This window comes from Papio anubis, chromosome 1, assembly GCF_008728515.1.
Source record: "Papio anubis isolate 15944 chromosome 1, Panubis1.0, whole genome shotgun sequence".
In the NCBI taxonomy this organism is placed as follows: Eukaryota; Metazoa; Chordata; class Mammalia; order Primates; family Cercopithecidae; genus Papio; species Papio anubis.
The window spans coordinates 107,140,387-107,271,465 of NC_044976.1; the positions used below are offsets into that span (position 1 = coordinate 107,140,387).

At 39.9% G+C, this 131,079-nt stretch overlaps 2 protein-coding genes and 2 long non-coding RNA genes across 14 annotated transcripts; 3 read left to right on the forward strand and 1 right to left on the reverse strand.

Annotated features, from left to right (window-relative positions):
* The first annotated feature begins 12,021 nt into the window (after window positions 1-12,021).
* STXBP3 (syntaxin binding protein 3) lies at window positions 12,022-67,579 on the forward strand. Of its 3 annotated transcripts, none has more exons than XM_003892308.5 (19): window positions 12,022-12,168; window positions 20,957-21,006; window positions 21,766-21,847; window positions 25,373-25,449; window positions 27,184-27,262; window positions 28,659-28,759; window positions 34,995-35,149; window positions 40,532-40,622; window positions 43,499-43,623; window positions 46,985-47,080; window positions 47,212-47,269; window positions 51,976-52,041; window positions 53,229-53,309; window positions 54,626-54,764; window positions 55,011-55,117; window positions 56,530-56,622; window positions 58,611-58,696; window positions 65,764-65,912; window positions 66,827-67,579. In XM_003892308.5, the coding sequence occupies exons 1-19, from the start codon at window positions 12,120-12,122 to the stop codon at window positions 66,919-66,921; spliced, it is 1,779 nt and encodes a 592-aa protein (XP_003892357.2). In that variant the 5' UTR covers window positions 12,022-12,119; the 3' UTR covers window positions 66,922-67,579. The 3 variants fall into 3 exon arrangements, with proteins under 3 accessions (XP_003892357.2, XP_021777349.1, XP_021777346.1); XM_021921654.2 differs by having other exon boundaries at window positions 12,037-12,168; window positions 20,957-20,995; window positions 66,827-67,577; XM_021921657.2 differs by lacking the exons at window positions 58,611-58,696; window positions 66,827-67,579.
* A 1,915-nt stretch (window positions 67,580-69,494) lies between these two features.
* Window positions 69,495-82,629, forward strand: LOC116269190. The gene is made up of 3 exons (XR_004176639.1): window positions 69,495-69,548; window positions 71,847-71,918; window positions 81,562-82,629. It is a non-coding gene; the product is annotated as an uncharacterized LOC116269190 (long non-coding RNA).
* On the reverse strand, window positions 74,169-115,224 carry AKNAD1 (AKNA domain containing 1). 9 transcript variants are annotated; one of them, XM_009214287.3, is made up of 16 exons: window positions 115,046-115,205; window positions 110,027-111,122; window positions 107,899-107,938; window positions 107,110-107,258; window positions 106,950-107,012; window positions 101,127-101,260; window positions 95,561-95,717; window positions 92,937-93,064; window positions 92,420-92,501; window positions 88,459-88,550; window positions 85,434-85,528; window positions 81,478-81,600; window positions 81,282-81,389; window positions 78,479-78,560; window positions 75,305-75,434; window positions 74,169-74,570 (listed from the first exon to the last, which is right to left on the reverse strand). In XM_009214287.3, the coding sequence occupies exons 2-16, from the start codon at window positions 111,017-111,019 to the stop codon at window positions 74,439-74,441; spliced, it is 2,508 nt and encodes an 835-aa protein (XP_009212551.2). In that variant the 5' UTR covers window positions 111,020-111,122; window positions 115,046-115,205; the 3' UTR covers window positions 74,169-74,438. The 9 variants fall into 9 exon arrangements, with proteins under 9 accessions (XP_009212551.2, XP_003892356.2, XP_009212568.2 ...); XM_003892307.5 differs by having other exon boundaries at window positions 74,174-74,570; window positions 110,027-111,117; window positions 115,046-115,224; XM_009214304.4 differs by lacking the exons at window positions 78,479-78,560; window positions 92,420-92,501 and having other exon boundaries at window positions 74,488-74,570; window positions 110,027-111,117; window positions 115,046-115,224.
* A 61-nt stretch (window positions 115,225-115,285) lies between these two features.
* Window positions 115,286-116,637, forward strand: LOC100999867. Its single transcript, XR_651498.3, has 2 exons — window positions 115,286-115,606; window positions 116,269-116,637. It is a non-coding gene; the product is annotated as an uncharacterized LOC100999867 (long non-coding RNA).
* Window positions 116,638-131,079: the final 14,442 nt, after the last annotated feature.

The window sequence follows — 131,079 nt, forward strand, 5'->3', positions numbered from 1 at the left end:
AGAATTGTGACTGAGGAAAAGTTAGAGGATCAGAAAAAATGAATTTATAAATCACAAGCCAGGCTTGGCAATATGAGTGGGCAGACAGTCTGTGATCACAAAACATGACTGTCAGCAACTACCACCTCACTAGAGCTGGCAGGAAAACATTAGCAATTCTCCGCTCTGTGTTCCAGCACCTTCTGCTACCTTGCCCAGGGCACAGTCATACATTTTTCATATATTCCTAGAAGAAAAGGCATGATGAAGCCCTAGAATTTTGCAGATGAACACAGAAAAACGAATAAATATTGGCTCACAAACCCTTATTGATAGCCAGAATCTAAAATTTCCAATGATATGTAGGTGACAAGAGGTTCAGGATGGCCCTTGGTGATGGAAGGAGGACAGTTCCTCCCAAGGGGCTGTTCTCATTGTCCCTGGCTGTCATGCTCTGATTCCTTGTTTTTCCATTATTTGGTCCACAGGACAAACTGGCCCAAAGTATAGTCCTATGGGAAGGGACAGGAATAGGTTCCAGGAGTAAGGATGAGCTTTTAGGAAGATGAGTCTACAGCTCAATAACAATACTGCATTATAACTGCATAATATTTTATAATGTGCCAAGCAGTTTCATACTACAAATACCATTGAATGCTCAAAATATGCTATGCTGTAGTCTCAACATATTTCATTATCTCTTACTTTATAAATAAGAAAACTGAAGCTCAGAGGCTCCCAAATCTCTATCTACAACTCTTCTCTTCTCCTGACCCCTAAATCCATATTCAAATTTGATACCTCCACCTGCAGGTGCCCAGGCATTTCAACCCCCTCAGGGCCAAAAGGAATTCCTGATCCTCTGCTGTTTCTGATCTTCCTTCCACTGTCCTTGTTTCAGGCACATTAGCTAAAAACCCTGGAGTCAGCTTCCGTCTCCCGCACCCTCCATATCTAAGTAGTCTTGAATTCTTGTCCTGGTCACCTCCATAATGGTTCCTAAATCCAGATTCTTCTCTTCATTCCACAGCTACTGCTATGCCTCAGGCCCTCACCACCTCTCCCCTAGACTTCTGCACCAGTCACATCTGCCTGTCCTCACTCCAGCCTCTGTACTGTTACCAGAGTTGTCATTTCAGGACACTGGTCCAATTGTGTTACTTTTATGCTTCCAAATCTTCAAAACTTTTCCATTTCCCCATAAGATAACATTCAATCCTCTGGGCATGGTGTTCACAGTCCCTTATAACCTGTCCCCTGTCTGCTTATACCTGTACTGTTCAACAGAAATTTAATATGAGCCATGTATGAAAAATTTAATTTTCTAGTAGTCATATTAAAAAAGTAAAAAGAGGCAAAATTAATTTCATAATATATTTTAGTTAACCCAATATATCCAAAATATTATCATTTCAATACCTCATCAATATAAAAATTATTAATAGATATTTTGTATATTTTTCATACTGTCTTTGAAATCTGGTGTGTCTTTTGTATTTATAGTACATTTAGTTCGAACTAGCCACATGTTCAATAGCTACTTGAGTGTCTACTGTACTGGACAGATAAATTGGTTTTTCATGGGTTTTTTTGTTTGTTTGTTTTTTATTAAGACAGGGTCTTGCTTTGTCATCCAGGCTAGAGTTCAGTGGTACAATCACAGCTCACTGCAGCCTTGACCTCCTGGGCTCAAGCGATCCTCCTGGCTCAGCCTCCCAAGTAGCTGGGACTATAGGCATGCCCCAACACGCTTGGCTAATTTTTAAAATTTTTTGTAGAGACAAGGTCTTGCTATGTTGCCCAGGCTGGTCTGGAACTCCTGGGCTTAAGCAATCCTCTCGCCGCAGCCTCCCAAAGAGCTGGGATTACAGGCATAAGCCACTGTGCCCAGCCTGAACAGAGAAATTCTAGGCTCATTCCACAACATCCATTCTCAGAGGACTCTATTCTCTAGTCTAGGCATCTGGCATCATTCACGCATGCCTGCTCCTGCCACACACACCTCCTATTCTATGTCATGTTCTGGAGCTACTGCTGTGCTCTTCTCTTTGCCCGGAATTCCACCCCACCTCCACCAAGAGAATTCTACCAGCCTGAATTTTCCTTATCTGTGAAGCCTTCTCCAATTATCATAAGCTGAGTTAGCCCTCTCTCTCCCTCCTTTATCACCCCACAGCACCCTTATCTGTACTGCAACATATTACTGTGAATTGAATGTGTGTTATTTCTCCTAATAAGTGATTATCTATTTGACTCCCAGTACGTAGCACATAACTGTTGCCTGATATATTTTAAATTTAAAAAAGAATGAATCAACGAATTTATGCGCCTGTGATCATACAGCTAAGTGAGTGATGGAAGTCTTTTGTTCTTTCTCCTGCTCCATGCCCACAATTTCACCCTTAGAGAGTCATTCCTCTGAAGGCTGGTTAGCCACGAGAAGTCCTTGTGAGTTAGAACTCAAGCTCTTTGGTGGGATGCCATCTCAAGCCTGCAGCCATTTCAGCTTAGTAATATTAGGTATCCAGACTCAAGTTAGGAAATCCTCCTTTGCTCAGTGTCCCTGGTAAAAGCCATACATTTGGGAGATGTTTTTTGGTTTTGTTTGTTTGCAATATCAGTGATGCTTTATTCTGATAATCAGGACAATATTGTAAATGACAATAACAACTAATATTTATTGAGTGCCATGTGCCGCCAGGCACAGTTCTAAGGAGTTTACATGTATTAACTCACTTTATAACAAACCTATCAGCTTGGCATTCTTTTTTTTTTTTTTTTTTTGAGATGGAGCCTTGCTCTGTCACCCAGGCTGGAGTGCAATGGCACGATCTCGGCTCACTGCAACCTCCACCTCCCAGATTCAAGCGATTCTCCTGCCTCAGCCTCCTGAGTAGCTGGGATTACAGGTGTGCACAACCATGCCCGGCTAATTTTTGTATTTTTTGGTAGAGATGAGGTTTCACCATGTTGGCCAGGCTGGTCTTGAACTCCTGACCTCAGGTGATCTGCCTGCCTGGGCCTCCCAAAGTGCTGGGATTACAGGTGTGAGCCACTACACCCAGCTGAGCTTGATATTCTTATTCTTACTGCTTTTCAGATAAATTGAGGCACAGTGAAGTGACTTGCCCAGATCACACTGCTAGTAGTATCTCCTTCACTTATCATCTAAGTTCGTTCTTGTTCATTTTTTGGTTTACTTTCCTTTTATTATTTCTTAAGTTAAATCTTCACTATCTTAAATACATAAATGAATAGATTTTATTTTAAATGCTTGTGTTTTTATTACAGTAACTTGCTCTGGAAGTACACTTGGAATGGGTGAGTCATTTTTCTCATGGATAAAATAGAACAGGATTTTTGTTGCTCCATTTTGGGGTTACTTAATGAAGTCAGCTGACTTTTCAATTAGAAAGCAAATGCTTTCTTTCTTTGATACAAGGGGCTCCTGCTCTCTTATCCCATAACTTTGTCTCCCGATGATAGTGCATCTTCTCAGATTCCACCAGTTGAGATGAATTTCTTTGAATTCTGAAGTATTTTCAGTATTCTAGGGTCCTACAGGAAAATGTAAATAGTTTTGGGAGGGGCAGCCGCTTTATCCCTCACACTTCAGAAAGTGATTCCCAGCTCAGCTGTATATTGGAGTCACCTGGAGAGCTTAAAATTAACTGATGTCTGGGTTCTGTCCCCAGAAAGTTTGATTTAATGGGTCTGGGGTGAGAGCTGGGCATCAGGAGTTGTAAAAGTTCCTCAGGTGATTCTGAAGTATAGCCAAGGCTAAGAACTGCTACTTTAGAGACATGCTTCTCAAACTTTATTGTGCACACACATCACCTGGGGCCTCGTTAAAGCCAGATTCTGATTTGGTTGGTGTAGGAAGGGTCTGAGATTCTGTATTTCCATAAGGTCCAGGTGATGCTGGCGATGCCGAGGCTGCTGGTCTGACCACACGTGGAGTAGCCAGGTGTTAGAATCTGTTAATGGCCTGCAGAGAGCTACGATGTTTGCTCCTGGTTTGCATGAGTGGGTATACCCCGTGGAGACAGAGGGTGCTGAAAGGGCAGTTGGAGTAAAGAGAACCCTTACTGCCTCCTCGGTTTTGCTCAGGGATGATCTTGTCTAAGCTATTTTGGTTGCCCCCGCAGAGATAACTCTTGGCACGGCAGTGGAGATGAGCAAATGTAGCCATGAGTGCTGACCCAGTAAGCAGTGTATGCTGCCTCATGAGGAGTCCTTTCCACAGCCTTTCAGGGGACAGCTTGGTCTGGAGCCTTAGGAAAAAAATCCCCTGGGAATATTATCAATCCCAAACTACAGACTTCCCTCCCGCCCACCCCTGCCCCGCCCCTCCCCATTCAGACATGGCTGACTTTGAATGGTATGAGTCTAAATGAAGTCTTCCTGCTTGTAAACCCCACTGGACAACCTTCCAATCGGGGCCGGCTCCCCAACCACACCCCCTTCCACTGGCAGGAACTGGGTCTAGAGTCTCCACTCCCTATTCTCTGCCTGGGCTCCCTTCCTCTCCCAGTCCATTGCTTCTCTGAGCACAGCAGAATACACGCTTTTCAATTCCTGTCCTACCTGCAGGTCTGAAATAAGCATAATCCCTATTAATTTTTCAAGAGTTTTTGTTTTCTATGACTACAATAAGGAACAGACTTGGCTTACTGCAAACAAACTGTGAGGACACTTCTAATTATAGGAAAATCTCCCAAAGTCCTAGAGACCATAAGCCCTGGTCTTCAGTGAAAGGTACATGGACCTGGGTCTGCATTCTTTAATCTGCATCTCCCTGAGACATAGAGCTGTGGTAGAAGTGTCCTAGGTTCCCAGGGCAGAGGTGTGGTGTATGTTAAAGGAAGAGTTTCTAATAAAAACAAAAACATAAACATTTTAAAAAGTTTGAAAAGAAAGAGTTTCCATGTGATAACAAAAAACACAAAAGGTGGGGTGGCAAGGAGAGCAAGCATGGTGGCTCATGCCTGTAATCTCAGCACTTTGGGAGGCCAAAGCAGAGGATCACTTGAGCTCAGGAGTTGGAGACCAGCCTGGCCAACAAAACAAGACCTTGTCTCTACAAAGTGTAAAAAAAAATTAGCTAGGCATGGTGGCATGTGCCTGTAGTTCTGCTGTAGTCCCAGCTACTTGGGAGGCTGAGGTGAGAGGATTGCTTGAGCCTGGGAGTTCAAGGCTGCAGTGAGCTATGACAGCACCACTGCACTCCAGCCTGGGTGACAGAGTGAGACACCAGCCTCACCAGAGAGCTTTTTAGAAATGTACAGTCTTGGGCCCCATCCTGACCTACTAAATCCCCAGGTGATTCATGCACGTATTCAAGTTTGAGTAGCACTACTTAGGTACTGCTCTCAAACTTTGCTATGTAATAGAATCTCCTGGACAGTTAATAATGAATGCAGAGGCCCTGGCCCAGTGAAGTGCCTCCATATTTCCATCAGGTTCCCAGGTGATTTTGATACATGTGAAGTTTGAGGAGCACTGCTTTAGGTCACTAATCTTCTCTTTTCTGACCATCCAGGCTTCAGCTTACCTTCACCGTTCCCTTCCTTAGCTAGGGCTCAGTCTTCAGTCTGAAATCTGCCACTCTCTTAAAGTAGATACTTGTAGAAATCCTGTAGGAGCCAGACACAGTGTCACACACCTGTAGTCCCAGCTACTCGGGAGGCTGAGGTAGAGAATCACTTGAGCCCAGGAGTTTGAGGCCAACCTTGGCAACATAGTGAGAACCCCCCTGCCCGCAACCCCATCTCTCTGAAAAAAAAAAAAAAAAAAAAATCCTGCAAGGCCCTCAAAAAATAAGAGTAAACCAGATTATCTGAGGGTTTCTAAGGTCATGTGGAAGTCATTATATCTAGGAGGAAATTCTAAATTGCTGTCTTCAATTTCAGCATTTCCCCTCCCCAAACACAGGGCAAGTCCAATCAGGTCCTGGGGCTGACACTGGAGCCTCTGGATATGCTAAGGGGAGCCATGGGAATCTTGCTGGTCTAAGACTTTGGGTTTTCTTTGACTCTTGGAGTATCCTAAAGCTTTTCAAACTTTTTTTTTTTTGAGACAGAGTTTTGCTGTGTCATCCAGGCTGGAGTGCAGTGGTGCAATCTCGACTCACTGCAACCTCCACCTCTGGGGTTTAAGTGATTCTTGCGCCTCAGCCACTTGAGTAGCTAGGATTGCAGATATGCACCACCACACCTGGCTAATTTTTGTATTTTTAGCAGAGATGGGGTTTCACCATATTGGCCAGGCTGGTCTCGAACTCCTAGACTCATGTGATCCACCTGCCTTGGCCTCCCGAAGTGCTGGGATTACAGGCGTGAGCCACTGCACTGGCCATAAACAGACTTTTTAAGAGAGATCTGGATTCAAATCCTGCCACCATCACTTGCTCTTAGTCAAGTTGTGTAAATTCTCTCTAAGCCTAGGTTTCCTCATCTGAAAATTGGAGTAAACAATAATCCCTCATAAAAGAACATAAGGATTAAATGAGAATGTAAATTATTGGACACAATAATAGGCTCATAACAACTACTTAATAAATGGTAGTTTTTAATTCATATTCAGTTTAAGCTCATGTTACATTCTATTATGTACCAATTATTAACATTTTAATGTGCTACTTCTAAGATATTCGCATTTTAACCTTGGTCCTCATAATACACTTCCTCGTTGATTCTCTAACTGTGGTCCTGGGACCAAAAGCATCAGCATCAGCTGGGAACCTCTTAGAAATGCAATTTCTCAGGCTCTTCCACAGACCTATTGAATCAGAAATTCTGGGACTAAGGCCCAGCCTTCTTTGTTTTAGCCCTCCAAGTGCTTCTGATGCATGCTAAAGTACGAAAAGCATGGCTTTAATTCAAGAAAGCTATTTCGATGCTGGAAATTGATGCAATTTGGAAGGGAAAGGAAAAAAAAAACCAATTTGAGGTGATAGGGCACTCTAACAAGAGGTAGATAGATGGGAGGGGTTTGTGCCTGACATCACACCATGAGCAGGGGCTGGGGGCGTTCCTTCATCTTTAGGACTCAACATGTTTCAGTGTCACCTGCACATCCTGGGCAACTTTGAGGAAGTTTCCTGTCTGTGACACGCTTAGCAGCTAAACAGGTTTATGTTCTCTGTATAAAACTCCCTGAGTCATTAAAATTTTGGAGTTCCCTGAGGAGCACAGCAAGTTGGCCTGGGGGTGGAAAAGAAAGTTCTTTTGTTTTGAACCAGCAGTCTGGGATTAAAGAGACTCTGGGAGGGTTCATTTGGTGAAGCAGGAGAGAGATTGCTCTGATTAGAAATTGCTGATCAGTTTGAACACTTGGTCAGTTGTCATAGTTTCAAGTTTACTTGCTGTGAAGTGCTGCAAAAATAGTATTTCAAATCAAAATACACACAAAATCTCAGACACTGGTGCTTTTTAAGAAAATGTCTGCATATTGAATGCATCTTTTACTGCTTTCCTTCCTTACCCTTCTCAGTGATTTATAGAGGGAAGAGAAATGAAGAATGACAAAGTGAGCCCCAGATAAAAACAAAAATTTGACTAAGTGAGTAATGTAAATTGATTTTGTGTGATTTTATGGCAAAGTTTTTGTCTTTGTTTAAAATGTTTTCCCATTTGTCTTGCAGAGTTGTCTCATTTGTTAGTGATTAGAGATGGAAAAGATCTACTAGAATGTAGAATAAAATAATGCCTCTAGGATAGGAAAAGCTCCTTTGGCCTCTAGAAGAACAACTCTGACTCTGCTTCCTGAGGGCAAGGTCAGGTGTGTCCTCACCTGTACAGCAGTTGGAGATCTGCCGTGTGAAGACTCTGGAGAGAAATGGATCCAGAAAATCCCCTGGACAGCTGCCAGTGTGAGTCAGCAAGCTGTGAGAACCCTGGAAACACGAAAGGTCTGCTTAGCAGAAATTCTTTCTGCGATTTCACATCCAGACACACCACAGACTTCAACACATCCACTTCATGAGTGTTTTATTGACAACAGCACTTGCCTGCAGCCCCCTCAGGGACTGGAAATGTTCACTCCCAGAAAGTCAAGCCACCCACATGCAGACAGCACTTATCCCAAGACAAACCTCCAGCAGGACTTCAGTATAGCTTGGAAAGCAGTAGCTGCCAGGGCAACCTGAGATAACAACCGCCCTCATCACAAGTTAGGAGCAAAGCTGAGCTGCTTGCAGGGTTTTCTGAGCCAAAGCATCAGGTGATGTGACATCCATGGGAGCATCTGGGAAAGCAGAGCTGCCAGCCTGTTGCTAGAAGGATTGCAGTTATGCTTTCTGCATGACAGAAGATGTCAAATGGAGAGCCTCAAACTGTGGCCGACTGACACACAGGCACCTTTTGGGGGGGAGGACCATCAATCTTATTGGCCGTATCTCCCACTCATACTGTAATTACTTTTTTCATCTTTGGAGGGGGAAGGCTATGAAATATAACATAAATCTCTCATACCTAAAAAAAAGTTTGTCCTTCAAATATCAGTAACCTAATTTAAAAAGTGTGAATAGACTTGTATAACACACACACGCACATGCACACACACAGTTACAGTGTTTGCTCCCCAAACACGTGGCTATGGAGCCAAGAATGTCTGTAGTTAGGAACAACCATAAAACTCCACCCAGGGGGAATTGGACCATGGAATTAGGCTTGAATTAAGCATGGAAGAAAGAACAAACTTCCCTTTCTGTTCTCTCAACTTCCTATCAATGTGCGCTGCAAGAGAGAAGTGATATGCTTTCTCTATGAGACTGATCAGAAACATGTAATGTGTCACTAATAAGAGATCTTCCCCAGAACATCTGTACATGAATGGAGACAAGCCAAGGGCATAGATCTCTAAAAATGGAGTTGGAAGCATCAGAGAGCACACCTAATCCCGTACAAATACCAAGGCACAGAAAGTGAAATAGCCATCTGCCTAGCTAGGCACCTAAGGCTGAACTGTTTTGGTCAGAATGCCATAGAAGAAAATGTGATCCGCAGTGGGTAAAGATAAAAAGCAGTTTATTTAGCGTGTATATAGCACAAACTACCGGCTTGTAAGTGCTCTCCATATACTCATTTTATTCTCATAACAACCCTACAAGCTAAGTAATAACATTATCTCCTTTATACAGGTAGGGAAAAAGAAAGAGGCCCAGAAAGGTCCAGTAGCCCACCCATGTTCACACGGCTAATCAATTGAAACACAAAGTTTCAGGGAGAGACATAGTAGCATTGATTAGACCTGCTAATTCATGCTATCTTTTAGTTAAAATTTTAATTCTAATTATTATGGGTACATAATAGTTGTATATATTTATGGGGGTACATGTGACATTTTGATACAGGTATACAATGTGTAATGATCAAATCAGGGTAATTGGGGTATCCTCAATTACCTCAAGCATTTAACATATCTTTATGTTAGGTACCCATGATATCTTTATGGAAAATATTTCTCTAGATTATTATGAATTAGTGATTGATTATTAGAGGAGATCTGGGAATAGGATAGTGAGTGATCTGCCCTAACTCAAGTGCTTGTACATTCAACCCTTGGTTATTTTGGCCATTTGCCTGCTCTGAATTATACAAAGCAGCTTTTCATCCCTGGCCAGTGTTAGCAGATTTTACCTTCCATTCTGATGTGTCACGTTTAGGGAATCCAAATTCATTTTTCAATTTGTTTAGGCAAGCAGACTAGAGGAGACGTAGAGAAACAGCTTAGCGAGCTAATGCAAAACTAGGGGAGCATGGGAGGACAGGCAATTTGGTACACTAGAAAAAGAGCAATGACCTTGGAGCCAAATGGATCCAGATCCTAGCTCATTTTGAGATTTTTCATGATTTATTTAACCTCCCCGAAACTCAGTTTTCTCATCTGTAAAATGGCAATAGTCATCTTGTTGGGCTGTTGCGAGGTTTGAGATAATATATTAATATTCAGCACACAGGTGCAATGAAACTGAGGTGTTTGAGGTCACACTGCTAGTAAGAGGCAGAGCCAGAATTGGTAGGATGTAAACCTATGCCTACGTGCAGTTAAGGCCCATGCTTGCTCCACTATTCCGCAGTGCCAACAAGGACTCTGGCCTTTAGGAGCATGAGCCACAACGGCACCACATGTGACCAGAGTCAAACTTCCAACCCAGAGGGACCTTGTGTTATTCCTTGGCACCTGGTCATTCTCCTGAAGGGTAAGAGATGGAGGCACCTCACCCATCTCACTCTTCCCTCTTGGTTTGGCTCTTCAGAGTGAGGGGCTTCACCTCAGAAGGATGAATCTTCCCTGGCACATATTTTTCTTATGGACTGGGGCTTCACCCTGCTAAACGAAGCAGAACCTAACTTAAAATGAAAAGGGAGAGGGAAATCATGTGCATTTGTTTAAAAAATTGAGCAACTGAATCAATTTAGAGTAGGTTTAAAGGAGGTCAGGGCTCCAGCTTCCATTCTCATATAAGCCCTGAACAGAAAAACCACTTATGCCATAGGTTATGCCAGAACCCATTTTATGGCCATTTTTAATTTTAGAGACAGGGTCTCACTCTGTTGCCCAGGCTGGAGTACAGCTGCATGATCATAGCTCACTGCAGCCTGGAACTCCTGGGCTCAAGCAATCATCCTACCTCAGCCTCGCAAGTAGCTATGACTCCTCAGCTTGCAGGTATCATGTGCCATCATGCCCAGCAAACTTTTTTATTAATTGTGTGTGTGTGTGTGGAGACAGCAGTCTTGCTATGTTGCCCAGGCTGGTCTTAAACTCCTGGCCTCTATGAGTCATCCTGCCTAGGCCTCCAAAAGTGCTGGGACTACAGGTGTGAGCCACCATGCCCAGCCTGTTCTTAATTCTTCATTCTCCTTTTCTCTCCTAAAAATCGCGGGTTATCCCACAGACTACTCTATTGCTTTCCATGTAGCCCAAGCCTGATCTTTGTTCCCACTCCACCACCAAGGGCATCCGTGGCAAGTTACTTAACTTTACTAAGCCTCAGTTTCCTTGTTGTTAGGGTTGCTTTGAGGATCAGTGAGGTAATCTGCTTAGCATGGTGCCTGGCATATGGTAAGTAAGCACTCAGTAAATATTAGACATTATTATTAGTAGTAGTATTTAACCACTTCTACTTCTGTGTGACCAGTTTGAATCTTTACAGCCACTAGTTCTTTGCAAATCCTTTTCGGAAAGCGTACTTTCTGCCAGTGTCATGATGGTTATCTCACAGTTAGGGCTGTTAGCAACTAAACTGATCTAATTTACGTTTGATGACTTTGATTTAAAGTCCCAAAAGAACCATGTCAGTAAACAGATTTCTGCCTAAACTTTGAGCTCAGATCTCCTCCTCTGTGAATCAACCTTCAACGATAATTTTTGATTCTGAAGCATTAACAGACCCTCCCTACATTTGTTGCACAAATTTGTTAATAAATGATTATTGTTTTGTTGGTTCATTTATGTATATCTTATCATTAAGGCATTCCATTTTTAAACCCAGTTTTAACTATCTGCAGCATTCCAGGAATCGCGCTCTTTAATTAGATTATAAATTCTTCAGGGGGTAGAGTCGGTCTCTCATTTCTTTGACTCTTCCAAAAGTCCAGCACAGTTCTTGGCACACTGGAGGGTACCTCACAGTTCTACGCAATTACTGTGTCCTTGAAAAATGAATGAAATAAACTTTTGGGGACAGTACATTTTCTATTAGGTAGTTGGGCTGGCTACTGAGTAAAATCTATTATGAATCGCCTCGCGAAGTGAAGGGTTCTTCTGTAAAGGGGAGGATCCTCCAGTCTTCGTGTATGTGTGAACTCGGAATTTCATAGACAGCCCTGTCTCACTATCGGTTTGGCACTTCGCCTTCCTAGGCCACAGGACGTCGAACCGCAGGCGACAGCCGCCTCCCGCGAGAGGGCGCCCGACTTCCCTCGGGGCTTCCACCCATACTACGCAGCCTCCGTCAGGCAGTGGGCGGAAATTTCCTTGCTGTCGCGCGTGACGTCACCGGAGGGCGAAGTCTGCAAGAGGGGGTGGGGCCTTCCCCTGCAGCGAGGGGCGGGGCCATCCCAACGCCGCTTTTGCGGCCAAAGTAGGTTGGGTGTGGAAGGTGGTGGCTGCTGTTCCGCAGTGTCGGGAAGATGGCGCCGCCAGTGGCAGAGAGGGGGCTAAAGAGCGTCGTGTGGCAGAGTGAGTGCGGTGGGGCAGGGGTTGAGAGAGGGAAGGCTGGGAGGCTGCCGTGCCGGGTCTCGTTTTGCAGCCCCAACCCAGCGGTCTGTTGAGTCGCCGCCGCGAGCACTTGTTGCTTTGGGATCTGTGTGAGGACTTCTTCCTGCTTTCCTGCCCTGCCCTGTTCCTTGCCAGCACCAGGGATGGGCGGGGTGCGACGGGACGCGGCCTTCTAGTTGGCGTCGGGCACCCACTCGCCTCGGCCGCGCTCCTGGCCGCGAAGCTCCGCCCGGGGTGAGCTGCCCTGGCCCGGCTTTCCCTCCCGCGGGGCCCGCGCCTGTCCTCGGCCGCACTCTCTACTCATCTCTGCTCTTGTCCGCTCTCCACCAGTTGGGGATGTCTCTCCATCCGAGACAATTCGAGCGCTGTTTATTCCGCCCCCATCTCCACCCCACACTGGAGTTTGCAAGGACTGTTTATTCTGCTTATTCGTGTTAGTATCAACCCGTGCTTTTCAAAAAAAAAAAAAAAAAAAAAACCCTCGCTGTTTAACAGACTCCTCTTTCCCTATTCCGAGAGGAACCTACTTTCTGAAAAGTTCTTGAGAAGGGACCATTGGAATGACCGGGTGTCCAGCCGTGACATCTTCCTGCATAGCCCGGGCTGCAGCCGCCGCTCCTTCCGTTTTCCCTACACTCTCGGGGGCCCCCTGCCTGCTGTTAGGACCGGACTTCTTATTGGTTACTGATGTTCTGCGGTGTCATCCACAACTTTCATAAACATCGCTCCAAACCTAGGTCTGGCAGGTTAGAGAAAGAATGAAACCACCTAACAGGAATAACCCATCATTGTCTGGCATTTCTGAGTTCAAAATAATTATGGCCTAGTAGTGGAAAGGGAGTAGCATCTAAGTATTTCTTAGTCCAACTTGTTGAACAAAAAACAGAAATGATTTAGTCAGCAGAATTCTGGGAGTTCGTTGTCTAAAATTAAAAATCCAAATCAGTAACTGGGATAGTGCTTAACATATAGCAGGCACTAAGCAAATGTATAAATAGGTGAAAAATTTGAAATTATCTTTTAAAAGATTAATTTTAAGGTTGGCGTTTGCTTTTTCAAGATTTACATGGCTGACTTTTTAAGATTTGGGGATGTTTTAAAACAGTGGTATTTAAATACATTTATGTGAAAATGGGTAACAAATTGTGTTGTATAAATAATTTCCAGATATGTTATTAACATCAGCATGTATGCATTTAAGCCAGTTCTTTACATATTGATTCATAAGCTTTTTCCCTTTTTCACGTTTTCCTTCTGATCTTCATATAAAGACATTGTTTTTATTATCTGTCATTCTGTGACTTCCTTTTTTAAATCAACTGACATTGACTCAACATTTTTCGTGCTGCTTCACAATCTTCGTAATTAACATTTTAAAATTGCTTTTTAAATACCTTGAGGTGGCAAAAAATTTTGATAGCAGAAAAGAAAAGAAAAAATTATGGCCAGGTGCAGTGGCTCATGCCTGTAATCCCAGCACTTTGGGAGGCCAGGGCAAGATGATCGCCTGAGCTTAGGAGTTCAAGACCAGCCTGGGCAACATACTGAACCCTGTCTTAAAAAATAATAATAAAATTAGATTTTAAAAATGTTACATAAAAACAAAATTAATCTTCCTCCCAACCAGACCCGTAGCCTTCCTCTCCAGAGACACTCAGGTTTCTTATAAATCCTTCCACAAGTTTTTTTAATGCAATTGAAAGCATGCATAGAATCATATGTTTTTGTTTTACTCAATTATCTTTGTGTTATGTCTTTTTTCATTCTGGTTGCTTTCTCTTTTATTTTGTTGGGCAAAATTTTCTTTTTTTAATTTTTGGATATTTACACAGTCATTTATTTAAATCAGTGTTAATATATTGAGTATGTACTCTGTTCTTTGATTTCCTAGAATTGACAGTTGAGTGGGAGAAGACAGGTGCACAAGTACTTAAGGACTGCTGTATTAGCAGTATGAAATTTTGGAAGAAGGAATTATTTCCTCTATGGGAGGAGGTCAGGGAAGGCTCAAGAGGAAGTGACATATAAGATGTTTCTTGAAAGGTAGTAAGATTTTGACAGGCAGAGGGAAATCTGTGTCAAACCCCAAAGGTGACAAAGTAAGTGGTTGATTATGGAAGAGGGAACAATTCCTTTTGATCGAGTACAGGGTATTCATTGCAAGGGATAGGGGGACATAGACCAAAAAGTAGTTTGGAGCCAGATTATGAAGGACCTGGTTGCTGTATTATTTAGACATTCTGTAGGCAGTGGGAAACCATTAAAAATGATATTTTCTCCTCGTTTTTCAAAGAGCAGTCACTAGCATTTTTGGCATTCTATTAAACAGTGCTGAGAGAAAGTGATTTTCTTGTTCCTATTTTGAAGATAAATTACTCTAAGATTTAATTAAGTGTAATATTAGTGTGAAGTGCACTAATGATAAGTGCACAGCTGGATGAGTTTTTTACCCATGAAACTACCATCCAGATCACGATAAAAGAATGTTTCCAAGCACCCTATGGCCTTTCCCAGTTCAAGCTCTACCCTCTCCCCTAGAGTAACCAGTATTCTGACTTATATCACCACCAAATAATTTTATAATGGTGCCTTTTTACCCTTACACTATTATGTTTACGAGAAATCCTCCATGCCCTTTGTTGTAGTGTTTTCTTCAATAATAAATATTGAATTGTGTGCACCTGTAGTCCCAACTCCTTGGGAGACTGAGGTAGGAGGATCGCTTGAACCCAGGAGGTGGAGGTTGCAGTGAGCCGAGATTGCACCACTGCGCTCCAGCCTGGGCCACAGAGACCCTGTCTCAAAAAACAAAATAAGAATAAATCTTCAATTTACTACATTTCTACCTAGAAATAATTGCTTTAGTATTTACTTTTGTATATATTTAGTTGGTTATACAGTAGTCCTTAGTTTTTTGTGTATGTGTTGTTTTGTTTTGTTTTTGAGACGGAGTCTCGCTCTGTTGCCAGGCTGGAGTGCAATGGCACGATCTCTGCTCACTGCAACCTCCGCCTCCCAGGATCAAGTGATTCTCCTCCCTCAGCCTCCTGAGTAGCTGAGATTACAGTCATGTGCCACCATGCCCAGCAAATTTTTGTATTTTTAGTAGAGATGAGGTTTCACCATGTTGGCCAGGGTGGTCTCGATCTCTTCACCTCATGATCCACCAGCCTCAGCCTCCCAAAGTGCTGGGATTACAGGCGTGAGCCACCGCACCCGGCCAGTCCTTAGTTTTTATATATTCTGCTTTCATACAATTTTTGATCATTGTATCTTGAAAGCCCCTGGGTGGTCTTTCCCATTCACAGTTCAGTCTGTTTTTGTTCAGCTGACTTGTGATGATTAACTTGTGATGATTATTGCTTTGGTTTCCTGCCCCAGGCCCCTGGGTTTGCTTTTATAAAGATTCTTACCTGTTCACTGAATAATCTGGGCCAGAGGCAGAATCTGTTGGAATCATAATTAGGAATTTAATAACATGTTTTAGTTTTCTTTTTTTTTTTTTTTTTTTTTTGAGACAGAGTCTCTCTCTGTTGCCAGGCTGGAGTGCAGTGGCGTGGTGTAGGCTCACTGCAACTTCTTCTTCCCTGGTTCAAGCAATTCTCCTGCCTCAGCCTCCCCAGTAGCTGGGATTACAGGCACGTGCTACCACGCCCAGCTAAGTTTTGTATTTTTAGTAGAGATGGGGTTTCACCGTGTTGGCCAGGATGGCCTTGATCTCCTGACTTCATGATCTGCCCACCTTGGCCTCCCAAAATGCGGGCGTTACAGGCATGAGCCACTGCATGTGGCCTTTTTTTTTTTCTTTTTTTGAGGTGGAGTCTCGCTCTGTTGCCCAGGCTGGAGTGCAATGGCTTGATCTCTGCTCACTGCAACCGCTGCCTCCTGGTTTCAAGTGATTCTCCTGCCTCAGCTTCCCAAGTAGCTGGGACTACAGGTGAGCGCCACCACACTTGGCTAATTTTTGTATTATTAGTAGAGACGGGGTTTCACCATGTTGGTCAGGCTGGTCTCGAACTCCTGACCTCATGATCTGCCCGCCTCGACCTCCCAAAATGCTGGGATTACAGGCGTGAGCCACTGCGCCCAGCCATGTTTTAGTTTTCTGAGAATATAATTTCCCTTATGGCCTACAAGTCTGATTTTTTTACTTTTGCTATTTGATTTTCAAAAACATTGTTATGATACACTATTTATAGAAGCTTGGTTTATTATTTCTCCATACTGAAATAATCATTGTAAGACTTGGTTTCTAGTCCAGGTTATACTTCTGTTTCCTAACTTAAACCATGAGGGATTTGAACCACATTTTCTTCAACATGTTTTTTTCAGCTTGAATTCTCCATGATTCCATTTTTTAGATCTTCACTTTGTTATATTTTCTTTATTTCTGCTTGCATTCCTGATAGTTTTCTCTGATGCCATAGTTTTCTTTTATGTTGTTTTGTTTGGGACATAAATATTTACTATTTACTATTAGATTTTCATTTAAGGCTTTTTGCCTGACATCTTTTTTTTTTTTTTTTAAATTGTGCTTTCTTGCTCCTCTTTTATATACTTAGGCCTGATCTTAGTCCATCTCCAGCAAATTTTAAAAATCATATACATTAAAGATCTAAAATATAAAAAATAAGGCAATAAAATGTGGAGCAAACATAGGATAGTATGGGTTAGACTTTTAAAAAGTAACTGGTAACTCAGATGCCATAGAAAAGATTATATAAAAATTGTAAGCCAGGTACCGTGGCTCATGCCTGTAATCCTAGCACTTTGAGAGTCCAAGGTGGGATGATCCCTTGAGCCCTGGAGTTCGAGACCAACCTGGGCAACAAAGTGAGACCCCATCTATACAAAAAATTTTTAAATTAACCATGTTTGGTGACTTTCACCTGTGTTCCCAGCTACATGGGAGGCTGAGGCAGGAGGATCCCTTCAGCCCAGGAGGCTGAGGCTGCAGTGGACATTGATTGTGTCACTGCACTCCAGCCTGGGTGACAGAGCAAGACCCTGACTCTGAATAAAGAAATAGCGAGCATAAGCCTGGGCACAGTGGCTCATGCCTGTAATTGCAGCACTTTGGGAGGCCAAAGCAGGTGGATCACTTGAGCTCAGGAGTTCAAGACCAGCCTGAGCAACATGGTGAAACTCCATCTCTATCAAAAATACAAAAATTAGCCAGGTGTGGTAACGCACGCCTGTGGTCCCAGCTACTCAGGAGGTTGAGGTGGGAGGATCGCTGGAGCCTGGGAAGTTGAGGCTGCAGTGAGCAGTGATCATGCCACTCACTTCAGCCTGGGTGACAGAGCATGACTCAGTCTCAGAAAACAAAAACAAACTAAAGTTACTATCTGGGTAGCATTTGGACTAGTGGAAGATTAATTTAGAGATTAGGTAGAAGCCAGTCAGTGGAGTATGTTAAATAGTATAGTTTATATTTTATTCTATAAGCAAGAGTGAGCATTTGAGGGAATTTCGAGGTGTGTATTAATATAATCAAACAGTTGTATTTCAGGAAGGTGACTCTGACAGCAGAGTGAAGAATGTATTGAAATAGCAAAGGTGTTGGAGGTGGAAAGCAGGAAATCCAGATAGGATTCTATTGCAATACTTCAGTGAGAATGAAGAATCAAGTTGATGCTGGGTGACAGTGGCAATGAAAAATAATAGCTACCAGAGAGAACAATCAATATGCCTAATAGGTGGGTGTGGGGAAAGGAGGAAATAGACAAAGACAATGACTAAGAAAATGACAGTAATACTTAGAGAAATAAGTCTAAAGTAGTTTTCAGGGTGCTGTAATGTCACCTTGAGACATGTAGCTGCTTGTATCTGTATTGTATAATCGAATGACGTTCAAAGAGAGAAGGGCTGTAAGACTGTCAAAAATTGAAAGACTAATATGATAGATGAAACTTTGATGATGAATATGCGCTGAGGAGACCAGCCACAGGAGCAAATTCTCTTACCTTTGCTCTGAGAACAAGCAGAGCAAAGGTAAGAGAATTGAGTCTTGAGGTATATCCATATTTAGGATGCTAGAGAAAGGGATATAAGGTCAAATGATTTTCATTAGTATTTAGAGGAAATGCCTCCTTAATTCTATAGTATTTGTTGATATGATTTCCTTTGACTCCTCTCTAAACATATCTACCTGTGACTGTGTCACTTTTCATGGATGCCCTTACTATCTCCATAAAACTAGTTATTTCTTTAAGGCAATAACACTGACTCTTTAGGTATCTTCAGATTCTTTTTTTTTTTTTTTTCCTCTGGCAGACACAGATAGATCTAAGTATCTTCAGATTCCAAGACAGTTCTATCACTAGAAATTTAAAGCAAGCTACATATGTAATTTTAAATTTTCTAGTAGTCACATAAAAAGGTAAAAAGAAAAAAGTCAAATTAATATATTATATTTGACCTAGTAAGTTTTTTACATTCCTTTTTTTGTACTAAGGTTTTTGAAGTCTTGTGTATTCTGTACTTACAGGATATCTCAATTCAGACTAGCTGCATTTCAGGTGCTCAGTAGCCAGATGTGTCTGGTTTCCACCATCTAGGACAATGCAGTTCTAAGGTTTCAAAGACTATAATGAGATGACTTCTGCTTAGGGAGCTTTTCTCCAATCTACTCCATCATACATTCCATGAGCATTCATTTCTTAAGAGAAAGACACAAATAAATCTGATAAAAACAAGCAAATGTCTTCAATTTTCAGCTTGTTTGAGGTGTAAAGAACGAAGCTAGCTTTGAAAGGAAAAGCAGCATAATATTTCTGTATCTGAGCTGTACCTGAGAAAATCCTTTATTTTTGCTTGTAGGGTTCTAGAAGCCAGTGCTTTTGGCTTAAATTATGGTTAAATATATCAGACTTTCACCATAATTCTCATATAACACTATAATCCTCCTAGCAAACAATATATAATTATCTCAGTTGATATTTCTTAACACTTTCAAATCTTCCCAGTCACAATAAAACCTTCCAGATCACAATTCTGAAAATGACTATAAATAACTGAATTGCTTTTACTAACATTTCTGAAACCAAATATGTGTTTTATTCCCCCCTCACACCAACCAATTCTCCAACTCTGGACCCCAACTGTATTAGTGTCAGAATTGAAATGAATTGTAGGATGTCCAGTGAGTTAGGAACTAGTTAGCTAGGAACACTAGTTAGTGTCAGACTCCACAGGTTTGAGGGGATAGTCTCACAATACTGCCTTCACTTCAAATGCCAGTACCAAGTCCCTAGACCCACACTTCCGTCTGGCTTGGCTACAAAGTCAGGAATTCCCACAATCCCCCTTCCCTTTCAGGTTCATTAATTTGCTAGAATGGCTCACAGAACTTCAGAAAACACTTTACTTACTACCAGTTTATTACAAAAGATATAAATGAACAGCCAGGTGGAGAGGTACATAGGGTAAGGTCCAAAAAGGTCCTAAGCATAGGTGCTTCTATCCACATGGAGTTGGGTGTCTCACCCTCCTGGCACATGGTTTGTTCACCACCTTGGAAGCTCTCCAAACTCTCTTAAGGGGTTTTTATAGAGGCTTCATTATATGAGCATGACTGATTGAATCACTGGTGATCGAACTCAATCTCCAGTCCCTCTTCCTTTCCCAGAGGTCCTGGGGTAGGGCTGAAGGTTCCAACCCTAATGCTTGGTCTGGTGACCAGCCCTCAATCTAAAGCTATATAGGGGCCCCTCACCCAAGAGTCATTCCATTTGCAGATGGAAGAGACACTTACCACTCAGGAGATTCCAAGGCCTTTAGGGGCTCTGTGCCAGAAACTGGGGGTAAAAACCAAAATTTTTTATTGTACCACAGTAACTATTACTATTTATACCTTCTGATAGAAGAGCCGTCATTTTTTAACATCACTTGTTATCAAAAACTTGTTGATAAATTTCCCAAAAGCATTAACTTAAATATAAATTAGGAAATGGAAAAGCTTAAGTTAATGAAATAACCATCTCATTAACAAGAATTAATGAAAAACAGGTTACTATAATTTATATTTTAATTATATTTTATGTATTACTATGTATTACTACTGATTTGAAAATCAATTGAACATTAATAAAACATAGTAAGTGTGGGAAATTGTTTTATTAAGTAGAACAGATATTTGTGTAAATTGTCTACATGCGTTATTTAATACATAATGGAAAATGTTTTTAAATCAGTGAACTAATTTTTAAAACATATTTAGAGAATTTTGAAAATCATTGTAAGGAACATAATATTTATTGATTATAAATCAAAATTGAATATTGGTGTCCAAATGCTGTGATATGTATTGTTGAAAAGTGTAATGTAGTAAATCAGTATGAAAAATGTTTATGCAGATTTGATTGGCAGATATAATTTAGCAATGGGCAACTTAAGGATGTTCCGGTGGGTTTTTTGTTTTCATCTTGTTTTACTTGGGATTTAAGTAGAATAGGAAAAACCAAATCAGGTAATACTTTTAGAAATATTTTCTCGGTATGTTGATGTACCTAAATATATTAACCCTTTTTATAATACCTTTTAAAGTTAAAAAATTGATTACAGTTGAAATGTACTGTATAGGCTAGGTATTAGAATTGGATTTTTCCATAGGGTTTAACAAATATGTATGCTTTTTATGTAGTTTAACAAATTTCAAATTGGATTTTTCCTTAGCCATTTTGGACTGTTTGAATTACTATGTTTCTGTTGATTTAATTCCTAAGTAATTCCTTTCTTTTTTAAACAGAGATAAAAGCAACAGTGTTTGATGACTGCAAGAAAGAAGGTGAATGGAAGGTAGAATTTGCATACCTTGCCTTATAAAAAATAATACAAACTTTAAAAACAATACAGTATAAAAACTACATAGTATTTACATGGTGTTAGGTATTCTAGTATAAGTAATCTAAAGATGATTTGACCTATGTGGAAGGATGTGTGTAGGTTACATGCAAATACTACACTATTTTATGTAAGAGATTTGAGTATCCATGGAGTTTTGGTATACATAGGGGTCCTCGAACCCCCATGGATACTGAGGGATGACTATATAGGGTGTGGAATCACACTGCTTGGCTCTGAATACTATCTTCACCACTTAATTGCTTGGCTCCTTGCGCAAATTACTTGACCTCTCTCTGCCCCCATTTCCTTGTTTATAAAAATGGTGATGGCAATACCTCATATGGTAATTGTAAATATGAGGTGAATTAATCCATGGAAATGGCTTAAAACAGTGCTTTGTGCAATAATTGTTCTACAAGTGACAATTGTAATTTTAAGAAAATTTGATGTTAAACATAATGTCATTTAAAATGAATAAGCTCTATGCTTCAAATTAGAAATATTTCTGTTTGCTTACTTATGTACAATACTATATGCATGTATACTGAGAAAATCTCTAGATTGTGCAAGATAAAAGATGAGATCATTTTGCCTACTGTCCTGATATTTTATGTTATAAAAGGCTTTATAAAGGTTAATGGATAAAATTCTTTTTTTCATTCTTGGTAATGGGATGCTTACAGTATTTTTTAAATTTGTGTTTGTTTTAAGATAATGCTTTTAGATGAATTTACCACTAAGCTTTTGGCATCATGTTGCAAAATGACAGATCTTCTAGAAGAAGGTATTACTGGTAAGTGTTATTCTTGGCATGAACACTTTTTAATTGTAATTGGGGGAGATCTGAAGTATTAAATTTTAGTTAGTAATTGTGTTTCTAAGGAGCTTATTTTTTAAAATTACTGTAGCCATAACAATTAGATTTAACATTCTTTTCTCTGAATCTTCTGTCAGTTTTTTTTTCCCTCAGCTGAGACATATAATTAAGACCCCTAACCAAGCCTAACTCAGTTGCCTTGTTGAGGTTCTTTAAATGTTTTGCTCATATATATATATATATATAAAAAAACAAGTTTGTGTATTGATACACAAGCTTTACTTCAGTATTTTGATTTAGTTTATGGTTTCATGTATCGCTTTAAAGTGGATATCAAGATTTATGTCATAAAATTAACTTGTACGTACTTACAAATGCATAATGCTGACTTTGTAAATTTATCTTTATTACCAGAAAGGAGGCAAATAATTATAAGTTTAAATCAGTTTTAGTATGAAAATTTGAAATACTTACAGATTCTGAAAAAAAATCATAATGTCACAAGAAGTTATCTTCCTCTAGGCAGGATTATGTTATTGAGATATTAATCTATATTACCTATTGAGGAAAATACTAATATCTTGTAACATTCATAATCGTGTTATCCTTAGTTCATCCTTTAACTCACTTATTAAAATTTGATCTTCATAATAACCCTATGAAGACAGATATCAAATACTCTCATTTCTAATGAGGAATCTGAGGCTCCAAGTGAAATATAATTCATTTATATTTTGAATCCTAATGTAGTTTATGTACTGTCTGTTACTCCTAACTTAATGAAGTTCAAAAATATACCCAGTATTTTCAAGAAAGTCTGACCGTATCATATTTATGTTTTGATGTTTATATATAAAATAATCTTTTTTTTTGAGACAGGGTCTCCCTCTGTCACCCAGGCTGGAGTGCAGTGGTGTGATTTTGGCTCACTGCAGCCTCCTCCTCCCGGGTTCAAACAGTCCTCCCATCTCAGTCTCCCAAGTAGCTGGGACTACAGGCATACACCACCACACCCAGCTAATCTGTGTATTTTCTTGGATAGAAAGAGGGTTTCACCATGTTGCCCAGGATGGTCTCGAACTCCTGGGTTCAAGTAATCCACTTGCCTTGGCCTCTCAAAGTGCTGGAATTACAGGTGTGAGCCACCATGCCCAGCCATAAAATAACCTTTATTGTTGATTACATACTCAATTTGTGGTCTTTCTGACCCTCAGTGTAAAAAGCTCTAAACTAGAAATTAGAAAATTGAAGCCTTGATTTTTCTACTGAATAAGTGAAATATTGATTAAGCCACTTAAGTTTTTTAAGTTCCGAAAGGTCATTCTGATGTGAAACTAGGGTGAGAACCATTTGATAACACATAAAAGCTCTGGAACTGCAGAGCTGTTATGCACGGTAGGGAGGTTTATTGCATTTTGTAGACCATCGTTTCTCACTGTATGCTCAGTATTAATAGATATTCTTCTAGGAAGGGATTCTGTGGCCAGTACATTTAGGGAACAGTATTAAACACAGCTCAACAGCTTTCTTTAGGACTTCAGAGTCTTTATATGCCAAGGTATAAGTAGATCCCCTGGGTAAAATGATAGTATTCAGTTTTCTTAACTTATTTGGCCACAGAAAGCTATTTTTGAGAAGCGTTTCATAGGACTGTATATCATAGAGCTCGCTGCTGTGGGATACCTTTGATATCCTCCAGACCCACGTAAGTTTGCTATGGTTTAATTGTAGTCATATCTTCTAACTTAAACTCAAAACAGTCCTTTTGAGTTCCACATTAGCTCTCCTGAAAATCCCTCTATGAAACTGGGCATTGGCAGGTTCAGCAGTCAGACTTTCTGTTGTCATTCAGGTCATTCATGAAAATATTTAGTAGTGTCTTGGGATTAAAAAAAAATTGGGAAAAAAATGCTCTGTCAGGATTTGCTACTTGAGTGGAGAAAAAAGTCAAGTGTAAAAACCTTAAAAAAAATAGACTGAAGCCGGATACAATGACTCATGCCTATAATCCCAGCGCTTTGGGAAGCTGAGGCAGGAAGATCACTTGAGCTCAGGAGTTCAAGACCAGCCTGGGCAATATAGTGAGACTTTGTCTCTACTAAATCCAAAAAAATTAACCCAGCATGGTGGCACATACCTGTAGTCCCAGCTACTTGGAGAACTGAGGCAAGAGGATTCCTTCAGGGAAGTCAAGGCTGCAGTAAGCCCTGATTGTGCCACTATACTCCAGCCGGGGTGACAAAATGGACCTTATTTCAAAAAAATAAATAAAAAGTGAAAGACAGATTGGGAATTGGATTATTCTTTTTCACTATTAAAGACCATTCTCTTTGTTTTTTTGGTTTTTTGATAGGTGTGTACTTTTCGGTGAATGGAGAAGTGGCACTTTCTGTTATTAATAAAGAGATTTCAGAATATTCTCAGAGCCTGAGTTCTAAATCATATCTATCACAGTATTTTCAGTGTTTTAACATGTATATTATTCACCAAACAAAATAGTATGTATAGCATGGCTGTAAGACACTCCATTCTGAGCATTAAACAATTGAAATAAATGAGCACAGATTAAACCTTAATTTTTTCAAGTAAAATTATAATAGTTGAGAATGAAGAGAAAAAGATTAAATTTTTCCTTGGAAATATTATTTGATTGTCTAGTAGTAGTTATGATAAACCTCTACATTACTAATATACATTCAGGAATGAGAAAAGGAAATCACCAAATTTAAAAGAGAAGTCCAGCAGTAACCTCTCTTGCCAGTCACATTAATGTTAATTCTTTCTAGGCCCTTTGTCAACATGAATCTTGAAAGATGGTTCTCTGGATTTGTTGAAGGATACTTTAAATTAGTTTTAAGAAATATATATGTAGCTTTAAATAATTTGACAAAGTTTATTAACTTTATATTCACTTTGCTTTAGGTAATCTTATAAATGGCTTAATTTCCATAATTAAATATATAATTGACTAAATTCTAGTGATGTTCTGTTGCTGAAAAAGTACTTTATGAATATTTACGTGTGGTTTTAAAAGAATAGGAGTTAATTGGCAATTTATTTAAACAGCACTGTGGCAGGTGAAAACTTGGGCTCTGGAGTCAAATCTGGGTTAGAAGCCTGCCTGTTCCACTTTGTAACTGTATGATTGGATAAGTTACTTCTTTAAGCCTCAGTTTCCTCATTTGTAAAATACTTGCAAGGTTATTATGAATTTTAATGAATAATTCATGTAAGAAAATGAATTATTCATTTAAGAAATGAATAATTTCTTACGTTATTTATGTAAGAAAATGAAGAATTTTCATTTTTCATTTTTCAGGATTTTAAAATGTATCCAGTGAAGACAAAGAAAATGTTAAACCCAGTAAATGTTTTTGTTTTCATATTATTTGTAAATGTATTTTCATATTATTATAAATGGAAAATACAGTAAAGTTTATTTAAAAATTATTTTAAGTGTATAAATATTTGGTTATATAAAATGACCTTTTTTCTTGTTAGTTGTAGAGAATATTTATAAGAATCGTGAACCTGTCAGACAAATGAAAGCTCTTTATTTCATCACTCCGACATCAAAGGTGAGTATTTTGAGGCCTTAAAAAATAGGTTCATCAATATTTCACCATTGTTACGGTTTACTAATAGAAAATTCAAAGTAATGAAGTACACTTTAGTAGAAAAATATTGCCATAAACTAGTTTGCTTGGGAAAGTTTTTTCTGTTAGAAGATTATTTGCATTCTTCCCAATGAGAATGTATAAGTAAAAGAATTCCTTTTTTCCCATATGTGAAAGCAGAATTAAATTGTGTAAAATAACATTTCTTTGCATGTTTTGTTTTTCATGCAGTTTCTATTGAACTATACCTTTTGGGGGGATGGTAATATAGGTAAAAGAAATAATCTATAGTCTTGGATTACTTCTTTATCTCAGTGACTTTCCGGTAGCATATTTGTATTTATATATGAAGATGGATATATATGTGTGTATATATATATTTTATGTGAAAGGAAAGTCTTTAGTTTATAATCTGACCCTATGACCTAACTCATACTTGATGCCAACCTTTTAGAGCCAAATTATCAGATTTCTTTATTCTGTACAATATCTGAGAATGCATTTTTGAAAACCTGATCTCTCACTTATTCCCATGTAGAATGTTAATTTGGCAATCTCTGTTTCATTTCACTTCTAAAAAATTCTAACAGACATTAAAAAAAAAAAAAACCTGATACTCACTTTTTAATCTCTACATGTTGGCTGCTAGTGGGTTTTAATGATATTTTATATCTTATCTGTAATATAATTCCATGAGAGAAAAATTTATGATTGGAAAAAAAAATGCAACTTAAAAAAATGCACCATTTTTCATCTAGCAAATTGACAGAGGGATTTAAAATATATATATGGGTGTGTATGTGTGTGTGTGCATTCTGACTGTTCTGGTTATCAGTGGATAATGGAGCAGAAACTACCATATACTGCTAGTGGGAGTATAGATTGATACAGCCTTTTTGGAAAATAGTTTGTAATTTTTTATCAAGAACCTTAAAAAATGTTTTATATTTTAGAGTTTATTGTTAGGAAATAAATAGTCTAGCTAAGTTTCTAGCAGTAAATAAATCTAATTAAATTTTAGCACTAATAAATAATAGGCCATATGATATCTGAATGAAATATATGAATGAAATGATAAATAAATGAAAACCCATGTGGCCATTAAAAATAATTTTTCTAGGGGTTGTTAGTGACCTAGATAAATGTTCATTTTGGATGTTAAGTGACAAAAGCAAGATACAAAATTGTATATTCCTCATTCTTACAGTCACCTACCAAGTTTTGGGTCTTTCTAATCACTTGATAGTTTAAGCTCCTCACTCACTGTCTCTCACTGCAGCACTTCTCCAGTCATAAGTCTTGGTGGTTTCGTTATCCATGTAGATGATACTTACAGTATGTTGGTTTCTAGTTCCTTAATCTGTTATCTTCCAATAGTCTTGTCTTATATGTTGTTTCAGTTTTCCTAGACCTCTTCATTGCCAATAAGAGCATCCTGTTCATACATATTACCTTACTCTTTTTTTTTCCCCAAAACCAAAACTGGTTAATATTACCTTACTCTTGTTACCTTACTACCTTATTAGCTATCACTGGCTGGAGAATATAGCATCTTAAAAACTCAGTTTATAAATTAAACTTTTAGCCAGTAAGGTTTTATTTTATCACTGAAATAAAATAATATTAGTCATTTCAAAAGGTAACATTTAAATTAATATTTAATAAAATGTGTATTAACATCTAACCTTTTTTAAGTCTGTAGATTGTTTCTTACATGATTTTGCAAGTAAATCGGAGAACAAGTATAAAGCAGCATATATTTACTTCACTGACTGTAAGTCTTTTTAAAAGTTATTGCTTCATTGTTTAAAATTCCATTAGTTTTAAACTGTTGACTTTTTAAAAATCATCCAGCCCAAAATGTCATTAAAGTATCTACTTTTTATAATATTATTTCAGTCCTGGTGATTTTCTATTTATCATTTATTCTAATTAGGCTAGAAAGAATCTAAAAATGTAAGATTATATCTATCCTAATTCATACTAAGGTGATCAAAAATTAAAAGAAACTATTCCCAACTGCTTTCAAAAGACAATCATTTTGCTGGGGATGAGAGGGATAGGTGGAGAGGGCTAGCCCTCAAATCCTGTGCTGGTGACAGGAAGAAATATTTTTAATCAGCGTTTCAGTTAGGGATTTGATTCTCTTGTAAAAAACAAAGACCTTTTGAGAGGGCACTGAAGAAAACAGACATCTGTTTGGCAAATATGAAGGGAGAAAATCTGTGACATTTATCTTACTCTGCTGTATGATCACATAGAAAACTAGTAGCTAAAGAATCACAGAGAAGTTCAAAGACACATACAATTCTGTCTTATGTTATATGTTATATAATATACTTCAAAATAAAAATATCACTTAACTAAATTAAGTCTTGGTCTCTGCTATTAGAGGTCCTCACTTTAAGTAGTATATCATTTTTCCTATGAATTTTTATCTCATGCCTAATAGTTTGGATTTTAAAAACGTCACACCATAAGTATTTGTTATGTAACCTTATTATACAGAGCGTCATGTTTATGGAATTGATGAAATTTAATGAATGTGAACCCTCTTTTAACTTAAGGAATCTTAAGGCTAAAGAATATCGTGTTAAAAGATACTAGGAGCCAATGGTTGGTATTCCGACCTAGATCTAATGGAATGATAAACTCTTTGATGAAAGGGGAAAAACACTGGCTCTGAGTTCCAGAATTTAGTATTATAGTGTCTTAGAATTCTCTAATGTTAGAAAGCTGCCTTTAACTGAAGGAAAAATTAACGATTTGTGTTGTATGGTTGTAGTATGGATCACTTAGTGGCAATTTGGAAAAGTAGTATAAATTTCCAAGATGTCCTGAAAGTGCTGCTGTTTGTTAAGTCATAAGTTTGGACATGATTTTTCTTCCTAACAGTTTCAGTTTGCTCTGTTAGCAGATCTTTAAGGAAATATATCTGAGGTTATGGTGGATGTGAATAGGAAAGATGGAATTTCTGTTACAGTCCTTTTGACTAGAATATATCTTTTGTAAAGCAAATAACAATATTTATGTATGATTTATGTCCTCATAATAAATAACGCTCTGAAAGCCAGTAATTATGTATAACTATTCTTGGACGTTAGAATGATTTATTTAAAAGGAATAAAGATCTAGATGTAACTATATACTTTGGTTTTTTTTCCCCTCAGTTTGCCCTGATAATCTCTTTAACAAAATTAAGGCTTCTTGCTCCAAGTCAATAAGAAGATGTAAAGAAATAAATATTTCCTTCATTCCACATGAATCTCAGGTACTTTCTATTTTTATTTTTTAGTTCATGACAGGTTTCAAATTTGGTTTTATGGCTTATTTGTTAATAAAGTATATTCTGAAGATATTTTTATATGTATTTGGTGAATTTTGAACCTAATCCACAAATAGACATTTCCCATGATGAAGTCAGAAGCATGAACAATAAATTGGAATTTAAAATGAATATAGCAGGGCTTAAATTTCATATCTGCCACCAAGTCCTGTGTTTGTCAAATTACAGAACTACTAGGTTATGAGATCAAGAGAGTTTTGAGCACAGTCTTTGTTAGATGACTCCAAAAAAAAGTATTTCATTTAGCTTGTGTAACCTTTTGTGATATTAAAACAAATGCTCTTTAATCAACTTTTAATATAATATTATATAAATTATTTTAATCTATAAAATGAAGGGATTTTTTGACTTGTTTTGCCTTTGGAACATTGAGCCTTCAATTAATAATAGCAATGATTATAATGATATAAGTAAACACTCATATAATACTCCCCATGTGTCGTATACTTTCCTGAGTGCTTTACATAAATTTATTCATTTAATCCTCACAATAGCCATAGGAATAGATTGTACTTCTATCTCCATTTTGAAGATCAAGAAATCAAAGAGGTTAAGTAACTTGCCTCAAATCACACAGCTAATGAATTGTTAAGGTTTGTTGTGCTCTGTTCTCTGTGTTTGGATTCTAGCATTTTATAGAATTGAAATAGTTGACTGTTGCTTGAAACTGTGATCAATATTTTAAGGGATAGACAAGTCCTAGATAAGGGATTGATTTGATATTACTTTTTTTTTTTTTTTTTTTGTGGAGACGGAGTCTCGCGCTGTCGCCCAGGCTGGAGTGCAGTGGCCGGATCTCAGCTCACTGCAAGCTCCGCCTCCCGGGTTTACGCCATTCTCCTGCCTCAGCCTCCCGAGTAGCTGGGACTACAGGCGCCCGCCACCTCGCCCGGCTATGTTTTTGTATTTTTTAGTAGAGACGGGGTTTCACTGTGTTAGCCAGGATGGTCTCGATCTCCTGACCTCGTGATCCGCCCGTCTCGGCCTCCCAAAGTGCTGGGATTACAGGCTTGAGCCACCGCGCCCGGCCGCGTGTATATATATACATATATATGCCAATTTTTTTTTTAATCCAGTCTCCCATTGATGGGCATTTAGGTTGATTCCATGTCTTTGCTATTGTGAATAGTGCTGCAGTGAACATATACATGCATGTGTCCTTATGATAGATTTGTATTCTTTTGGGTATATACCTAGTAATGGGTTTGCTGGGTCAAATGGTAGTTCTGTTTTTTAGGTCTTTGAAGAATCACCACACTGTCTTCCACAGTGGTTCAATTAATATACATTCCCACCAACGGAATATTAGCCTTCCCTTTTTCCTGCGGCCTCACCAGCATCTGTTGTTTTTTGACTTTTTAAAAATAGCCATTCTGATTGGTGTGAGATAGTACCTCATTGTGGTTTTGATTTGCATTTCTTTAATGATCAGTGATTTTGACCCATTTTTCATATGCTTGTGGGTCACCTATATGTCTTTTGAACAGTGTTCATATCCTTTGCCCACTTTTTAATGGGGTTTTTTCTTGTAAATTTAAGTTCCTTATAGATGCTGAATATTAGACCTTTGTCAGATGCATAGTTTGCAAATATTTTCTCCCATTGTATGGGTTGTCCGTTTACTCCGTTGATAGTTCCTTTTGTTGCGCAGAAGCTCTTTAGTTTAATTAGATTTCATTTGTCAGTCGTTGCTTTTGTTGCAATTGCTTTTGGCATCTTTGTCTTGAAATCTTTGCCAATTCCTATGTCCAGAATGGTACTGCCTAGGCTGTCTTCCAGGGTTTTTATAGTTTTGAGTTTTACATTTAAGTCTTTAATCCATCTCAAGTTGATTTTTGTATATGGTGTATGGAAGGGGTCCAGTTTCAGTCTTCTGCATGTAGCTAGCCAGTTATCCCAGCACCATTTATTGAATAGGGAGTCCTTTCCACATTGTTTTTGTCAGCTTTGTCAAAGATCAGATGGCTGTAGGTGTGCGGCCTTGTATCTGGGCTCACTATTCTGTTCCATTGAACTGCGTGTCTGTTTTTGTACCAGTGTCATGCTGCAAAACCTTCTTTTCTATTAGGTTCATCACATGGGTGAAACCATTGTCAGTTGAAAACAAACAGGAGGTTCCATGGGTAGGCCCACGCCAAGGGAATTTTCCTCTTGTGGATCCACAAAAGAAAAATAAATTTTGGTGCCATGCGGCTTGCACTTATCTGCAGCAAGACAGTCTAGTTCCCTTAACCCCATTGTGTGTCTGGGAAAAGATAGTGAAAATATTTCCATAAGAGGCAAAGACAACAAGAAAGCTACAAGCTTGCTGTGCAAAGTTGTGAAAATGTCATGGTAAAGAAGCACCACATGCTAATTTTTTTTTTTTTTTTTTTTTGAGACAGAATCTCATTCCATCGTCCAGGCTGGAATGCAGTGGTGCAATCTTGTCTCACTGCAACCTCCACCTCCCAGGTTCAAGCAGTTCTCTTGCCTCAGCCCCAGAGTAGCTGGGATTACAGGCACGTACCCCAATGCCGGGCTAAATTTTGTACTTTTAGTAGAGATGAGATTTCACCATGTTGACCAGCCTGGTCTCAAACTCCTGACCTCAAATGATCTACCCTCCTCGGCCTCCCAAAGTGTAGGGATTATAGGTGTGAGCCACGCTCCCGGCATTTTTTGTTTGTTTGTTTTTTGTTTTTTTGAAACAGAGTCTCACTCTGTCACCAGGCTGGAGTGCAGTTGGTGTGATCTTGGCTCACTTCAACCTCCATCTACTGGGCTCAAGTGATTCTCCTGATTCAACCTCCCGAGTAGCTGGGATTACAGGCATGTGCCACCAAGCCCAGCTAATTGTTTGTATTTTTAGTAGAAACAGGGTTTCACTATGTTGGCCAGGTTAGTCTCAAACTCCTGACCTCAAATGATCTGTCCGCCTTGGCCTCCCAAAGTGCTGGGATTACAGGCGTGAGCCACCGTGCCTGGCTGATTTTAACAGCTTTTTTTTTTTAACTGGAGAAATCTATTTGCTATGTACACACCACAGAAAAATTGCCCCCAACCCTGAAAAAAAAAGGTCATGCAAGAAAATCAGATTCATAATATAAAAAAAGTATGTATCTAAAGTAGACAAAAATATGGCTTATGTTTTAAAAAGAAAATATGTAAAATTTCACTATGAATTGCTTAGATTTGCATGTGACTTAGTACTTATTTCATATTAACCATACCCAGTTGCTATGATAAGTCTCTATGTTTTAGAATAGGTATTCTTTAAAAATACCTGTTTTTAAGCCAGAACATATACGTTACATTTGTGCATCCATGTGTAAGCTATCCTGCTTGGTATGGAACCAAGATACTAAAAGATTAATAAAATAATTTTTAAAATATTCAGTCACAGACTAGCAAAGAATATATTTCCTCAAGTTTTCTGGGCCACACTGCTGACTTGGATTAATGCAGTCTGAAATTTCAGATGTAAATACCAGTCAGTATTAGTTGTTAGTTGTCAAAACTAAAAAGCAGTTGAGTCGGGAGGACCTTCACAATGTTGGCTCTTAAATCATAAGTAAAATTATTCTTAGAGCTGGACCATAGTAAGCAGAAAGCCTTTTCTTAGCTCAAACCCTACAAATTGACTCTTAACATTCATAACCATGCCCTTTTAGGTGCTTTAAAACGGCATACTGATTTTGCAGTCTATAGTTTGTCTATACTTTGTCAGAGGTCAGGTAACTCTAGCACAAAAAAACTATAATGTGGAACTGGGGAGGACTTCAGTGGCACTATTCCAATTTTATTGATCCATACTTTTGCTTTCAACCTTGCATTGAGACCTCCTTGTGTGTCGGTTTCTAACATGTCACCAACTATCACACAGTCCACAGGTTGTACTCCAAGGAGATTGCAGCAGTAATAAAATATGGAAGGTGCTGGCTTCTCCCCTCTCTGCTGTTCACCTACAACAGCTTGGACATAGGACTGACAGGCACAAGCCTCATGAAGAGTAGATGGAAGACAGGATCTGTATTTAAGGAGCTGATTATGGGTTTATAAAGATGAAAAAAGCGTGTGGCAGTAGTCTTAAAAAACTTTTAATGATGGTGATGGAAAGTGGGGAGGAGGTAGAGGAAGAGGGAAATGGAGGAGATGTGAGTATAGAATGAGAACCAGCCCCCAGATTATCTTTGGTACATTGGGGTATTAGCTTAGATTAATTTGTGGTAGGAACCCCCCAGATCTCAGTGCATTACAACAACAAAGGTTTATTTCTCATTTGTGTTGTCCATTGTTGTTTGGCTGGGGCTTTGCTCTACATCCTCTACTTTCTAGTACTGAGGCTGAAGGGCTAGTCTGGGACATAGCCAAGGGAAAAGAGAAAATAGTGGAGCCATACAATGGCTTTTAAAGCTTCTGCTGGGAAGTAGCACGTGTATCTTCTACATACATTCCAGGCCGAGCACAGTGGCTCACATCTGTAATCCCAGCACTTTAGGAGGCCGAGGCGGAAGGATCGCTTGAGCCCAGGAGTACTAGACCAGCCTGGGCAACAAAGTGAGGCCTTGTCTCTGCAAAGAAACTTAAAAAAAGGAATTAGCCAGGTATGGTGGCACATACCTGTGGTCCTAGCTGCATGGGAGGCTGAGGCGGGAGGATCGCTTGAGCCCAGGACATCAAGGCTTCAGTGAGCTATAACCATGCCACTGCACTCCAGTCTGGGTGACAGAGTAAATCCTCATCTTAAAAAACAAAGACAAAAACAAACCTACACATGACCATGGCCAAACCTGGTATCAGTGGGTGGGAGGGAGAAGCCTTGGGCGACTGTGCAGTAAAAGTTTTTGAACAAATATGTTATCTCCTGCTGTGGGATATTACACTATGAGGAAGCCACAATTCAAGTGTGGGGTGCTTGTTAACTGTTAATACAGCATCCTAGCCTTTGAGCAGGAAAGAGATAAGTGGGTGAGCCACAGCTAAATTTTTATCTATGTTCAGGCTGCTGTTGGTGGTGCTGGGTTATGTCCAGAGAAATGAATGACTGTGTGTAAAAGGAAATGCAAGACATTTATTCATAATTCATTACTTAACCTATAATTACTTGCCTACTTTTACTTACAATAAATTTTCATAGTTTAAGAGAAATTGTCATTGTTTAAAAAACAACAAAACTTAGTTTAATGGGGAACTCTCAATACAATTTAGGGAGCTCCTGCTTTTATATCCTCCAGATCCTCTAATCCAGTTCTTTGTGCATAAGTAAATTATTTTGTTAATTGAATGAATGTATCTGTGAGGTTTTGCTGTACATACGTATAGTAAGATTTACATTATGTCTAGCACAATGCCGTGTCTTTTGGGGAAGTATGTCTCTTATTTTAAGGACATGAAGAGTATAAGCTAAAGAACTGTATCAACTATGGGAGATTTCTGGGTTACTCTCTAATGGATTAAGGGTTTTAATTTATGTCTGATATATAGGCCGATTTTGGTACTGTTGTGTTTCTTTGTACTGGGAGTTAGATTTTTATTTTAGTTTGACTACCTCAGATTCCTTCACCTGTTGCACGGGTAGTAAAAAGCAGACAGTGGCCGGGCGCGGTGGCTCAAGCCTGTAATCCCAGCACTTTGGGAGGCCGAGACGGGCGGATAACGAGGTCAGGAGTTCGAGACCATCCTGGCTAACACGGTGAAACCCCGTCTCTACTAAAAAATAAGAAAAAATTGCCGGGCGAGGTGGCAGGCGCCTGTAGTCCCGGCTACTCGGGAGGCTGAGGCAGGAGAATGGCGTAAAAACCCGGGAGGCGGAGCTTGCAGTGAGCTGAGATACGGCCACTGCACTCCAGCCTGGGCGACACAGCGAGACTCCGTCTCAAAAAAAAAAAAAAAAAAAAAAGCAGACAGTACAATCTGTATATGAAACAAGATTGAAGGAGAGAGAGAGACTAAGCAGGAAAGGAGAGTGAGAAAGAAAGGATGAAATCAAGATGACAGAGAAAATGAGATTTGATTAAGGTAAAGACACAGTTGTTTCAGGAAACAGCATGGTTAGTGCAAGCATTTTTTTAACTGCCCCAAATAGTTGCCACATTTTCTTGATATGTGTGTGTGTGTGTGTGTATATATAATTTTTTTTATCAGGTCTCCAGATTGACAGTGAGTTTTTTTGTCTTAGGTGTATACTCTTGATGTACCAGATGCATTCTATTACTGTTATAGTCCAGACCCTGGTAGTGCAAAGGGAAAAGATGCCATTATGGAAGCAATGGCTGACCAGATAGTTACAGTGTGTGCCACCTTGGATGAAAATCCCGGAGTAAGATATAAAAGGTAGGACCCTCAGCATCTGCACATGTTATGCTTCCTATTTACCATTCACTATAGAGGTAAGTAATGTCTCTGTACCTTTGCAGATTGGTTTACAAAATTTATTTCCTTTGTATAATTACCATGCTATACATATAGGAGATTTAAAGCTTGTGGTTTAAATTTCAGAATAGCAAATAGCTTCTGTTACTGAATTTCAGAGCCTAAATTCGGTACATTTTACAGACAGTTTTTCATCACTTTAAGGAATGCTTAGAGGAAATGTCTTTATAGTCACATAGGGAATACAGTGTTACAATTAATGCTTTTCATTAAATCACCAGCAAATCTAAATGGCCATATTCTCTGGATACCTGTTACAATGTCTAAGTATCTAATCTCAGTGCCTATTCTAAATAAATTTTGGGGTTTTTTTAAAGAGGTAAAATTTAACTTTAGTACTATATACTTTGACTTATATACTTCTTTTTAAAAATGAAGTTTACTGTAAAGTACATAAATTGTCTATACAGTAAGTCCTCACTTAATGTCGTTGATGGATTCTTGGAAACTGACAAAACCAATCTTACCATAGGCTAATTGATATAAACAAGAATTAAGTTCCTTGGTTATGTAATGTCACCAAACTTCTGCATAAAGACCTGAAACACTTCTAATATTAAACATTGAAAGAAATGTGACTGTATGTACATTTAAGAAAGATTAATAAAAACGAGATCATTATTTGCCCAGTTATTCTAGTTCAGGCTCATTAGAAGGATGACCAGAGCTCATCCCAGCAGCTCATGGCACAAGGCAGGAATGCACCCAGATTAGGATACCATCCCACTGCAGGGCACACTACACACATCCACACTCACTCGGACTGGGACAATTTAGACATGCCAGTTAACCAAACATGCTGCACATCTTTGGGATGTGGGAGGAAACCGGAGTACCAGGAGAAAACCCATGCAGACATGGAGCGATCATGCCAATGCCGTACAGACAGTGGCCCCAGCCAGGAATCTATTTTTTTTTTTTCCTCAGCATTATAATGAGATGACGAACAAAATGACATTATTTGAGGACCTGCTAGATATGGCATGATAATTCATTCCAAAATGAACATATCCATCTAACCCTACTAAGATAAAAAAAAAATAGAACATTAACAGCATCTCAGAGGCCTCTCTCATGATCTCTCCCAGCTCTCCCGTCCCCTTTTCTTCCCTAGAGATGACTGCCATCTGACTTTTAACATATAGTTTAATTTTGCCTGATTTTGAACTGGTAGAAATGGAACCACATGATATTTTTTGTTTTTGACTTCTTTGCTCAGCATTGTTTTCTGAGAGTCATCCATGTTGTTTGTTGTGTGTGTCAGGCAGTTTTAGTTTTAATTTTGGTCTGCTAGTTCATGTGTGATCCTCTCACCTCAGTTTCCTTATCTATGAAATAAGAATGATTAAATAATACCTACCTTATACAGTTGTTTTTAGAGTTAAATGAATTAATATCTATAAAGTATTCCTCACTAATAAATATGGTAGTAAATATATTGCACTACTTGTAATAAGTATTATTACTCATTTGTCTTTTAAAAAGTCCTTTAATTTGAACATTGGCATTTGTCAAGTTAGCTGGCTGAACTGTTTGATTTTAAATTCATGTAGTACTTTAAGTCACATTACTCTTCACTTACCATTTGAAAATTCCACTATAAATACTTAGAAAAAGTATAGTGATCTCCTGGGAGATTAAGTGATCTCCTCAATTCAGGCATTACCAAACAAGCTCTTTATTCATACCTTGGGTATTAGAAACATTCTTTTTCTTACTTTTTTTTTTTTTTTTTTTTTGAGATGGGATCTCTCCATGTTGCCCAGGCTGGTCTCAAACTCCTGGGCTCAAGCAATCCGCCTGCCTCTGCCTCCCAAAGTGCTGGGATTACCTTTTTCTTATAAGAGATGTGCTAATTACATTCTGGACTCAGTGGAGCTGAGCTAAGTGGTTTGGCTCCTGGTAAGAGTTTAGTAACTGTTGAAGCTTCTGCTGTTGGTGATTGGTTATGTTCAGGGAAATGAGAAAACATAGCCAATTTATAATTGTGTCGCTCACATAGGGGCTAGTTTTGAGTTACGCTAATAAATAATCTGTAATCCTGTCTTTTAAAATTCTACCTGCTTTCACAAAATATTCCTTTACACTTTATCGACTTTAAAGTATAATTTTAAAATGAAGTTTCTTTCTTTTGAAAATATTGTACAAAGAGTTTAATGAATTACCTTTTATAGATGTTGCTTTATTTATTTATTTATTTATTTATTTATTTATTTATTTATTTATTAAAGACAGAGTCGTGCTCTGTCGCCCAGGCTGGAGTGCAATGGCATGATCTTGGCTCACTGCAAACTCTGCCTCCTGGCTTCACGCCATTCTCCTACCTCAGCCTCCCAAGTAGCTGGGACAACAGGCGCCCGCCACCACACCCGGCTAATTTTTTTGTATTTTTTAGTGGAGACGGGGTTTCACCATGTTAGCCAGGATGGTCTCGATCTCCTGACCTCATGATCCACCTGCTTCGGCCTCCCAAAGTGCTGGGATTACAGGCGTGAGCATTATTTGTTTTTAAGGTATAAGACCTAAAGAGTCTGTAAAACTTTGAAGCCCTCACAATAAGACCTCCCATTTTCGAGGTTGGTGTGCTGGTGAAGAGCCTTTTTCTTTCTCTCTCTTTTTTCTTAATTTTTGTGGATACATAGTAGGTGTATATATTTATGGGGTACATGACATATTTTGATACAGACATACAATGCATAATAGTCACATCAGGGTAAACGGGGTATCTATCACCTCAAGCATTTATCCTTTCTTTGTGTTAAAAACAATCCAATTATACTCTTAGTTATTTTTAAATGTACTGTAGTCATGCTGTTGTGCTATCAAATACTAGATCTTACTCATTCTACCTATAATTTTGTACCCATTACCCATCCCCACTAAACCCTTGACCACCACTCCTGCCCCTTTCCAGCCTCTGGTAACCATCTTTCTACTTTCTCCATGAGTTCAATTGTTTTCATTTTTAGCTCCCAGAAGCAAGTGAGAACATAAGAAATGTTCTTTCTGTGCCTGGCTTATTTTGCTTAACATGGTGACCGCCAGTTCCATCTATGTTGTTGTAAATGTCAGGATCCATTCTTTTTTATGGCTGAATAGTACTCCATTCTGTCAATGTGCCACATTTTCTTTATCCATTCATATGTTGCTTCCAAATCTTGGCTGTTGTGAATAGTGCTACAGTAACATGGAGTACAGATTGATATACAGATTTCCTTTCTTTTGGACATATATATTTAGCAGTGAGATTGCTGGATCACATGGTAGTTCTCTGTTTAGTTTTTTGAGGAACCTCCACATTGTTCTCCTTAGTAATTATACTAATTTACATTCTCACCAACAGTGTATGAGGGTTCCCTTTTCTCCATATTCTTGCCAGCGTGTGTTTATATTGCCTGTCTCTTGAATAAAAGCCATTATAACTGAGGTGAAATGATATCTCATTATAGTTTTGATTTGCATTTCTCTGATAATTAATTATGTGTATGAGCACCTTTTCATATACCTGTTTGCCATTTGTATGTCTTCTTTTGAGAAATATCCAGAGCTTTCGCCCATTTTTAAATCAGATTATTTTTTCCTATGGAGTTATTTGTGCTCCATATCTATTCTTATTAATTTTTTGTCAGATAGGTAGTTTGCAAATATTCTCTTCCATTCTGTGGGTTGTCTCTTCACTTTGTTGATTGTTTATTGTGCAGAAGCTTTTTAACTTGATGTGATTCCATTTGTCCATTTTTGCTTTGGTTGCCTGTGCTTATGGGGTGTTACTCAAGAATGTCCCACAGAGAAATCTGCCCAGTTCAGTGTCCTAGAGAGTTTCCCCAATGTTTTCTTGTGGTAGTTTCATAGTCTGAGGTCTTAGATTTAACTCTTTAATCCATTTTTATTTGATTTTTGTATATGGCAAGAGATAGGGGTCTAGTTTCATTCTTCTGCATATGGATATCCATTTTTCCCAGCACCATTGATTGAAGAGACTATCCTTTCCCCAATGCATGTTCTTGGCACCTTTGTTGAAATTGAGTTAATGGTAGATGTATGATTTGTTTCTGGGTTCTATATTCTGTTCCATTAGTCTCTATGTCTGTCTTTATGCCAGTACCATGCTGTTTTGGTTACTACAGCCCTGTAGTATATTTGAAGCCAGGTAATGTGATTTCTGCAGTTTTGTTCTTTTTGCTTAGGATAGCTTTGGCTATTCTGGGTCTTTTGGGGTTCCATCTACATTTTAATTTTTTTTTATTTCTGTGAAGAATGTCATTGATATTTTGATAGGGATTGCATTGAATCTGTAGATAACTTTGGGTAGTATGGACATTTTAACAATATTTGTACTTCCAATCCATGAACGTGGAACATCTTTCCTTTTTTTATTTCCTCTTCAACTTCTTTTACAGAGCTGTTTTTCAGCATTTTTCTTGTAGATTTGGAAGTTACACTAATACCACTGGTCCTGAAGTTACAATTTAGGGTACAGTGTTATTTTAGAAGATAATGATATACAAGATTTTATGCAAAAGGCATTGGAAAGTTGATGATGCTAGCATGTGGGCAAATCTCACACTGCTAGTGGGAGGGATGTTGATCAACTAATTTGTAGAGTAATTGATAATATTGAAAAAAGTACGTATATGCTGTATGACCCAGAAATTATATTTTTACGTGTAATATACCTAGAGAAACATGTACATGTAATATACCTAGATACATATATACCAATGTTTGTTTCAGTGTTTATAATAGTATAATAAGAATGACTCATATGTCCATCTTTAGAGAAATCAATACATAAAATCCAGTATAATCATGATGGAATACTATATAGGAGATAAAATGAATAAATCCGATATGTGTGTCAATGTCAATGTAGATACATCTCAAACACACACACATACACACACACACACACAAGACAGAAATGACTGGAGGGAGAATATACATGAAATTAATGACACTGGTTGTCTTGGTTTGAGGCAGGGGTATGGGAGAGGACCAGGACTTAGGAGCAAAATAAAAGGAACTGCAGCTTTACATGTAATGTTTTATTTCCTTTATATTAAAAAATCTGAAGCAGATATAAGATTTGTCCTTGTAAATTCCAAATATATCGATATAACATTATTTGATATATTATCTGAACTTTTACATGTTTATAAAATAATTTTTCATTTTGTAAACATTTTTTAAATTCCATGGTTTAATTTTAGAATTAAACTTCATGATATTATAAAGTATATACTGAAAGAAAGATAATTGTTGGACCTTTTTTTCTATGTCTAGTAAACCTCTAGATAATGCCAGTAAACTTGCACAGCTTGTTGAAAAAAAGCTTGAAGACTACTACAAGATTGACGAAAAGAGCCTAATAAAGGTAATGTATGCAAGGCAAATAGTGTCTATGCATAAAGTCTATCTTATTTCTTTGTAAGCCAAAGAAACTTGCTCATTCATTTTCTAGTATTGATTTGGGAGTCATTAACATAGATCTTCAATACTGATTTGAGAATCGTTAACATACACAGTTGGCAAACCTTAATAGATGGTATGGTTTAGAGGGGACTCTATTAACTAACAGATTTTGAAGTCAGCACTGTGCCCAAATCTAGTTCTGCCATTTAATTCATAGTTAATGTCTATTTGGGCAAATTATGTAACTTCTATGTAACTACATTTTCTTTTCTATAAAATGGGAATAATAAAAGAATACCTATTTTAAAAGTTATGATTAAATGAGTTAATACATGCAAAGTCCTTAGAGTAATTCTTGCCATTGAGTAAACATTTAATAAATGTGGGAATTCCTATTATCACTAGCTGTGTGACCTTGAGTTTGTTTTTCCATCTATGAAATAGATGAAGTAATATATACCTTGCTAGGCGGTGTGAGGATTAAGTTAGTATGTAAGTGTATTTGGCACCAATGGGAATTTAATAAATGGCAGCTGTTGTTATCCTATGGAGATAATATAATCAAAGACTAAGGTTGAAATCTGGGAAATACCAGCATTTACATGTGGGTGAGAGAATGAAGAGCTTGAGGAGACTGACAGAGGTGGTGCCAGAGGGCTAGGAAGCCATATTACAGTAGCTGGAGAATGAAGAAAAGGAACTGTTGCTAGTTTAGAAGAGGAGTTGTGCCAGGAAACCACCAATTAGAATACTGTGTAATAAGTGGAATGTAATAAGAAGAATACAGAGAGTATAATGGAAATATAGTCCCAGGCTTATCTTCTTCTAAACTGGAGTGTTGGAAGGCATCCCAAGAGGAAAGGCCCTTTAGCTTGAAGAATGAGCATAACATGATAAAGAGGGAGTTTATTGCATGGAAAACAGGATTCTTCAGGTAGAGGCAATAGAGAAAAAGGCAAAATCCACAATTAAACGATGTGGCTGGAATGGAAGATATAAACTTAGATGTTAGGTTAGTTACCTTAAAAGTTACCTGTTTTTGGTTTAGAGGCCTAGTGAAGGCTGTTATTCTGGTTGTAGTTTTGAAGGCAGAATGGCTTAGTACACATAGTCGATAGTGAATAAATGTTTGTTGAATGAAGAGATATACAATCAAATATGCTTTTAGTCCTTCATGTTTTCAGTGGAAAAAGAGCAAAATCCATAAAAATTAAACTTGTCCTTTCCATTCTTTCTGCCTGGAAAATTAATCATCCTTCAAATACTTGATACCTTTCCTTTATTCAGGGACACCTGATAAAGTGATAAAGTGTCACCTCATTTTTGAAGGCTTTCCTGACTCTTCAGGCCAAGTGATGCTTCCTCCCACATGCTGTCATAAGCCCTAAGCCTGCTATAGAACTTATATTGCACTTTTTCCTATTTATATTTCTGAAGCTTCATAGTTCACATTTTTGAGGGCTTGCTGTGCTGTGTTTCATGGCATGATTATATTTAACCTTTACAATAATCTTATAAGGCAAAGATTCCATAATTATGTTTCATTTTACAAAGAGAATACTGCCATATAAACAAGATAAGCATTTTGTCCAAACTTGTACTGCAAGATTGTGATCAAAGGTAGACTCAAATTCAGACCTGACTGATTTCCAAGGCTGTGCTCTGAACCACCATATCATACTGTCTCAAAATTTAATTAAATGAATGTGCTTAATTTTAAAATATTTTAAAAACATAGCCTATAAAATATACCTGTTATATGTAAATAAATAGAAAATGTTTGTATAATGAGTTATAGTTATTTGTTATTGCTTTGAATAATAATCCAAAGAATTTATTACTTTTTAAAATGAAGTATGAAAGATACTGACATTAACAATATGTTTCCAGCACTATTATCCAGTTTAGTGATGTTTGCGAATTAATGATAACAAGGCTTTCGTTGTGATTTATCATCTTAGTTGGTATCAGTACAGTCTTTTAAAATAGCATAACGGTTAAGAGCACAGACGTTGGAGCAAACCTGCATTTGAGTCTCCATTCTGCCTCATACTACCTGTGTGATTTGGGCAAGTTACTTCATTTCAGGCTGCAATGCCCTCATGGTCAACTGGAGATGATAATGCCTGTCTCACAGGATTATTAAAAGAATTAGATGAAATAATCCATGTATTTTTGTTTAGTAAAATGTCTAATACATAGAGCTCAAGTAGTAGCTACCATTCATAATTTATGCTTTTTGGAACTCAATTCATAAGAATTGAGTGCTTTTGGAACTCAATTCATAAGAAAATAGATTTAGTGCAAACAAAATGTTACTTTTTTAAAAGGAACTTTCAGGTTGTTATACAGTTGTCCCTTGGGAAACACAGGAGGGTTGGTTCCAGGACCTCCTGTGTATACCAAAATCCACACATACTCAAGTCCTGCATCAGCCCAGCAAAACCTACATATCTGGAAAGTCAGCCCTTCGTACATGCAGGTTTCACATCCTGCGAATACTGTATTTTCTATCTGTTATTTAGTTGAAAAAACTGAGTGTTAAGTGTACCCACGCAGTTCAAACCCATGTTATTAAATGTACCCTCTTACTCTAATTACAAAAGCTTTTAGTTATGTAGTCTTCATTTTTTCTCTCATGCTACTCGGATTTTTCTTTGTGTTGTTATAACTTCACATTCTTAAGACAATTAACCATTTGTTTTGTTTTGTTGTATGTTTTTGGTGGGGAAAAGGGATAGAACTTAGGAAAAGCCTGCTTTGTATTCTAAGATATTAAAAATATGTTCACACTAAGAAATTGAAGCTGCTTAAGATGATTTTATCTTGTTATTCTAGGGTAAAACTCATTCACAGCTCTTAATAATTGATCGTGGCTTTGATCCTGTGTCCACTGTCCTGCATGAACTGACCTTTCAGGCAATGGCATATGATCTACTACCAATTGAGAATGATACATACAAGCAAGTATAACTTGAAGGGCATATAAAGGGCATATACAAACAGGATAGAATATGAGCATTTAATGATTTATATAGGCACCGGAAATCCAAAAGCCCCTGTAACCTTTTCTATTCAGAGACTTTATCCTTCTCTTATTCCTACAGTTATAGTCTTTCACAGATATGTTGACCTTGTAAATTAAAGCGTAATTTGATTGCTTTGGAGCATTTTTGGTGTGTTTGCTTCCTTAACTATGTGTACAGCAGAGCTACGTTTAAACACATGGAATTTGACCCTTTTACTTTTAAAAGTAAATATCAGGCTCACTATCATAATTTATTGAAGGAGAAACCATATTCAAAATTGTTAGGCTATAATTGTTCTGAATCATACATTCAAAAGTCTGTGTCTTATCAACATAATGTATTTTAGAAGATTGGAACACTAGAAAACTAAATAGGATGGCTGTTGAGAGCAACAGGCATAGTTTTACCATTTTGGTACCTTCTACTGAGTTAATCTTGGCATAAACATATTTACTTTAAAAGTAATGTCAAATAAAAACCTAAATGAAAAATGAAATAGTTTTTCTATCAAGGAATCATCTTACTGTATCTCTGTCATTTATGGTGTGTGTTATGTTTTACATACATTATAAATGTTATTTGATATCATGATTTCTAAATCCAAACTGGTATTTGTCAGCTAAGATTCACTACTTGAGTACACTAATAAAAATGAAAATTAGTTTTCTGAAATTTTATGTTTAAACCAATTTGGTAGTTTTAAGATACAGACACTTGTGATAGTGATGATACTGTTTTTTTCTTAAATATTGTTATTGTATTTTCTATTGTATTTTTATTTGCATTCTGGTCGAATCTTGGTTTCTGAGTTTTTCTCTATATTATCTGTATTAATGTTAGATAACATAGCTATTTTTCTAATATAAAAGTTATTTTAAGCAGTTTATTCAGAGGGGATATTATTTACCTCTGTTACCCTTTAGGTCTCTAAACCTGCGTTGCTCAAAAGGTTTAGAAGAGAATTAATAAACCAATGGATAGTAAAGGATTTAGTTCCAGACTGTAGATATAAATTTTAGACATTTCTAACCTAATATTTAAAGTATGTATCTCTTTAGGTTTGCTGGCAAGCAAAGCAAGGTTTAATTTTTTTTAAGTAGAGACTTCTTTAAAAAGCCACTATACTCCCTTCTTTCTGATTCAAAAAAATTCAGAGATAAGAATTCGATGGGAGTAAAGCTCCCTGTGTTTTGGGCTCTATCACAATTTTTTTTTTTTTTTTTTTTTTTTTTTTTGAGACAGAGTCTCACTCTGTCACCTAGGGTGGAGTGTAGTGGCATGATCTCGGCTCACTGCAGCCTCTGCCTCCCAGGTCAAGTGATTCTCCTGCCTCAGCCTCCCAGGTAGCTGGGATTACAGGCACCCGTCACCACACCTGGCTAATTTTTGTATTTTTAGTAGAGGCGGGGTTTCGCCATGTTGGCCAGGCTAGTCTTGGACTCCTGACCTCAGGTGATCCGCCTGCCTCGGCCTCCCAAAGTGCCAGGATTACAGGGGTGAGCAACCACACCCAGCCTTCATCACAATTTTTTATGGAAACAGAATACAAAACAGGAAGCTCTAAGTGTCCAGATTCAAGTTTTCATGTTGGTGACTTCTTTAAATTTAGTTTTTTTTTTCCGTTTTGTTTTGTTTTTTTGAGACAGAACCTCACTCTGTCGCCCAGGCTGGAGTGCAGTGGCACAATCGCCTCATTGCAGCCTTCGTCTTCTGAGTTCAAATGATTCTCGGCCTCAGCCTCCCAAGTAGCTGGGACTACAAGTGTGTACCACTGTGCCCGGCTAATTTTTGTATTTTTAGTAGAAATGGAATTTTGCCATGTTGGCCAGACTGGTCTCAACTCCTGGCCTCAAATGATCCACCTGCCTCAGCCTCCCAACTAAATTTACTTTTAAAATGGGATATTCATATCACCTGAGTATTGTCAGGCTTGCTACTCTTATCTTTGTTTGCAAATCACTTATAAGTCAAAGGTATTGTATAAGAACAAAGTGGTATTTTAAATGACAAAAGGGCTTTCATCCTTAGTGCAGCCTTATATAATTGAGCACAGTGATTCTGTCTTTGGACATCTGTAATCCACACAGGTGGATGGTTTTACAGAATTGATGTGTAATTTATGGGGGCTATAGAAACGATTATATTCATATAGCAAAGTCTACATTTAGTATTTGTAGTTCAGAGCTAGGAAAATTCAGTGCAGTCCTTCCTGATCTTGACTCAGGAAATCAGGTAGTTTCAAGAATGATTCCATCTTCTCTAGTTCCACAAATGGAAGGAAGGTATCTGCATAAAAAGATAAGGGGAAGCAGTCAGGAAGCCCATTTTGAATAGTTTCATGAATCCTTTAAATTGTTGCTCACTTCAGTAGAACTCATTAAAGCTATCACAATTTTTATGGCTTACATTAATTTTTTTTCTCTCATTTTCTTTCTCATTCTGTAAAGGAGATGTGGTTATAGGGTTGGGGAAGAATAAAGAAACAGATGATAAATGTTTGTGAATTTTGTACCAATTCTGAAACACCTTCAATATTTAATAGGTTATATTGGGGAGGATATTCCTCTTTTGTTTGTTTTGTTTTGTTTGAGACAGAGTCTTGCACTGTCACCCAGGCTGGAGTGCAGTGGTGCGATCTCTGCTCACTACAAACTCCACCTCCCAGGTTCAAGTGATTCTCCTGCCTCAGCCTCCAGAATAACTGGGATTACAGGCGCGTGCCACCACGCCCTGCTAAGTTTTTGTATTTTTTTTTTTTTTAGAGATGGGGTTTCACCCTGTTGGCAAGCTGGTTTTGAACTCCTGACCTCAAGTGATCCGCCCCCCTCGGCCTCTTAAAGTGCTAGAATTAACAGGCGTGAGAGACACCACACCTGGCCAGTATTCCTGTTCCTAATGGAGATTTGATAATTGTACTGTGGGTTATTAGCACATCAAAACAGTGTTTTAGGCAATTAGAACACAAAGCGTTAGTATATTCAGTCTTGTTCTTAAAGTTAATTGTAGCCCGTTGAATTTTTCTTTATAAGGTATAATTTTGCTGAACTAAAACTCTATAATAATGACACCTAAACCTAACATTTGAAAATGTCTTGGTAGGCTCAGTGCTTATTTTTAATGTAAGCATAGCAATGTGCCTTAGTTTTGAGTAGGTGTTCATTACCCCCCTAAAATAGTGGATTTTACTTTTCAGTTTCTTGAGTTGTGTCTTGAAATTATTGTTTGTAAAAATGTTTCTTTTGATTTTGGAGGGAAAAAAAAATCAAAAAATTTTAGTGCTTCTCTCTACTTGTAGATATAAAACAGATGGAAAAGAAAAGGAGGCCATCCTTGAAGAAGAAGATGACCTCTGGGTTAGAATTCGACATCGACATATCGCAGTTGTGTTAGAGTATGTGAACCCATTTTAATTTTTATTCCATGTTTTTTAGACAGTATGTGATAGTACATTTTGTAACCTTAAAATAGTTCTGTAAAGAATTACATCTTAGAAATTTAAAGAATTCTCTCACAATTTGACAGGGAAATTCCCAAGCTTATGAAGGAAATTTCATCAACAAAGAAAGCAACAGAAGGAAAAGTAAGTCTTACTTAACTTTCCAAATAATAGCGAAGGTGAATTTTAAACTTTGTTTAAAATCTTTATTTTATTTCTTTAACTTTTTATTTTTGGAAAATTCTAACACAGAGATAGAGAATGAACTCCTTCCTATATACCTATTGCCTAGTTTCAGTAGTTAACAACATTTTGTCTGTCCTGCTGCATTAAAATGTTTTTATTTTATTTTTTGAGACAGAGTCTCACTCTGCCATGTAGGCTGGAGTGCAGTTGCACCATCTCAGCTCACTGCAATCTCCACCTCCCAGGCTCAAGTGATTCTTTTGCCTCAGCCACTCAAGTAACTGGGATAACAGGTGTGCACCACCATACCTGTCTAATTTTTGTATTTTTAGTAGTGACAGGGTTTCGCCATGTTGGCCAGGCTGGTCTCGAACTCCTGGCCTCAAGTGATCTGCCCACTTTGGTGCTGGGATTACAGGTGTGAGCCACCGTGCCTGGCCGTAAAGTTTATATTCAGGCCATTTAGTCAATTTTATCAGTGCATTGTTGGGATTTTGTATTGAGATATAATTTATAAGTAAAGCACAGAAATTTTAAATTTACAGTGGATAACTTTTACTTATATATACACTGGAAACCACCACCCAAATCAAGATACAGAATATTTTCATCATTCTAGAATATTCCCTCTTGTCCTTTCCCAGTCAGTACCCATCCTGCTAGAGGTAAACTCTATTCTAATTTTCATCACCATAGATCCTGTTCTTGAACTTCACATAATGAGATTCACCTGTGTTACATATTTCAGTAATTCATTTTTTTCATTCGTGTATAGTAGTAATACTGTTATGTAAATATACAACAATTTGTTCATCTCCTTTTGATGGACATTTAGTTTATTTCCAGTTTGGGGTTATTATGAACAAAGCTGCTGTGGATTTTTTTGTACATGTCATTTGGTGGACGTACACACTCTTTCTCTTTGGTATATGAAGAGTAAAATTGTTGGGTTATAGGGTAGGATTGTGTTTGGCTTTAATAGGTGATGCCAAAAGTTTTGCAAAGTGTTTAAACTGATTTACATCCCCATCAGCAATAATTGAGTGTTCTAGTTGCTCCATATTGTCACTAACACTTGATATATTCTTGTCTTTATTTTCAATTAAAATTTCATTGCATGAGGTGGTATCTTATTGTGGTTTTAATTTCAATTTCTGTAATGTTCTTGTGCATATTTGCCATTTGGATAGTCTATTTTGTGAAGTGCCCATTTAAGGTCTTTGGCCCTTTTTTAATTGAGTTGTCTGTTTTTCTTACTGATTTGTAGAAGTTATTTTCTGGATATGAGTCCCATACATCTATTTATGTATGTATATATCTTTTGATGAACAGAAGATTTCAATTTTAATGAAATCTAGTTTATCAGTTTATTTCTTTTATACTTTCTCTGTGTCCTTAGAAGTCTTGGCTTACCCTGAGGTCTTTAATATATTCTTCTGTTTTCTTCAGGAAGAGCATGTAGTTGAATTTTGTTTTTTTATTTAGCCCCAAAATCTTTTAATTAGAATGCTTGTTTAGTTCATATATATTTCATGTAATTATTGATATGGTTAAATTTATATCTAGTATCTTATTTGTTTTCTCTTCATCTTTTATATTCTATTTTCCTTCATCAAGTCTTTTTTTTTTTAAATAAATTCCATTTCATCTCCAATATAAACATTTGTGTTTTGCCTTTTAGTCCTTCCTTTAATTATTATACTGGAAATTTAAAAATTTATTCTTACCCTAGTTTAATAGTATAATTTTGTCATGTCCTGAATAATTCAGGAATCTTATAGTAGTTTAACTTCATTTATCCCCTTTTTCTTTTATGCTGTTGTTTCATGTATTTTACTTCAACATACGTTATAAACTCAAAATATTATTTTGTTTAGAAAAAAAAACCCGAAAATAAAAATAAGATGTTACTTTGTTATAAACACTCAGTAGACTTTTATTATTACCCACCTATTTATACACGCTGGTGCTGTTTATTTCTTACTGCTCTTCAGTTTTTCCAGCTGGGTTAGATTGAATTCTCCCACCTTTCTTTTTGTGTGAGGACATCTTTGTTTTGCAGTTTTTTTCTGAGATACTTTGCTGGATTTAGAATTCATAGTTGGTATTTTTTTTCCTTTCAGCAATTTTAAGCTTTCAATACATCACCTTCTGGCTACTGTAATTTCTGCTGAAAAAGGCAGCTGTTAAGTATTGTTTTCCTGAAGATATACTGTGTTTATTAATATTTTTTCTGTGTCTTTGATTTTTAGCAATTTGACCATGATATGCCTTACTATAATGTGGTTTGCTTGCTATTTGTCCTCCATGGGGTTTGCTGAGCTTCTTGAGTCACTGGGTTGATAACTTTCATTAAGTTTGTAAAATTCTTGGTCATTATCTCCTCAGATCTTCATTTTGTCCCATTCTCTTTCTCCTCTCTTTCTGGGAACCCAGTCAACATGTTTTTTGGATCTCTTGACTGTATTCTATATCTCTTACATTCTGTTATCTTTTTTTTTTTTTTTTTTTTTTTTACCTCTCCACATTGCAATTGAATGTTCTCTATTAACCTGGCTTTGAGTCCCCTACTTCTGTCTTCTTTTGTATTCAGTCTGCTGTTAAACCCTTTCATTGTATCCTTTTGAAAACTGAGGTATAAAGTAAAATTTTCCCTTTATAGAATACAGTTCTGAGTTTTGACAAACGCACACTCTCATATAACCACTACCACAATCAAGATATAGAATTAATGTCATCACCCCCCAAAATGTCCTCATGCCCCTTTGCAGATAACCCCTTAACTCAGTTACCATCCCCTGACAACTACTAAGCTATTTTCTGACCCTGTAGTTTTGCCGTTTCCAGATTGTCCAATGAATGGAATAATACACTATGGCTCTTTTCATTTAGCATAATGCATTTGAGATTCACTCATGTTGCATGCAAGAGGAGTTTCATTAGTTTTTATTGCTGAGTAGTATTCCATCATATGGGTGCACCACAATTTGCTTATCAATTTACCAGTTTCAGAACATCTTAGTTTTTCCAAGTTGTTGGCAATTATGAATCAAGCTACTATAAACATTCACCTTCTTCATATCAGACATTCATGTCTATGAACAGATGTTATGTGCTTGGGAGGATACTTAAGAGTGGGATTGCAGAATCAATAATAAATGTACGTTTAAGTTTGTAAGAAAATTTCAAACTGTTTTTCCAAGGTGGCTGTACTATTTTCCAGTCCCACTAGCAGTGTATGAAAGTCATTCATTGTACTTTTAACTTAAAGTCTTATATGTAACTCTAGGACATTCATTGGATTTTTAGAAAATAAATTCTAATTCTCTGTTAAAATACTCCATGTTTTGATCCATGTAGTCCATCTTTTCCTCTGTTTCCACTTTAACATAAATATGTTATTTTGAAGTGTCTTTCTGCCAACTCCATCTTAGGTCTACTTTTTGTGAGTTTCTTTGTTTTTACATTTTGAGGTGTTCTTTTCTTAGCTTTTTTATTGGTTCATAATAACTGTACGTATTTATGAGGCATATAATATGTTTATACATGCATACAGTGTGTAATGATCAAATCAGTGTGTTTAGAATACCCATCACCTTGAACATTTATTATTTCTTTGTGTTGGGGACATTTCCAATCTTTTCCTCTAGCTATTTTGAAATACATAATATATTGTTAACTATAGTCACCACTGTGATATCAAACACTAGAACTTATTCTTTATCTTGGGTCTACTTTTATTGACTGTTTTATCACTTGAGTATCAGTCACTTTCCTGTTTCACCTATTAATGTTTTATTGTGCTAGACGTAGTGGATGATACATTGCAGAGGTTCTAGATGATGCTCTCTCTACAGAGAATGTTGAGTTTTGTTCTGGCAGGCAGTTAAGTTGCTGAGGAATAATCGTGATTCTGTTGTAACTTCATGTTAGACAATGTTATGGTAAGTTTATTTCGCTTTTGCACTGAGTCCTAAGGCATAGTCCCAGGACTGAATGTCTAGGATGTTCACTTAGGTCTCTTTACTTTGTCTCGATCAGGGGATGCTAGTATATTCTTAGCACTAGGACCCCTCTGAGATTTCTGTCCAACATTTAGCCACCCATAAGTTGTTCTTTACTATACCTTTGAGGGTTATGCCCTGTACATGTGCAGCTTAGGGGTTCAAGGACAATCTCTCTACACATTTTTGGGTTATGTTCTGTCTAGCTCCTTTCTCTTTAAGAATCTACCTCACAGCCCCAAGCTCTTATCTCCCTTTGTTTGCACCCAGAGAGATAATTGCTCTCTATTTGAACTATATTTCCTTTCAGTGGTGTTTGGAAAACATCTTTAGGGGAAAGGCAGGGTGAGTGTAGGGATCACCTTTGGTGCTTTCCTTCACTCAGCTGTCTCAGCTGTGAGCTATTTTTATCTATTACTCGAAAGCTTTTGTTTTATTTATTTGTCCAATCTTATTTATTTATGGAGGGAGAGTAATGTTGATATCAGCTGTGTTATTGTGAGTGAAACTGGAAGCCTCCTAAATTCTTCTTTAAAAAAATTGTCAAATAATCAGTAAATTAACTAGATTTGATAATTTGTAAAACTCTAGGATTTCAAAGTTGTAATATGGAATAACGGAATCATAGGTTTGCCTTAAAAAATGTTTGATTTTTCCTAGACATCACTTAGTGCTCTTACCCAGCTGATGAAAAAGATGCCCCATTTCCGAAAACAGATTACTAAGGTAAGCAGTATTATATATGAGATACCTAATTAGTTTTAGTTTATATTCAGTTTATATTTAGTTTATATTCAGCTCTGTAGTTCGGTTTAGCAGTGGGTTTCATGGAATACTTGGTATTAGTTGTACTCTAAAACCTTACTATATAGGTCTGAGAAATATCCCATATATCTAAGCTTCTTCATAACTTCTCTACATATATAACCTAGATTTATCTGAATCCAGCTTAAACTTGTCTATATCTTTGTCTTGAATAGCCTAACAGAGTAATATTTATCAACCTTATAAGAAATTCAGCAGTAGATTGACTAGTGGATGTTATTCTACATGTTTCTTTAAAGTAATAGTTACATATTAGTAGATTTAAGAGCATTTAAGCTGTTTAGTCAGGTAAACTATTTTTTTGCTCCTTACAAATACTATCAGAATAATCTTAACATTTTTGTCATGTTGCACCCTAGTCAACCAATGATTTTTGTGTGTGTTAAAATACTTGAAACATTTAGAAAGATAAAGAGAATATGAACTTGAAGAACTTCTGGGTATTTTTCTCACTTTCTCTCAAACTCAACACAAATTCAACAATTCAACACTTCCATCCCATTTATGCTGTCTGTTGATTGCCCCCTGTTGTATTAGTCTCTTCTGACATTGCTATAAGGAAATATCCAAGACTGGGTAATTTATAAAGGAAAGAGGTCTAACTGACTCACAGTTCCACATGGCTGAGAAGGCCTCAGGAAACTTACAATCATGGCGGAAAGCAAAGGGGAAGCCAGGCACCTTCTTCACAAAGCCACAGGAGGGAGAAGTACATGCAGGGCACATGCCAGATGCTTATAAAACCATCTGATCTCATGAGAACTCACTCACTATTATGAGAACAGCATGGAGGAAATCACTCCCATCATCCCATGATCCAAACACTTCCCATCAGGTCCTTCCCACGACACATGGGGATTATGGGAACTACAATTCAAGATGAGATTTGGGTGGGGAAACAGCCAAACCATATCACCTGTAGATCACATTCTCATTTGCTTCCTATCTTGAGCTGTTCCCTTGCTTACATGTTACCTTCTTTCACCTCAGCCCATACTTTCTTTCAGGCCTGTCTCAAAAGTTTAATATTACCAGTTGCACAAATGTCATTAAAATCCTTTAAATGATTGATTTCTTCTGTTTTTCAGCAAGTTGTCCATCTTAACTTAGCAGAAGATTGCATGAATAAGTTCAAGCTTAATATAGAAAAGCTCTGCAAAACCGAACAGGTATGTGCAGAGTCAGAAATGCCTCTGTTCATAATAAATTTCCAGGATAAACTTTGTAAGTTAAAACCTAACTTTTTGCTTGATACAGTGGTTGGTTTTTACAGAATCACAGACTCTCTCTTATCAGGGGAACCACCTAGGCAGTATTTAGTATGTCATTCCCCACTAATATTAACAAGTAGCTGTAGAGTATCTTAGTAAACAGTCCCTCGTATTATATATTTTTTATTTAATGGAATGATTTAAATTTTGGGAGCATGATTTCAGGGTAGCATTGTTGGCAGGACTTTCTCAGTACAGCATTTAGTGTAGCAGCCTGCAGAGCTCATTTTACAAGGGGCCTTTTCTATCATGCCTCAACTGTTTAGAACATTGCCCCTATTAGAATACAGGCTGCATGTAATTTTAAATATTCTAATAGCCATATTAACAAAGGTAAAAATTTAAAAGTGCAATTAATTTTACTAATAAGTTGGGTGCAGTGGTGTGTGCTTATAGTCCCAGCTCTTCAGGAGGCTGAGGTGGGAGGATTGCTTGAACCCAGGAGTTTGAGGGCAGCCTGGGCAAGACCCTGTCTCTTAAAAAAAAAAAAAAAAAAAAAACAACTTTGACAACCTGATGTATTCAAAATATTATTTCAACATATAATCAATATAAAAAGTTATTAATTAGATAATTTTGCATTATATTACTTCAAGTCTTCCGGTGTTTTGTACCTACAGCACATCTTAATTCAGACTGATCCCATTTCAATTGCTCAGTACTAGTGTCCACTGTACTGGATAGCATAGGTTTAATGATTTTTGTGTTCTCTGATTTATTTTTTGACCTTTTGTATTTTGTACAAACAATAGTTTACAAGGTGATGTTCATATTTTCTTGTGTAATGTCATCAGTGTTCCATTAAAATTTGACAAGATTTAATAATAGATTTTGTTTATTTGTTTTTTGTTTTTTGTTTTTTTGAGACAGAGTTTCGCTCTTGTTGCCCAGGCTAGAGTGCAATGGCCCTATCTCGGCTCACTGCAACCTCCGCCTCCCAGGTTCAAATGATTCTCCTGCCTCAGCCTCTCGAGTAGCTGGGATTACAGGCACCTGATACCACGCCCGGCTAATTTTTTGTATTTTTAGTACAGCTAGGGTTTCACCATGTTGGCCAGGCTGGTCTCCAACTCCTGACCTCAGGTGATCCGCCTTGGCCTCCCAAAGTGCTGGGATTACAGGCATGAGCCAGCGTGCCCGGCCAGTAATAGATGTTTTTAACTAAAAAATGAATTTCGATTATAGATCACTGACAGTATTTTATTTTCATTAAGGACCTGGCACTTGGAACTGATGCAGAAGGACAGAAGGTGAAGGATTCCATGCGAGTACTCCTTCCAGTTCTCCTCAACAAAAATCATGATAATTGTGATAAAATAAGAGCAATTCTACTTTATATCTTCAGTATTAATGGTAATGGATATAATCACTTTTTAATGAGTGTTTTACTATTGATCATAAAGGAATCTTTGAAAACTGAAAGATAGTTGCTGAACTTGGTTAAGATAAAAGGGAAAATATGAAATTGAGAGAAGGCTGAAGGAGATATAATTTGACTGTTTTTATTTTAAAAGCTTCATTCATGGGTACTACCTAAAGCCTTGAAATTACTTTGGTAGCAATTATGTGATTGTGCACTCATATTTTTACCTATTTAAGGAACTACGGAAGAAAATTTGGACAGGTTGATCCAGAATGTAAAGATAGAAAATGAGAGTGACATGATTCGTAACTGGAGTTACCTTGGTGTTCCCATTGTTCCCCAAGTAAGAAGTCTTACGTGTGTGTATACTTTATATATGTATGTATGTATGTATAGTTGTTTGTATTAACAGGGTTTTTTTTTATGTGGGTGTTCATGTGGACAGTCTTCTTAAGTTCACTCTATAGATTTTGAATAAATAAGCAATTAAAGATTTTGTTCTCTTTTCCATATGTAATTTGGGCAAATGCAGTTTTCTAGTGAATTTGTATTTTATAGCTTCTGTCATAATTCACTACTTATACTTTTGTCTTTATGATTCATTTATAGCAATTGTCATATTTTAGTTAAACATGTAACCTTTAACTATAATATGACAGAAAATAAGTATATATTTTCTTGATTAAAAAAAATTAGGCTTGCTGGGTATGGTGGCTCACACCTGTAATCCGAACACTTTGGGAGATGCTGAGGCAGGAGGATTGCTTGAGCCCAGGAGTTCGAGACCAGCCTGGGCATCATAGTGAGACCTCGCCTCTACAAAAAACAAAAAAATAGCCAAGTGTATTAGTGTGTACTTGTAGTCCCAGCTACTCAGGAGGCTGAGGATTTCGCAAGCCCAGGAGGTCAAGGCTGCAGTGAGCCAAAATCATACCACTGTACTCCAGCCCAAAGCGAGACTCTGTCTCTTTAAAAAAAAAAAAAAAGGGTTCAAAGTCAAATTTGGAAGGACTCTATTTAGAATCTCACTATTTCCCATCAAATTTTTTTTTTTTTTTTTTTTTTTGAGAGAGAGGCTCTCTATGTAACACAGGCTGAAGTGCAGTGGCGTGACCTCGGCTCACTGCAACCTCTGCCTCCCAGGTTCAAGCAATTTTCCTGCCTCAGCTTCCCGCCTGGGATTATAGGCACCTGCCATCCGCGCCCAGCTAATTTTTGTATTTTTAGTAGAGACAGGGTTTCACCCTGTTGACCAGGTTGGTCTCGAACTGTATCAGGTGATCTGCCCGCCTTGGCCTCCCAAAGTGCTGGGATTACAGGTGTGAGCCACTGCATCTGGCCCCATCAACTTTTTTTTTTTTTTTTTTTTCTGAGACGAGTCTCACTCTGTTGCCCAGGCTGGAGTACAGTGGCTCGATCTCGGCTTACTGCAAGTTCTGCCTCCCAGGTTCATGCCATTCTCCTGCCTCAGCCTCCCAAGTAGCTGGGACTACAGCCATCAAGTTTTATAATACTTTTATTTTAATAGACATATGTTCTGATAAGATTATAAATAAATTTTAGCATTAAAGCACAAAATACTGTTTAGTGGAGTTATGTGACCACACTCAGATTTTTTAAACATCTCCACTCTTAGTTTTAAGTCAAATACAATATAGTATTTACCGGTAAATTAAATATCTTTGTTAGGAAACATAAGAGTATTATATTTGAATAGAATTACTGGTTTTTAATTTTTTCCTCTTATTGTATTAGTCTCAACAAGGAAAACCATTAAGAAAGGATCGGTCTGCAGAAGAAACTTTTCAGCTCTCTCGATGGACACCTTTTATCAAAGATATTATGGAGGTAAAAATCATTAAATTCTTTTTTTCTACCTGAGTGCCCTCTTTAGAGTATGCTTTACTTTTTGTAGTTTGTGTCTGTCTGAGTATATGTATTGGGCAGGAAGTTTCTGCAGTGGTTGGAGGCTTTACAAAAAAGCCTGTATCTGGGGTCAAGGGAGGAGAGGAAACTTGAAGATTCTTTTTTTTTTTTTGAGACGGAGTCTCACTCTGTCACTCAGCCTGGAGTGCAGTGGCACAGTCTTGGCTCACTGCAACCTCCGCCTCCTAGGTTCAAGCAATTCTCTTGCCTCAGCCTCCCAAGTAGCTGGGACTACAGGCACACGCCACCACGCCTGACTAATTTTTGTATTTTTGGTGGAGACAGGGTTTCACTATGTTGGCCAGGCTGATCTTGTACTCCTGACCTCATGATCTGCCCACCTTGGGCTCCCAAAGTGCTGGGATTACAGGTGTGAGTCACTGCGCCCAGCTGAAGATTCTTTTCTTAAAGACCTCAGACAAACTCACACCACTGACTGCTTCAAAATAAATAAAAATAAACACATATATGCTTTATGAAAAATACTGCTTTGTTTTAAATAACTGTATGTGGCGTAAATATAATTTACTTGAATGAAAGTTCAACAAAATAACATTTGTATGTGGACCACTATTAGAAAGTGTTAGATGCCAATATTCTTGGAAATATATTTGGATTAAAATGTAAACTTTATTATAGTTTGCTGTCAGATGAATCATGCCTTTAATACTGTTTATGCTTAGAGAACATTATTCAATTACAGGAAATTACAAAATGAGCTAATTTTAAAATTACTTTATGAGCTTAATAAAATTATGACACTTATTCTTCGGTCGTGATCATATAGTTTTTATTCCCCTTTTCCTTTGACTTAAACCAGTTTATACTTTCTTTTGGGAGCTAATTTGGTACAGTGCATAACTATGATTTCTCTGTTTTGCTTGGCTAATTTTATGTCATTCACACATGCTTAAACATATATGAAAAATCTAAAGAATTTAGACTTTGTTTTCTGTAACATAAGGTTTTTTTTTTTCTTTCTCACAAGGATGATGTAGAACTAAGTAGTTTCTTATGGCTAGTTTCTTTTTGTTTGTTTGTTTGTTTTGTTTTGTTTTTTTAACATATTCCTGATCAGTTTACCATGGCTAGTATTTGTAAAATAAGAAATGACTTTCTTGAACCCCTTAACAAGGATTTGCATGTTAAATTCAGAAAATACACATTTGGATCCATGACAATCTTAGGCCTTTAGAATTTCTCCTGAAACTTGATTTCCTCCCTTCTTGCAGTCTTACTGAAATGTTCTTGGACTACTGAGTACTTTGTGCCCAATCCATGTGCCCACTTGTTAATACTACTTGTACTACCATGCTGTAAAGCAGTGGTCTCCATACTTTTCAGTTCATGCATACCTAACCATAAAGAAATGTGAGCATGAACCTATTGATTTATAAGTTAAGCATTACTGTAATAAAATATAATCTATGTATACAGTATATTTATATACATATATATAATCGTAAAATCTAACACTGATAAAAGGGAAAATTTTAATAAAATGAAAAGGAAAACTTCCCATATCCCATTGGATTGTCTTGAGTACCCCTAGGCCATAGCAGTAGTAGCTATGAAGGGCAAAGCTTTAGAAGTGTGTCAGGACTGGAATAATGATTAGAAACCCCTGGCACCATAGAACTAAAAGCTCTGATAAGGTGCCTGAAATCCTTATAACAGCATGGGGACCCTCCAAATGAAGAAAGGGAGTCATGCAGCAAATATTGGTTTAATCGGTAAATGATTTCACTAATTTTGAAGCAAATAAGATTTGCAAGTTTCAAAGAAAAGGCTAATCTTATACTAAATATGTCTAAGGTTCCTCAATTGCAAATGCAAGTTTTGACCTTTATGCCAAACAAAGTCCTGCAATTTACAATTTTATTGATGGAATTAACTCTTTCCTTCCCTAGGATGCTATTGATAATAGATTAGATTCAAAAGAATGGCCATATTGTTCCCAGTGTCCAGCAGTATGGAATGGTTCAGGAGCTGTAAGGTAAAATCTATAAGTGAAAATCAATGAAATTTTCGTTCTACAGACTAATAATTTAAAATGGTACACAGATAACTCATGTTTGGCAACTTTCTTTCAAGTATACAATCCTGTATTTTTTTTTAATTGTTTTAAATGAATCCAGATAAGCAATATGAAAATGTACTTTATGTACTTTATTATAAAAAATATTTTCATGAAACAGGAAGTATTTCCTTCCCCACCTCCTCTTCCTTCACACAGCAGAGACTTTAATCCTTTTTGATAACTATTTTTGTGTTGAGGTACTTTAAACATTTAAAAAGATAGAGAATGTTATAATGCATACCCTTATGCCCAGTGCCCAGTTTATTAACTAAATCATTATAAGTATAATTCAAGCTTCCTGTATATCACACTCTGGTTTTATTATTCTCCCTTTATTTTCTGTCCTGAATTTGGTGTTTATTGCCTGTATGTCTTTATACTTTTTCTACATATGTTTGTATCCTAAACAGTGTCTTGAGTTATATCTTGCAGGATTTTCTCTTGATCTTTGGCTTTCAGCCGTTTAACTGTGTTGTGTCTAGGTGTAGTTCTCTGTGTTTATTCTACCTGAGGATTGTTGAGATTCTTAAATATGCAAGTTAATAATTTTCATCAAATTTGGGAAGTTTTCAGGCATTATTTTTTTCAAATTTTTTTCTTCCCCTTTGTCTCTCCTCTCCTTCCTCTCCTTCTGAAACTCCTGTTACACACAAGTTGGAGGGTTTAACATTGTCCTGTGAGTTACTGAGGCTCTCTTTTCTTTCATCTTTTTAAAATTTGTTATTGTACTTTTCACATGTAGAATTTCCATTTGATTTTTTTTATTTCCATTTCTGACTGTTGAGATTCCCTGTTAACTTGTTAGCATATTTTTCTTTTTAATTCTTTGATCATATTTGTAACTGCTTGGAAGTCCCTGAGTCTACTCAGGATTAATTTCTATTGAATGTCTTTTTTTTCCCCGAAGTATGAGTCACACATTCCTGTTTCTTTGTATACTAATTTTTGGTTGAAAATTGGACCTTTTCGATAATGTATTATAGCAACTCCAAATTGTTTTAGTAATTTGTGTGGACTTAAACTATGGAATCTTTCTCTCTTGCTCTCTTGTAGCCACTGATGTCCTTGTTGAGTTTTTAAAATTTTAATTTTTTGTCTTAGCTTCTAGTGGTTGCCCCTATGTCTGTGTAGTTTAGAGGTCAATCAGTTATCTGTTCAGACACTTCAAGCCTGTTTGGCTTCCATCCTCTACTGATCAAGCTGAGTGTGGGGTTAGGGGTTGCATTCCAAAATAGGCAGTTCTTAAGTCTCCTTCCCTTTTTTTAATTTTTTTTTTTTTTTTTTAATAGAGGCAGGGTCTTTCTCTGTTGCCCACACTGGAGTGCAGGAGTGTAGGGGCATGATCGTAGCTTATTATAAACTCAAACTCATGGGCTCAGGTGAGCCTCCCACCTCAGCCTCCCAGGTAGCTAGGGTTCCAGGTATGTGCCACCACACCCAGCTAATTTTTTAAATGTCTTGTAGAGGCAGGGTCTCACTGTGTTGCCCAGGCTGGTCTTGAACTCCTGGGCTCAAGCGATCTTCCTGCCTCAGCCTCCCAAAGCACTGGGATTACAGATATGAAACACTGCACCCAGCCCTTTTTTCCCTCATTTTTTTTCCTGGACTTTCTCAGGTTTTCCCCACACATACATAGTTTAGCAGTCCATTAATAATGTGCAGAGAGCTTATCTTTGGCTTCTTTACTTCTGGGATTTCCTTATTAAATTTGTACCTGGCCAGGCAGAGTAGCTCATGTCTGTAATCCCAGCACTTTGGGAGGCCAAGGCGGGCGGATCACTTGAGGTCAGGAGTTCAAGACCAGCCTGACCAACATGGTGAAACCCCATCTCTACTAAAAATACAAAAATTAGCCGGACATGGTGGCACACTCCTGTAATCCCAGCTACTCAGGAGGCTGAGGCAGGAAAATCGCTTGAACCTGGGAGGCAGAGGTTGCAGTAAGCAAGATCACGACACTGCACTCCAGCCCAAGTGACAGAGTGAGACTCCGCCTCAAATTATTTATTTATTTGTTTGTTTGTTTGTTTGTTCCTGATTGGCTGCCCATCCTAAGTTGAGACCACACCTAGCAAAGTTGCAGGATTTTGTACTCGCCTCACTGCCCCACCTTGAATCAAGTCTTCCACCAATTTTGCAGTAAAGCTATAATTTTTCTCTGACTGAGCTGGGAGAGCAGTGAGGGTTAGATGCAGCCCAGGATAGAAGGTTACATATTCACCACCACCATTCTTACCAGATACGTTAGCAGATATTCAAGATTAAATGCTTCTCAATTTGTTGTCTACCTATGGTTTCCAGTTAACCTGAAATGTTTTGTTTTGTTTTGTTTTGTTTCGTTTCCCCCCACAATTTCATACATGTATATACTTGTTTTCTCAGAGGGGAATCTCCTGACCACCTTATTCTGCCATGACCACAAGTGCTCTCTATATTATGTTTTTAAACTTAATGTAGTATCATATTGTGTGTCCTCCTGCAGTCTGCTTTTTTGTTTCCCTCACATTATGTTTGTGAAATTCATTCCAGACTGATACGTGCATAAATTTTCACTGCTAGTTTGTATATAGTTATATGAGTATAGCAATTTATTCATCTCTTTTCCACGTGATAGAAATTTAGGCTCTCTCAAAACTGGCATAATTACAAACAGTATGCAGTGAGCATTCTTGTACTATTACGTGTATCCGGGTAGGGTGCTTGCCTTGGACTGAGGACTTTTCTTTAGTTTTATTTTTTCCTTTTCTACAAAAGGTTTGGAGATTATGTTATCTATTTATATTCTTGTAGCAGTTTATTACTGCACATATTTGACTCAACAAAGTCTAAGATTAATGAGTATCCCTGCCTTCCTCTTGAACAATACAAGAACCTTAGACCAACTGGATGTAAACCATGCACCCCTTAAATGTTATAATACTTCATTTTTGTTCACTTCGTATCTTTTTTACTCCCCATATTACTAAGCAGCATTATTGGTTTTTTAAAATTCAGTTGTATGTGCATGTGAACCTGTTAAATCGCCCACCACCCCTTTTGTGTGGGCTCAGTTTCTTTCTGAAGTGTATCCTTTCATGTGGGTCTGTTGGTGGTAGTCTTTTTTATTTTTTTCCAAGACAGAGTCTTGCTCTGTTGCCCAGGCTGGAGTGTGGTGGCGCCATCTCAGCTTACTACAACCTCTGCCTCCCGGGCTCAAGCAGTTCTCGTGTCTCAACCTCCTGACTAGCTGGGATTACAGGTGTGCACCACCACACCTGGCTGATTTTTCTATTTTTAGTAGAGATGGGGTTTCACCATGTTGACCAAGCTGGTCTCAAATTCCTGACCTTGTGATCCACCCACCTCAGCTCCCAAAGTGCTGGGATTACAGGTGTGTGCCACCGCACCTGGCCGGTGGTGGTAGTCTACAGTTTTGTTCGTTCCTTCATTTGGTCGTTGTTCTTAGCCAGCTATGAATTTCTAAGAGCTGAGGTATGTTCAGTCAACACTTGTAGAAAATATTCTGCTGTTTCCAGGGTTCTACTTTAGCTCTTGGGAAAGTGGAGGGGTCGTGTTTTCTGTCACTCTTGTACCTTGGTGAATAATTAGCCTTTTTTCTCTGGTTGTTTTTCGTCCTTGGTTCTGTGTATTCCCTGTGCTATGTGTATCTGAGGATTTATTTTTGTTTCTTTCTTTGGGATTCATTTGTTTCCTGAATCTGAGGATTTACATCTTTCATAAATTCTTCAAATATTGCCACTTACGTAGTCTTGGTTTTGTTGGAACATCTTATTCTGTCATAATGTCTCTTAATCTCTTATACTTTTTTATTTCTTCTGCTGGTGTTTCATTCTAGAAATTTTTCTTCAGATTTAGTTTTCAGTTCTTTAGGTCTCTCTTACCCTGTGTCTCATCTATATAAGCTGTTTTTTCTTTTTCTATTTTCAGTGACTTTATTTTTCCGTTTTAGAAGTTCTCACATTTCTTTTTTAAACATGCTTGGACTTTTTGTTATTTCTTATTTTGTCATACTTTCTATCCTACTTTATTGTCTGTTGTCATATTAAACATACCTAATTTGTAGTCTATATCTAATAATTTCACTGTTTTACACTCTTTGGGTTCAGTTCTGCTGTCTTTTATTTCTGCATACTCATAGTTACTTATTTCCAAATGTGTTTTGTACTTTTGAATGTTGAGTTTATTTTGGTAGCCAGCACTGAGAGCGGGTCCCTTCAGGCAGGTTTTGCATGTGCTTTTACCAGATTAGAGGTTTTTTTCTTTTTGTGTTAATTTCTCAGTCTGGGTTTCCTCAGACCAGGAAGGTAGTATATATAATTAACACCTAAGACTCTATGTGACAGGCCTGTGGCTAAATTATCAGGGGAGAAGCTTCCTTGCATCTCCCCTTGCCTTGGAGGGTGTCCTGACCTTATGCCGGGTGTCAGCTCCCAGTCTCTACCTTGCACAGTACCGAGGGGTCGGCCCCTTGTTTGCTAAGATCGGAAAAGACTCCACAAGGCAGACCAAGCCTCAACTCAGTTTACCATTCTAGTATTTAGCTTCCTTTTTACCAATAGCCCCTGGAGATTTCTCTGACTTGTTTACTGTCAGCTATGCTTTAAAAACATGTTTGCTCTTAATCAGTGCTCCTTGGTGCTATTTAGAGGGAAGTTTTCAGGATCTAGGGATTTAATTATCTTTATATCTCTCAGTCTTCATACATATGTGAAACAAATTAAATATAATCCCATTGCTCTAAAATTGCTATTCAGAAGCTTAGAAATTATTAGAATTGTTTTGAGCAGTGTTGTCTCCTTTTCGTTTGCCTTCTGACCCTATTTCTGTCTGTTGAAACAGTTTTTAAGCCAAAGTTATGTTTTTAATATGTCCTTGACTTTGTATGGGAACAAGAGTGGGTCTTGTTCCTGTTTCATCTTTCAAAGGGGAGGGAAAATTTTAATTTTTAAAATTTGTTTCCTGTTGTTCACTACCTCATTCTTTAAGGTAATGAATGGAAGCAATCATCTGAAAGGCTAGATTAAGAATTTTTTTTTTTGAGACAGAGTCTTGCTCTGTCACCCAGGCTGGAGTGCAATGCGTGATCTTGGCTCACTGCAACCTCCGCCTCCCAGGTTCAGGCGATTCTCCTGCCTCGGTCTCCTGAGTAACTGGGACTACAGGCATGCGCCACCATGCCCAGCTAATTTTTGTATTTTTAGTAGAGATGGGGTTTCACCTTGTTGGCCAGGATGGTCTCGATCTCTTGACCTCGTGATCCGCCCACCTCAGCCTCCCAAAGTGCTGGGATTACAGACGTGAGCCACCACACCCAGCCAAGAACATTATTAAAAGTTTGCTGTGGGGCTGGGTGCAGTGGTGCACACCTGTAAGTCCAGCTACTTGAGGCTGAGGTGGGAGGATTGCTTGAGCCTAAGAGTTCGAGGCTGTGGTGTCCTGTGATGGTGCTGGTCCGCAGCTGCTGCACTGTAGCCTAGGCAACATAGCAAGACCCCATCTCTAACAAAACAAAAATTTGCTATGAGATCCTATATTGCAAGGCGTTCTAGGTCACCCAGAACAGTGACTCTCGAAGTAGGTAACAAAATGAACCATTGGGTACTTACTTTTACCTAAAGAAGAAGAAATTAAGTTTTGCTAATATATACTAGTACATATATGTCATTTACACGTTAATATATTTGTTTATAAATGGATGTGTTTATTTTGAAATATTTACTTTTCAAATAAAAGCTAAAAATTTTTACCAGTGGAGCCTGTGAACAAAAAAAGTAATTCCTATGATCTAGAGCAATGCTAGCCAATAGAACTTTCTGCAGTGATAGAAAGGTTCTATATTGGCACTGTCCAGTATGACAGCCACTGGCTACATGTGCCTATTGGGTACTGGATATGTGGCTAAGTATGGATGAAGAACTGAATTTCTTATTTCATTTAATTTTAACTAATTTAAATTTAAATAGCCTCATGTGGCTAGTGGCTACTATATGGGACTCTAGGGATCTACAGCAATCTGGAGGAGGAATGGTAAAAGTAATGACTACTGTTTATTGAGTACTTACCTAACACCAGATTCTGTACTTAGTGTGTTCTGTACATTGTTTCATTTCATCCTTGTAACAGCCTTTAAGGTTTAGAGAGAAGTTAAGTAACTTGCTGAAAGTCATACTGAATCAAAAACAAGCAGAATAAAAATAGAAACCCAGGTCTAATTCTTAACAGCCGACCTCCTACCATCATAGGTTCCTGAATTCCATTCCAGCAAGGAACAATCGAATACACATCAGTTCCAAAGTAATACTTGCCCCTTTCCCCTTCACATCTTCAAAACCTTTTCCTTTTTCAGTGCCACTAATTTTTAATTTCAAGAAGCTGCAGACTTCTCAGGTATATTATTTCTTCTTATGAAATAATAAGGGAGGGTGTTAGCTCTACTCTATAGGTTAAAATGCCCAGCCAGATTATGCACGATTTGTTAAAATTGTTCTTGAAATGTGCTGTTCTACTTAACTCTTGGTGCTTTAGTCATACTATGGTTAAGTCATTTCCTTAAAAATCAATGTAATTGGGCCAGGCACGGTGGCTCACGCCTGTAATCCCAACACTTTGGGGAGGTCGGCAGATCACAAGGTCAGGAGTTCAAGACCAGCCTGGCCAAAATGGTGAAATGCTGTCTCTACTAAAAATACAAAATTAGCTGGGCATGGTGGCATGTGCCTGTAATCCCAGCTACTTGGGAGGCTGAGACAGGAGAATTGCTTGAACCATTACCCGGGAGGCAGAGGTTGCAGTGAACCAAGATCACTCTACTGCACTCCAGCCTGGGCTACAAAGTGAGACTGTCTCAAATTAAAAAAAAAAAAAAAATCAATGTAATTGGTAGCAAGTTTAAGTTTGGTTAAGTTAGGTTTTTTAAGTCTACAAGTATTATGGCTTTGGAAATATTTATAACATGTTTACTTTTTTTAAAAATTACTTTTTAGTGCTCGCCAGAAACCCAGAGCTAATTATTTAGAAGACCGAAAAAATGGGTCAAAGCTGATTGTTTTTGTAATTGGAGGGATTACATACTCTGAAATGCGTTGTGCTTATGAAGTTTCTCAGGCACATAAATCCTGTGAAGTTATTATTGGTAAGACTTTTGTTTTCTTCTTTTCTGTTTTTAAACACAAACTCTAAATGCAAAAGTATACATGTAAAATGTTATCTCGTGTTATACATTTGAGACAAAATTTAATGCAAAAAAATTGTTAACCATAGAATGTGTTTTATCTGATGTGTGCTGGGGTTTTTTTCCTGGTTGACTTTTTGATAGTTTTATTTTCAAACATGCTTATTTGAGGAAAAGGCACTTGCTCCTTTAAAATAGTATGTTCTATACATTTGTTTAACTATTAAATAGTTTTTGATGTACAAATACATTTCTACTTAAAAAATGTTTTGAATTTTTTGTGGCTATGGACATGACATTGGCAAGGCCTGTGTGGAATTAAGTTTTAAGAATTTCAGGCCAGGCTAGTGGCTCAGGCCTGTAATTCCAGCACTTTGGGAAGCCGAGGCAGAAGGGTCACTTGAGGCAGGAGTTTGAAATCAGCCTGGGCAATAAAGCAAAACTCCGTCTCTACAAAAAATTTAAAAATAAGAATTTCAGTCAAAGCCAATGATAGGTAAACTCTCCTGACCCATGGAGGTGCTGGATCTGTGTGTTAAGCCTTGACCTGCAGCACTGCTTAGTGGGTCTCTATTATCGAACAATAACTGTTGTAGTGCTAAGGATAGGGTAATCCCCAGTTTTGCTCTTCAGTGTGCCAATGTCTAGCACAAAGTAGACAAAGCACTAGGAATGGCCACTGTTTCTGCACAGTTACTGAGCATGCTCAATGGTGAAGAAGGATTGAAATATTGCAGTGTAGGCAGATTTCAGGAGAAATTTTGTTACATTGCGCCAGGCTACTGCACTTTACATACTTGAAGGACAACACATATTAAGCGAAGGAAAACTGATTTAACTGCTGGCCTCTGAAAAATTCTCTTTTCTCCTACCAGGTTCTACACATATTTTAACACCCAAAAAGCTGTTGGATGATATAAAGATGCTGAATAAACCCAAGGATAAACTCTCCTTTATTAAGGATGAATAGCTTTTCTTTTTGGAGGGTTTAGAGATTCTTACTAATATGTTGAACTAAAATAGAAAGAAAATGTTGCTGTCATGTAATTTAAACAATGTAAATATTTTATGGAATAATGGCTTTTCAAATATATTTCTTAAGGAACTGTTTATGATTATGTATTACTGGATTTGTCATTTTTGATAATTTAAATATTGCTGCTGCTTTGTAGATGATGAGAAGAAATGTTAAAATGCTTTCTAAAAGGAAATTTTTTCACCTTTGGAGCAGAATATATTAGAGTTGTGGGTAATTTCTCACAACCACCTATGTACATACTAATTACCCATTGGATACTTACATCTAAACATCTCATGCTAAAGTATAGTTTTTTGGGAAAGAATGATTTTAAATAAAGAGATTGTAAAAGTAAAAACTGTAAATGTGTATGTATGATAGAATTGTTTCCTCTAAGTGTAGTTTTTCTTTCAACTAAAATTCAGTTTGTTTTATGTGCAAAATAATTCAGTCATTAATAGAAATGGAGTGATTTCACAGTGTATACTATTTTGCCACATACTTCTAAAGAACACAATTTTATATAATTTTGAAATCATGTATGTTTAAATTAGAAAACCAAAAATCATGAACATTCTAAGAGAAAATAAATATAGAATTTAAAAAATTATTCTGGTTTGTTTTTTCTGTAGGGGAGAGGGGAAAGTTAGAAATTTTAAAAGTTCTAGAGTAACAAAGAAGAAAAGGAATCTACCGTAATACTCCCACCGAGATATCTCCTAATGACTTTTTCAAAAATAATGTAATCTCTGTGTAGGGTTAGATAATATATGTCTGCAGATGTGTTTTGTTAAACAAAGGGAACATCTTTGTTTCAAATCTATTCTTTTACTTGACCTCATAGTGTTCTGTCATACAGCAGACCATAGTTGTATTGATTCAGAGTTTTGCTCTTATAAATAATGCTGCATTGTTTGGGTACATACCTTTGCAGACTTACACAGACATTTCCATAATGTAAATTCCTAGCAGTGGTCAAGGGATTTGTGCATTTAAATATTAACAGATACCCATTTTTAATTTTTTTTTTTTTTTTTTTTTTTTTTTTGAGATGGAGTCTCGCTCTGTCACCCAGGCTGGAGTACAGTGGCGCAATCTCGGCGCACTGCAAGCTCCCCCTCCCAGGTTCACACCATTCTTCTGCCTCAGCCTCCCGAATAGCTGGGATTACGGGCGCCTGCCACCATGCCTGGCCCATTTTTAATTTTTACGTAGATAAATCCATCACTTTTCCATTTTAACTTCTGAATTTCACATGCTGCTTAGAAATACCTTCCACACTCCAGGATTATAAATTCACGCATGGTTTCTTCTAGAACATTTTGATAGATTCATTCTATTTTTTACAGGTAACTCACCCATCTGGAATAGATTTTAGTGTAAGAACGTGTGCTAGATATTGTCTCTTAGCACTTGGCATGGCGTCCCATGCCTCCTTACCCCATACCACAGGGGACGAAAGGCTAAACATGAAGTTTTTCAGACTCTAAGAAAAATAAGGTCTGAACAGTTTACATTCTACCAATGATGTGCACTTGGTCAAGATTTGGAGGCAGAGGCCATCTACTATGCCAGCAGACAAGCTCCTGCAGACAAGAATTGTTTGTAGCAACCAGACTCCACATTTTAGTGTCTTGTCACCTGCTTCATGGGTATGAGTTAATGCTGTGGCAGCAGCACTAGCTTCCTGTCCTTTGGGTCACAGATGGTAAAATGATCGTGGGCCTCCAGTTTCTGCTCCTACTGCTTTTTCAATGATTTTTGTAAGGACCTAATTCTCTGTATTAAATGCCTTTCTGCTTGAAATATCTAGAGAAGTTTGTTTCCAGCACGGAACCCTGACTTGATAAAAGTATTTCATAGTGGCCCAGCTTCACTCCTTTCTAAACAGCCAGATGTTATACCAGATCCTATTGGGTAATCTCTCTTTCCCCAACTAAACTGAAATACCACGATTATCATAGACTAAATTTCCATTTGTATCGTGGTCTATTTCTGGATTCTCTTTTAATGATGTACAGTTTGTTTTGTGTTTCTTTTTCCCTGTTTCAATTCATGGTATGTTTTAATATGTAGTGGAAGAAGTTCCTATTCCATCCACCTGAATTACTATTATTTTTCAGAAATTTTCTATCAAATTTTTCTAGGTGAACTTTAGTATCATTTTGTTGAGTTCCCAAAAAAGCTATTTTGGTATTTTCATAGGATTAGCATTGTTTATAGGTTAATTTAGGAAAAATCGACATCTTTTATAATATGGAAACTTGATATTCAGGAATGTGGAATGTCTTTTCATTTAAATCTTTATAACCTTCAGAATCTTCATTTTCTTCATATAGTTACTGCACATTGTCAAAATATTTTTGTAGTTCCATTGTGGGTTGAATCTTTGATTATTTTTCAAATGGGTAGGGATACAGAAAATTTACTTTTGATTTTTTTTTTTTTTTTAATAGAGACAGGGTCTTGCTATGTCACCCAGGCTGGAGTACAGTTATGTGATCATAGCTCACTGGAATTTTGAACTCCTGGGCCATAGTGATCTTCCGCCTCAGCCTCCCGAGTAGCCAGGACTACAGGTATGGGCCACCACATCTGGCTAATTTTGTTTGTTTTTTTTTTTTGTATAGACAGTCTCACTGTGTTGCCCTGGCTGGTCTCAAACTCCTGGCCTTAAGCAATCCTCCTGTCTCAGCCTCCCAAAGTGTGGGGATTACAGGTGTGAGCCACTGTGCCTGGCCAACTTTTGATATGTTAATCGCATAACTTTACTAAGTATTGATAATAAAGTAATAATATACAAATGCTTAGTGCTTTCTATTATTAACTCATTCCATCTGCTCATGTATTCCTGTGAGCATAGGTACTGTGATTATCATCTTTATTTTAAAACTGAGGAGACTGAGACCCAAGAGATAAATGTAACTTGGTGTGGATCAGTGCATGGAAAGGAAGGGCTTGGCGCAATAAACAGCCTTCTTTGCAAACTACGCATGAAAACAATGTATCTCCAGTAAGAGGACTAGTTTTTGGTGTCTGCATTTTATCTGAGATCTTTGTATGCCTCAGTAACACCCTCTCCAGGGTTAGGACATGTGTAGAATAGGTATTTAGATTAATCCAATGGCCTGGAACAAATGGAACTAAGAGTGTGATGACAGCAAACACTGGGCTGTTTATTCATTTGATCACTTAACATCTCAGTAACCACTTTATCCTGATCACACTGATATCAGATGCTTTGGGTCCTATATTTCACATATATGTTAAGCTTTGAATTGCAGAGACCTTTTGTTTACTAAACCTCGTATGAATTTGAAGCCATAAGACATCATCTCACATAAATTCTGGTATGAGCTGATTTTTTCCCCCATAGAATTAGCAATTACAGGCCAAAGCAGGAGGATCACTTGAGCCCAGGCGTTGGAATGAGCCTGGGCAACATAGTGAGACCATATCTTTTTTTCTTTTTTTCTCTCTCTGTGAAGAGTCTGAAAGTAGTGAGACCACATCTCTACAAAAAAAGGAAGGAAAAAAAAAAGGTTGGGTATGGTGACACGCACCTGTGATCCCAGCTACTACTCAAGAGGCTGAGGCAGTAGGATTGCTTGAACCAAGGAGGTGCAGGCTGCAGTGAACTGTGATCACACCTCTGCACTTCAGCCTGGGCGAGAATGAGTCCCTGTCTCAAAAAAAAAAAAAAAAAATTACAGGTTTTGATTTCAAGACCCAGGAAAAGACTTTTTTTGTTGTTGCAACCAACGGAAACTATTTATTCACTGTCTCTGAAACACAGCTTTGCTTCCTGTTGAAATGTGCTTTATTTATAAAACAGTGGATTCACATTCTTCAACCATATTAGTAAATAAATACAGAGATCTTTATTAATCCTGTTATCCTGTTTCCTAGACCCTTCGCCTCCACTGCTCCAGGGTCACAACAGGAGTTTACAAGGTCTCAAAATTATTGGATTTGAGCAACAAAGGGCCTGACCCCACAGTTTATTGTGTAAGATATGACACCTCCATAGCTCAGTTCTTCCCTAGCTATTCTGTACCCTTTGTAAGTCCTATTGGGATGCAAGCAGATTTCTCCTAAAATCAAAGGAGCAAGAAATGTCTTACTCCTATAGGAAAAGTTTTACCACCAAAACACTGTTTTGTCTATTAAATATAAACACATACTCATGTTTAGTACAAATTAGGCCTATTTTATATAATTCATTAACAGCAAGATTACAATAGAAAGGATAAAATGAAGAGATTTCTTTTGCAAACTCTAATAGTTAACTAAAGGGGATAGCTAGAGCTTTCTCTTAAAGATGATAGGCCAGGTGCAGTGGCTCACGCCTATAATCCCAGCACTTTGGGAGACCAAGGCAGGCAGATCACCTGAGGTCAGGGGTTGGAGACCAGCCTGACCAACATGGTGAAACCCGGTCTCTACTAAAAATACAAAAATTAGCCAGGCGTGGTGGTGGGCGCCTGTAATCCCAACTACTCGGGAGGCTGAGGCAGGAGAATCACTTGAACCTGGGAGGTGGAGATTGCAGTGAGCCAAGGTCCGGCAATTGTACTCCAGCCTGGGCGACAGAGCAAGACTGTCTCAAAAAATAAAAATAAAAGTAAAAAAATTTTTAAAAGATGATAAAAAGCCCTCTACAGAGAGTCCCATTGCATCCTGCTGGCAGCTTCAAGCAGCCAGAGCACAGCTAGACCTTGGAGTAAATACTAAGAGGCCTCTGCACCCTGGAGACTGCCGGGTGTTTCTTTACAGCACCACCGCCCTCAGGCAATGCTGAGCCCTTGACCCCCAGCATTAGGGGTACCATTACTTTTACTTTACAAGCTTGTTTTTCTGGTTTACTACTGGAACAGAATTAGAAGAGAGGTCATAAGAATTGACACAAGAATTGCATGAGGGAGGAGATGGCCAAGACTACAGAATCAGTAAGTATAAAATTATCCTTGTAAATCAGAGCCTAGTGCCTTTCTAGAACTCCTTAAGGGCATTGCCTGCCCTTTTTTGCTATTTCTTAGATTAGTCGTGTTACAGTGATTACTCATCATGACCCCTGATCTTCAAGGAAATGGAAAATTACATTTAGAATATGGTTTGATAAAGCAGAAATGGGCCACATTTTTAAATCAACAATGATTTTAATTGCCAATTTCTATAAATGTTAATTTGAGGGATTTAGAAATGCTCGTTAATGGTAGACGTTTCTAACCAAGGTTCCATGGATTTGTTTCAGGGCGTCCATGAACTTGTAAATATGTATTCTCTTCCACGAGAAGAAAAAGCATGGGGGAAGGGAGACTCCATAGCTTTCACCAGATTCTCAAAAAATGAGCCCAAAAAAGGTTAAGAATGAATTAATCATATAAGAACACTTCAAGCCAGAGAAGTATGTAATTTTAAACTTGGGGATGAGATAGTGGTACTTGACATACAAAACAGATTAGCAAGTTGTGATTAAATTTAGATATGTAATGATGTTGGAAGCCCCTTGGAACTGCCAAAAAAACAAAATGACCTAATTGGCTTTTATTAGCAATTTATGAATCAGGCAGCATCCCATCTATGAAATAGAAAGGCTGAGCACAGGAGTGGGCTTTATAGGCAGAAAAGGCAGAAGAAAACAGAAACAAGGAACAAAAGGTGTCTTTATATGGGTTAAAGCAGAGGGGACTTCCTTATGCCAGCTCAGGTTGACAGGGCCCCTTCTAATGGGATACTGTGAATGTTCTGGGTTTAAAAAAAAAAAAAAACTGGCCTATTTTAAAGTTCAGTTTGATTACGTGGCACCTAGCATGAGTGACTGCATTCTAGTTTGGTCTGGTCTGTTGGGGTCTCCTGCAGGAGCTTAGTCCAAAAACAGTGACCTCCCATACGTTTTATTTAATAGAACATACACAGTTTAAGCTCTGTTTTTTCTGTTATAATATCACCCATAGTTCTTTGCTATCTTCCTTACAGTGCCACAGCTTGAAGTAAATTTGGCCATAAAGTCAGAGGTATTTTCAGACTGACCTGTGCTTTATCTCTTCCAGGGTACCCTCAACCAATTTACAAACCCCAAAGTTAAAAATAGTCCATTCTCCAGCCAGCTAGACAAATACCAACTGCCCACATTGGCATGAAAATCTAAAGTGGGAATAGATTCAACTCCCTCCTGACCACTGAGCTAAACTCTGGGAGTCGGGAAACCATTTGTTGAATGTCTGGGGTGAATGAATATCAGAAGTTTCAGGAAAGGGCGAAAGAGCCAATACCCTGCTGTGCTGTCACTAAGGAGGTAATACATCACTCTTAAAGAAGCAAAGCAAAAGCTTGCTCTGAAAGAAAAACAAAAAACAAAAAAAAACCTGCTCTGGTCTACGTGAAACATTACAAATTTACTTAATCCTTGGTACACAGTTTTAATGAATTGTCTTTTCCAAAATTTCATTAAGGCTATTATTTTCACATATTTCTGACTTCAAGAGATCTTTAAACAAATAATGTTGACTTATAAGTATATTGTAAAAATTTCATATGGTACAGAAAAGAAGATTAAAAACCCCTTTCTCCCCCAAAACTCCCAGTTTCCTTTACTAGAGGTTCACTTAAGATTTTTAGATATCTTTCCCAAAAATATGTATGCCCTTTAAAAAAAAAAAATACACACATGAAGAGCCAGGCACAGTGGTGTGTGCCTGTAGTCCCAGCCACTCAGGAGGCTAAGGCGGGAGGATTGTTTGAAGTTCAAGTCCAGCCTGGGCAACATAGCAAGACCCCTGAGGTTACAACTGTCTATATATATGCTTAGGTATCTTGCTTCTTTCACTGACTTTTGCAGATAATCCAACCTCATTCTTTTTGGTGGCTACAAAGTATTGTCATTTATGAATCATCACAGGCGGTATTTAGATTAGTTCCCCCTTGGGGTTGTTACGATCAATGCTCCAGTGGCTTTCCCTGTACATATATCGTGCCACATTGTGTGGCTTATATAAAAAAGAAATTCCTAGTGGTGAAACTGCTGCTCTGAAGGTACGTGATTTGGAATTTGTGGAACTTGGTAGATATTATCAAATGGTCTTCCAAAAAAGTTGCATTTCCGCCAACAGCATGTGAGAGTACCAGTTTCCTCCATCCTCACTGACACAGGGTTCTTTCATCTTTTTTCAGACTAATAGATAAAAGGAAATTCATTGTTTTGTTTTGGTTTCTTTTATTATGAGTTAGGAAGAACATAGATTTATTTTAAAATAAATACTTGTTGGTTGCTTTTGATTTTAAGAATCAAAAGTCCTTTCTTTTTTTCTTTTTCCTTTAGTACTTTGTGTTACCCATTTCTTATGGTTTCTGTGTTTTCTCTAGATAGTCATCTTCCTAAATTGTGTAGTAAGTAAAATACATTTTGGGGGAAGATCAAGTTTTCTTTGCATTTTTTTCTTTTGAATCCTTGGTTGCCTAGCGTTGAACTAGTATTTCAGTCGATTCCTCCACCTCTGTGCTTTCACAAGGTCTTCTGCAATCGTTTTAATCATTTGATCTGTAGTTTCTTTCAAAATGGTTGCTGTCCTTAGGGCATGATCCAAAGCCGAGTTTAAAATCTACAGAGGAAAAGTCCACACATTTTAATTACATAAACTAACTGCTTTGGGTTCTCTCATTATTAAACATTACAAGGTGGAATTTTCGGAGTATTCCTGTTTTCTACTTGGTCTATTTCTGTTTTTGAGGGTTGGTTTCCTAGGAGACCAGTCTGAGATGGAATATATTTGTTAGGGAAAGGGATTGAAAAAAAGACCAGCACGTGACTGATGAGCATGAATCAGAGGGTGAGGTCAGCCACCAGCTGGGCTGTTTCCCTGCCGCAGAGAAAGAGAAAAAAAGAACAGCTCTTAGGGGCCATTGATGGGGATTTGGGGGCCATAACCACTGAGAGGGTATTCAGGGATACAGCGCATGCGTATGGAAACATTTGAACGTGGCCTGGGGATTTGAGTTAGTGATTTGAAATAGGAAACTGTTGGCAACCCTGATCACAGTGTCACTGGAACAGATCCACTGCCTTCAACCCCCTGCCGGGGAAATCCTGTAGCTGAGGCACCCCCCACAAATCACTTTCTCCAGGAAATTTCCCTTGGAACCAATTTAGAATAATACAGACCATGCGGCTGCTGAGGCTATGTGTCTTTAGCTTAGTGCTGAGCACAAAATTGTCTTTAGCAGAGCTTTTTCTGAAGCCCTGATACTGTAATAACTTAAGAGCTGCCAGTTCTGTGGGCATCAAGATCAAACCTACCAGCTGCAAGGATTCTCGAATGATTTTCTAAGTCCTCACCTCAGATTTTGTTTCTTCAGTGCTATCAAAGTCACATACGGATTTGCTTCCAGAAATCCTGCAGGAGTAGAAATGGGGCGAGGGTGTTACAGGGTCTGAGCTGTAGGTCATGAAAGCCTGAAGGTTTTTCCTGGAAGACAAAAGCGCATTGATAGTTGTGTCAAGTGCCACCCTCAAGCACACTCCTGTTCACGTCAGCTCTGTGGTCGGTAATGGCTCTATGTGTGTGGTTTGGGTGTGGGCGGATTCGTGCACCCGCTGCCCTCGTAGCTCTCATACTCCCATGTGGCTGACCCCAGCTGGGCTTCAGAAAAACGTTGTTGCCATGACCATGAGGGTATTTCCTCCCAGAACTGATCCTCTTTTCCTCTAGTACAGATAGAGGCAAGACTCTAAAGACATTTTTTATTCTGTTTTCATTCTTTTGGGGCCAACTTTCTACCTTGCATTTTTATAAAACAAATGCACAAAACTGCCAATTGCAGGTACCTTGGGTTGAGTTCATTCTGGCACCAGTGAGCTTTCACCCCAAGGAGGCAGAAGCAGTCAAAAAATAAAAGCAGCTCCTTTTGAAGTAAACAGGCTCCCCTTGCCTGCTACCCTGTGATTGCTTCTGTCTCAGGGATGGCTGGAAGTCTGCACTAGGTGAGTGAGGGCTGCAGGGCCACTGGGCTCTTCGGGTTGTGCAGAGCATGGCTCTAGGGGGTTATTTGCATAGTCTGTGAAGGGCACAGCCTGGAGTTGCGCTTTTCTCAAGCATGAGCCGTTGGCCCTGAGGGATACCACAAGAACTTGCCTATTGACAGGGCTGTCATAGAGCCACCCTCACATCTTCCTCTGGCTTCAGGTTTCCTGTTAAGCATTACTTTGGTACATAAAACACTTGTGAGCAATATCATCTCCAGAAAACGTCCTTTCATCCCTCTCCCCTACCATATGAGCATCAATTGGTTCTGCAAGTTATTTTAACACATTGGATTGATCCTCCAGGCAAGAGGTGGTCTAGCATCCAGGGCCCTTAACTAACGAAATACTCTGGGCAGGGGATGGCAGACTGGAGAAGAGTCCTCTCTCTCTCCCCATATCCCATCACTGTCCACTGTCAACAACATAACAGCCATCGCTTGCTGAGTACTTATTATGAGCCAGGTACCATTCTAAGTGCTTTATATGTATGGACTCAGTCCTCAATGAGTTTAGCACTATTATGATTCCCACTTTACATGTGGGGAAATGAAGGCACACTTGGGTCAAGGATCCTGCCCAACGACACAGAACCAAGACAAACCCAAGAAGTCAGTCAGGCACGGTGGCTCACGCCTGTAATCCTAGCACTTTGGGAGGCTGAGGCAGGTGGATCACCTGAGGTCAAGAGTTGGAGACCAGCCTGGTCAACATAGTGAAACCCTGTCTCTACTAAAAATACAAAAAATTAGCTGGGCATGGTGGCGGGTGCCTATGATCCCAGCTACTCGGGAGGCTGAAACAGGAGATTCACTTGAATCCAATGGGGCAGAGGTTGCAGTGAGCCATGATTGTGCCACTTCACTCCAGCCTGGGCGAAAGAGTGAAACTACATCTCAATAAATAAATAAATAAATAAATAAATAAATAAATAAATAAAACCCAAGAAGTCTCCAAAGGCCACATTCTTAAACACTGTGCTAGACTATGGTAGAGGGTAGTAGGTTCAGACTGAGTGGCTCTGAGAGCAGAGCCTGAATTGTTAGCCACTCTGCAATGCTATTGGTTCTGTCTCTTACATAGCTCTTGAATGAATACACAGACTCTTCTCTTTCCATCTCCACCAACCTCGGTCAAGCTCCATCATCTCACCTGAATTATTGCACTGGCCTCTTATTTGGCCTTGTCCTCCAATCTTAACTCCTGTAATTCATTTCCACTCCCTCAGTAGCTAGGCTGATCCTTTAAAACACTAAAAATCTTTTTAAATTCCGTGGTTAAAAAACTTAATTGGGGGGGGTCCTGCCACAGTGACTCATGCCTGTAATCCCAGTGCTTTGGGTGACTGAGGTAGGAGGATTCCTTGAGGCTAGGAGTTCAAGATCAGCCTGGGAAACATAGACCCTGTCTCTACAAAAAAAAAAAAAAAAGTAGCTGGCTGTAGTATCACATGCCTGTACTCCCAGCTACCCAGGAAGCTGAGCCAGGAGGATCACTTGAGCAAAGGGGGGTCAAGGCTGCAGTGAGCCAAGATTGTACTCCAGCCTGGGCAACAGAGCAAGACCCTGCCTCAAAATTTTTTTTTAACTTCACTGGGGGGCCAGACACCTGTAATCCCAGTGCTTTGGGTGACCAAGGTGGGAAGGTCACTTGAGGTCAGGAGTTCAAGACTAGCCTGGGCAACATAGCAAGACCCTGTCTCTACAAATTTTTTTTTTTAAATGGGCACCTATAGTCCTAGCTACTCAGGAGGCTGAGGTGGGAGGATGACTTGAGCCCAGGAGTTCCAGGCTGCAGTGAGCTATGATCACCACTGTACTCCATCCTGGGTGACAGAGGGAGACCCTGTCTCTAAAAAATAAAAATGAATTAACAGCAAAAAAAAAAAAAAAAAAAAAACCCTAATTGGCTTCCTCTTGCTCCTAAGATTCTGCAATACTTCCTGGAGCTGACAAGTCTCTACGGACTGGCCCTGACAATTCCTTCCCTCATCAGCCTCATCTTGCTCCACTGCCACTCCCTCTTTTGGGTTCCAGTCACACCATTCCTGAACTTGCCAAGTGCCTTCTCACAACAGGAAGCTTTCCTAGACTGGAATGTTCTTCACTGCCCCCAGATCCCCTTGCTAGTTCATTCATACTTACCCTTCAAAGCTCAGCTTCCCTGAACCCCCAAATTAGATCAATAGGACTTTGTACATCCCCTTCTTGGCACTTACAAAGACTATGCGGCGTCTCTGCCAAAAAAAAAAGCTCTGTGAGGGCAGGGACAGTGGCTGACTTTGTCCTGTGTCCTCAGTACCTCGCACGATGACTTGGTTTATTGAATAAACAAATGAATGATTGAAGTATTAGATAGGTTTAGGTTTGAATCCTGGCTGTCCTAATGATCTAGGTTATCTTGGGGTAGGTAGTTAATGCACTATCAAGTACATTGTATACACCCAACCAATGAGAGATGTTTTGTTAGTAATCATGAAATAATACTTACTTTCCTGGTGTGGGCTCATGTTCACCTTTAAAGGATTTTGAATTCACTCTCTGAGAACAGATCCGTTTGAGTTTTAAAAAAGCTGAAAAATGTTAGCTATGATTAAATTCAGAGTATCAAAAATGAGCCCCAAATGGTGCATATGTATCATTCCTTGAACTTTTTGTATGAATGAAATATTTCATAAAATTTTAATAAATCAGAAAACTGGGAAACAGACAACAAAGAACTTTTGCTGGGCGCAGTGGCTCATGCCTGTAACCCCAGTGCTTTGGGAGGCTGAGGTGGGAGGATTATTTGAGGCCAGGAGTTTGCTACCAGTCTTCCCTGTCTCTACCAAAAAAAAAAAAATTCATAAGCCCCTTCCATACCAACTATAAATGTTTTGTTAAGTTAGCTGGGCATGGTGGCATGTGCCTACAGTTTTGTAGCTACTTAGGAGGCTAAGGCAGGAGGCTCGCTAGAGCCCAGAAGTTCAAGGAAGCATTGAGCTATGATCACATCACTGCCCTCCAGCCTGGGCAACAGAGCTAGACCCTGTCCCAAAAAATAAAATTAAAAAAAAAAAAAAGAACTTTCTATAAAGTATTCTGAACTTAGGAAAAGAAATTCAATTTTAAAAGGAGTTTTAGGCCAGGCGCAGTGGCTCATGTTTTTAATCCCAGCACTTTGGGAGGCCAAGATGGGCAGATCACCTGAGGTCAGGAGTTCAAGACCAGCCTGGTCAACATGGTGAAACCCTGTCTCTACTAAAAATACAAAAATTAGCCGGGTGTGGTGGTGGGTGCCTGTAATCCCAGCTACTTGGGAGACTGAGGCATGAGAGTCACTTGAACCCGGGAGGTAGAGGTTGCAGTGAGCCAAGATAGTGCCACTACACTCCAGCCTGGGTGACAGAGCGAGACTCTGTCTCAAAAAAAAAAAAGAATAGTTTTATTATCAGACAGAAACCAGGAGTTTAGATTCCTTGGGTACTTGCTGTGTGACCTGTGCATGACGTCTGACTTCTCTGGGTTTAACTACCCCATCTGATAAATAGAGGAATAATATCTTCCAAGAGGTTGGACCAAATGGATTTCTGAAATCCTCTTCAATTTTAGGAGTTAATATTCTAGGAGTAGAAACTAATGATTATGTTGCAAAGACAATTCCAGAAAATAGAGACTAAACAGAGAAGGAAAATGTGGAAAAGTCACCATGGAAGACAAGAAGACAGAGAAAGAAAAAGAGATGAGTCAGTGGCCAACAAATCTGCCTCCAAGGCTCCCTTCTCCCCTTCCCTTTCCCTCTTCTTCTTCTCTTCTGTCTTCCCCCTCGTTCTCCCTCCAGGTCTCCTGTCTTATTCACTGATGTCAAGTAGCCAGGCTTCACTCACCCTCAGGAGGGTCCCGTTGGACAAGGGACGCTGGGAGAGATTGTCCCTCAGACATGCAAGGCAGGGCAGAAGCCAGAAACCCAGATTTAGTCATGCTGACCACCTAGACTTGGAGACTTGGGGCATGATGAAGAGGCACTAACCAGTTCAATCTTGATGCTTTGGTAGTCTCCAAATGTAATTTTGGATTTTACTGGAAACTCAGAATTAGAAAGCACCACAGTATCACCTGGTCCAGTTCTAGTGCAGTGTACAGATCTACAGCATCCAGACAAAGTCCATTGCCTCCCAGTCCAAAGATGAGCTCACAACCTCCTGCCACAGCCCACTCCATTTTCTGTCAGCTCCAATTGCTGTAAGGGTCTTTTAACCTGGAGAAGCTGCCTCCCTATGACTTCTACCCCCTTAGTTAGCTAATGGAGTTCAAGATCAGATTGTGGATGAATCCGTTGCAGCCCTTGTTCGTATACTGGCATGACACAGGCTGTAGACCTCAAGACTAAGAAGACAGTGAAGAAATCTGAGCTATGGCTTCTCCAGTCTTAATGACTGTCACTTCAAAAGAATACATGCAGTTGGAGGATGTGGCAGCCAGAGGTGGGGAGGGGAGACACAGCTGAGGTCAGTCAGGTAAATGACATTCTTAAGGCTTGGGCACTGGCCATCATGAAAGATAAGAAACATTCTCCCTGGCGCCCTCTCCCAGAGAAGGAGAGGAAGAGCTCTGAAGGTATGAGGGCAAGGATGTGGCGCCTGTCAGAGAACCAGGTATAGCTGTCATTCAGGGGTAAAACTAGGAGTACTTCCTTCCCTCCTTCCTGTTCCCTGGGCACAGTTTGCCCTTCTTTTAGAACTTACCCCATTTTGCTTTGAGCTTTCCTTATTTGGGTATGAGTTCCTTCCTTTCAAGAGCTTGGGAAGGGGCAGCCATGTCATTCATCTTTTTAAATAAGTGTTTGTGGGATTTTAATTTTTTTTCAGACAGCAAATTTTTGCATTGGAAGTTAGCAATGTGATGCCTATGGAGTGTAAAAATAGTCTATTTCTCTACATGCTGACTTTTAGTAGGGATATATGTAAAGCATTAGCCACCTCCGAATAGTAACAATAATAGTGGTGATTATCCAATAAGTCATTTATTTGTTCAGCAAACTTATGGGTTGCTACCAACTTGCACTGGTAGAGTCCTTAATAACTTTCAAAGTCCTTGGTCACTGTGATTTCATATTTTCTAGCCCCAGCTCAGCCTCTTGCCATCCAGGTGTAGGGCTGGATTTGGAAGTGTCAGGTGAGTGCACAAGACCTGGGCAGCAGAATGGAGAGGCCAGGGCTTCCAAGATGAAAGCAGTGGCCAGTGTCACGTGAATGTCCCATACCTGGGACATTAGGTTATTGACATGGATGGGGTCATGCAGGAGATGTACTTACAGGGTGAAGAGTTTTTGCTTTCATGTAAAGAATGGGGCTGGACAAAGGCACCTCTTTTGCTATGATTTGAGTAATTCTGTCCTGGAGTGTTGTATCTGTAATAAAATTCTGGAAAGAAAAGATTAAAAATGCAGTTCATTGCCTGGGAACAGTGGCTGTCCCCACTCGCCTTTCTGAGGCCCCAGGTGAGTATTACCTTTAGGTGGTTCCTTTCTGCAGGTTCTTCGGGAGGTAGGAATCTTAGTGCCACAGTCCTGACATTTGTTACTCTGCATTTCAGTGCCAGAATCAGAACAGAAGCTGTGTCCTGTATCAGAATCTGAAAAAGCCCAAGTTGCATAAATGAAGGGTAAGCGTCTTAATTATAGTCATAAAATACGGTGTGGAGAGCAGAGCTATAACCATGCAGGGTATGTATTTGGCACCAAAGTGCTTAACGTCCCAGCTGTGTCACCAAGGGGAGTTGCCAGCCTGGGGTAACATTTGGGATTCCCTTCTGACAACTGAGAAATGTTTTGATAATTAACATTTCTTGTATGAAAATCTCAAGAGGTAGCATACATATTTAGGCTTAGTAAAGGTCTGCTGAATGAATGGATCTGCGGCAATTTGGCCCACTGAACTATCAGACAACCTTGTATTTGTATTTGTTTTTCCATAGTTGGCCTGATACATCCACATTCTTTCTCTCAGACCCTGCTGTGGCCAAGAGCTTGTATTTTGTCATCCAGGCAACTGGAAAGATGGGTTTCTTCTATGTGACATTCATAAGCCTATAAGGGAACCCGAATCATGACTTTGCTCTCTTAACCTCAGAGAAGCTAGTAGCAGACAGCACATGTATCTGGTGCAGGTCTAGAACCTGTCTGGCAGGCTGTGGACAGAGCAGCACTCCAGGTAAGGCCAGAGTATGAAAGCCTGGGGCCAGGCGGGTGAGCATGTCAGGCCTGGATGTCCAAGCAACATCTTGCTGCAGGACAGATGCTGCAGTGACAAAGCCTCTTCCAATGCTTCTCGCCTTACTGAACTCATGGTTAGACTCATTTTTAACATTATCTTTCAAAGTATGTTAAAGTGAAGTCATCCCTGGCTGACATCTTGACTTTTAACATATTATACAATATATAATAACTTCATTGTATAAGAACAAACCCATTTCATATTAGCAAATGGAATGAGTTTGAAGGCCCAGGGTTGAAGCCTGGCTCTGCTACTTATTAGCTATGATGGTTGAAAATATGTTCACAAATTCTTTAACATGCTGTTTTTATTTTTATTTTTTGAACCAAGGTTTCATTCTGTTGCTCCCAGGCTGAAGTGCAGTGGCTCAATCACAAGCCTCAACCTTCTGTGTTTTTTGGTTGTGTTTTTGTGTTTAAATATTGGGTCCCTATATTGTCCAGCCTGGTCTTGAACTCCTGGGCTCAAGCAATCCTGGTTCAGCCTCCCAAAGTGCTGGGGTTACAGACATAAGCCACCACACCCAACTGACACTCTCTTTAAAAGGTAGAGCCTAATTCCTCTCCCCTTGAGTGTGGGCTGGGTTTAGTGACCCACTTCTAACAAATAGAATCAAGTGGTAGTGATGGCATATAACTTCCAAAACCAGGCCATGAAAGACACTGAAGCTTCCATCTCAGCGTATCTCTCTTGGATCACTTGCTCTGGGGGAAGCTGCCTGCCGTGTCGTAACGACACTCAAGCAGCCTATCGGAGAGGCCCACATGTCCTGCCAATGCTCATGTGAGTGAACCATCTTGGAAGCAGATCTTCCAGCCCCAGGCAAGCCCCCAGATGACGGCATCCTTGGCTGACATCTTGACTAAACCTCACGAGAGACCCTGAGCCTGAACCACCCCACTAAAGTGCTCCCAAATTCCTGACACACAGAAACTCTAAGATGATAAAGGTTTGTTGTTTTGAGCCTTAAGTTCTGGGATACTTGGTAACACAGCAATAGATAACTAATACACTCACACTCACTCTTTGGTCCTGCCAAGTCACTTAACTTCTCTGAGCCTCTAGTTCCTTATCTGTAAGCATTCCTGCTTTACAGGGATATTGTGAGAGTTATGTGATATACACTGGCAACAGTTTTCAAACTTTTGATTCCAGAACCCTTTTACACTCTTAAAACTGAGGACCCCAAACAGCCTTTGTTTCTGTGGTTTTAATCTACCATAAAATGATAATATATACCATTTTATACACCTGAGGTGAAAATCCCCACTCATTGGAGAACAGCTATCATTCAACATTCAGTCCACTGCAGATGGATTGGTAGAGAAGTATTAATTTATAGATTACTAGTCATTTTTTGCTTGTGCAGAATCATTTAGATTTCCTAAAACTAAATGAGCAGTTCCAAGGTGCTTTTTTTTAGAATTTTAAACTGAGACGTTTAAAAGACAATTTTATTTATTATAGCATTTAAAAAGTAATAAATCAATTTCATATTAACAAAATAGCATGTTTTTAATGAAAATAACTATTTCCAAAAAATTTAGTGAGAAGAGTGGCATCATTTTATGTTTTGGCAAATATCTTGAATATCTGGCTTAATAAAAGGCAACTGGATTCCACAGCTGCATCTCCATCAGTTGCCTGCAATACTAGAGTTGCACAGCTATATAGCTGGTAAAGGAAGGACCCGGTGGCCCCCCGAAAGGGTTTCACGAAACCCTGGGGACCCCCCAATTACAGCTGGAAAACCCCTTCTTCATTATACCATCTGGCATAATACATCTTCAATCAATGAACCCTATTATTTATTTATTTATTTATTTATTTATTTATTTATTTTTGAGACGGAGTCTGGCTCTGTTGCCCAGGCTGGAGTGCAGTGGCGTGATCTCGGCTCACTGCAAGCTCCGCCTCCCGGGTTTACGCCATTCTCCTGCCTCAGCCTCCCGAGTAGCTGGGACTACAGGCGCCCGCCACCACGCCCGGCTAGTTTTTTTGTATTTTTCAGTAGAGACGGGTTTCACCGTGTTAGCCAGGATGGTCTCAATCTCCTGACCTCGTGATCTGCCTGTCTCAGCCTCCCAAAGTGCTGGGATTACCGGCTTGAGCCACCGCGCCCAGCCCAGGGAACCCTATTATTATTTGTAAATGTGTTTTCTACAGAGAAGCCAGTGCAGAACGAAGTGTGACTGAACAGAAGGCAGAGCTGGAGGCACGGCTCTGGGCCACAGGCAGTGCGGATGTAAGAAAGCCTGGGCAGCTCTCCAGTGCAACTTCCTGATGCATAAGCTGGGGAGACAAGCTGGGTAGGTAGGTTAGGCTCAGAGGTGATTTTTAAGCTGAGAAGCTGCCTGAGCAGAGGCCTCCAGCCCCACCTCTTCTCCCAGGGCAGTTCTGCTAAATGTTTCTCTCCTTCAACTATCTTTGCAGAAAGGATCTTATGACTAAAAACCATTGAATTGCATGCACTGGGACACCTCCCAGCTCCAACTTTCTTTGCTTCTGTGAAATGTATATATCCAAGACAGCAGCAACTCTCACGTAGCCTGTAACCTTACCAGGTACAGTTATGGGTCATGTGGGAAGGATGAGGATGGACAGACTGAAAGACATCTTGTGATTGAGTCCATGGAGTCCTTCATTTTCAGCTAGAAACAGGTGTTCATGCTTCACTCTACTTAACCACATCTTATTGAAAGTGATTCTTTTTTTCTCTTTCTTTCTTTCTTTTTTTTTTTTTTTTTTTGAAAGAGGGTTCTACTCTGTCGCACAGGCTAGAGTGCAGTGGCATGATCATGGTTCACTGCAGCCTCGACCAGGGCTCAAGCAATCTTTCCACCTTAGCCTCCCAAGTAGCTGGGACTACAGGCGCGAGCCACCACACCCGGCTAATTTTTGTATTTTTTTGTACAGATGGAATTTCACCATGTTGGCCAGGCTGGTCTTGAACTCCTGAGCTCAAGTGATCCACCCACCTCAGCCTCCCAAAGTGCTGGAATTACAGGCATGAGCCCCCATGCCTAGCATAAAAATTCTTTACATTTTGCAAATAAATAAATACATCACGCAACATCCTAGCGTAGGGAAATGCTCTTGGAGTGGCAGATGGCAAGCTAGTGCCCACCGTGAGAAGACCCCATGGGGAGGGACGCTGAAGACTGAGCACCCAGCCCAAGCCCATCAACTTACTGGGTGTCGAATCTGAATGTGGTGCCTTTTCATGGACAGTTGAAAATCTTCCACAGTTGATCCTTCTGAGGCCCTTTTTCTCCACTTTTGGCTTCCTAAAAAAGGGCAGGAGATCCTGTAAACTTTCAGTGCATTTCCAATAGAGATAGGGAAAGTTTTGGTAAAGCTGAAACGTTAAATTTTGTTATATCAGAGCCTGAAACAGTGTAGGAGGGGCTTGTCATCCTCCACACAGAGCTCTTGTCTGCCTGCCTGTTTGAGAGCTTTTCTACAAAAAATTGCACCCCAGCACAATTTGGCCTGATAAGAAAATGTACACAAGACATGAAAAATAAATGTTTTGTTCTGCAGAGGCTAATATCTAATCATCATATACACATTTACAAAACACATTTGAAGTGTGGAATTATAAAGTTTGGAATTTTCCTCATGCATCAAAATCCATTCCAGGCTGGGTGCGGTGGCTCGTGCCTGTAATCCCAGCACTTTGGGAGGCCAAGGAGGGCGGATGGCTTGAGACTAGGAGTTCAAGACCAGCCAGGGCAACATAGCAAAACCTCATCTCAAAAACAAACAAACAAACAAACAAACAGTTGCTACCAGGGGAAGAAACTATGCTATACGTCAGTAATGGGTCACATAGCTTTGGCCCTGGAAGTACACGCTGATTATATCCAACAACTCCAGCAAAGTGGGCTTTGTCAGGTGTCTGTGGGACTAAAGGCTGTGGGAGCATGTGGAGGTGATTTTAGTTGCACATGGCCACCAGGTGGCATCAGAAAGAAGCAACTGCAATGGACATACTTCAGGAGCCTTCCTGTGGCCCACCTGCAGCTTCCTCCCTCCTCCTCAGAAATCCCAACTCCTCCAAAAGAATTCGAATTAATAACAGTTCTGAACAAAGCTCTTGCTCAGCTCCTGGGATACAGTAATAGCCCCCACGGAAAGTTGTTCATTCTTAGTGTGGAAGGCACCATGCCCAAGACATCCTGGCCTGAATGAGGCAGATTGCCCAGGGCTGGGGTTTGAGCCCAAGGCATTGCTGGGCAAACACACGCTCGCCGTGCTGTGCCCTGGCCTGCTGTTGGCGGAGAAGGGACAGGACTGTGGGTTCGTGGGGCTGGGGCTGAGAAGCCAGGCCCTTTCCCTCCTCTTGGAAAAACATGCTGTCCTCCTGAGTCACATATTTTCTCACACCTCATTTTCTGTCTCCACCCTCCTCCTCTGGGGCATTTGAACATCTGCTCTCCAAAGTGGGAAACTTGGATCTCACTCAAGTGTGTGCAGTCCAACACAGGGCTTTTTCTGCTTTTAAACTCCTTTGTGCACTCAAATCTTCTGGCCAAACTTAATTCCACTGGAGAAGACAGCTTTTCAACAAGACAAAGCAGCTAAAGTGAACCCTTAAATCCAAAGTTTTGCATCAGAAATAACATAAAGGGATAAGCATATTTTACATTTTATACATATATAATTTATCCACTTACATATAAACAATTTACAAATATCATGAAAATAATATGTACATCAGCAAGCTTCCTAAAGGACAAGCCCCACCAGAGAGAGATTTAATCTTCTAACAGAAAGAGTACATAGCCCTCCCTTCAATCAATAATTCCTCAGGGATTATGTAGGTTACCAAGATTTTAATTCCTAAGTCATGTGTATCTCCTCATCACTCCCCAGGAGTGGATTCACTGTGAGATGTGATTGTACACTTGGTTATCCTTCCAGCTTGGCTATCATAAAAAAGTATGACTTAGTCTGGAACATTGGTTCCTGTCTTGGTACTTAATGTACCTCTGTAGGGTATACACTAGGAATTTAGAAGAGAGAAATTTAGTACCTTGAATGCTTAATAAAAATGTTTTTTAAATGTCAAAATACTTTCATTGTACTTAGTAAAATCTTTAAAAATCCAAAATTAGACTTTAATTCAATAAATAAAAATAGTAGGCCTGGGATGACTCAGTGAGTAAGCTTCATGAGTGCCCCTTGGATTAAAGGGGAGCTCAAAGCTGATGACTGACATGGTGGTTTAATGACCCACACACGATGGCACATGACCATTTTTAGCACAAGCTTCATGCAGTTTCTTTTTTCAGGGGTGGACACTCATTAGAACACTTAAGACAGGTGCCCATTCCCACAACGGAATGCTTTCTAACAGGAAGCCTCAGTCTTTCAGACCCTGTCATCTGCTTCTATTAGAGTTCATTACGTACATATAATAGTGGTTGCTTAACACCTGCTGCCTCCCTGACTCTCGACCTTCCAAAGGTCAATGAGCCAAGCTTTGGCTGGAGTCCACAGTGAACTTAGAGGTAACATCTCTCGCTACCTGAAAGAAGCTTCAGATAAATGATACTGAATCGACACGGATTAATAGTTGCACCAATGGGTGTTTCAAAAACAAAGAATTTCTCCTCAGGATTTGACATGATTTACAGCTTGTTAGCTCTGGAAGATTTAGTGCTTATGAATGGGAAGAAGTCAGCCCTGAGAAGAGGGATGAGGCTTGTTCCTGGGACTGGGGGGCTTAGATGAAACCCAACAGAGAAGACTTTTGCTTATCATAAGGAGAGAGTAGGGATGGTGGGACCTGTTTGTTATACGGGATAAGATTCCCCCACGTGGGCAATGTTCAAAAACCTACAGGACCACCCTCCGTGGACTGTAACCATGATTCTTAACCAACGGGGCTTATCCGAATCACCTGGGGAGATTTAAAAGCACTATTCCTACCAGAGCCCCACCGCTGGCGATGCTGAGATAGTAGGTTGGGTGGAGGCATGTGCATGATTGTAAAATCTCTCATGGTGATTTTGATGTTCTCCCCAGTTGAGGGCCACTGCTACCGGATCTGTAGGGTGAGAGGGAGGCTGGGCTCTGTGCCCAGGCCTGAGATCTGTGACTCTGTAACTCAGCCAGCGGCCTCAGTTAGTTGCCGCCCACCCTCGCTGGAGTTACTATGCCAGGACTGACTCCAACCCACCCTGGGAATGTAGCCGCAAGAAGCCCTCACCATTCAAGGAGCCTGCGACAGAAGGCACAGCTCGGACTGGGTGCCATCGTCTCTGCACAATCCTGCCTTCCTGGAGTGCACCTGGGGTCCTCCTGCGTCACAAAGCATACGGATGGAGATGTTAGAGAGGATGTGACTCACGCCGCGCACAGGCCAGCAAGCAGCTGAGGTCCGGCTGAACTTGCCACGTCAGGCCGTCAGGCCGAGAGAGAGACTCGCCAAACCTCTCCTCCAGATGGGGAAACGGAGGCGCAGGGGGACAGGAGGAAAAGAAGAAAGAGCCCATCCTTAGTTCTGATGTCTCACTCAGTTGGGGCTGCATCTCTAACGTCCTGGACTGAAGAATGGAAGTTTCCACCCTGGCTTGCTTCTTTCCTCCTCTAAACAGATTTTAAAATCTGGTATACAGATGTCAGAATACTTTCCCCTTTTTATGTTTCCCTTAGTTTCAAATTACTCCAAGCTTCACCAGAGAATGAACAGATTTAGGAACATAATTTTTAGGTCTATTAATCTGACCACTGGCTAGTAGAGTTCTAAAAGCCTTTCCAAAGAAATATATTCAGCTATGAATTAAAACAAGGTTTAGGGACTGTCTGGGGGCCTAAAGGCTTGCTTGTATGTCCCTTTCTAACACAAAACAATTACTCCACTGACCTGTGAGGGCTGATACCACCCACTGTGTTTTTGACTATGGTCTTACCCTTTATGTAAGTAAAAAATAAATGTACTTTTCCCATCATTATAAACAATGGCAGAAGTATCATTGTACACATAGCTTTTTCCACATCTTGGATTACTGCCTGAGGAAATGTCTGGGCCAAAGGTTGCGAACATGTTTGTGTGATGACCCATATTGCCAAATGGCTTTCCACAAAAGTTGTACAGATTTCACAGCCACCAACAATGTGGTAGGCTCAGTTTGACCACACCTTCCTCTGCATCAGGAATTACCACTTGAAAATGTTTCTGCTAATTGAATGAGGCGGGGGGGGGGGGGGGGGTGTCACTTTTTGTGTTAATTTGCATTTCCTCCTTGACGAAAGGAAGTAAGTCTGTTACTATATGTTGATTTATTGGTTGTATTTCCTACCTGTGACTTTTTTTTTTTTTTTCCCCTGAGACGGAGTCTCACTCTGTTGCCCAGGCTGGAGTGCAGTGGCCCAATCTCAGCCCACTGCAACCTCCACCTCCCGGGTTCAAGCGATTCTCCTGGCTCAGCCTCCTGAGTAGCTGGGATTATAGGTGCCCACCACTATCCCCAGCTACTTTTTTTTTTTATTTTTAGTAGAGACAGAGTTTCACCATGTTGGCCAGGCTGGTCTCAAGCTCCTGACCTCATGATTCGCCCTCCTCGGCCTCTCAAAGTACTGGGATTATAGGCGTGAGCCACTGCGCCTGGCCTTACTTGTGACTTTAGCTCATGTCCTTTGTCCATTAATTTTCTTGGAGGGTTTCAGTGTTTTCCTGTTACCATTTGTTAGTTGTTCATGATGTGCCAGGTGCTTCTTTTATAGTCTCTTTAATACTTCCAGCCATCCTGGCACATTGTCTCCATTTTAATGGTGAGTAATATGAGGCTCAGAGGATTTAAGCAACTTGGCAAGGTCGCATCATGAGTAAGTAGGAGAGCTGGGATTTGAACTTTTACCTATCTGACTGGTATGTTGTGTTTTTTGTTTTTTTTGTTTGTTTGTTTGTTTTTGAGATGGAGTTTCTCTGTGTTGCCCAGGCTGGAGTGCAGTGGCGCAATCTTGGCTCACTGCAACCTCCGCCTCCCTCCCAGTTTCCAGCGATTCTCCCACCTCAGCCTCCCTTCCAAGTAGCTGGGACCAGAGGCACACACCACCACACCCAGCTAATCTTTGTATGTCTTAGTAGAGACAGGGTTTCACCATGTTGGTCAGGCTGGTCTCGAACTCCTGACCTCAAGTGATCCACCCGCCTTGGCCTACCAAAGTGCTGGGATTATAGGTGTGAGCCACTATGTCCGGCCAGTATGCTTGTGTTCTTAACCACAGTTCTGCTCCTTGGGGAATTTGTCACAGCATTTGACATAATGAAGTTCTCAGCAATGAACATTATTTGCTCTTAGTATTTTCTCAGTTGTCCATCTACATTTTTTAAATTGACTATGGTTTCAGTTTTGTAAACAATTTAAAATATCAGTATTGTCAAGGAGGAGGTGCGAGTGGCCAAGAAACATATGAAAATAGGTTGAATTTCAAAAATAGCCAGTTTAAAATAATGAGATATCAGTTTTCACTTATGCATTTAGCAAAAGTTGGAAAAAGAAAAAAATGTCTGGGGTAGGCTCAAACTGGAGACACCAACATTCCCACGCACGCCCTCAGCCTATAAAACCCCCACGGCCTATAAAACCCCCACGGCCTTCCTAAAGGCCAGATTATCAGAATTTTCAGCATGTACCATTTGAACCATTAACTGCAATCCTAGGGTTTTATTCTAAAGAAATGATCAACTACAAAAGTTTGCATGTCAAATGATGTTACCTGAAGCAATGTTTATGATATCAAAGAACTGGAAAAAATGAAACGTCCATCAATGAGAGATTGTCTAAATGTGTCAGAGTACATTAATATAATGAAATATAGTGCAGTCATCAAAAATGAAGTGATAGGTTTATTCTAAGTGATGTGGAGAGCTGCTCAAAATATAACATTAAATGAAAAGCATAAAACTATATATATATATATATAGTAAAATCCTATTTTGGCCAAAATGTATATATAGGAGAAAAAAAGACTGGAAGGAAATACACTAAAATATTAGCAATGGGTCGGGCACAGTGGCTCACACCTGTAATCCCAGCAATTTGGGAGGCTGAGGTGGGTGTATTACTTGAGGTGGGGAGTTCTAGACCAGTGTGGGCAACATGGTGAAACCCCCTTTCTACTAAAAATACAAAAATTAGCTAGGCGTGGTGGCACATGCCTGTAATCCCAGCTACTCAGGAGGCTGAGGCAGGAGAATCACTTGAACCCAGGAGGTGGAGGTTGCAGTGAGCCGGGATCGCACCATTGCATTCCAGGCTGGGCAACAGAGCGAGACTGTCTCAAAAAAAAAAAAAAAAAATTAGCATTGATTTTCTTCTCAGTGGAAGTTTCTTCTTTACACTTTTCTTTATTTTCTCATTTCTTTTGTAATAAGCATGTATCAGTTTTATAATTTTTTAAAAAGGGTTTTTTCATCCATTTTTCCCGTGTGTTTGGTTTTGTTTTGTTTTTTTAATTTTTATATTTTATCACTGCTAAGCTTACAGGGTTACTCCTGCCCTTGACATTTAAGGCAGATTTACATTAGCAGAATGCAGGGAGGTGCCCCTCTTCCTGAGTTGGAGACCTGGGCTTTAATATCGCCTATCATTTACCCTGAACAAATCTCACCTTTCTAAATTACTCTTCCTCAACAAAAAGACTCTGCAAACTGTAAAGCTCTGAGCCAACAGAATTATTATATCATTGTTTACTGCTTATTATAATGTTGCTGTCATTTAAGACCCCAGGGTTGTTAATCCCAGCATTTCCAATTCATTCAAAATGAAATAATCTCTAGACCCTCGGAACTTAAAGTGTGGTCCCCAGACCAGAACCAGCAGCTTTGGCATCACCTGGGGCTTGTTAGCAATGCAGAATTGCAGGCTCACCCCAAACTTACTGAATCAGAGCCTGCATTTTAACAAGATCTGCAGCTGATTCGTAGGCTTAGCGAAGTTGGAGAAGCTCCGGTCTAGGTACGCCTGCCAAGTTTCTCAGGAGTGCCGAAAGTCAGAAACTGTCAGCAGTACCAGCCATCACCAGCACTGACACCAAGGATGCCATTAGGAAGAGGCAGATGATCTTGATTATGCCAATTTCACAGTCACATTCGGCAACACTGGTTTTAGTTAAAGAACCAACAATGAGAAGAACCCAGCCAGGCCGTGGCTGCAGGACATTACCCCAGAGTTAGAAGACAGCCTCATGGCCACTTGGTCTGGCTGGTTCTGGACAGTTGCATCTCCATAATGACCATTTAGGTAACTAATTTAAAAAGAAAAAAAAAGCAGTTTGAATTTTAGAATCAGTTCTTGAGCTACCCGGGAGCTCCACTATTTGGAATCATTTGGCTTTATTCTGGCAGAGTCATTGGGAATTTAATTTAGCACCCCTGGGATGGTGGGAGCGAGCAACCTAAGGCAAAGAGTGCTATGGGCCTCGTGTGGCCATCTGACCTTCACCTCTCCCCCTGTCCCCCAGCCCCAGCCGTCCCGTCCCTCAGATCTCTGCCCAGAGGGTTGCAGAGGCTGGCCAGGCCCTGCTCGTGGGGCAGGTGAGGAGCCAGGTTCCCAGGCTTTGTAACTCGTGGTCCAAGACTGCTTTTCCTGTGGGAGCCCCGTGGGCCCCTCTGGAGGCTGTATGAGGAAAGGGCCTCTTGCTGTGTCCTGTGTCTGCTGGGGCTGCAGGGCGAGAACTCACATCTGCGGGGTCAGCTCACAGAGCTCCTCCTTGGGGGCCTCCTGCGGCCCTCCTTGGGGTGTCCCTGTCGCCTCACTCCCACCTGAGCCTCGAGGCCCAGGAGGGTGGCCAGGGTGCTCCTCGGGAACCTGGAGAGCCACACAAAAGGACTTGAATTAGAGCCACAGTCCCACGGGAGGTAACTCAAAATCAGTTCAGCATCCCTACAGTGCCCGTAAGACACCATAACATCCTGCCTGGCGTCCCCACCCGTCTCCCCCAGCTCCTTACCTAGCTGCCTTCTCATCCTCCAAGACTCAGTCCAAATCTCACCTTCTCTGAAAAACCTTCTCCCTTAGTAATTCAAACCTTCTGCATTTAGTTACTTTTGGTCATATCCCATTACTTAATAGTCATGATAGCATGACTATTACATGACTATTACAGGAGTAATGTGCTTACTGTGAGCCAGGCCCTATTTTCAGCACATTACTTACATTACCTCATTTAAACATTGTAACAGCCCCGTGAAGCAAGTATTATTATCCCCATTTTACAGAAGAGAGAACTGAGGCACAGAGAGGTTGCATAACTTTCCTAAGATCACAAAGCTAATAAGTGACAGAGCCAGTATGTGAACCCAGGCAGTCTGGCTTCAGAGTCATGCAGAATGTATTATTATTTTCTGCACCATGCTTTTAACATTTAATAATTATATGTTAATTTAATTTTTTTTTTTGAAATGGAGTCTTGCCCTGTCGCCCAGACCAGAGTGCAATGGCGCAATCTTGGCTCACTGCAATCTCCACCTCCCAGGTTCAAGCGATTCTCCTGCCTGAGCCTCCCAAGTAGCTGGGATTATAGGTGTGCACCACCACACCTGGCTAATTTTTTGTATCTTTAGTGGAGACGGTGTTTCACCATGTTGGCCAGGCTGGTCTCAAACTCCTGACCTCATGATCCGCCTGCCTCAGCCTCCCAAAGTGCTGGAATCACAGACGTGAGCCACCGCACTCAGCTTAATTTGTTAAGTATATGTCTCTCTCACAGAAATGTAAGCATCTTGAGGGCAGGTGATTTGTCTGTTGTTCATGTTGTATCCCCAGTACCTAGAAAAGGGCTAGCATATAGCAATACATACTGCTGAGTGAATGAAGGATGCCAGCAGTAGACTCTTTCCAGGGCCACTTACCACAAAGTTATTTAGAGAGTTCTCATCATTTCACAACAGTATCTGTAAACTTGGGACCAAGTAAAGAAGAGCAGATCCAGACCCAGAGAGCCGCCAGGTAGAGGGCAGGGCCAACCCTGAGGTGGCCTCACAAAGACTCGTGACTCCTGCAGGTCCAAGACTAGCAGGGCAGCCGCTGTGAGCCTGGAGACTGCTTGGGTGCCTTGAGATGGGCTGTTACATCTGCAGTGGCTCAGGGCTTCCTCTATGAAGCATCGACTCTCCTGGGCTTTCAGCTGGACATTCAGGATTCAAAGATGAGTGCAGAGTCACAGAGACAAACGAGACCCAGTGCTGCGGGGACACAGAGGCTGGGGCCAAGAATTCCTCCAGGTGCAGGGGATCGGGGGGCTTGGGGGTGAGGAGGGTGGCTGACTAGGAGTGCATAAATGACCTGACAGTAGAGCTGGGACTTGAATGAGTGAGATTTTGCCAGGCAGGTAAGTGCTTTGAGGAGGCAAACACTTCTTCGGAAGGGCTAACGTTGACATAATCTTTGTCACTTTGTCCTTTGCTCTGACAAAATCCTCATTCAAGTTGGAATATCAGCCCCAGGCTGTGGCTTCAAATACTGTATGAAACTAAAGAGTCAATTTAAGGTATTTATTTAAATGATTCCATTTCTGAGAATTTTAATTTTAGTCTGAATGTTCTGATAGTTGAGGCTACAAAGGCAAAAAGTGTAGAAAGACAGTGGTGGTTGATTTGAATTCTGAATCTTGCATATGTAGAAATCCAAAAGAATTTAACTTGAGAAAAGGAAAATGCAGAAGTGGATTCATGGGAAATAATTATTTCACTGAGTGTGCTATTCTTTATTTTCAGGTGGCTCATGCCTGTAATCCCAACACTTTGGGAGGCCAAGGAGGTGGATCACTTGAGGTCAGGAGTTTGAGACCAGTCTGGCCAACATGGTGAAACCCCTTCTCTACCAAAAATATAAAAAATTAGCCAGGCGGTGGTGGCATGGGCCTGTAATCCCAGCTACTTGGAAGGCTGAGGCAGGAGAATCACTTGAGTCTGGGAGGCAGAGGTTGCAGTGAGCTGAGATTGTGCCACCACACTCCTGCCTGGGTGAGTACAAAACTATGAAGAAAAAAAAATTATTTCTTCCAGACATGATCTATAAAAACTTTCTTATTCATCTGGAAGAAATAGCTCTTCAGTGGTTTAATGGGTTTAAACAGCATTGTTACATCCTAAACTATAAAGATGTTTCAAAAATTAACACTTGAAATGCTTCTAATCTTTAAAAGCTGGTTCCATTTAAAATAATATAATTCATGGGACTTTGGAAAGTTAAGTTTTCATGAGATATTAAAATGAAATTCAGTGAATCCATGAATTAGGAGTCTATAAATGCATAAATACCATTTTTCCTGGCACAAAATTAGGCTGTACATTGCTGTATTACCTCATTTGAGAGTGAAGAGGAGGTGGAGGCCAAGTCATCCAGGGTAACTGGAGAACTCACAGGAAGAGAAGGAGCTGAAGTATATTTGCTTTCATCCATTTTATCTTTAACATCTTCAAGTAGCATCTCCAACTTGAAGATTTCACCTTCCACTTTTCTAAGTAAACATAAACACACAGGCATCTTCTGGGCTATGTAGTTGGCATTCTAATTAATAACGACGGTTCTTGAATACAGCACTGATTTATATTATTAATGTGGCCTGTCTTCTGGCACAAAGGATAATGGGAGCCCACATGACTGTTCATAGTTTCTCTGACAGCCTGGGCTCTAATCTTCACCTGCTCTCCATTGGCTGCGTATCCGTGTACAAATCACTTAGCATTTCTGGGCCTCCAATGTCTCACTTATAACCTGGGATAACAATACTGTACCTTACTTATCCGGATTTGATGATTTTGAGGTCCCTTACAAGGGATTCTAAGAACTGTGATTCTATGGAAATTTATGTGAATTTAAAAAGAGGAAGAATATTAGATATCTGAATAATTAACAAGTTCTAACCCATATGAATATATGTATGTGTATATAAATATATATTTTACCCAACAAAGAGAATCCATTTTCTTCAAATCTGTTACATTTATAAAAATTTATCTTGTAACAGTCCCCAAAGAAAAATTTCAAGAAAATCCAAAATATTAAAAATTATACTACCTACATTCTCTTATCACTAGACATTAACAACAAAAACATAGCCCCCCAAGAAAACCCTATTTAATTAGAAATTTTAATACCTAAATACCTTTGGATTAAATAGGAAATAAAAATGAATATTAGGCATAACTTACAAGTCAATGACAAATGAGAGAATAACATCGGAAATCAAATGTAATGCAGTTAAAGCAGTACTCTGAGGAAAACTTCTAGTCTTAAATGCATTATTGGAAAAAAGTCAACAACCAATAAACTATTTAAAACAGGAAGATAGAAAAGGGAATATAAAATAAACCACAGAAAAGGATTCATAAAATTACTAGAAATAAATGACACTTAAAATAATTTGATCAATAAAATAAAACATTTTTTCCAAAATATCTATAAAACAAACCACTGGAAGTCTGAAAAACAAATAACATTAAGAATGAGAGGCCGGGCGCGGTGGCTCAAGCCTGTAATCCCAGCACTTTGGGAGGCCGAGACGGGTGGATCACGAGGTCAGGAGATCGAGACCATCCTGGCTAACACGGTGAAACCCCGTCTCTACTAAAAATACAAAAAACTAGCCGGGCGAGGTGGCGGGCGCCTGTAGTCCCAGCTACTCCGGAGGCTGAGGCAGGAGAATGGCGTGAACCCGGGAGGCGGAGCTTGCAGTGAGCTGAGATCCGGCCACTGCACTCCAGCCCGGGCTACAGAACAAAACTCCGTCTCAAAAAAAAAAAAAAAAAAAAAAAGAATGAGAAAGGAAAAATAGGAAACATTTTAAATCAAAAGGCACTGGAAAATTCATATCAACACCATTTAAAATTTAGGTGAATTGGGCAAGTTTCTAGGATAATATAAATTATTAAAATTCATTTTAAAAAGGTAGAAAATACGAAAAGACTAATAACCAGAGAAAAATGGAAATTGTCAAAAATCTACTCCACAAAAGGCATGAAGAGTGGGATAATGGGTGAGTTCTACCAAGCCTTTTAAAAAAAATTTCAATGTCTCTAGTATGTTAATTTTTATATATTACATAGTTTAAAAGGTAATTTATTACAGTTTGAAAGTATATATTTCAACATATATTTTTACAGGAGAAATTTAAATCAGGTATATGCAGGCCCCTGAAGCATTTGTATAGAACCTCAGAGTTCACTAAACATAAATTCTATCAAAACTTTTAAGCAACAGATGAGTCCTATGTTATTAGACTCTTCCAGAACATGAAAATAAAAGGGAAAATTGCCCAACTCATTCTGTGGTTCAACATTAGAATATTTATTAATATATTCTACTACATTGATAGATTAAAGGAGAAAAACTAGATTTCTAAATCCTATTCGATTAAACATTTTATTAAATTAAATAACAGCAAAAGCCCTAGTTCTAGAAAGCTAGGAATAGAAGAAAACTTCCTTGATGAAGCTTATTTACTTGAATCATACCTGGGAGAATTCTCATTATTATCAGTAACATGACGAGAATACTGTCTTTTATGGCTCACGCCAGTAATCCTAACACTTTGGGAGGCCAAGGCGTGGGAGGATCACTTGAGCCTGGGAGGTCAAGACTAGCCTGGACAACATAGGGAGACCCTGTCTCTACAAAAAAATTTTTTTATTAGCTGGGCATGGTGGCATGCACCTGTAGTCCCTGCCACTCAGGAGGCTGAGGTGAGAGGATCCCGGAGTCCAGGAGTCTGAGGTTGCAATGAGCTATGATTGTGCCACTGCATTCCAGCCTGGACAAGAGTGAGACTTGGTCTGAAAAAAAAAAAATGCTGTCTGTCACTAGCATTAATTATTCACTATTGTTCTGGAAAACCTAGCAAATGAAATAAAGAAAGAAAAAGAAATGAGACATATAAGAGTTGGAGAGAAAAGAAAGTACAATACAAATATTCTAGAGTAAAAAGCTTCTTAATATTTTCAGATGCTATGGATTGTCATACTTAAAAATGAGCACAATCAACTAAAAATCAACAAAACACTAAGAAGAGAATTGCATAAGGTAGCCCAGTACAAGTTAAATATACAATATAGAAATATTTCCTATAATATCAATTAGAGAAAACATCTGTCAACAATACTCAGAAAAACTGTAAAATGGCTAGTAATAAACTTAACAAAAAAAATGTGTAAAACCTGCATGAAGAAAACATGGGAATACTCACTGCAAAGATTTCAGTTCTTCCCAATCTAACCTGTAAATTCAATACCATCCTAAGCAAAATCCTCATGAAATTTCATTAAGAAACTTGGTGAACTGATTATAAAGTTTATTAGTAAGAGGAGTGTATAAGAATAGCTAACAGAAAATTTTTGAAAAAAGAAAGCATAAATATACACTAACCTATAATAATTTAAAACTGTGTGGATAATGTTGAAATAGAAACATAGATCCATGGGATGGAATAGAAACAGCTCTGTATACACGTGGAGGTTTTGTATCTGATATAAGGGGCTTTCTCAAACAGTGGGGAAAGGCTGCCCTAACCAATAAGTGGTGGGACAAAGATCTAAGCATGAAAAAAAAAGTAATAATTGAATAAAATATAGGAAAATATGTTGTGACTTTGCAGGCAGAAGAGAATGAAACAGGGGACAAGGAGAGACTGAAAGTTTAAAAGAAATGAGCCTGGGGAACGGTGGCTCATGCCTGTAATCCCAGCACTTTGGGAGGCCGAGGTGGGCGGATCACTTGAGGTTAGGAGTTCAAGACCAGCCCGGCCAACCCGGTGAAACCTCGTCTCTACTAAAAATACAAAAAAATTAGTCAGGCATGGTGGTGTGCACCTTTAATCCCAGCCACTCTGGAGGCTAAGGCAGGAGAATCACTTGAACCTGGGAGGTAGAGGTTGCAGTGAGCCAAGATCATGCCACTGCACTCCAGCCAGGGCAACAGAGCAAGACTCCATCTCTAAATAATAATAATAATAAAAGAAATGAAATGATGGAGCAACGCCTCAAGGTAGTAGAAAGGGATGGGTTCAAGGATCGTGGCTAGAGAGGCTGGAGAGCAAATTAAGGAAGGGAGAAGAGGTGAAAACATGGGGATTTGGAGATGGAAGAGACATTTTTGAGGGAAGTTGTGATCTTTTGTATAAAGCGGAAGATAAGATTTCATGCTGAGACTCTCAGGGAGAAGTGGCTGATGAAGGTGGAACCTCATTTCTTGAATTCTTGGCTTCTGGTGTTAGTATGTGGAAGAATCAAATTACTATTGGACTACATTCTGATAAGCAAGATGCATGAAATCCAAGCAAATATTTTTGCATAGTACCTTGTAAAGGTAATAATGAGAAGGCTTTAATGAGAGCACAGCAGGTGATGTAAACGAAGGACTAGTCAATGAATTTGCAGAATTCTTGCCCCTCCAGAAAGCCCTCTGCATTAGCCTTTGGATTCAACACTTAGAAGGTTCTCGACGTATCAGAAACCCAAGGGTTGTATAGGGTTCTGTTCCTTGTCACATTATGCCCATTTGAGAACAAGAGGACCATTCTGGAGCTGATGAGTCTTTGCCTGTCCTGAGGTGGCTTTAGCTGAGATTTGGGAAAGGCTGGGTCCCTCCCTTGCCTGTGCTGAAAGCTTCTGCCATATATGGAATGTAATTGCAGTTGAAGTTCTTTTTATTTATACTCGTGCCAGGCACAGTGTGGTTGTAACTAGGATATAAATAAGACATTGAATAACTTTGGTCTTAATGTGCACAGAAGTCTGTCTTTAAAATGACTGCCCAAACAGGAGATTCTTTGGAAAATAAATATCCTTACTCTATTAATTTTAAATAGCTGAAGCATGCGGAGTTCTTTCTTCCCCTACCCCCCAAAAAAGCCTTTGGGAAAAAATCAATATTAAAACCTCATCCTTACTGTCTAATTACTCAGTATTGAAATAAAGGTAGACAGAGATTCCGTTCATTTTGGAAAAGTAAAGCCATACCTTGGGGAAAAAAATACCACAGAACGCTAGGGCTGAAATGTAAACCATTAAAAAATTTGGCAACAATGATTCCATATTAAAATGCTATGAATAGAAAGGGCTGAACTTACAAATATTAAGCCTACTAAATAGTTTATTTTAATTTATACCAGGAAATTATAGGGAAAGAATCCACTCCTTGAGTCCTGGAATACAGCTTAAAATTATTTGGAATGAAGAGAGGAGAATACAGTGCCATAAAAACCACCAGTTAGAAACTTCAGTTTCGAGTGTGTGTTCAAGGTTCTAATGTGAATTAACTCAGAAATCATTTAACTTTAAGCTTTAACACTTTTCCTTTATCAGGATTTGTAGGTCCCTCACCCTGACACCCATTAACTTTACAATGACCCCCTCCTGCCCAGTGTGCCTTGGAATTATCAGTGAATGGGAAAGAGAAGGGGAAAGAGGGGGACAGAAGAGAGAACCAGGCAAGGACAATAAAGGCAGGTGTGGGGAGAGATAGATAAGAAAGGGAAAAGCTGAGAGGGAGAGGAGAGGAGGAACTTGAGAAGAGGGCCCTCTGTGGTTATCATGTGAGCCTTTCTAGGGTTTTCTTAGGCTCCTCTGGGTCTCCAAACCAATTATAATGATATCCAACAAATTGCAAAATTTTGGTACAATGCCTCTGCCCCAGGAAGCATTTGTTCATTTTGGGTGTTCCATCTGAGTCAATGTCCAGCACAGTACCTTACACTCAACAGGTCCTCCATGCTGTCTGTGGCATGGGGTGACACTTTGTTCATTGGTGACACAGTTTTTGCTGATCCTAGACCAGTGACTCTCCAAGCACTAAACCAGCAGCCACATCAGAATCCCACCTGAAGGAGATCACCTTTGACCCCTCCACCTTACACAGTTGGTTTAAACCTGACCTTTCTGGATCAAAGTCACCGACAATTGTTGATTCGTGCTTGTGGACTTGCTGCTGCAAAGTCAGATGCTTGTCCTTGGTGGCCAGAAAGTTCTGCTCCAGCAGTTCAAGGTGTCCCTGCAGTTTCTCCAGGACCTGCAGCGGTGAAGTCACTGGAATCATTCACATGCAAGTCTGTGTGTGTAATTGTTTTCCCAAAAACACAAAGCAGCCGTACCCTACAGTAGTGTCAAAATGAAGCTGCCATCCTTCTCCCAGCAGCATGAATTTTTTTGTCTCGGAATCTGACATCTAAACTACAGACAAACCCAAGGGTCATCTCAGCATTCACAAACCCTCACAGCATATAGCTCAAAAATACAATTACTTCTGATTTCTCTCTCAGAACCCACTCAGAAGCCTCTGGCCTTCCTTAGTGGGACATTCATAATCCTGTATATTTGCAGAATGGTTTTTACTTACAAAGCATTTTTCCATTCCTCATCTTATTTAATCAACACATCAATGTTGTAAATGTGGTAAAGTATATTTTATTTTCCCAGTTTTACAAAGGAGGAAATTGGAGCTCTAGCAGTATGTCTGAGGGCACACAGATCTTAAAAAGGAACTGGAGTTACATGGCCTGGATTTCAGTCTATGGGGAGTTGGAGGATGAGATGGGGAAGGAACAGCAGGAAGATTTAGCCAGAGCTGTGAATGGGTCTCCAGACATCACCACGTGCAGCCTCAGGCAGACAAATGTTTAAACTCTGCGGGTTAGGGGCATGTTGAAGATGTATGGAGGCTTCAGTCCCACATCCCCAGTCACTAAACATTCCCTGAGCACTGCCTATGTCTGGCCCTGGGCTAGAAGTGTGAGATTGGAAAATTGCATCAGGCACAGTTCCTGGTCTCAGAGATGTTGTTCCATTGAGAAAAGAGACTGTGGCTTAGAGTACTTAGCCAAAGGCCGGGCACAGTGGTTCATGCCTATAATCCCAGCACTTTGGGAGGCTGAGGTGGGCAGATCACTTTAGGTCAGTAGTTCAGACCAGCCTGACCAACATGGTGAAACCCCATCCTATTAAAAATACAAAAATGATCCGGGCATGGTGGTGCATGCCTGTAATCCCAGCTATCCGGGAGGTTGAGGCACGAAAATCACTTGAGCCCGGGAGGCAGAGGTTGCAGTGAGCCGAGATTGTGCCACTGCACTCCAGCCTGGGCAACAGAGCAAGACTCTCTCTCTCTCTCTCTCTCTATTTTTTATATATATAATATATATAGATAATATGTATTATATATGTTATATAGATAATGTATAATATAATATATATTATATAATATATTTTATATAATATAATCATATATAATTTAATTATATAATATAATATATAATAAATAGATAGTATATTATATAGATAATATATTATCTATATAATATAATAATATATACTAAATATATAGTATATTATCTATAATATACATATTTTATATATATTTTACATATATACCAAAACCAGAGCTCTGGAGCACATACCTATATATGTATATATAGATAGAGAGAGACCTTTGCCAAGGCCCAGTGGAAGGAGTGCAACTTAAATCAGGCATAAAGGATGCTCTGGAGGGCCTGGACCAGGCAGTACCCACGAAATGGAGAGGAAGGGGTGAATTGGGGAGAGGTTGCCCAGGACAGAAACATAGCTCGGTGAGGTTATAGGATCACACACAACTGGGTTCAAGTTCAGACTCTCACTTACTCATTGTATGAAGTAAACTTGAACTCTCTAAGCTTCAGTTTCTACATCTGTAAAATTAAGGTAATACTCCTTGCCTCATATTATAAAAACTAAATGAGATCATGTGCATTGTGCCAGGACTATAGTACATACTTGACAGATTATTAATTCTTCTTCTTATTTTTTTTTACTTAAGACAGAGTCTCTCGCTCTGTCACCCAGGCTGGAGTACAGTGGAGCGATCTTGGCTCACTGTAACCTCTGCCTCCCAGGTTCAGGCAATTCTCCTGCCTCAGCCTCCCAAGTAACTGAGATTACAGACACGCACCACCATTCCCGGCTAATTTTTGTATTTTTAGTAGAGATGGGGTTTCACCATGTTGGCCAGGCTAGTCCCAAACTTCTGACCTCAGGTGATCCACCTGCCTTGGCCTCCCAAAGTGCTGGGATTACAGGCTGGAGCCACCACTCCCAGCCAATTCTTATTAATATTAAAAATGAATAAACAAGAGTTTGGAAACATATTGGCTAAAGGGTGTATAAAAAACAGCAGGCGTGGCAGATGTTTTACATTTCTCCCCAGGTTCATCCTCTGTCTTTCTCTGTGCTGACCTTTCATGGACTGCACCACAGGCTCCCCTGGGCCCTGGCTTTGGTTGGTTTTAGTCAATGGAAGGCAACAGCAGGAGAGAGGTGTTGGAGGATGAGATGGGAGAATTTTCTTCCTCCCTGTGCCGTCATGGAGTTGACTCTGTCCCTCCACCAAAAGCCACAGGGCTTGTCAGCTAGTCCCACAGTGACAGCTGCTCTCTTTAGGCTCCAGGACCTGCTTTTCCTCTGCCCCTTCAGGTCAAAGGGCAGCTCCCCACGGGTCCTTCCAGGAGATGCTTTTCCATCCCTTATTCGTTTCCCTTAGCCTTGCCCACACTGTTGTAAAATAATGCCTTTGTTAAACTCTCCTCGGTTGCACCATTTAAGTAACTATCTGGTCCCTGCCAGAACGCTGACACTGTAAATCTCACAGACAACGCTTGAGTTTCTAAGCTTGGGAAGTGAGAAGAATGTGGTAGACCTGACTAAACTGAGGAATTTGGAAAGGCTAACAGGCTCGAAGATACCGATGTTGGACAAGGTAGAGTTTGCAGTGAGGGTGGGATATCCGAAGTGAGGATAGACACAAACATTTGGAACTATAGATGAGAAGTCAGGACGAGTAATTTAGGAACTGGAAGCCTGAAAATGGCAGCTGAGGCCCTGAGGGGGAATTAGGTGTTCAAGGGAAAGAGGGTACTGAGAAAAGAGATAAAAGCTAATCATGAATTATAATTCAGGATCTTGGAATTTAAATTGCGTTATGTTGCAGAAGTTAGGGCACAATTTTCTCGGCAGAAATGTGCCTCACTGAATTCTCATAACAACTCTGAAAGGGAAGACATGCTGTAACATGTCTACAGTTGTGTAACCAATAAGTAGGGGCGCGACACCCGCTCCAAAATCCAAATGCTTTCTGCTGCGTGGTGCTGCTCAGGCTGAGGCGGCTGCTTGTCGCCCTGTCTGGCTTCTTTCAAGACTGAACCACCTGGGCCCGGAAGTCCCAGACCACAGGCTGATACTGTCAGGAGCCACCTTTACTCTCCTCTGGGTCAGCAGGGATCCCCGCATACCCGATAACGTCAGGAAGAAACCTCCCGCATCCAGGCTTCCGAAGGCTCCTGACCGAACCAGTTCTCTCTGCTTTGCTCGGCCCTTTAAAATTCTGCGTTCTTCCGATTCCTGAAATCCTAGCTTTCTGGAGATCTTGTTTATCTGTTGTTTCTTTCATAATCCCTGCAATCTGGCTTCCAGATCCACCACTTCATTCAAAACCAGGCTTGCCAAGGACCCTTATAACCTCTTGATTGCCAAATCCAATGCACTTCTTATTTGAGCCCACTCCCCTCTCCTGCAAACCCTCTTTTCTCCTGGCTTCTTCGCCTCTGCTCCTCCCCAGCTGCCGTTTCCCTGGAGTCTCTCCTGGGCCCTCTTCACTTCTCACTCTGTGTATTTTGCCTGGCCCGTCTCATCCACTCCAGGGTCAACCCACAACTATCCCCAAATCTACATTGTTCATCCAAACAGTGGTCTAACTGCCTACTGGACCTCTCTACTTAGATGTCCCAAAGGTAGCTCAAACTCAAAATGCCCCAAACTAAACTTGACGTCTTGCCTCCTGCTTGCCTTCCATACCCGTTTGAAATGGGATCCTCTACTTTTATTCCTGACCTTGGTTACCCAAGCCAGAAATTTGGAGCTCATCCAAGCCTCTTCCCTTGCTCTATTCAGCCCTTTCCATCTGCCACCATTTCCCTAAACTCCCAGATTTGTCCCCATCTCCATCCTCATTGCCAGCTTTGGTTCAGGCCCTCCTGACTTGTTACCTGGATTCTGGCTTCCTAACCAATCTCTGTGCCTTCAGCCTTGCCCCCATGGTGCTTCCCATTTGTCAGCTTGAAAACCTTCAATGCGGCTGGGCGCAGTGGCTCACGCCTGTAATCCTAGCACTTTGGGAGACCGAGGCAGTGGGAGACTGAGGCAGGTGGATCACCCTGAAGCCAGCAGTTCAAGACCAGCCCAACCAACATGGTGAAACCCCGTCTCTACTAAAAATACAAAAATTAGCCAGGCGTGGTGGCGCACACCTGTAACCCCAGCTACTTGGGAGCCTGAGGCAGGAGAATCACTTGAACTTGGGGAGTGGAGGTTGCAGTGAACTGAGATTATGCCACTGCACTCTAGCATGGGTGACAGAATGAGACCCTGTCTCAAAAACAAACAAACAAAACAAAAGCTTCAACGTTGCCCAATTACTCAGCCTCAGGCATGGCTTAAAGGCCTTCATGATGTACCCCTGTCCACCTGTTCCATCTCCTCCCCCACGCCTGTGTCATCACATGCTCCCCAGTGCCGTATGGTAAATCACAGTGCCCACAGTTCCTCACGCTGGCAGTGCTTCCTCACCCCTGTGCCACTGCACCTGCTGTTTCCTTTTTCTAGAATACTTCTTGATCTCCTTCTGCCAAGCTCATCCCTATTCCTCCTGCAACACCCAGCTCAGAAGTGACTTCCAGGAAGCCTTCCAAATGTCCCTTCACTGACAAAGGTGAGGCTCTTCCAGGCTGCCAATAGCATTCTCTGTAACATTTCTCCAGCTGCATTTTAGCTGCCTGTTTACCAGTCCACTGTTCCTAAAAGACTATAGGCCACTTGAAAAAGGAATTGTTTATTCATCTTGAATTCCTAGTGCCTGGTACAGGGTCTGGGACATACAAAATGCCTGACAAATGTTTGTTGAATGAATGATTTAATTAACATGATGAATGAGAAAATAATCAACTTTGTCTTTTAGCATTTGGATCCCCTGGTTTTTGTCCATGCTGCTGGGTTTCTGAAGCACAGCCCTTCCTAAACCTTGCTTGTGCCTACATCAGAACTTCTGACCTTATCCCTTGTTGATGAGCCGATGACCTCAACTACATCTTCAACGTCAGCGTATTTCTGGTTCTCCCAGCCTTACCTTTCACCCCGTTGCTCCACCCCACTTCCCATGATCCTGGCACTGACAACAAGACTGCTGTGGTGATGACGTAAATTAATGGTTTGATTCAATGTAGCAACTAGCAAGGATGTGAAAGTAAAAGATTTTGATCTGAAAAACATTGCTTCAAGGTTGATTTTATGAGTATTCAAAATCATATTTAATTTCCAGGCAATGGCAATTTTTATAACCTGAATCCACCAGTACCCATCAACTGTGGACAGGCCCACCCTTTATAACTGATTACAGGTTCTCCTCTTGAAACTCCCATGGTGTCAGATTAATTATGAGTAACTGGCAAGGAGTAACAGCCATAAGTAATAGATCCCCTGAGAAGGAAAGAGGGCTAAATAGAGAGAGAAACAGAATGCTAAGCTCTTTTAGCCCCCATAAACAAAGATGGTTTAATCTTTAGCAAAACATTTCCACTCCTGCCACTGTAGAGAAAACATGGCACTATAAAGTTATTTGTCTTTATCCAAGCCAAATTCTCTAATCAAGATTTTAAAAACAGGATAAAATTCATTACCAGCTTCTTGTCTTGCAAATGATAAGGAGACTCCTGTTTTATTCTTTTGGAAAATTCTTGTACCTGCAGTGAAAAAATTACAGTCTCTCATTAATGGCATGGTGTCTCATATATGAATTTGGTTACTGATATTGTTTATAACAAGCTTTAAAAGTATTACTTTAGTCTTCAGTTGATCAGTCTGTTCTTTTAACTTCTGACACATCCGTTTCCCTTGGGATATCTTCTGAAATATGTAAGAAGAGCTTGAGGAAGTTCCTTTCTGAGAGGTTGGTGACAACTTAGAGAGACTTGCCTCAGATTCTATTCCTATACAAGAAAGAATACATTTGGGCTACCGTTCATCTCAGCTTATCACAGTTTTATTAAGTACTGAAAACAGAAAGTTGTTGCAGTCACCACAACTTACTATTTAAAAAAATTTTTTTTTTCAAAATATATATCTAGGCCAGGCACAGTGGCTCACACCTGTAATCCCAGCACTTTGGGAGGCCAAGGCAGGGGGATCACTTGAAGCCAGGAGTTCAAGACCACCCTCGGCAACAAAGTGAGACCCCAACTCTACAAAAAAAAAAAAAATTATCTCAGTGTGGTGGCATGCACCTGTAATCCCAGCTACTCGGGAGGATGAGGTGGGAGGATCATTTGAGCCCAAGAGGTCGAGGCTGCAGTGAGCCAAGATTGTGCCGCTGTACTCCAGCCTGGGCGACAGAGTGAGACCCTGTCTCAAAAAGACAAAAACAAAAAACACAAAATACATATATACATATGTATACATATGTGTGTATATATATGTATACATATGTGTGTATATATGTATACATATGTGTGTATATATGTATACATATGTGTTTGTATATATATGTATATATGTGTGTGTATATATATATACAGATATATATATATATATCTCTCTCTCTCTCTCAAAGAAGTTTTAAAACATTAGTACCTGTGAGAAGTTCTTGGTGGATATGTACTGTGGGCTCCATCTGCACAATTAAAGGGTAAGAAAACATTACTGTCGATATTGATCAATGACACCACTATTCAGAATGACCCAACATGTTCTGTCATCGTAGAGGCAGCCCAGGTTTGTAGTGAAGAGCTGGGACCATGATGCCAAGGTTGAATTCCACTCTGACACTTACTTGCTGGGCAACCCAAGTAGTTGTCTCATCACTTATACGCCTGCAATTCCTTGGCAGGAAAATGGGGATATTAAGTGAACCTACCTCAGGTGGTTGTTATGAGGATGAAATGTTAAATATCTACCATAGTATCAGGCAGGTGGCAAGCATTTAACAATACATGTTATTTGTTATCACCATTGTGTTTGATACTAGTATGTGAAATGCTGAACTGTTTCTCCTAAAACTAGACCATAAGCTTCGTAAGGGTAGGGACCATTGCTAGTCTTGTCACCAGCTCTGTTGCTGGTGCTCTCACTAACACAAAACACATGGTAGCCACACTCTAGAGAATAACAGAGGATGTATTAAGTTCCAAACTGTGTGTCAAGACAGTGATGGTTTTCTGCCCACCACAGGCTAATTGAACAGTTTAAATTCCAGAGTGATTCACCTTGGGGGGTCTTCCCTTTGTTCCCAACAGATAAAGCTCAGAAATATGCTAGTGCCAGACAGTTGGTCAAAATAGACTATGGTCTTTCTAGATATCCCAACTGTATGATGGATATGAAACCTGCAGGGTCCAATTCTCCAATCTGAATTGACAGGACTGGAAAAAATCAGATACCTGACCTTGAACCCGCATACCAGAGGGAGATGAGACTGATATCCATCTGCTCCTGCTAACCACAGGGCACTGAGAACTGGACACAACGAGGATGTTCTCCTGCAAGCAGAACAAGGAACCCCGACACTTTCCAATACCACGGGGGTGCAGGTTTCTGTCAGACTTAGAGAGCATCCCAGTCATGGCCAGGTGGGCTGTTGGCTCAGGTTTGGATGCTCAAACTCCCCAAAGCATTCAGTTGAAAGAGAGGGGAGCTGAAGCATGAAAATGGAAATGGAAATTTAAAAAAGAAAAGAGAAAAATTACTTCCAAGGTTAGGTTATAGAAAAAAAGAGAGAGAGAATGGAAATGGAAACAGGCAGTGTAGTTCAGTCCAGGACACTTTCATATAAGGCTCAAAAGACAGATCATGCACTGTAGGAAAAGTGCCAGAGAACTAAAATGTTTATTTTGATTGTTAATATGGATTTACCTTACTATTGGGCCTCAATAGTCAATGAGATCCTGAGCCTCAGCATGTTGGGAAGTTGATGGGGGAGTGTGAGAAGATGGGGTAAGGGAAAGGGGGAAATAGCATAAATTAAGCATTAACAAAGTTTTGTACCAAATGATTACCAAGATAACAAGCTTGAAATCCATTACTAACGATCTTAATTCCATTCAACTTAGCATTAAGAACTAAGGGCATAATGTACATAAGACACGAGGCCCGGCCTCTGGGGGAAGTTAGGCAATGGAAAGGCAAAGATAAGGTTGCTGCCCTCCAGAGCCTTAGAATCTAGTGAAGGAAGCAGATGCTTCTGCTATTATAATCCAAAGCAAGCTGAGATACACACTCTGATGGAAGGACTAAACAAACAAGTGTGGAAAAGATTGTGACTTGGGAGACCTGAAAAGTTATGTGGCCCAAGGGAGAATTGAAGGAGGCCATGAAAACAAGCAGGTCTTTGGTAAGTCAAGATGGGATGTGCCATGCAAGGCAGGAAGTCAGAGAGCTCAGGGCCTGGGAAGAGGTTCTGGACCAGCCAGGCAACTGCAGATGACTCCTGAAGGAGGGCAGCTAAGTTTAAGTGAGGAGAGCCAAATTCTGGCTTGCGGAATTTGGATTTTATTCTCTTATATGTGTTTGTTAGCATGGCCCCTGATGCTTCTCATGAGGACCCTGAGAGTCTGAGTGGCCACGTCACTCACCCAGGGTGACCCAGGGTGCTGAATGAAACCTTGGAACCAGAACCAAGCTCTATTCACCCTCCAAAAACCCACACTGAAAGAGACGAGCAGTGATCCCAATTAATGTATTTACAGGACACCGTTTCATTTACCTGGATTTGTTGTGAAGGTTCAGTGATTTCCCCTTTCTGCTCTTGATGTTGTTTTTCAACACGGTTTGACTCAGGCGTGGTTTCTAAAATATCTTGCACAACCGCGGGTTTCTCTCTCAACTTAGAAGAAAAGCTGGCTTGTTTAGCTATTGCAAGTGGTTTATTAATTATGTTGTTTTTAGGATTTTTCACTTCGGGAGCAATCTTAGAGAAATCAGGGAGCTGGTAATGAACTTGACCTTGGCCATATTTGAACCTGTTGCCCGAACTTGCTTTTTCAGTATGCTGTTTCTGGGGTGCTTGCCCTTGATAACTGTTTTGTTTATCACCTGGATCTTTGGTTTTAGTTAGAATATTTACATTTTCTTGATGGCTGCTATCTCCAGCAGCCACTGTCTCTTCTAAATCAGAGGTATTTTCTCCTGTCATGGTGGGAGAACCAGGTTTATTGCTGTTTTCACCATCCCTTTTGGGGTTGAGTTGGTCAGTGAGTTCTGGGGTTTGTTCTTTTGGCCAAGAATTCTTATTACAACATGAAATAATACTTTTAATAATAGCTTCCTCTTCAAAACTGTCGGCATTTGAGATCTCTGGGAGGGTTTCGCAATCAATGCCTTGACCTCGTAAGAATGGCTCTTTGGAAAGATGATGAAGTAAAATATCAGAAATGCTTGACTTAGAAGCATCTCCTTCATTTGCTGGAATATGAAGAGCTGCAGTGCATTGTTTCTCTTTCTCATCTTTTTTGTTGGCAGCATTTTCAGTAGTTTTACCCAGGGGCATGGTCATAGCTGTATTTCCACAAGTCTCATTATGCATAGCCTTCTCTTGAGGGTCATCTGCTATGAAAATAATTTGACTTGAGACTTCAAAGGCATCATTTTTTGAGGTAAAACTGTAATCATTGCATATCTTAATCGGAGAGAGGTCCCCATCATAAGGCAAATCCTCCTGCTTATAAGTCGTGTCTTCTGAAAAGTCAGCCTCATCCATGTGTGTGCAGCCCGATCTCTCTCGTCCTCTGTCGCCTGAGCTGGCTGCTGTCAATTGTAACAATAGCTCTGGTTCTCCCTGACTGTCTTCACTGTGCGCTATTCTGTGTGAAATGAGAACAGCCTCATTGTTAAATATATTGGAATAATGTATACAACTATGCCAGAACAAAGTGGATGTTTTTTAATTAGAAAAATTCAGTTACAAACAGGAAGGCAGAAAGCTCAGCCACAAGCTGACCCATCCTCAATCCACACTATCTTAACACAATCAGTAGTATCAAAGCAAGGAATGGGAGGAAAAAAAAAAAAGGAGAGTGTTACATTTTTCATCTATTAAATTTTGAGAGAGACACGAGTCTAGTTAATGGCCAAATATTTATCAACCTCCATTAGGAGATAGTATTTGGAGTTTATTCTCCCAAAGTAGGAACTTGGGATGCAAGTAAAGGATTGATTTTTTTTTTTAGTTAAAAGAACCAGAGCCACGCCTTGTTCACATGTCACTAACAGTCTTCTAAGCCGTATGGTGCTGGAAGCCGGCCTAGCTCACATGTAGCACCCATCTTCTCCATTCTGGTGCTTTTTCACCTGTCCCTCTAGACCTTCTGGTCCCCTTCTGACTTTCCCTTGCGTGTCTGAGAAGGGCAGAGAAGGACTTACAGAAATATGACCAAAGGGTCAGGGGTGGTGCCTCACACCTGTAATCCCAGCGCTTTGGGAGGCCGAGGCAAGCGGATCACCTGAGGTCAGGAGTTCAAGACCAGCCTGGCTACCATGGCGAAACCCCGTCTGTACTAAAAATACAAAAAGTTAGTTGGGTGTAGTGGCACACACCTGTAGTCCCAGCTACTCGGGAGGCTGAGGCAGGAGAATTGCTTGAATCTGGGAGGCAGAGGTTGCAGTGAGCCAAGATCAAGCCACTGCACTCCAGCCTGGGTGACAGAGAGAGACTCTGTCTCAAAAAAAAGAAAAAAAAAAAAAAAAAGAAATGTGACCAAGGGACAAATAGGCTTTCAGACACCTGGAGGCCAGTCTGCAGCCAAATGTCCCTTTTCTAATTTGGACTCAGGCAGGAACCTAGTCAGAGAGGCTGCCTTCCCTGAACCCCTGCCAGCCACCACAGCCCACGCGGCAGTCTGGCGGTACCAGAGTCTTTGGGGATATTCCTGAAAATGGCTGGAGTAAAACCAGCTGCCATTTGGTATGAGTCCTATTTTCTCTTCTTTAAACAAAATTCAAAGCACCCATTCATATATCTCTTCCTGATTTGTGAACTTTTGGGATGATTCCTCAGAAATAGTAAAATTATCTCAAGTTTTAGGTGGAGTAACTGAGGTTCCCTCTCCCCTGGGGCACCAGCCCAGGGTGACCACAGCCGCTGGCAGCCTCCCTTGCCCATACAATGATTAGGTTGGGTGAGCAGATCTCTGAGGTTCTCTCTCCAACCAAATTTTTATGAGTCTATAAACTGGTGATTTATTAGGTAACCTCAAAAGCTAAAATCATATGTTTGACCAAAATAAATTTTTTTTGAACTAAGTCGTCCAAGAAAAAAAGGAGTACAAACTAAATGTGGTAGAAACATCTGCGAGACATTGTACAAAAATCTTAATTTATAGACACATGCCAATGTTAGAGAATCCAAATTAAACAGATGCTCTGTTTCGACAGGTGGAGAGAAAGGAGAATATCACTGCAGGATTATTTAAAATCATTTAAAGAGGGTAATATTTAGTATAAAGTGAGGCACATCTTCGTGAAAAGAATTACAGGCTACTCTAACCCAAGTTGAAGAACAAGGGAAAAGGCTTCCCAAGAAAGTGAAAGGCACAGTGGGAAAGCAGAAGCAGAGAGGCATGGATGTGAATTCTCTGGCTTCTCTACTTTCTAGCTGTGTGTCATCTGGCAAGTTATTTAACTCTTGTGAGTCTCGGTTGGTTTGCCTTTTCTGAGAAATAGGACTAGCAATACCTGAGATAAGGCACGTAAAGTACTCGGCATAGGGCTTGGCACAGAGTGAGAATTCCATACATTGTTGTTGAAAAATGAAAACACAAAACCAGTCTCAGTATTGGAATACTGAAGAATGCCCAGGTCCAGGGGTGAGGCACTCCTTATCTGTGGGGATATTTAAAGGATAAAGGAAGGAATTGCATATGTAAAACATAATCTCGGCCAAGAAAGGTGGCTCATGCCTGTAATCCCAGCACTTTGGATGGCCGAGGCAGGTGGATCACAAAGTCGAGAGATCGAGACCATCCTGGCCAACATGGCGAAACCCTGTCTCTACTAAAAATACAAAAAATTATCTGGGCTGGTGGTGCACACCTGTAGTCCCAGATATTCAGGCTGAGGCAGGAGAATCACTTGAACCCAGGAGGTGGAGGTTGCAGTGAGCCAAGATCACACCACTGTACTCCAGCCTGGTGACAGAGTGAGACTCCATCTCAAAAAAAAAGACATAGTCTCTACAAGAACGTTAAGACAATTTTAAAACTCAACCTGTAAATAAATATATTTGAAGGTAAAAAAAAAATCAGGCCGGGTGAGGTGGCTCACGCCTGTAATCTCAGCACTTTGGGAGGCCGAGGCAGGTGGATCACTTGAGCTCAGTAGTTCGAGACCAGCCTGGTCAATGTGGCGAAACTCGTTTCTACTAAAAATACAAAAATTAGTCAGGCATGGTGGTGCACCCCTATAGTCCCAGCTACTCAGGAGGCTGAGGCAGGAGAATCACTTGAACCCGGCAGGCAGAGGTTGCAGTAAGCTGAGATCATGCCACTGCACTCCAGCCTGCGTGACAGCAAGACTCTGTCTCAAAAATATTAAAATAATAATAATAATAATAAATCACTAAGCAATTTTAAACAAAATTTTGTCTAATTTTTTAGAACAAAAAAAAAACAAAGGGAGTATCTTTTTCTTTTTTTGAGACAAGGTCTCACTCTATCACCCAGGCTGGAGTGCAGTGACACCACCATGGCTCACTGTAGCCTCAACCTCCCAGGCTCAATTGATCTTCCTCCCTTAGCCTCCTGAGTAGCTGGGACTACAGGCACACACCACCACACCTGATTAATTTTTAATTTTTTTTTGTAGAGATGGAGTTTCACCATGTTGTTCAGGATGGTCTTGAACTCCTGGACTCAAGTAATCCACCTGCCTCAGCCTCCCAAAGTGCTGGGATTACAGGCACGAGCCACTGTGCCCAGCCTGAGAGTATGTTTACATGCCTACAGAGAGAATGGAGGAAGAAAACAAATTCTAGTTTTGCAATACTTTTAATGACCTAAGCAACAGCCCCAAAGTTATCCTCATGCTTTCTTTACATTTTCAGGAGCTCATTGCCAAACTCCATAGCCTTCTTGTATAGAAAGGAAAGACACTTTGTTGGCCAAATTCCCACTTTTAAAGTATAATTCCATTAAAACTGATACAATTTGAATTTTGCTCTGGCTCTTAAGAAAAAGAAAAAAAAGGCCAGGTCCAGTGGCTCATGCCTGTAGTCTCAGCACTTTGGGAGGCCAAAACAGAAGGATTGCTTGAGGACAGGAGTTTGAAAACAGCTTGGGCAACAAAGCAAGACCCTGTCTCTACAAAAAAAAAAAAAATTAAAAATTAGCCAGGAGTGGTGGTACGTGCCTGTAGTCCCAGCAACTTGGGAGGCTGAGATGGAGGATCAATTGAGCCCAGGAGGTCAAGGCTGCAGTGAGCAGAGATCACACCACTGCACTCCAGCCTGGGTGACAGACCAAGACCCTGTCTCTCTGTCTCTGTCTGTCTGTCTGTCTCTCTCTCTCTCTCTCTCACACACACACACACACACACATACACACACACACACACACACACACACAGAGAGAGAGAGAGAAAGGAAAAGAAAGAGTGAGATACCATCAAGATAAACCAGAAGCCTGAGGAACACTCTCGTTACATACAGGAAAACAGCTTCTGTTGTTGTTATTATTTGTGTGTGTGCATGCAAAATATCAAGAGGATTTTTCTGGAAAAGGACAGTCCATACCCTTAGCATTGTAATGAGCTTGTTTCAGATAGCTTGAGGAACTGGAGCATCTTCCCATGTCAACACTTGAAATCCAAAGGCACACCCAAAGAGGTTCCGGTCAGAATCCAACAGAACCTTTCTGTAGAATCCAATTTGATTTTCTGAAGTCAGGTGACTACATTTGGGGCCACGCCTGCTTATGCAGCTATCCTGGCCATTATGTGCTCAGCAATACCTCACAAGTCACTCTGAGATGAACACTTTGAGCAAACAGGGCCAGGACATCATAGTGACCCAGGCTGTGAAAACACTTCAGGCCAGTCCCTGAGTAGGAATGAACAACAAGGTAGTCACCATGCTGACAGCTATTCCCTGTGTGATTTACTTTATCATGAAGTCTAAATTTGATGCTGAAGTGCTAGCCTAAGCTCACTAACCTGCCAACTTAGAGAAGAAGGTAACCATGGCTAGGATGACTGGGAATCTGATGGACTCAATTAAGAATTTCTACAGATGGGAAAACCAAACTCCTTACTGGCAAGAGGCCAAAGGTGGTCTGCAAATTGTTGTTTCTGGCTGGTAGGTGACAATTCTTCTATTTACTAAGCCCATTTTGTGATAACACAGTTTTCCATATTGACGGGATTGTTTTAATCACCAAAGGAAAACCGTGGGGCCATGTTCCTGTGACAATCTCTTTATCTCATTCCCAGCACCCTCTGTTCTATGTTTAAACCTCTACAAACCAGGCAAACTGGGGACGATGTGTAGGACCCAGACATGGAGGAGAAAGCAGGCATTGTTTCTACTCACCCTGCTCTGCCCCTCCACTAAAGTACCAGTTAGCACAGCCACATAACACTCACAAGTCCTACACTTCTAAGATCAGCCCTACTGACTTTGTCATGGTAAGAGTTGGCTGTTGGAGGCAATGATTCAACAACCTGAATTCTGATTATTCCTTTCTGTATCTGTCATTTAGAATGTGAATAGTGTACAGCTAAAAGCTTTAAGTACATTATCCATCAATAATTTGTGCTGCACAAAGCAATATGCTGCTCTGTCTTCAAACAACACAATGCTACAGTCAACAGAAAGAGGCAAAACCATGGTAATATGGCAATTGCAATAGAAACTCACCAACAACTTGGAGGCTCTGGATATCACAGGGTGAACAAGTTGAATGGCCTTGCGACACAGACAAGCAATCCTTTAACTCTAAATCGTCTTTTTTTCAACAGTTGAAAGTTGACTGCAGTTGAATAATAGAACAAAAATGGAGCTTCAAAATCATGGCGTGCCTGCTTCTTCTGGATTCTTTTAACTGCAAGAAATCAGCTTTGAAGACCACATAGGGAACTTCTGATGTGATACAAACTTTTGTCTTTTTTTTTTTTTTGTCTTTTAAGAGCATTCAAAAACACTTGGTCTGGCTGTTTCAATTTTCTCTTTCTCTCCTTCTATTCCTAGCTCGAGAATTCTATTTACATATGAAAGAAAATAGGAGATGGCTCAGAATAATATGTCCAAAGCCACGCCCAGGGGTCAGGGATTCATGAATTTTGTATCCAGTGTATGGTGTTTCTAGATTAAAATATTTTCAAAGGTAAGGTGATATAGGCTCCTTCTGTAATGACTGCATTTGATTACGCTCTGGTAATTCTATCAGCTAACTTTATCTCAGAAATGTGGGGTACCCACAATGCAGTGCCTCAGCTGTAACCATATACCATTCAGTGAGGCCGTCTGGCTTCACCCTGTCATTGTGGGTGGCAGAAGGGAGACACTGTGATGGGCAACAAGTCAATCCAATACTCCTACAAGAGCCAGATGGATGTATTATTTATAGTCAGTTTCAGTGACGTCATCCTTTTGGGAGTGCGCATGAGTTTGATGACCAGCTGTTACAAATTTGTTATCCCAAAATGATTTTAGAAGGTGGGGGGAAGGGAGAAAAGCCTTTTAAAAGTATGAGTAAAGCAATATTTGGAGAAACTTCCTGCCCGTGTTTTACCAGAAAACTTTACTGGTTTTCCTCGGACTTTGATGAGGTTAGCACTGTCTTTTTATCCAATTTTCCCATTGACGTAGCCTAGTTTGTGCTGTAAACCACGGACCTTTGCTGTGCTTTGGAAACATTTAGAAAACTCTTACCAATTGATTTGCTGAAAATAATTCCAGTGATAAACTTTAAAACACACTGATTTAAAGAAGTATAATTTCTTTTTCTTTTTCTTTTTTTGAGACGGAGTCTCACTCTGTCGCCAGGCTGGAGTACAGTGTTGCAACCTGGGCTCACTGCAACCTCCGCCTCCCGGGTTCAAGTGATTCTCCTGCCTCAGCCTCCCGAGTAGCTGGAACTACAGGCACGCGCCACGAAGCCCAGCTAATTTTTGTATTTTTAGTAGAGACAGGGTTTCGCCATGTTGGCCAGGATGGTCTTGATCTCTTGACCTCATAACCCGCCTGCCTTGGCCTCCCAAAGTGCTGGCATTACAGGCGTGAGCCACCATGCCCAGCCAAAGAAGTATAATTTTTAAATTTTATTTATTTATTTATTTTTTAAAGATAGAGTCTTGTTGTGTCACCCAGGCTGGAGTGCAGTGGCATGATTATGGCTCACTGCAGTCTCTACCTCCTGGGCTCAAGCAATCCTCCCGTCTCAGCCTCCTGAGTAGCTGGGACCACAGGCACATACCACTACACCTGGCTATTTTTTTTTTTTTCTTTTTTGTAGAGACAGGGTCATGCTATGTTGCCCAGGCTCATCTTAAACTACTGGGTTCAAGCGATCCTCCTCCTCGGCCTCCCAAAGTGATGTGATTACAGGCATAAGCCACCATACCCAGCCTCGAATAAGTATAATTTGGTTTTCATCTTGTCCCTGAAACTTCTCTGCCCTTCCCTAAACTTTCAAACTTAAGTTTTGCAACCTCTGCCTGGAGATAAGAACAGCCAGAATATTTTATGAAAACTCTTCCTCCCTTAACCAAAGACTTATGCTTCTCTCCTCTGCCCTCCTCCCCCTGCCTAAAGGAAGAACACTGACTTGTAATTATATATTTTTTTAAATAATGAATACAAGGTTAAATATATTGCACATGATACCTAATCTATGCTCCTCAAAATGATTTCGAAAAGTTATGATTTGGATTAAGTTTATTTTTATATTAGAAGAAATATCTATAGGATGAATCTCAAAACCTGTGGTAGGATTACAGGTAACTTTTATTTTCTCATTAGAACTGTTCCTTCATTTATTAAACAAATATTTATTGAGTGTACCTGTTGGGCATACAGTACCACGCTAGGTCCTAGAATCAAAAGGAAATATAGAGAACAGTTAGGTGTGTGGACTTCGGTGCCAGAGTGAGTTTGTAGTTAGGCTCTGCTACTCATTAGTTGTGCTATCTTAGAGAAGTTACTTCTCTATTCCTTAGTTCGTTCATCTGTAAAATGGGGGTATTAATAGCACTACCACATAGGGTTGTTGTGAAGAGTATGTGAGTTGCTGTTTAAAGCAACATTTACATAGCACAATGCACCTGATGCTATTCTAATCACTTTCCAAATATTCATTAACCGAGTGCAAAGGATTTAGCACACTGTATATTATTATAAATGGTGATAAGTGCTATGAATGATAGGAAGAGACTTCTGGAAGAAAGAATATAAGAAAGAATATAAACCTTTCTTGAGAACGGATAGGCAGGGAAGGGCTCTCCAAGGCCATGCATTTCAAGCTGGAGCCTGAAGGACACAAACCAACCACGCAGAGAGTTGGGGCAGAGCGTTCTGGGCTGAGGGGACATGTGTGCAAAGACCTGAGGATGGAAAATAACATTGTTTATTGGGAAAGCTGAAAGGAACTAGCATGGTGGTGGCAGAGATGAAATAAGTTGATGTGTTCAAGACGTAAGACGTTTTTGAGTAACAATCAACAAAACCTGGCAATGTGCTTGTGAAGGCAGGGGAGAATTTAATCAGGACCCCTTGTCATGCTTTCTTGTATTTTTCCAAGTATTTTAGAATAAAGATCACTCAAATCAATAATAAAAAAAAGACCCCAAAGAACAAAAGACATGAATTAAGAGAAAAAAAGATATACAAATATACATGGTGCTTAAACATATGAAAAGATGATTACCTTTGTTAGAGCATGTTCTATGTTTTAAACATATTTGTAGGCCAGGTGTGGTGGCTTATGCCTATAATCCCAGCACTTTGGGAGGCTAAGGTGGGAGGATCCTTTGAGGCCAGGAGTTCAAGACCAGCCTGGCCAACATGATGAGACCCCGTCTCTACTAAAAATGCAAAAACTAGCTGGGCATGGTGACGTGTGCCTGTAATCCCAACTATTCGGGAGGCTGAGGCACGAGAATCACTTAAACCTATTTATTTATTTATTTATTTATTTATTTTTGAGACAGGGTCTTCCTCTGTCGCCCAGGCTGGAGTACAGTGCCATCATTGTAGCTCACTGCAGCTTCAACCTCCAGTGCTCAAGCAATCCTCCTGCCTCAACCTCCCAAATAGCTGGGACTACAGGTTCCTGCCACAGCACCCAGCTAATTTTTTTTTTAATTTTTTGTAGAGGTGGGGTCTCACTTTGTTTACCAAGCTGGCCCTGACCTCCTGCACTCAAGCAATCCTCCTGCCTCAGCCTCCCAAAGTGCTGGAATTACAGGCATGAGCCACCGCACCCAGCCTATGCCTACTTTAGCTTTAATGCATGCATAAGGTTTAGAACAGTGCCTGACACATAATGTCTTGATACATGCTAGCTTTAAAAACTTATTAACCATTATGTAAAATACCTCTCTCAGTATTTCACAATTTTAGCTTTTTTGTGTGTTTTTATATGAGATGAGAATTTGAAATGTAAATCTGTTATAAGTTGTGGCATGGTAGAAAAACAATAGCTATCAATACTTCCCTAACCCCTTTCTTGTAAAAAGCACAAAGCTCTTTGCATAGTCATAAGTTAGAGCCCCCAGCACGATTATGAAGTAAATATTACCTGATCCAATGCTGCAATGCCAATTTTTACTAGACAGTATTAAGATACCAGAAGTGACAACCATATGAAAGGTAAATAATCAACGTTTAGCCTTTTATGATAGGCTTGTGTAGGCTTCATAAGCGTTAATTAACTAAAACTCACAACACTTAGGTGAGGTATTTCTTTACCCTCTCAAGCAGTGTCATTATCTCAGAGAAGGAAACTAGGTACAAGGTTAAACAACCTAGGACAGGAAACAATTATCTGCTCAAAAATAACAGCGCTTTGCCTCTAAATAACACTTTTCGACCAACAGTATCCAGTCACATTGCAAACTCTAATTAAACACTCTCAGGGACTTAAGTATCTCTAACCTTGTGGAACAGATTGAAGGAGAGGAGGCAGTTTAGCTAAAATTATACAGCAGGCCACTAGCAGCCAGGATTTAATCCCTTGGAATCAGGTGTGAGGTGGGATTAAAAGCCGACTGTGTGGTAGGTGCTTTGTGTATATCTCCTCAGTCCTTTCCACAGCCCCCAAAGTAAGTATCATTGCTTCTTTAAGATGAGGACTGAGGACACGGTGGTTCATGCCTGTAATTCTAGCTCTTTGGGAGGACAAGGCGGGCAGATCACTTAAGGACAAAAGTTTGAGACCAGCCTGGCCAACGTGGTGAAACCCTGTCTCTACTAAAAATACAAAAAAAAAAAAAAAAATTAAGCTGGACATGGGGCGTGGTGGCATGCAGCTGTCGTCCTAGCTGCTTGGGAGGCTGAGGCACAAGAATCACTTGAGCCTACGAAGCAGCGGTTGCAGTGAGCTGAGAGCGTGCCACTGCACTCCAGCCTGGGTGACAGAGTGAGACCCGGACTCAAAAAAAAAAAAAAGATAACTGAGCTCAGAGGAACAGAGCTAGGATAGGTCATCCAAAGCCAATGTGCTTCTGCTCCCGTAAGACCGCATGTCACAAACAGGAAGAAGAAATAGAAGCAGTCAGACTCATCAGTGTTGTTGTTGTTGTTGTTTTAATAAGATTGGTTATTGTTTTAGTTTCATATTGCTTCTATAACAAATTGTTAAGGAACAAAATTTCAACAAATTGATTTCAAAGATCTTATTGGCTTTTATTGGCACTTCATGAATCAGACAGCATACCATCTGTGAAATAGAAAGGCTCTTCAATGAGCTAAGCAGAGAGGCTGGGCTTTACAGGCAGAAAAGGCTAAAGTAAGCAGAAATAAGGAACAAGGACCCATAAGCAGATTGATTGTTTCAAAGTGACTTCAAGCAGAGGGGATTTCCTTATCATGCCTGATCAAGTTGACTGGGCCCCATTAGGTTGGTTGCTATGAATTTCCTGTTTTTTTAGGAAACTGACCCATTTCTAAGTTCAGTTTGGTTATGTGGCCCCAAGCACGAGTGACTCCATTCTTATTGGGTCTGGTCTGTTGGGGCCTAGTGCAGGAGCTCAGTCAACCAATGACCTCTCATAAATTTTATTTCACAAAGTTAGCACAAATGTAGTGTAAAACTACACAAGTTGATTAAGTTCTGGAGGTCAACGTCTGAAAATAATTTCACTGCACTGAAATAAAGGTGTAGGCAGGGCTGCATTCCTTCTGGAGGCTTGACAGGAGAATCAACTTTCTTGCCTTTTCCAGCTTCTAGAGACCATTTGTAGTCCTTGACCCATGGCCCCTTCCTTCATCTTCAAAAGCAACATCACAACATATTCAAATCTCCTCTGACAGTGACACTCCTGCCTCAGTCTTTCACTTACAAGGACCCTTGTGATTACACTGGGCTCACCCGGATAATCTAGGATAATCATCTCAAGACTCTTAATTTAATTGCATCTGCAAAATCCCTTTGACATGTAAGGTAACACATTTGCAGATTCCAAGGATTAATACTTGGACATCTTTTGGGGTCATTGTTTTGCTTACCATAGTACTCTTTTGGAGGATTCTTAGAAAACTAGGATCTATGCCTCATCATTTCATCCCCAAGTAGCATTTATTGTATCTCCAGAGGGTACTACTACCCCAAAGCCCCTCTTGATGTGAAGCTTTTTTATCCTGTAGAACAATTGTAATTTATTGAGATACAGCAGGAGGGCATACCTCAAAATTGGAAAGCTAAAAAAAAACTAAAAATGATAACTTTGATACATGCAACTGTAATACATGGATGAATTTCAAAATACAGTTACATGTCACCTAACAACAGATATACATTCTGAGAAATGCATCATAGAGTGTACTTACACAAACTAGATGGTGTAGCCTACTACACACCTAGGCTATATTGTATAGCCTATTGCTTTTAGACTACAAACCCATAGAGCATGTTACCATACCAAATGATGTAGGCAACTGTAACACAATAGTAAGTATTTGTGTATCTAAACATAGAAAAGTTTCAGTAAAAATATGGTAATATAATCTTACGGGACCACTGTCATAGATACAGTCTGTCATTGACCAAAATGCTATTATGTGGTGCATGACTGTAATTTAGCTATTTGAAAGAAGCCAGGTTACACACACACACACACACACACACACACACACACACACAGGGTATATATTGTATAATTCCATTTATATAAAATTGTGAAAAATGCAAAGTGATGTATAATAATAGAAAGTAGATCAGTGGTTGCCTGAGTTGGGTGGAGGTTGAGAAGGGAGATGGGGTGACCAAGAGACATGAGAAAATTTTTAGAAGTGATAGATATGTTGATTGTGGTGACTTTTTTTCAGAACTTCACAAATCGTGCCCTTTAAATATGTCCTGTTGATTGTATGTCAGCCATAGCTCAAGAAAGTTGTTAAAAATAATACGTTATCCCAGTGTTTTGGGAGGCTGAGGCGGTCAGGAGTTTGAGACCAGCCTGGCCAACACGGTGAAACCCTATCTCTACTAAAAATACAAAAATTAGCTGGGCATGGTGGTGCACACCTGTAGTCCCAGCTACTTGGGAGGCTGAGGTGGGAGGATCGCTTGAATCCAGGAGGCAGAGGTTGCAGTGAGCTGAGATCACGCCACTGCACTCCACCCTGGGTGACAGAGCCAGACCCTGTCTCAAAATAATAGTAGTAATAATAATAATAATACATGAGCAGGCCTTGGTGGCTCACACCTGTAATCCCAGCACTTTGGGAGTCTGAGGGTGGAGGATCATTTGAAGCTTGGAGTTTAAAACCAATATAGTAAGACCCTGTCTTTAAAACACACACACACACACACACACACACACACACACACACACCAGCTGGGCATGGTGACAGAAGCTCACAAGCTTGTAGTCCTAGCTACTCAGGAGGCTGAGGTAGAAGGGATCACTTGAGCCCAGGAGTTGGAGGCTGCAGTGAGCTATGATCACGCCACTGCCCTGTAGCCTGGGTACAGAGGGAGACCCTGTCTCAAAAATATAATAATACATGAAAAGAGACTTTAAAATCCTCCAAAGCACACAGGAACTTCATAAAATGAGATCATAGAGCCAGGGAGAAACTTGTATCAAACAGCAGTAACCTTATCTATAAAGCTCTTCAGAAAATGTTTAATGACCTCATTCACATGTTATCATTTTAGGATGATTGCAGGTTTGCAAGTGTAACACATTTAGCAGTTTGTTTTGCATACTGTCTAAGCTCCACGTGGCCTCTGAGGCCCTTTGTGAACTGTGGCAGCTTACCTCTCCAACCTGTCTTCCTACCACACCTTGCCTTGAAATTCATGCTTCAACAATCCTAAGCTATTTATAACTCCCCAAGCTCACCTGGTGTTTTATGTCTTTGAAGAAGACATGCCTGGAATGCCCTTCCTCTCTGGCCTCTTTGGCCAGGAGAGGTCATCCCTTCGTCTTTTGTCAATTCATGCCCTGTACAAGGTTCCCCGGTTACACTTTCTCCACTATCTTGTAATTAATTGTTTCATATCTGTCCTGTCACTAGCCTATCTGTAATCCCAGCCAGGGCATATAGCTGGGATGGCAGGGTCTCAACATTTATTTTATGGAACTGGAAATGCTCTCAGTGTGTCATGGTGGTATACATGAGAACCATTAGGATGTCTACAGGGAAGAAGATCTGCCAAAAGAGGAGTTTGAATGTTGCTGGATGAAGGGACAAAGCACGGTCCTGAAGTTGGTGGCAGTGACACTCCTGCAGCCTGAACTAGAGCAGTTGGTTCTCAATAGGATGGCAGGGCCACCCAGGGGCTTTTAGAAATGGAGGGGGAGTGCAGCTGGCATTTAGTACTCAGGGGCCACGGTGGAAGCAAAGTCCTGTGCAAAGAAGAATGCTCTCATCCAAAACGCCAGTTAGAAACACTACTCAAGGATAAAGTGTGTTTTCTCTGTAAAGACGGCAAATGGGCTGGGCGCAGAGGCTCACGCCTGTAATCCTAGCACTTTGGAGGGCCAAGGTGGACGGATCATGAGGTCAAGAGTTCCAGACCAGCCTGGCCAACATGGTGAAACCCCGTCTCTACTAAAGATACAAAAAATAGCCGGATGTGGTGGCAGGTGCCTGTAATCCCAGCTAGTCAGGAGGCTGAGAGAGAAAGGAATCGCATGAACCCAGGAGGCAGAGGGTGCAGTGAGCCAAGATCGCGCCACTGCACTACTCCAGTCTGGGCGACAGAGAGAGATTCTGTCTGAAAAAAAAAAAAAAAAAAAAAAAGACTGCAAATAATCCTTTTCCCTAGTGCTTCATGTGAGTGTGATGTGCAGCTAGTGAGGAGACTGGAATCCTCTCCCCGAAGCGCTCACTCTCTGCACTTACTCCTTGACCCCTGGGGATCCTCTGTCCCCTGAACTTCTTTTGCTCCTCAAATACACTGCCTACTGCCTACCTTAGACCTTCCCTTCATCTGTTCACAGGGCCTGAAGTGTCCACCCCACCTTCCTCCTGCCTTTCTACATGGTTCTTACTCAACACTTAGCATGCCACTTCCTCCAGAACCTTCTCTCATTCCTACAGTAGGCCAGGGTCCCCTGATATAAGCCCCCAGAGTACTCCGCTTATCTCCTTAGTAGCATTTATCACAATAATAAAATACTGGTGAAAGGAGAGAGGGGAGACAGTGAGAAAAGGGAAGGCAGAGAGGGAGGAGGGAAGGAAGGGAAGAAGACCTATTTGGCTGCTTGAGGAGAGTGGAAAAGCACAAGTTGTTTAAAAACTGAGTTTGGACCGGGCACGGTGGCTCACGCCTGTAATCCCAGCACTTTGGGAGGCTGTGGAGGGTGGATCACCTGAGATCGGGAGTTCAAGACAAGTCTGACCAACATGGAGAAACCCCATCTCTACTAAAAATACAAAATTAGCCGGGAGTGGTGGTGCATGCCTGTAATCCCAGCTACTCGGGAGGCTGAGGCAGGAGAATCGCTTGAACCTGGGAGGTGGAGGTCACAGTGAGCCAAGATTGCACCTCTGCACTCCGGCCTGGGCAAGAAGAGCGAAACTCCATTTCAAAACCAAACAAACAAATAAACAAACAAAAAACTGAGTTTGACCCTTAGCTCTGCTCCTTAGTAATTGAGGACCTGGATGAGTTATCTAAGTGATCTGAACCTCGGTCCCCACATCCACAAAATGGAGAAAAAGGGTGCTCGTGGCAATTAGATAAGTATATGGAAGTGCCTTGCTCAGTGTCTGACACACGGTAAGTGCTCAAAAAATGTCAAACCTTTTTACCTTCTCTCCTTCTCCCTCTTCCCCAAATGGAAGGGCAAGTAAGGGTGAAAATTTAACTGAGAAATGTGTACTGAAAAAGCCTTAGTACCTAGCTTGCTAGAGAGAACATCTATAATCCTCCTAAATGGGTTTGAGAGGCTCTGTGAACACAAAAATGTCTTAAAGGAAGCCTGTGGTCAGGGGATGAACAGTCATAATTGGTGAGAGTGGAGGCAATGGGTAGAATTCCTAGACATTGGCAAGGTCGTGTTGCTCAAATATTCATAAAAGATCTACCCTTTTCCGCACAATCCCTCCAGCATGCTAGCAAGTATCTGTAGGATGACTACACTTGGTTTCTTGGAAAGAATGTGACCCAATGAGGAAGTGAGACACCGCTAAAAATTTACTTAGTTCTTATGCCTAGTGTTCCATTATTGGAAGGCTAAGCATGTGGGAATTATTTATATCCTACTGCTCAAGGTCATCACCAAGGTCTGATTGCAAAAATTCAAAAAACTGCAACCTCAGGCATAAATGGGTTAATGTTTCTGAGACCAGAGCCCTACCAAGGTTCTACTAATGCAAAACACAATGGTTTGGGAAGCGTCAGTGACACCTATCTGAGGTGGAGTGTAGCCACTAAGGTAGAAAGAATTCCAAATGATGACAATTCGGATTGCTATGATTTGCCTAAACCTCTGGGCACATTTGCAATCCCATTATTAAAACTGATAATAACATCATAAAACAGTGTCATTATCTTCAGAGGAGAACATCTGAGCAAGCATGTTACCCTAAAGGCAAACGGACTCTTAGAAGTTAAGTACATGGAAGACTTCTAGGGTCATCATAAGAGTCTCGCTTCCTTTCTAAGCAAGCCACCCTACTGAGTTTTTGAACAATATGGTAGTAATGAAGTTTTACTAGGCAACTTCTTTGCAACTTCCTTTACACCTGACACCATGTAAATTAAGAGTACTTGATTGTTTTGCTGGCAAAGCAAAGGCAGCCTCTAGATCTGCTGTTAACCAGTGATAGCACCCACCTCAACTTTAGTGAACACTAAAAGGTATTAATATATCTTCACCAACCCTGTAAAGAAAGAGAGGGGTCTCCTGGTTAAAGCCCTAAGCTACTTACTTACTTCTCTTTCTCAGACAGGCTTCTTAAACCTACCATCTTTGATCTACAAGTCCTAAAGGGTTTCCATGCTCAATGGCCTTTGCCAACTCCTCAAGGTTTTAAAATAGGAAGTCCCTCATCCTGGGACCCTATCAGTCTCGGGATGATTGGTCACCCCAGCTCAAAACAGATTCTCTCCACCCTACCCAACCGCTAACATCTGTATTATCTGTCTCCCCCAAGCACTTAATCTCTTTTCATACCTTTTTTTTTTTTTTTTTTACAATAGAAAGATACCAGAAGGAGGTGATAAAGAGAGGCACGTGTGGGAAATATATACAAATCCACAGGGGGTTTTCTTAGTTTTCAACTTTTTTTTTTTTTGACACAGGGTCTCACTTTGTCATCCAGACTGGGGTACAGTAACATGATCTCAGCTCACTGCACTCTCTGCCTGCCAGGCTCAAGTTATCCTCCCACCTCAGGCCCACAAGTAGCTGGGATTACAGGTGCGTGCCACCATGCCCATCTAATTTTTGTATTTTTAGTACAGATGGGGTTTTGCCATGTTGGCCAGACTGGTCTTGAACTCTTGGACTCAAGCAATCCACCTGCCTCGGCCTCCCAAAGTCTTGGGATGACAAGCGTGAGCCACCGCTCCCAGCCAGTTTTTAACTTTTTTATATTTTATATTTACCTGCTTATTGTAGAAAATGTGAAAAATCGAAAAAAGTATAGAAAGACAATGCTTCATCGTAATTGTTTCTTGTGTTTCGAGGACACAATACATAAAAAATTGCATACGATGCTTTTTTCATCTAATGTCAAGAACATTTCCCCACGTTATTAAAAACTTTGAAATGAATACTTGTTTTTAAGAGTTATATCCACTACATGGCTATACTATAATCATTTCCCTAATGACAGACATTTAGGGTATATCCAAGTTTTCAACATTTTCTTTTTTTGTTTTGGAGATAGGTTCTTGCTGTCACCCAGGCTGGAGTACAGCAGTACAGTTACAGCTCAAGCCATCCTCTCACCTCAGCCTCCCGAGTAGCTGGGACTACAGGCCTGTGCCACTACACCTAGTTAATTTTTAAATTTTTCAGTAGAGATGGGGTCTTGCTATGTTGCCCAGGCTGGTCTCAAACTCTTAGACTCAAGTGATCCTCCTACCTCAGCCTCTCAAAGTGCTGGGATTACAGGAGTGAGCTACTGTACCTGGCCTCAATATTTTAAAATAACACAACAGTAAAACATCCTTGCCTGTATTTCTAATTATTTCTTTAGAATAGATTATTAGATGGGAAAGTATTAGGACAGAATATAAGTATTTTAATGCTCTTAATATAAAAACAAAATGGATTACAAGCATATTCATCAACAGTGTGGGAATAATATATTGATATGCTCTCTGCAACACTAAATTGTAATTTTTTAAAATCTTTGTTAATTAAAAAAAGGTATTTTAGTGTTTTAATTTGTAGTACTTCGATAATTCATGAAGTTGGACATTTTTCATGTTTATTAACCATTTTTATTCCTTCATTTGTGAATTATCTCTGTCCTTTGCACATTTAGCTATTATCTACAATATGGTTGTTTTTTAATTACAAGTAATACATGCTCACTGTAAAACATATTAGAAAACGTTAATACTTATAGTACTTTATAACCTGCTCCTGAAAGAACTGAATCCAATACATTGTTAATACCTTTCCATGTCAACCAATATGCATCTTAGCTAGCAAATAAATTCAATTGCTGCACAACATTCCACTGTATGGGTGACTTGTTTTCACTGCTCTTTTGGACATGTAAGTGGTTTCAAATGTTTGAATATTAAAAATGATTGTATGATAAGCTTCCTGGTACATTTATTTTGCACACTTGCCTGATCGTTTATGTAGGTGAAGTCCTAAAAAATGGAATTGTTTGGTCAAGAGGTACTAAGGCTTTTGACACATATTACAAAATCTCCCTCCAAAATGATCATACTTATTTGCAGCTCCAACAGCAGCTTATGAGAGGACTCGTTTCATCACATCCTCAGCAACAACGGGTAACACGATTTTTAAAAATCTGAAGTCTGATGGGCAAAAAAGGAGTCCCATTGTTGTTCTCGTTTGCATTTATTTAATAATAATGAAGCTGAAGTTCGTATGTGAGCTCATTGTGGTCACTTAAGTGCTGGTCCTTGTCCTTTGCCCTATTGGGTTGTTGTCTTTTTCTTCTTTGAGGTTATTTCATTGTTAGAGGTTAGGCTGTAAGGTAATTTCATTTAAATACTAAGTATTCGGTATTAACTCTTTGTCAGTAACACAGGTCTCCATTTGTCATTTTCCTTTTGATTTTTTAAAAGTCAGTATATGTAGAGAGAGTAAAAGCATGGCTCCTGAGACAGATTGGTTCTACTATTTACTAGCCTTGGTGGATGCCGTGTTAGGTGCCCTGTTTAGATACCCTTCACTGGCCAGTACACCTGTCTCTCCACTGTTGTGAGGTTGGCGGCTAGAGCTCACAGGTGCCTTTTTCTCTAGAGAGTCTACACTAGGGAAGGCAGCCACACCTGGGGGAAGGTTACGCCCCACTTTATCCTGATACAAAGGTACAAACACCTTTGTGTAAGATGGGGGCTAATTCTGCAGTTTGGTTTATGCTCTAGTTTCCAGAGCCCTCCCTCAGTGGAGCAGATCACGGCTAGGATTTCCTAAGATCCATTTTTCTTGGATCTTTTCCCTTCCCTATCCTGTTTCACTCTCTCCCTTATGGGTTCCTCCTAAAGAGCCCTCCCTCAATAAATTATAGGGATCTAAATCCCATCTCGGGATTGGCTTCTAGGGAAACCAACCTAAGATACTGTAAAATGGGGATGATGTTAGTACCTACTTCATAGGGTTGCTGTGGAGATTAAATAATAGTCAAAATAATAATAATAGCAAAATTTAGCACTTATATGTGCTAAGCCCTGTTCTAAACAGTTTATATGTATTCATTCATTTAATCCTTACATCAGTCAATGTCCAGGTATAATCCTCAAACATGAAAAAAGTTTAGAATTGTGCTTGGCATATATTTAGCACCAATAAATCTTAGCTATTATTATTTACTGATTTACTCTAGATTTCACATGAGAGATTAGGCATGTTAGCAGGCTGTTTCCCTGCATTTTGAAGTCTCTTTCCCATTCTCTTTTTCTTAGCTATTCCTTTGGAAAGCTCTTACCTACTCCGTGCCCTCATTTTTTCCTCCTTTTATTCTATTTTTATTTTATGTATATACACATACACCTACATATGTGTACATATATACATACATATATACATACATATGTGTATATATGTACACACATATACATACATATATATTTTTTTGAGACAGGGCCTTGCTCTGTCTCCCAGGCTGGAGTGCAGTGGCACAATCATGGCTCACTGCAGCACTGGCCTCCTGGGCTCAAGTGATCCTCCCACCTCAGCCTCCCAAGCAGCTGGGACCACAGGTACATGACACCACACCAGGCTAATTTTTATTTTTTTGTAAAGACAGGGTATCACTATGTTGCCCAGGCTGGTCTCTAACTCCTGGGCTCATGCAGTCCTCCCACCTCAGCCTCCCAAAATGCTGGGATCAAAGGCATCAGCCACCATGCCCAATCTTTTATTCTAAAAGATGGAGTTACAAGTCCACATTCTTGCTGAGGAAACTACACAACCAGTCTTCTAACTTTCTTTTAATCAAAGGAGCACTGTTACTCTGATAGATTTTGTTGGGGGAGGGAAGCAACAAATGTTATTTACTTGGTTATTCAAGTTTGCCTTGATTCAGTGTGGTCATTTATAATTCAGGGAAGTCTAGCGACCCTGGTTTCATCTTAAAGCAAAGCTTGGCGTATCCTAACAACCCCACATGTTGTGAGGCTATGTACATTCTCAGTGCTCTCCCCCTACTCCAACACACTGGAAAATGGTCAAGGAAGCCTGTCAACAGTGTGAGCACCAGGGGGTTTCATCTAGTATTGTGGAAGTGGTGTGGTAAAAACTTCATTGCTGTGTTCCCAGCATCCAGCAAAGTGCCTGGCATAAAATAGGCATTTAAACATAAATGTTATGGAGCAGATCACAATACGTTTTTAAACAGATCCCTTTCTCTTTCTCTCTCTCTCTCTCTCTCTCTCTCTCTGATTCAGGATCCCCAAGACTAATGTGCCTTTTTTCGTTTGTTTTCCATGGCATTGACAT

Excerpts from the sequence above, each read along its gene's own strand:
- STXBP3 (XM_003892308.5), top strand. The coding sequence starts at position 12,120 with ATGGCGCCGCCAGTGGCAGAGAGGGGGCTAAAGAGCGTCGTGTGGCAG. Across the intron at positions 21,848-25,372 it reads TCTAGAAGAAGGTATTACTG|TTGTAGAGAATATTTATAAG; the intron begins GTAAGTGTTATT and ends TTTTCTTGTTAG. Across the intron at positions 52,042-53,228 it reads TCCGAAAACAGATTACTAAG|CAAGTTGTCCATCTTAACTT; the intron begins GTAAGCAGTATT and ends TCTGTTTTTCAG.
- AKNAD1 (XM_003892307.5), bottom strand. The coding sequence starts at position 115,103 with ATGGGAAGATGCTCCAGTTCCTCAAGCTATCTGAAACAAGCTCATTAC. Across the intron at positions 111,118-115,045 it reads AGCTCATTACAATGCTAAGG|CGCACAGTGAAGACAGTCAG; the intron begins GTATGGACTGTC and ends CACACAGAATAG. Across the intron at positions 81,390-81,477 it reads CAGAAAGGAACCACCTAAAG|AATTTTATTACAGATACAAC; the intron begins GTAATACTCACC and ends TTTTCTTTCCAG.